The following is a 144,179-nucleotide window of genomic DNA, read 5'->3' as shown; positions in this document are numbered from 1 at the left end:
AAGTTAGGAGACTTCTTGAGACTTCCCAAACAAATATAGGCTATTACTGTTACATTTTCTTGCTTCCTAGAGGGTGAAAATATGATACTATTGCTGAAGAAACCATACACATTGGGCAAAGGACTTGGAAGATTTGTGCTTAATGCCTCTTTCTGAAAACTAGCTTTCATAGTAGTAAAACAAGCAATATAAAATTCCAAGAGAAAAAAGCAATCAATAGTCCTATTTAGCTGTAAAGCCCAGGAACCACACCAATGACCAAAATTGCTTGTGTGGTGGTCTGAATAAGTATGTCCCCATAGACTCATATGTTTGAATGCTTGACCCATAGTGAGTGGTACTATTAGAACATGTGACCTTGTTGAAGTAAGTATGGCATTGTTAGAGGAAGAGTGTCACTGTGGGGATTGGGTTTAAGGTTTCATATGCTCAAGCTATGCCCAGGTGGGATAGTGTTTACTTCCTCTTGCCTATGAATCAAGATGTAGAAATCTCAACTTTTTCTTCAGCATTATATCTGCCTGCATACTGCCATACTTTTCATCATGACAATGGAGTAAGCCTCTATAGCTGTAAACCTACCCCAATTAAATGTTATCCTTTATAGCAATTGTTGTGGTATGGTGTCACTTCATAGCAATAGAATAAGTAAGACATCTTGAAATTCCTAAATGTGCAATAGAGGAACTCATATTTGGAGATAACCAATTGTTGTTTATTGAGATTAAGGCATCTTCAACAGGAAGATATTCATGCCTGGTTCTGTAAATGTAACCATATATCAAAGGCTATTAAACTCATGGATCCTACAACTGCTACTTTCCTAAAACAGTTTAATTCCTTACTACTTTCTGAAACTTAACTTTGATCCACAGATAACTATAGCTCTCTCCTCTGAGAGAAGTAAAAGGACCTACATTGTGCAGACATTTTTATATACAAAATGAAGAAAATGCATTTTAGTGACTAGTCAACAAATAAGAAACAACAAGAATAGGTTTCTATTAATACTGAATAGACACCTCTACTAATATTTTATATTCTAAATTTTCAAAAAAGAAAACAAACAATCTTTTCTCATTATACATACCAATCCAAGTTCCCACTCCCTCTCCTCATCCCACTCCTTCACACACACTGTCCCACCCCACCCCCATCCAATATTCAGAGACAGTAAGGAACATTGCTCTGTGGAGGGTCCAAGGCCCTCCCCACTATATCCAGGCTGAGCAAGGTATCCATTCAAAGACAATAGTTTCCCAAAATGCCAGTACAAGCAGTAGGGATAAATCTTGGTGCCACAGTTAGTGGCCCTTCAGTCTGCCCCAGCCATGCAACTGTCAACTACATTCAGAGGACTAGTTTGGTCCTATGCTTGTTCCTTCCCAGAATGGCTGGTGTTGGTGAGTTCCCATTAGCTCAGGTAGAATGTTTCTGTGTGTATACCTATCATGGTCTTCACCTCTTTGCTCTTATTCTCATTCCTCCCTCTCTTCAACTGAACTTTAGGAGGTCAGTCTAGTGCTCTGAGGCAGGTCTCTTCCTCGGTTTCCATCAGTTGCTGGATGAAGGTCCTATGGTAATATTTAAGGGATTCATCAGTCTGGTTGCATGGCAAGGCTCGTTTGAGAACTCCTTCCTCTTTTGCTTAAGGTCTTAGCTAGGGTCATCCTTGTAGACTCCTGGGAATTTCTCTAGTGCCAGGTTTCTCTCTAGCCCCATAATGGCTCCCTCAATTAAAATATTTTTTCCTTGCTCTCATCTCTGTCCTTCCTTCATCTCGACTATCCCATTTCCTCAAATTCTCCTTGCCCCTCACCTTATCATCTTCTATGTTTAGTTCTGTACCCCATTTTTAATTGCTTTATTTGGAATTTTGATGTCTAATTTTTTAAGTTCTTTATATATTTTAGGGATCAGTCTTTGTCTGATTTGGTTAAAATTATTTTGCCAGTTAGTAGTCTCCCTTTGTGTCTTATTGACTTTGTCCTTTGCTTTACAGAAGCTTCTCAGTTTTAGGAGGTCCCATTTATTTATTGATGCTCAGTGTCTGTGCTACAAAGGGTTATAATTAGGAAATGTGCCCATGCATTGAAGGCTACTTCCCACATTCTCTTATATCTGGTTTAGAGTAGTTGGATTTATATTGAGGTCTTTCATTAATTTGAACTTGACTTTTGTGCAGGAGGATAGATATGGATCTATTTTCATTCTTCTTCATGTTGACATCCAGTTATGCCAGCACCATTTGTTGAGGATGCTTTCTTTTTTGTTGTTATATAATTTTAGCTTCTTTGTTAAAAATAAGGTGTACATAGGTGTGTGGATTAATATCTGGGTTGATTTGATTCAATTGTTCAATCTCTCTCTTTTTATGCCAATACCAAGCTGTTTTCATTACTGTAGCTCTGTAATAGATCATGATATCAGGGATGGTGATGCCTCTGGAAGTTTCTTTATTGTACAGAATTATTTTGGCTATTCTGGGTTTTTGTTGTTCTATATGAAGTTGATTACTTGAAGTTTATTTCAAGGTCTGTGAAGAATTGTGTTGGGATTTTGATGGAGATTGCATTGAATCTATAGATTGCTTTTGTTAGAATTGCCATTTTTATTATGTTGATTCTAACTATTCATGAAAGATCTTTCCATTTTTTGGTGTTTTCTTCAATTTCTTTGTCAAAGATTTAAGAGTTTGTCCAATAGGTATTTTATTTCTTTAATTAGTGTTACCCCAAGTACTTTATACTATTCGTGGCTATTGTGAATGGTGATATTTCTCTGATTTTTTTCAGATTCTTTATCATTTGAATAGAGGAGAGCTACTGCTTTTTTTCATTTGATTTGATCTTGTATCCTTCCACATTACTGAAGGTATTTATCAGCTGTAGGAGCTCCCTGGTAGAGTTTTGGGGGTCACTTATATGTGTTATTATATCATCTGCAAATAATGAAAATTTGATTTCTTCCTTTCTAATTTGAATTCCCTTGATCTCCACTTGTTGACTTATTGCTATAGCCAGCACTTCAAGAAGTAATTTAAAGAGATATGACAAGAGTAGACAGCTTTGTCTTATTCCTGATTTTATTGGAATCACTTTGAGTTTCTCTCTATGTAGTTTGATATTGGCTGTCCACTTGCTGTATATTTCTTTAAATGTATTTAGATATGTTCCTTGTATCCCTCATCTCTAAGACCTTTATTATAAAAGGGTGTTAAATTTCGTTGAATGCTTTTTCAACATTCAGTTTCAGTTTTTCAGCATTTCAGTTTCCTTATATTATAGATCATATTGATATATTTTCATATGTTGAACCATTGCTGTATCTCTGTGATGAAGCTGACTTGATCATGGTGGATGATTTTTTTTATGTGTTCTTAAATTCAGTTTGCCAGTATTTTACTGTGTATTTTTGCATCAAAATTCAAGTGAGTGTGGTCTGTAATTCTCTTTTTTGGTTGAGTTTTTGTGAGGTTTTGGTATCAGGGTAATTGTAGCCTCATAAAAAGAGTTTGGCAATATTTCTTCTGTTTTTATTATGTGGCACACTTTGAAGAGTATGCATTAGCTATTCTTGGAAGTTCTTCTAGAATTCTGCATGAAAACCATGCGGTCCTGGGGTTTGTTGATTGGGAGGCTTTGGATGACAACTTCTATTTCCTTGCAATTTATATGTATATTTAAATTGTTCACCTGGTCTTATTTTATTTTAGTATATGATATCTATCCAGAAAATTGTTCATTTCTTTTACATTTTTCAATTTTGTGAAGTACAAGTTTTGGTATTATGACTTAATGATTCTCTGGATTTCCTCAGAGTTTCTTGTTATGTCCCCCTTTCAGTTCTGATTTTGTTAATTTGGGTGTTTTCCCTCTGCATTTTAATTAGTTTGAATAAGGGTTTCTCTATCTTGTTGATTTTTTAAAGAACCAGCTCTTTGTCTCATTGATTCTTTGTATTGTTTTCTTTGTTTCTATTTTATTGATTTCAGCCCTCAATTTAATTATTTCCTGTTTGCTACTTCTCCTGGGTGCATTTGCTTCTTTTTGTTCTAGAGCATTTAGATATGCTCTTGATTCACTAGTGTGAGCTTTCTCCATTTTCTTTATGTGGGCAATTAGTGCTATGAACTTTCCTCTTAGCAATGATTTCATAGTGTCCCATAGGTTTGGGTACATTGTGCCCTCATTTTCATTGATTTCTAGGAAGTCTTTATTTTCTATATTTCTTCCTTGACCCCGTGGTGGTTCAATAGTTCACTGTTCAATTCCATGAGATTGTAGTTTTTCTGAGAGTAATGCTATTGTTAAATTCTAACTTTAAACCATGGTGATCCAATAAGATACAGGATGTTAATACATTTGTTTTTGTATTTGTGGAAGTTTGCTTTCTTACAGAGCATGTGGTCAATTTTAGAGTAGGTTTCATGAAGTGCTGAGAAGAAGGCATATTATTTTGTGTTTGGGTAGAATGTTCTATAGATGTCTGTCACGTCTATTTGAGTCATGATCTCTATTTGTTCTTTTATTTCTTTCTTAAGTTTCTGTTTGGTAGAACTGTCTATTGGCGAGTGTGGAGTGTTGAAAAACTGTGTTTTTGTGGGTGTAATTAGTTTCTTTGGTTTGGGGGTTTCCCTCTAGTATTTTCTGTAAGGCTGGGTTTGTTGAAGCATATTGTTTAAATCTGATTTTTGTCATGAAATATCTTGTTTTCTCCATTGATTGTGATTGAAAGCTTTGCTAGTTATAGTAGTCTGGACTTGCATCCACGGTCTCTTACTGTCCACAACACATCTTCCCAGTACCTTCTGGCATTCATGGTTTCCATCGAGAAGTTGGATGTAATTCTGATAGGTCTACCTTTATATGACTTAACTTTATCCTTTTTACCTCTGAATAGTCTTTCATTATTCTGTATGTTTTATATTTTGACTATTAAATGACAAGTGGACTTTTTTTTATCCTGTCTATTTGGTGTTCTGTAAACTTCTTGTAACTTCATAGGTATATCCTTATTTAGGTTGGGAAAGTTTTCTTCTGTGATTTTGTTGAACATATTTTTTTTTTTTTGCCTTTGAGTTGGAGTTCTTCTGGTGCAGGACAATTCTGTCAATTATGTTTTAAATAAATGCTGATTGGCCAGTAGCCAGGCAGGAGTTATAGGCATGACAACAAGACAGGAAGTAGAGGTGGGGCAAAGAGAACAGGAGAATTCTGGGAAGGAGGAAGTGCATTCCTCCCCAGTCCTGTCCAGACACTGCAGAAGCAAGATTTTATCTGCCCCAATGGAAAAAGTACTGAGGCATGTGGCTAACACAGATAAAAATAATGGGTTAATATACATTATAAGAGCTACTAAAAAGCCTGGGATAATGGGTCAATTAGTTTATAACTTGTGGAGAACTCTGTGTGATTTCCTTTGGAATTTTCTGACTGTAGGAACTGGGCAGGACAGAAACCCCAACAAGCAGGGCCTCATGTTACAAAATAGCACCCATGTGGATAACTACATCCACATAAAGCTTGAGACAGCTTGGGAAGTAATTTTAGAACAAAATAACAGGATTATGCATGGTTTCTTGGTAGCAGAAATTTCTTGGGTCTGCTCTGCTTGCTAGAAGCAAGCAAGTACTCTCATTTAAGAGAGGCTTCCTCACTCAGCCTTAGCTGCAAAATCTTACAGCTCTTTTAAGAGATCCTGCCACAAAACACTTACAAAGTGTTGATGAAAAGCTGAACATATGCTTTTTTATTTTCAGTGATAGGAGGAAAAAAGCTGTGCCTTTTTAAAATGCTGGCTTTCTGGGCTGTCCTGTCAGTGCAAACTCTGCCTCTTTGAGGCAGGAGGTCTGGCTACTGAGAGAGCATTTCAATGTGGTTTGTGAGCACACTATTGCAGCTTGCTTGCTGGCAAGAACCCTGAAATGCCATAGAGTTGTGGCAATAAATGTGGTTACAGCTGGTACCTTCATCATGAGTGTGGAATTTTATAAAGCTAAGGAATGAGCTGGATCCAGCCATCAAAGCCACAGCTTTAATCCAACATATATTGCTTAGCAAATTAATGACTAATGTGGTCAGAAAAACACAAAGATATACATTAAAGATAGATTCAAAGATAAAAAACTGTCTAACTGGTTTACTGTATGTTAAAAATATATGCTGGCTAGGGAAAGAAAAGAAAAATGTTAAAGTCCTCAAAATAAAAAGAGAGAGAGTAGATAGGTGTGGTGACACACACCTTTAATCCCAATGCCTTGGAGGCAGGGGCAAACAGATTTCTGTGAGTTCAAGGTGTGGTAGCATACATCTTTAATCCCAGCAATGGGGAGGCAGAGGCAGACAGATCTCTGTGAGTTCAATGTATGGTAGCATACATCTTTAATCCCAGCAATGGGGAGGCAGAGGCAGACAGATCACTGTGAGTTAAAAGACAGCTTGCTCTACAGAGGGAGTTCCAGGACAGCCAAAGATATACAGAAAATCTGTCTCAAAAAGTGAAAGTGAAAATAAAAGAAATAGAGGTTAAAGTCAAAATTGAAGTCAAAAGGTATGTTACTTTGGAGAGGAGATTTTGTTTTTGTTTCCTCAGAAAAGGAGAGGCTATGGATTCATTCTGAGTTAAGAAAACTCAAAGAAGACCACCTGAGAAATCTCTGGTAGGAACAGATGGCCCAGATAATCCAGTCAAAGACTTGATCATAATTCTAAATTTTCTTTAGGTCCCCATAAGATTATCAGTGTCCCCAATACTACACCCATATTCCCACAAAATGGACTATGGATGTTCTTGTTTTCTAAAAAAAAAAAAAAAAAAAAAAGGAGGAGGAAATGGTGCAGGACAATTCTATATTCTGTCAGTTATATTTTAAATAAATGCTGATTGGCCAGTAGCCTGGCAGGAAGTATAGTAGAGGTGGGGCAAAAAAAAAAAACGGAGAATTCTGGGAACGAGGAAGTGCATTCCTCCCTAGTCCTGTCCAGACACTGCAGAAGCAAGATTTTACCTGTCCTGCTGAAAAAGCTACTGAGCCATGTGGCTAACACAAATAAGAATAATGGGTTAATATATGTTATAAGAGCTACTACGAAGCCTCGGCTAATGGGCCAATTAGTTTATAACTTATGGATACCACTGTGTGATTTTCTTTGGGATTTGCTGGTTGTGGGAACTGGCAGGATAGAAAACCCAAAAAGCAGATCCTCATGTTACATTCTTCTCCTTCTATCTTTATTATACTTGGTTTGACCTTTTCATGGTGTCCCAATGTTGCGGGAGGTCCTTCCGCTCCTCCAGCCTATAGCTGCTGAGATACCAGCCCATTGGGTCATGGTCTCTCTCCCTTTAAAAAAGCGGCCACTTCCCTCTCCTCTCCCTCTTCACTTCCTGCTCCGCCAGCGACTAGACTCCCTTCCTGGTTGCACAGAGGGCTGTTGTCTGGGACGGTGATCTGTAAGTTTTTTCCCTTTTAAATAAATACCACCCTATTAATCATAATTCCAAACTGGTGTGGCATTGTTTGTGACTTACACCTTCACCTGGCGCCCAATGTTAGGACCTCTCCTTCCCCCGCTAGGCTGCCGGCCGTGAGTTTGGCTTGGCGTGAGCCCTCCCTTCCTCAGCCGCGGCCTGTGCCTTGTGGTGGCCTTGTGGCCTGTGTCTTGTGCGTGGAGCCAGCAGTTTAATATAAATTATCACGCACTGGCTTTTCTTGCTGCAGTTCTTTATATTTTTCTTTTAGACACCCCAGATTGCCTTTAAGTCCCAAAGTACCCTATCATCTGCCTCCCCACATGGATTTAAACTCCACAGGCCCCTGTAGTCTCTGTCCGTGTGGTTCACTCTTTTCTGAGTCGTTTTAAAATCTCCCTTGCAAGCACACCTCTTAAGTGGTGCGAACCAGAGCACGCGGTTGGCGGTTGCTGAAAGTTGCAACCCCTCGGGGTGACTCTGTCACATGGAGGCATACACGGCTTCCAGGTTACTCTTCCCTCCCCTGGATTCTGGGTTTATGGTTCAGTGTACGGGATTGATTTAATTACATTTACTTTGTTGAATAACTTGCATTTCCCAGTTTTTAACAAATACTAGGCAAACTCTGAAACAGGACCCTGTTTTCATCATGACTTGGCAACAGCGCCACCTGCTGGTAATAGGTAATATGGCAGTTTTCGTTTCCAACACAAATTTCACTGTTCTGGTTACCAATAAAATGGGTTATATCATGCAAAGTTTATATGACTATGGGGATAACTTAATTTACTGGTTACTAGGTTTCAATATTCTTTTGCATATTCGATCATTTAGGAAGAATATGGAACTCCTAAGAACCATACAATCTTTACTAGAAACTCATGCAGGTCAGGAGATTCAGGATTCAAAAGAAACAATAATAAAGACAATAATAAAAAGGCTTGAAATGATTGAATAAATGATTGGAGCTGGTGAACAGAGTAATAAGGCACAAGGACAGGATACATTGCCAACACCAGCTATTAGAACTGGCTTACCCAGGGTTTTAGTGGCATACCCTTTACTTAATTCTGACAAAGCGTCAACTTCTAAAGGCTCAAAGGGAGTCAGACAAGCTAGATGGACGCCAATAGCAATGAATGATCTAAAAGAAATTAAGCAAGCTATTGTTAATTTTGGCTTGCACTCTGCATATGTAAAGGAAAGGGTAAGGACTTGGGCTTCTATTGCTACAGCTAACCCCCATGATTTCCATCAGTTAGTGTCTGAAGTTTTAGATAATGGACCTTCCTTAATGTTCGGAATCTATTTCAGAGAAGAATCCAAACATATGGAACAGCAAGGAAGAGCAAAAGTTGTCGAGGTTTCCCAAGATCAAATTCTTGGTGCAGGAGAATATGCTGATCCACAGGTCCAAGCTCTTTATGATGATGAAGTACTGTGTCTATGTCACCAAGCAGCTTTAAGTGCTTGGAATAGGATACAAGATCCAGCAAAAAGGTTTGAATCATATATCAGAATTGGGCAGGGACAGAGAGAACCCTTTATTGACTTTTTGCAAAGATTATTTAAGGATCTAAACATAGGGGTAACAGACCCAGAAGCTAGATGAATACTTCTTGAATCTTTAGCTTTTGAGTATGCAAACATAGAATGCAAAAAGATAATTGTGTCTTTAAAGTCTAGATCAGCACGTATGGATGAATGGATTCAGTATACGATGAATGTTGAGACGTTTAGCTATAATGATGAATCTTGGGTAGGAGAAGCGATTTCCAAAGCAATGAGGAGACATCAAAGTGCCAGGTGTTTTAATTGTGGTAAATTAGGACACTGGAAAAAGGATTGCAGGCACAGAATTTCTAGGAATAATATCTCCTCTGGGAATGACAAAAATAAGAAACCTAGGCCTTCAGGTATATGTAGGAGATGCGGTAAAGGCTGACATTGGTTCAATGAATGCAGGTCAACAAGAGACAAACAAGGCAACCCGATACCATCGGGAAACTCTTTGAGGGGCTTCTCGCAGGCCCCCAAGCCAACAGTGGCCTAATCATTCCCAGTCACAGCGGAGAACATGCCTAAACAAGAAAATTAAAAGCTCCAACTTCTGCTGAAAAAAAGTAATACTGGTCTAAATGATGAATTACGCGTGGAGGATGAGGCCAAAAACCCAGTAGAACAGAGTAAACGTATATTTTGGCATACTTCTATTAACGATCAAAGACCAAAGCTAAGAGTCTGTATAAATGGCACTTTTATTGAAGGCTTATTAGACACAGGTGCGGATGTAAGTATCATTACCCCCAGAATCTTGGCATCCGAATTGGCCTCTTCAAGAGATACATGTTCAGTTTCTTGGAATTGGAACCCTATTTCGTGTAAAACAAAGCACAAGATGGGTTGAATGCATAGGACTCGAAAGGAAAATAGGAAGACTAAGGCCATATATAGCCAATTTTGCAATAAATTTATGGGGCTGTGACCTGCTACAGCAATGGAATACCCAGATTAACATTCCTGTAGTTCCAGGAACTCATAATTCTGGGAAAGATATGATGAGGTATTTTGGGAAAAGGTCACCAGCCATTCAGGCTGTACAAGAACATACAGCAAATACCAAACCTTTAGAGGTACCAACAGCCCTACCTTTAAAATGGCTAACTGGCAAGCCAATATGGATCAAACAGTGGCCTCTAGATTAAGATAAATTACAGGCATTGGAACAGGTGGTGCAAGAACAACTAGATGCTCACCATACTGAAGAATCGACCACCCCTTGAAATTCTCCTGTGTTTGTTGTAAAAAAGAAATCTGGTAAATGGAGAATGGTGATAGAGCTGTCAACAAAGTAATTCAACCTATGGGCCCACTACAATCTGGAATTCCTTTGCCTTCTCTATTACCAAAAGGATGGCCTCTTATAGTTATTGATTTGAAAGATTGTTTTTTCACTATACCATTACAAGAAAAGGATAGAGAAAAATTTGCCTTCACAGTGCCTACTTATAATAATTCTCAGCCTAATAGGAGATATCAATGGACTATCCTCCCACAGGGTACGCTCAATAGTCCTACATTGTGCCAATATTTTATAAGTAAGTCATTGGAAATAATTCATAAACAATTCCCCAAGTCCATAATTTATCATTACATGGATGTCATCTTGTTATCTGATTCAAATAAAGATACTTTAGAAAGGATGTTTGAAGAAGTAAAGAAAGTCCTGCCTAGGTGGGAATTACAAATTGCCCCTGAAAAGATTCAAAGAGGAAAGTCTATTAATTACATAGGTTACAGAATAGGGTTAGAGAAAATCAAAACGCAAAAGGCACAAATTAGGAGAGACCGGTTAAAGACTCTTAATGACTTCCAAAGATTGTTAGGAGACATTTCCAGTCTATGACAAGCTGTTGGGATAACACCTGATCTAATAGTTCATTTAAACAAAACCTTAGATGGTGATAAAGATTTGAATAGTCCAAGAAAACTGACAGTCGAAGCAGAAAAGGAACTGACAATGATTGAGGAAAAATTACAGGAGGCACATGTGGATAGGGTGAACCCAAATCTTAGCTGCATCCTATTCATATTGCCTTCCAGAATATCTCCTACAGGGATTCTAATGCAGAGGGAAGATATTATTTTAGAGTGGATATTTATACCTAATAAATCAAGTAAAAAATTAAAAACTTATGTGGAATAAGTCTCTGAATTAATTATAAAAGGTAAGCTGAGACTTCGTCAACTAGTAGGTTTAGACCCAGCAGAAATTATAGTGCCTTTTACTACTGAAGAAATAAAAAAGTTACGGGAAGACAATGAACTGTGGCAAAGAGCTTGTGCTATTTTTTTGGGGAGAAATTAATAGCAACTATAACAAAAGTGTTAGACTTAACCTCATAAAAAAAACTTCTTGGATTCTTCCTAGAATTGTATGTGATGCTCCAATAACTGGAGGCCGTACATTATATATCGATGCAAATAAATCAGGGAAAGCAGGTTACAAGTCAGATGAATTGAGTAAGGTGGAACAAAGCCCTTATAATTCTGTCCAGAAGGCAGAATTATATGCTATTCTTATGGTGCTAAGGAATTTTAAAGAACCTCTTAATATAATTACAGATTCACAATATGCAGAAAGAATTATCTTGCATATTGAAACCGCTGAATTTATACCAGATGACACAGAGTTGACTTCATTGTTTATCTAGGTACAAGACATAATCAGGAACAGGCTTTGTCCGATGTACATAACAACATAACACACATCCAGTCCCATACAGGTCTGCCTGGTCCTCTAGCCCAAGGCAACGCTGAGATTGATCAATTATTGATTGGAAGTGTGTTGCAGGCCTCAGAATTTCATAATAAGCATCATGTCAATAGTAAAGGCCTAAAGAAAGAATTTTCCATTACTTGGCAACAAGCTAAGGACATTATAAAGAGATGTCCTACTTGTTCTTTCTATAATCAAAAACCATTGCCTGCAGGGAGTAACCCAAAGGGTACTAAGAGAAATGAAATCTGGCAGATGGATGTGTTCCACTTTATGGAATTTGGTAAATTAAAATATGTACACCACACTATAAACACGTATTCAGGTTTTCAATGGGCTACTGCCCTGAGCTCAGAAAAGGCTGTTTCAGTAATCACACATTGATTGGGAGTTATGGCCATCATGGGTATACCTGCACAAATAAAGACAGATAATGGTCCAGCATATATATCTAAGAAAATGAAACGCTTTTTTGATTATTAGAATATAAAACACATTACAGGTATACCAAACTTAAACATTATTCATATATATATATATATATATATATATATATATATATGTGTGTGTGTGTGTGTGTGTGTGTGTGTGTGTGTGTGTGTGTATGTATGTCTATATATGTCTATATTATTAATGTTTAAGTTTTTCACAATGAACAACGAGTTTTTCCTGAAGTGACATTTGAAGTTTCCAGGAAGAAGATGGGGCCCCACAACAACAACTCTACCTGGTTGATATGACGTCATGATACTGATAGCGCTACTATAAGACCTGTTTTGGGTACCAGCTGCACAATACGATCCCAACTTGGTTAGCTGAAATGGTGCACATCTTGTACAACATTCTGGCCAGACCTCCACAAAATACTCAGAGACTATTTGCAATTTTAAAAGACATTGATCTTGAAATTTAACCATCATTTTACTTTCACAGGATCCCCCAGAAAGAACGTTGCCCCATGACAGCTGGAAGTAATTCTAGAGGATGAAGTCCCCTTTCCCAGTAAAGTTTGCCGTTGGGTTTAGGGACATCATTTAGGGCTTGGGAGGTTGGGGGAGGAATTTTATAAGCTCAGGGATCATTTTGGAAAGAAAAAGAAAAGAGGGATGATGGGATAATAGATTTATAATTGTGAGTTACTGTTTTTAGACAAATATATTGGTATCGATTCTTGTATATTGATACAAAGTTAAATTATATTGACTATTGTATGCATGCATGTTTCTACCTCTGTTTAAAACATTTTTTTATGTATTGACATATATTGTATTGATATATATACATATTGTATATATTTACAATATTGCAGTGTACATTTCTACCTCTGGTTAAGATACTTATATAATGTGTGTATTGATATATTTTTACCATATTGCAATGTATATTTGTACAGTATTTATACTTGGAGGTCATTATCCTCATTTGTTACACAGTTGTTTATTGTCTTAGTGTTTAAGTTAGATAGTTATTGAGAATTACATAGATTAATAGTCATCAAAGTTTGTCATTTATACTTAGATTAATCAGGTTCTTTAGATATATAGAGATTATACTCAGTATAGATAGATAATCTTCAACCTCTTCAAAGAGCTGTTGAAAATGGCCTTTAATCTAACTCAGAGTTTCGTGATAGTGAGACACAATTGCTCCTGGCAACACCACTCTATTCCCGAGAGAATGTTGAGCACCAAAGACACTCCACCTGGAGCCTTCTTTTTGGCAGAACTGGCCTTGGGGCAAAGAAATGCCCATACCTCAACCACTGACAGAGATACAGAGTGTGCATCAATGGATAAAACAGGATTGTCATATCCTGCCAGAGAGGGTAAGATAGTTTTGAAAAGTTGCTTGCCTTTGATAATGGTATGTCAGTTATGTTAGGCCTTAGTCAAAGTTGGTTGCTTCAACATTGCAAACATGACTTTGGGTGATTGCCCAGGTAGCTAGTTGCCTCTGTGATTTGTTGCATGTTTTGGAAGTTGCTTTACTGAACCTCCTAGTTACCCAGGTAACATTAATTTCCTTTCTCAGATCTTCAATGGGGTTGAAGACTATATAAATGTAGTTACTTTTTTCTCATGACTTGGCCAAGTTATTTATTATACAAGACTTAAGCTAGTTAGAATAGGATATTTGTACTTATTGTATATAATTTCGTAGTAGGTTTAGAACTCTCTTACTTAAACAAAAGGGGGAGGTGTTGTGGGAGGCCTTTCTGCTCCTCCAGCCAATAGCCGCTGAGATACCAGTCCATTGTTGCGTGGTCTCTCTCCCTTTAAAAAAGCGGCCACTTCCCTCTCCTCTCTCTCTCTTCACTTCCTGCTCCGCTGGTGACTAGACTCCCTTCCTTGTTGCGCAGAGGGCTATTATCTGGGACGGTGACCCGTAAGTTTTATCCCCTTCAAATAAATACCACCCAATTAATCATAATTCCAAACTGGTGTGGCATTGTTTGTGACTTATGCCTTCATCCCAGATTTCCTGGATGCTTTGTGTTAAGGGTTTTTTGTATATAATGTTTTATTTGACCATTTGATCAATTTCCTCCATAGTATCTTGAAAACCTGATATTCCCTCTTCCATCTCTTGTATTCTGTTGATTATACTTGCCTCTGTAGTTCCTGTTTGTTTACCCAGAATTCCCTTAGTTTGTGTTTATTTTATTGACCCTATTTCAGTCTTTGAGTGTTGAACTGTTTGCCTCACCTGTTTGATTGTTTTTTTTTTCTTTGTTTCCTTAGGTTTTTTGGATGTATTTATTAATTTTTTTCAAATTTTTTGTTTGTCTTTTCCTCCATTTAAAGGGAATTTTTCATTTCCACTTTAAAGGTCTTCATTATCTTCATAGAGTTGTATTTAAAATTGTTTTCTTCTGATACCTCTTTTGAGCTATGATGATCACGTCTTCCTCTTATATCATCATGGAGTTCTGGTGTTACCATGTTGCTTTTTGGGTTGTTGAATGAATTCTTTCATTAGTAGCTACCCATCTCTTCCTTCAATTGATGTCAGCAATGTCTTTTTGTCTTGGTCCAATCCTTGTGGTGGTTTCTGAGTCTTTGGAAATTGTTCTTAATCTGCTCTGTATTGTCAATGTCTGTCTCAGGGAGCCACTGAGGTTTCTCTTAGCCTGATCTCTTGATCTTCTCTCCTTTTCCCCACTCTTTGTCCATTCTGTGCAATAACAGCATGCGATTTAGAGTTCTTTCCCCACAGGAAACTCTACTGCTGGCTGACTAGATAAGCAGACGCTAAAGGGGAAGGGGCCAGGTTTTTGCACCACTATGGCTAGTCACTCACCTCTTGTTCCTCTCTATATTGTAGCAAGTTGTCTTTCAGAATTCCATGGGAGTTGCAGAAGGATAGGTGAGTTTGAGGGCAGGATGGAACTAGTAGCTTGCAGGGTTCAGTAGATGGGAGTAGATATTTGCTAACAGTTATTTATTAATTATTGGCTATGTAATATTAAAATTATGACAAAATATTGAAGGAAAGAGGCTCTTATTAGTCCTGACTGCCCAGCTAGCTTAGACCAAAAATAATCACACTGGTCATATTATTTAAATCACTGCTTGTCCCATTAGCTCTAGCTTCTTATTGGTTAATTCTTACATATTAATTTAACCCATTTCTATAAATCTTTGTGTTACTACAAGGTTGTAGCCTACCAGCAAAGTTTCAGCACGTCTGTCTCTGGTGGCTCCATGGCTTCTCTCTCTCTCTCTGCCTTCCTTCTCCCAGCATTCAATCTAGTTTTCTCAGCCTAACTAAGTTCTGCCCTATCAACAGGCCAAGGCAGTTTCCTTATTCATTAACCAATAAAATCAACACACAAACAGAAAGACCTCCAACAATATTTCCCCTTTCCTGTGTAAACAAAAAGGAAGGTTTAAATTTAACATAGTAAAGTTACATAAACCAAAACAGTTATTAAGCAAGAATTGAAGTTACAATATTTATATCTACTTTATTTTTTATCATAACTAAGGAAAACTATAACTCTAAATTCTCCAGTTCCATCAAAGACAACAGAAGAATATGATTTTACCTAAATAAACAAGAAGTACATTGTAAGCAACTTCCCAATCTCAAAAATTGACAGAGACATCTTGCTGCCTTGACAGTTACCCAGACTTTTTCTGTACCATCTTCAGCTCACAGGCCCATAGTATCCAACAGAATTTTTCATGAAGCAGGAAATTTCAAAGACAGTTCAGTCACTTTCTTCTGTGTCCTGAAGAATGTATCACAGACTCTTTCGTGTAGCATGAAGCGTGAAGGACCATCTAATTTTCTAGGCAAGTTCAACAATCATTTCTCTGTGGGTTCTGAATGTCCAGTTTTTACAGCATACAATGAGGCAGTACAGGTAAGAGCAGTTTCTTGCCCAAATGTCTTATAAACACCATAAGGAGCCTCTTCAATGTCCATCATCCTCTTGAAGTAGCTTGGTGCTTCCACAAGCAAATACTTCTCATTGTCATGAAAAGCCCTAAATTTTTTAAACATTTAAATGCTATATTCTGAAGGTCTCAGAAAGACTTGAAGCATACCTAACTTACTGAAATATATCTCTGTACATCTAGAAAACCTAACTAACATGATTACGAGCTTGATGATCATCAATTAATCTATATTTCTAAATTATGCATAATATTTTTATTTTGTCTTTTTTTTCTGAAGCTGAGGACCAAACCCAGGGCCTTGCACTTGCTAGGCAAGTGCTCTACAACTGAGCTAAATTCCCAACCCCTATGCATAATATTTTTAAGTGAGCTACATAATCATAATACCTTAATCAAGAGAAGAAATATATATATATATATGTGTGTGTGTGTGTGTGTGTGTGTGTGTATACATATAACAAAATTGACATTAAATTTGTATCAATAAACTAAGATATCCATACTAATGCAAATAATTCATATATATATATATATATATGTGTGTGTGTGTGTGTATGTATGTATGTATATATAGATATATATAGTCCGTTAAATATAAACAAACATTTATAGACACTATTTGAGAATATGGCATAGTCCTGTGAGCATATTGCTTCCTGCTGTTTGGGGGCGGTGTTAATATTTCTTTCATGGTGTATTCTGTATGCTAAGTTCATCTCAGTCAGTTGTTGGGTGAAGTAATTTTTTGAAAGTGTTCACAGTGACCTTTCAGTGCATCATGCTCTATCAAACATGGAATGAATCCAAAGATCCTATCCTCTGTGGAAATAAGAGAAGAAGCTCCTTTCCAAAGTACCATATCCTAGGACCCAAATTTGGAAGTCATGACACCTTTATAATATACATGCCGGTTTATCTTGGCAGCCCATACAATGAAATGTCTCTCTGTACACAGAACATTCACAACCTAAAAATTCAAAAATAAGACAATAATATATATAATCCAGACTCTGTGAGTTTTCCATTTTTATGTGGCTTATTATTTGTTATTCCTTTTAATCTATAGCCATCTGTATTCTGTCTCTTTAAAGACTTTTTTAAAACCATTTACTTCTTTTTCAACTCTCTATACTCTTTGTCTTCTCTCTCCCAAGCCTACATACATTTATCCAACTCTGTAATCCATTTAGAGGTTTTTTAAATCTGGATTTGTCTTTATTAAATATCTGTAATTCCTTATTGTCCAGGAGTGCTTTTTAAAAATGCTAAACGCTTCTGAAAACTTATATTACTAGGTCACACACAGTACTACCTGCTTGACCTACCCAATCTAAAACTTAAGCTGCACCATTAATACTGTATGGCATATACAGTACTTCTTGCTTGCTCTGCACTGGCAAGCATGGTGGAGTTGCTTGCACCTCTGAGCTGTCCAAAATACCCCAGTTCCAGAAAAAAAAAAGGAACACATTGTCATTAAACAAGCTGCGCAGGAGTCGGCTCACAAACCCCATCCAAATACCTGGTCTCTCTAAAGAGCGAGAGGTCATGCTGGTAGCATGTCCCAGAAAACCTGCATTTTAAAACAATGTGTCTTTTTTTCCTCCTTCTTCTGCTGAGTCAGGAAAACCTTTCTTAAAGGAGCTGTGGCACACCACCAGCAAAGAGCAAGAAGCTTATGTCAAACTATTTTTTTCTAGAATTTTTCTTTAAGTACTCTCAGATTTTATGTGGATTTAGTTGGCTATAAGGGAGCCAATTGTTGGGGAAAAGAGCCTGTTGTTTTTTCTGGCTGCCCAGCTACCTTAGGCCCAAAATATTTACACAGAAGCCAAATTATTTAAATCACTGCTTGGCCCATATTTTCTAGCTTCTCATTGGCTAACTCTTACATATTAATTTAATCCATTTCTATCAATCTGTGTATCACCACAAGGTTGTGGCCTACCAGCAAAGTTTCAGCATGTCTGTCTCTGGCGGCTCCATGGCTTCTCTCTTTCTGCCTTCCTTCTCCCAGCATTCTGTCCAGTTTTCCCTGCCTACCTAAGTTCTCCCTATCAACAGACCAATGCAGTTTCTTTATTCATTAAACAATAAAATCAACACATAGATAGAAGGACCTCTCACACCAACAAAAAATATATTAATTCAGCTATTTCCTACAGCATTTGTTGGAGAAGTCTGCTTGTTAGTTCCTGGACACTTAGACCTGAAATAATCACACAGAAACCATATTAATTCAAACACTGCTTTTCCCATTAGCTCTAGCTTCTTATTGGCTCACTCTCACATACTTATTTAACCCATTTCTATTAATCTGTATATCTCCATATGACAGTGGCTTACTGGGTAATGTTCCCAGTGGCTATCTCAGGTGGAGGATCCATGGCTTCTTTTTGACTCTGCCCTTCTTTCTCCCAGCATTCAGCTCTTTCTTTCCATGCCTACCTAAGTTCTGCCTTGCTCTAAGTCCAAAGAAGTTTCTTTATTTATTAATGGTAATCACACCATATAAAGGGAAATTCTACATTATCTCCCCTTTTCTGTTTATTTGAAAAGAAAGGCTTTGTCTTCAACATAGTAAAATTACATATAACAAAACAGGTATCAAGTAAAAATTACAATTATGATATTTATATTTATTTTATATTTTATCATAACTAAGGAAAACTATAATTATAAATTCTTCAACACCATCAAAGATGCCAAAAGGATATAATATTACTTAAGTAAACAGGAATTACATGGTAAGCAAATTCTAGAATTGACAGAGACACCTCACTGCCTAGACAGTTATTCAAAGTTTTTCTGAAGTGTTGGGGCATCCAATCTTCAGCCCCATGGCCCATAGTATCCAGGAGCCTATTCCATGAAGTAGAAATTTCAAAGGCAGTTCTGCCTATATAGACAGTTTGTCAGTCACATTTTTCTGTGTCCTGCAGAATGGCTAGCAGAATCTATCATAAAGCAGGAACCCCAAAAGATTGTCTCACCTTTCGGCAAGTTCAGCAATCATTTTGCTGTGGGACCTGCTTGTCCAGGTCATGAAGCAGTCCAGGCAAGAGCAGATTCTTGCCCAAATGGCTAACCAACTCAATAAGGAGCCCCTTTGATGCCTATCTTGCTCTTGAAGCAATTGGTGTTCCCAGGAGCAGATGTGTCTATTTGTCATAAAAAGTCCTAAGTTCTTAAAATATTTTAAATGCCATATTCTGAAGGTCTTTGAAAGATTTGAAGAATACCTATTGAGCTGAAATATATCTCTATATATCTAGAAGACCCAACTAATGTGACTACAAGTGTGACTATTATAGATGATTATATATTAATCTGTATTTATTTTTATTTTTTATTTATTTTTTAAAGATTTTTGCCTCCTCCCCGCCACCACCTCCCATCTCCCTCCCCTGTAGGCGGTATAATAACCAGGCTAGCTTAAAATGAAAAGGCAAATATTAATGAAGGGATATCTTACAACACCAGTGATCCAGCGATGAGCAGGAAATACAAACAAAAATAGCAGCGCGGCTCAAGCTCACCAGATTTATATGTAAACATTAGCCCGAGGCGAACATGCCACCTAATGGGCTGGGCTTATCCCTACATCTCCCCTTTTTTCTAAATAAGACAGAACTAAACAAAATACAACTATATACAATGATAACAAATAGAAATATAACAAACAATATTGAGAACAAAAGTTTTGTTAAACATTCTATCTCAAGGAATCTAAATAATGCAGAGAGTAACTACAATTATATAATCTTCAACTCCGTCAAAGATCTGAGAAGGGAATAAATATTACTTAACAAACGAGAGATATCCAAAATGTGCAACAATTGACAGAGACAACTGACTACCTGGGCAATCACCCAAAGTCTCGTTTGCAATGTTGAGTCAACCAACTTTAGCTAAGGCCTAACATAACTGACATACCATTATTAAAGGCAAGGAACTTTCTTAGAACTATTCTACCCTGTCTTGGCAGGATAAGACAATCCTGTTTCATCCACTGATGGATATTCTGTATCTTTGTCAGAAGTTGAGGTATGGGCTTTTCTTAACCCAAAGGCCAGTTCTGCCAAGAAGACAAGCTCCCAGTGGAGTGTCTTTGGTGCTCAACGTTCTCTCAGGAGTAGAGTGGCGTTGCCAGGAGTAATTGTGTCTCGTTGGTACAGAATTCTAGGTTAGATTAAAGGCCATTTTCTACACCTCTTCGAAGAGGCTGAAGATTGTACTATCTATACTAAATATAATCCCTATGTATCTAAAAGACCTGATTAACCTAAAAATAAATATGACAAACATATAATTCTCAATACCTATCTAACTTCAAGACTAAAAGAATAAACAACTGTGCAATATATGAAGACAATGATCTTCAACTGTAAACAATGTCCTTACATATCAAATGTAAACAATGTTATTATATAAATAGTATCAGAGGTAGAAATGTCCATTGTAATATGGTAGATGTATCAATACAATATAGACAAAGTTATAAGCATACTCTTATACAAAATTAGAGGTAGGAACACTCACATTCAATATTCAATATATCAATATACAAGAAACAGGACCAATACAATTTTCTAAAAACAAAAATTCACAAATACCAATCATCCCATCAAACTAGTTAATCCCACTTTTTTAAAAAAATACCCCTAATTCCATAAAATATCTCCCCATCCCCTTAACCCTAAACCAACCACTAAATGATGTCCTTAACCCTGAGGGCAAACTCTGATAAGAGAGGGGACATCATCCTCTAAGATTGCTTCTAGCTGACATGGGGAAGATGCTCTTCTTAGGGGGTCCTGTGAAAGCAAATGATGGTAAAATTCTCAAATTAACCTTTGACCTAAGAAAATTGTAACAAGTCTCTGAGCATTTTGAGAAGGTCTGACAAGAGTGATGTCAAAAATGTGCACCATTCGAAATTGTCTCGTGCAGTTGGTACCAAAAAACAGGTCTAATATTAGCACTTAAAAAAATATTCATGACATCATAAAAACCAGATTGAGTTGATGTTGTGGAACCCCATCTTCATCCTGGAAACTTGAAAGATTACTGTAGGAAACTTTGTTGCTTGTTATGGGAAATTTGAACATTAACAACAAAGACACAGATATGAAGAAAAGCAAAGAAAGTTTAACCAGTACATAATTATTTATGAATTATTTTGAATCGGATAACAAAATGTCGTCCATGTAAAGATTTACTATCGACTTGGGAAATTTCTTGCATATTAATTGCAATGGTTGATTCACAAAATATTGGCAAAGGGAGGGGCTATTTAACATATCCTGGGGGAGGACCACCCAGTGGTACCTCCTCGAAGGTTGAGAATTGTTATAAGTAGACACTGTGAAGGCAAATTTTTTCTCTAACTTCTTTTTGTAAAGGTATAGTGAAAAAACAATCCTTTAAATCAATAACTATGAGAGGCCATCCATTTGGGAATAAAGAGGGGAAAAGAATTCCAGATTGCAGAGGGCCCATAGGTGGAATAACCTTGTTGATGGCCCTGTCATCTGTCACCATTCTCCATTTACCTGATTTTTTCTTAACCACAAATACAGGAGAATTCCAAAGGCTGGTAGATTCTTCTATATGTCCAGCATATAATTGTTCTTGTACCAGCTGTTCTAAAGCCTGTAACTTTTCCTCAGCTAAAGGCCATTGCTTTGTCCATATTGGTTTCTCAGTCAACCATTTTAGAGGCCAGGCTGTTGGTATCTCTGAAGGGACACCAATTGTTTGTTCCTGTACAGCCCGAATGGCTGGTTTTCTCTGTTTGTAATATCTTTTAATATTATTCTCAGAAATATAGGCTCTAGAAGTAGCAGGAATGTTAATTTCGGTATTCCATTATTGTAATAGTTCACGACCCTATAAATTCATTGCAATATTGGCTACATATGGCCTTAATTTTCCTACTTGTCCCTCTGGCCCTATACATTCAACCCATCTCGTGCTCTGCCTGTCTCGAGATAGGGTTCCAATTCCCAGGAGCTGAACATTTACATTCTAAAGAGGCCAATATGGATGCCAAGATTCTGGGGTAATGATACTTACATCAGCACCTGTGTCCAGCAGGCCAGTAATAACAATGTCATTTACACACACTCTCAGCTTAGGTCTTTGATCATTTATAGAAGTTTGCCAAAACATACGTAACTCATCTTTCTGATCACTATTGCTTGTAACAGTAGGCATGGGGCTTCCTACTTGTCCTGACGAGGCATATTCTCTGCAGAAACTGGAAATGACTGAACCATCTTTGCCATGGGGGCCTGTGAGGCCCCCACTCTCACGTTTTTCATCTGTATCAGGTTGCCTTGTCTATCTCTTGTAGACCTGCATTCATTCGTCCAATGTCTGCCTTTTCTACATCTTCTACATAAACCTGAGGGCTGAGTCCTCCTATTTCTGTTATTTCTAGAAGATGCATTATTATTCTTTCTGAAAAACCATTGTCTACAATACCTTTTCATATGACCCATTATGCACAATTAAAATATTTGGTATTCTGGTGTCTCCTTTTACCATTGGAAATTGCTTCTTCTACCCATGCTTCAGTGCCATAATCAAATGTATCAACATTCAGTGTATGCAAGACCCGTTCTTCCAAGGGCGCTGATCTGAGCTTTAAAGGGCCCAAAATCCTTTTGCATTCCACATTTGTATTTTCATAAGCCAAAGACTCAACCATTATATGTCTTGTTTCTGGGTCAGATATCCCTATTTTTACAGTCTTAGTTAGTCTTTTTAAAAAAAGTCACTAAAGGGTTCTCTCTGACCCTGTTTAACTCTGACAAATGATTCCATTCTCTGTCCTGGGTCTTGTACCCTGTACCAAGCCCTTAAGACTGCTGTAGTACACATGGAGAGTGTGTTTTCATCCAAATTAGCTTTTTCCTGAGGGTCGGAAAAGAGCCCTTCACCTAGAGTTTTATCTAGGGAAATGTCAATTCCCTTCACTTTTTCCTGCTGTTCTAAAAGTCTAGCCTCTTTCCTGAATAATCATTTCCATTTCAATTGCGGTCCACTCTCATGTACCACAGAGCTCAGCTGGAGGCAGTCCGAGGGGGGTGCTCTGCTTGTTGTGGCCCAAGATTTTAGCATCTCTTTAACAAAAGAGGAGTGCAACCCAAAAGTCATGACAGCCCGTTTAATTTCTTTGAGATCATTCATACGGACAGGCTCCCATGTATCTTCCTTGATGACGCTAGGGTTTCTGGAACCAATCACCTTCTCTGTTGTTATTACTGGAAAGGCAGGTAGAGCTGTAGGTAGGGCTTTGTGGAAATTGTCCCTGAGAGATTTACCCACAGATGGAGTTAAAATTTGCCTTTCTACCTTTTGCTCTTCTTCATCAGAATTTAGAAATTCCTCAATCTTTTCAATTCTATTCACCATTGCCTTCTGCAATATCTGAATCTCCTGTCCAGAATTATGTTCCAAAGCCTTCATTGAGGTTTCTAATGTATGAAGTTTGTCCATTAGAGATAACATCTCATCTTTGGACATAATTTTTATGGCATAAACTGTGCCTTCTTTTATTGACAATCTTTCCGCCAATGTGTCATAAGCTTTAGACAAAGTCCAATTGTCACATTCAGCAGTTTTGATTCTCTCAGTTAATGTTTCAGTTTCTACGGAAAGGGTCTGAAGCTTACGATCCAAATCAGCTGTTCCCTCTTCCATAGTATTGAATTTCTCCTTAACATCAGCCTGTACCTTTTCAAAATTTTGCTCAGTTGACCGAGTCATGTTAAACAAAGATCTGTTTTCTTTCTGGAGAACTTCAAACTGATTCTTGTGAAGATTGTTGTCATTCTCAATTGTTTTTAAGCGTTCAACCCCTGCCTTAAGAATCCTGGATTTTTCTCGTAAAGCCTTTATTATATTTCTATTATCAAACCATATATTACCAAGAAAAACTATGAATCCCAGAAAGATCCATTGATGTGGGGTGACAGACACCTCTTATAAAATCTCCCACATGGTACAATCAAAAAGGTTCATAAAGTCTTGAATGGTAACGTTTTCAGACATTTTCTATCAAATCAGTATTTATTTTTATTTATAAAAGAAAATTTTACCTGTAATGACCGATTCCTGCCAGCAGATGGTTGTGCTGGCAGAGTGCATGTGAGTTTACTTGGTAAGAGTCTGAGCCGGTCTGAAAAATCTATTTAAAACCCAAAACTGAAAGATAATTGTAAGCAGTATGGGGGAGGGCCAGGAAACGGGGGAGAGCCAAGGCCGAACTAAGCCACCCGCGGGGAGGGGACACAGAGCAGTCACGTGCACAGAGTGTCATTGTGTACTGATCATGCTGTTACAGAGGCACTTGTACCACTGTCAGGGAGGGCGGGGTGCACAGACTCATGGTGCGGGGCTGATTCAACTATCACCAAACAGCCAGTGCTAAGTTGCCCCTCAGGAATCCCATTTGCCGACTTTCTAGCAAGCACCAGGAAAAATCGAGTCACTGCAGATGTTCAGTGACTCAGAATCTCAGTTGCTTCTGTCTCCTTAGTCAGGCAGAGTGAACCGGCAAGGAGCTGTGCTGAGAGGGTACAATCTGCGCTGAGGGAGAGGCCTGGGGGGGGGGCTGCTGGCTCCCAGCACTCGCCACCCAGGAGGCTCTGATTCAGGGCGGGTATCCACAAAGCCTCACGGGGCGCCAAGTGTAGCGGCTTAAATGAATGCAGACAGATTGTAATAATACATACAGCTTTAATGGGAAAATAGACTTACAGAACCACAGGTTCCTGTGGAGAACAGGAAAGCAGAAGGGGCGGTGGGCTGACGCTCGCCAAATTTATATGTAAACATTAGCCCAAAGCGAACATGCCCCCTAAGGGGGCTGGGCTATCCCTACAACAAAACATGCAACAAACCCACTTATGAGTTTATTAGTAGAGACATATATAGAACTGGCAAAGTAGGTGTGCAGAAAGAGCTGAAGATGGCACACCCAGCTTTTAAAGGCTGCCTAGTGCAGAGTGGGATGACATAGCTCACACATGTGTGCAAGGGCTTATGTAACTCTGTCATATGTAGGTGATGCATCCATGCCACATGTGGGTCATGCAGAGTCTTTTAAGGTCCCCAGGGAGGGGAGGTATTTTTGCCTGAGAACTTGTCTGCACATGCATGGTCCTGGAACCCAGAAGTGCCAGCCATGCTGGTTGACTAAAATCATAACAGAATATATCTGTAATCTCAGTACTTTGGAGGAAAACGAAGGGGAATCAGGAATTCTAGGTTACACTCAACTATGTAATAAGTTTCCTGCCAGCTTGAACTGCATGAGACACTGTCTCAAAAATGATGATTATAATCATAAAATAAAACAAAATACTGAAGAACATTTAAAAACAAAGAAATATAAATTATTGTATATTATGTTTTGAATGCACTTGGCTTTATAAAGAAAACAATTTAATCATAATTACTTTCTACCATCATCTTAGGAAGCGTGTTAATAAATGTTTTTCTCTTTAATAATGTAGTCAAATGATTAGGCATATTTTCCTTACAATACCACTTATATTTGAAAGCATGTTCTTATTAAATATGTTTAGCCATAAAATTTGGTAAGTGTACAATGCAGTATAAAAGCTATTCTCTACATTTTGAGCAGTTGTGGATTTCTGTAGTAGTCTGCATCTGTTGCAAAAGGAAGCTTGCTTGATGAGAGTTGAGAGCAATACTTATGTGGGCATAAGGATAAGCATTTAGAATACATTTAGAAAATACATTAGTTTAAGAAAGTAGAAATAGGTTCTCTTCTAGGAAGATTCAGTTTCCTTGAGGGATGAGTTAATCCATTTATTTATTCAAACTCAGTGTTCACCCATGAACACATGTAAATATTGGCATGGTCTATATGTTGTTTACAGTTGTTCTTAAGATTTGGAGCTTTGATTTTCTCCTTTACTGAAGAAGAGTTTTAATTTTGATATTGGATATTGCCACATTTATCTTTTCCCATTGTTGAATTATTATAAATATCTTAGCACATCAAAATATTTTATTTCCTAATTTTTTGAGGACATATATAGTTTTTACTTGCAACATAGAAAGTTTGTTCAGTGACATTCATTGAAATTTGACTAGCAAATATAAGGAGCTAGTTATTTCTCTCATTGTCTTAATTCATCCTTTTATGGTGTAGGACCTATTTCTAGTTATCTTCAGTTATTTTTGTGACTATACATTTTTCATGATATGAATTTCTAAGACCTATAAGGTAAAATATTCCCTAATGAAGGTTCTTTTATAATTTAATTGACATTTCAATCTACTTTTTCCCATGAATCACAGCACAACTGGTTTTGCAATACTAGAATTCATGCATCTAACAAAAATAGTTGATCTTATGATTGGGGTATGTTGGAATCTGTAGTTTAATTTACAAAGAATTGGGGTTGTTATATCCAGTCTTTTCATCTAAGGGCCAGTGTGTCTTGCCATTTTAATCAAGTCTTTCTTATGTCCTTCAGGAGAGTTTGTTTATTTTTAGTGGTTTGTATTTTTAAAAAGTCTGTTCCTGGGCTATTTTCTTTTTTTTTTTCAGCCTTTTGCTTGAAATATTTTCTTTCTTAATGTTAAATAATCTATTCCACTAAAACATCTCAAAATACTTTTCCCTTGTCTCCAGTGGCTCTCACAAGTCAAGATGGAATGCTTCTGTCATGTCTTTAATTGTCCTCCTTTCCAAGTTGTGAAACTTCTTCCTCAAATAGCTATTCTCTGTTGCCATAAACCTTACTGTATAGTCTTGGATTAAGAAAAACTGTACCATGCTTGAGATCTGCAATGTGGCATTGATTAGTAATTTTACATCATTTTGGCCCAAATTTCACTAAGAGGAAGAAAGTCTTTCAGAGGCAGGTTTGTAGCAGCCTCCAAATGTATTAACTTGGAAAAAGTTTGTTTTACCATAGATATTAACAACTTATCTGACTGAACAATACTGAAAAAAATAATGGTTTTGTCACCAATGGCTTTAGTCAACTAAACAAATCAACTCAATTTTTTAAATGCTTACTCAATTACTAATATTTTAACTTATTTGTTTTGAAACAAAAAATCAACAAAGTTTAATAGAAAGTTCCTTGTCATTCACTCATCAGGCCCCAATGGTAGCATCCTACATTACTACTTGCCAATATAAAAAAAATAGAAAATTAACATTGGGCCAATATGAATGTACATTGATAACAATCACATAAAATTTGCCATGTGCATGTATCTGTGCATCTGTATCTGTCATTCTAAGTAATTCTTTACGCATAAAGATTAGGATAATTCCTATCAAAATCAAAAATAAGTACTGTGATTTCCCAATGGTGATGAAGAACTATGTCCAGGCAGTGAGATATCTCTGTAAATTCTAGAGTTTTAGAACTTGCTTACAATGTACTTTTTGTTTACTTAGGTAATATTATATCCTTCTGGAGTACTTGATGAAGTTGAAAAATTTATAATTATAGTTTTCCTTAGTTATGATCAAAGATAAAGTAGGTATAAATATTATAACTGTAATTCTTGTTTGATACCTGTTTGTTATATGTAATTTTACTATGCCGAAGTTAAAACCTTCCTACTCATTTAAACAGAAAAGGGGAGGTGATGTGGGTTTTCCCTCTGTATGCTGTGATTAGCATTAATTAACAAAGTAAGTGTCTTGAGACTATAGCAAAGCAGGGAAGAAAGATCTAGGTGGGGAAAACTAAACAAAATTCTGGGAGAAAGAAGGGCAAAGTCTGAGAGAAGCCATGGAGCTGCTGCCAGAGACAGACTTGCTGAAGCTTTGCTGTTAGGCCACAACCTCATAGTGATGCACATTGGTGTAGGAATGGGTTAAATTGAGATGTAATAGTTATCCAGAAATATGCTTAAGCTAATGGGCAAGAGGCTGCTTGTTTTGTTCCGGCTGTCCAGAACCAAAATAACCACACAGAAACTGTCTTCTTTAAATAACTGCTTGGCCCATTAGCTCTAGCTTCTTCTTGGCTAACTCTTATATATTAATCCATTTCTATTAATCTGTATATTGCCACATGGCTGTGGCTTACTGGCAAAATTCCAACTGTCATCTGTCTCCAGAGGTTCCATGGCTTCTCTCTGATTCTTCCTTCTTCCTCCCAGCACTCGGTTTAGTTATCCCTGCCAAACTCTGTTATACTTTATCAGGCCAAGCCAGTTTCTTTATTCATTAACCAATAAAAGGAATGCATAGGCAAAAGGACATCCCACCCCAAAGCAGTGTTTTAAATAATATAGTTTCTGTGTGGTTATTTTGGGGCTGAGCAGTCAGGAACAAAACAAACAGCCCCCTCTGATACTCCCCTTCAGCATAGATCCCTGAGCCTTTAGGGGAGAGATTTGATAAGGAGATCCCATTTAGAGCTGACTGCTCCAAAGTCTCACACACTCTGAACATTGCCCATTATGGGTTTCTGCCATTTGCCATCTCCAGCAAGAAAAGGCTTCTGTGATGAGTGCTGAGTGATGAGTACTGACATGTCATTAGGAGTCATTTTCTTTCTATGTTCATTTATAAGAATAGTAGTTCTCTGTCATTTTATTAGTGTTAGATATAGGTTCCATCTTATGAAATGCACATAAAATCAATTGAAAAAGAGGATGACTACTCCCTTAATGTTTACATCACAATTACACCAGTATAGCATGCAAGCAGGTCTCTGTGGTTGGTCAAAGATTTTGTATCTAGGTGAAATTGAAGATTATTTTTCTCTTCTGGTACTATGCAAAGTACCTGCCAGCACCATAACCACAAGTTTAGTAGGGGTGAATCTTCTAGCTGGGGTCTAGCTGGATTTTTCCAAATTTGAAGGCATATGTAAATTTTACCTTCAACTATAGTTCGTTACCATTAGCATATGGAAAGCAACCAATACTTTTGCCATAGCCTGTGGTGTTTGAAAAATTTATGAGAGCCCTTTGGACAACAACTCTACAAGGGATAACCCATTCCTGGTGTTGAAGGTTGTACTTGGTACACAAAATGTCTAGTTGAGGTGTTGTCTCCATTATACATTATAGTAACTCCATTTTAATTTCTTTTATATATCTATATATTTGAGGAAGCTTCTATAGTAGTACATATTTCCATATGGCTTTTGAAAAATCCTTTTTGTTAGTTATTTCAACCCATATTTCATCATTAATATAGCTTACCATTCATACACTTAATACTATTATTCTAGTTTCCACTTTTTCTCTTTATGACATTGTACTCTATTTCCCTTCTTTTGGAAGATCTTCTCCACCCGCACTGACTAAATAGCTATGTAACCTATGTGGTTATACAAATTGGGACACACATATATAAACTTTATTGTCTAACACCCAAATAGAAGAGAAAACATGAAACAATTGTCTTTTGGGGTCTGGGTTGACATATTCAGGATAATTGTTCCTTTGACCTGGATATTTCACGATATCAGCTTTCATGACTTCTGAATACTATTTCATTATATATACAATTAAATTGTATATACATTGTATATTTCATTGATAATGAAAATGTATCCAATCATTAATAGATCAACATCTAGGGTATGTCCAATTTATGTATAATATGAATAAAGTTGCAATTAACATGGATGAACAACATGGATGAATATATGTATAAGAGTTATGTTGCTAGATTGTGTGATGGACACATTTTTATCATGCTTCAGAATGGCCATACTGATTTCTATTGTAGCTGTACAAGTTGAAAGTCCCACCAGCAATGAAGAATTGTTCTTGCATCATCACCAGCATGTGCTGTTATTATTTTATTGATCTTTACTGTTCTAACTAAAGTAAGTTGAAATCTCAAATTAGTTTTATTTTTCATTCCTCTAATGTCTTGATATGTTTAACATTCAGTGTTTCTCAACCATTTGAATTTCAGGTTTGACAACTCTGCCCCATTTTAATTTGATAATTTGTTTTATTGATATTGATTTTTAGTTCATTATGCAGTCTAGATATTAAACCTTTATCAAATGTATAATTGGTATAGAATTTTTTTTTTCATTTTGAAGTCTTCAACTTTTTTCAAGTGATGGTGTCCTCTGCTGTATAGAAACCTTTAACCTTCATGAGGTCTATTTACTAAGTATTGATCTTAATGCCTGAATAATCAGTTTCCTGTTCAGAAAGGCCATTCTTGTACCAATGAGTTCAAACCTTTCCCCTCTCAGATTCAGGGTGTCTGGTTTTATGTTGAGGTTTTTGATTCATTTGGAGTTTAGTGTTTTTATTTTGTGTTTTGTTTGCTCATTGGATTTTTTGGAAGGTGTTAGATATGGGTCTATTTTCAGTCTTCTACAAGCAACAATGTAAATTTATAAGCACCATTTCCTGAAGATGCTGTTTTTTTCTCCAGTGTGTATTTTTTACTTTATTATCAAAATTCAGGTATCTGTGGGAATGAGAAATTATGCCCACACCATCAATTTGATTCACTTAATAAATATGTCTATTTTTATGCCAATACAATTTGTTTTTAAGACTATAGTTTCATAAGACAACTTGAAATCTCAGATAATAATGCCTACATTAGTGAGTTTATTCAGTCTAGTTTTATCTGCCTTTGTTGCTGTTTTTTTAATGTGTGCACATGTGTGTGTGCGCGCGTGTGTGTGTGTGTGTGTGTGTGTGTGTGTGTGCACTTGTATGTGTGTGATTCCATGCAGAGGTAAAAATTATTTTTCCATTTTTCATGAAGGTTTTTGTTGAAATTTTGACTGGGTTTTTATTTCTTTTGGTAGGATGACTATTTCCACTACATTAATCCAACTGATTCATGAGTTTAAGAGATTGTTCTGCCTCTGGTGTTTAAATATTTTTCATAAACCTTTAGAATTTTTATTTCCTCTTGGTAGACTTTTTCCTTAAGGAGTTCATAGTATTATTACTTTTTATTTGTTATCTGTTTTGACATATAATAAAATAGTCATACCTGCTTGTTTCTTGGTTCTATTTACTTGGAATACCTTTTCTCAACTTTTTTACTGTTTGATTATATCTGCCATTCGTGCTGTGTTTCTTGCATGCTGGGCAATGAGAAGGGATCTTCAGACAGGCTTCAGCAAGACTATGGTTAATTCTGGAGAAACTGGAAATGAAGACAAGTAGGAAGATGAAAATTCCCTAGAAATTTCTAGCCTATTGTGTCAGTGAGAGGTAGTAGAGATCAATGAAGTTAAAAAAAAAGCCTGGATGTGGGCTAGTAGAAAAGGCTAAAAGGGGCCACCAAGAAAGAAGAAGGGAACCCTACCAGTCAAAGATTTTAACTCAGATAATATAAAAACATTTCTGCTTATCAAAAATACATTATGTGTTTTCCAAAACATATCAAAATTATATTAAACTGAATTACTTGACATGGGATAATACACCATCCAGGACCTAAAGCAAAAACAGGACTGTCTAACAAAAACTCCCCTTCATGGAACACCTGCCTTCATGTTGTATTTCCATGTGTCCCTAAACCATATAGGGCATTCCCATTTAATCCAATTCTTCTAATAACTTGAAGTAAAGACTCTTTTGCTGAAGACTCCACAAATTTTATAAAAGTGTATCAACAAGGTGTTACAACCTGGGAGCCTCCTCCCTAAGTTAGCTCTCATAAATGTTGAAAAATACCATGTGAGCTGTCAAGGGAGAAAAGCTTACAACAGTTCCATCTGACTATAAGTCATGTGAACTACAGAAATATAAGATTTGGATGATATTTGTAATGGTGCAGTAGTTATACTTATATCTTGTTGACAACCAAAAGCTACTAAATTGAACCTAAAGCCTGGTCTTTAAGAGAAGAATTATGGCCTTTGCTACAAATCTAGCCAAGAACCTACATTCTACAAGAGAACATGCTATTAACATTCTAAAAATTAATATAGCCACCAACTATATAAAATACCACCTTTTAATTAAAAATAGATTAACTTTTCATACAATCTATCCTGATTCCATTTTTCTCTTCCTCTAGTCCTCCCAATTTATTCCTACCTACCCGCCCATCAGGATTCACTCCCTTTCTGTCCCTCATTAGAAAAGAACAGTCTTCTAAGAAGTAACTACCAAACATGACAAAATAAAATATGATAACATGAATCAAAATCATATCAAAGTTTTGCAAAGCAACCCATCAGGAGTAAAAGAGTCCCAAGAACAGGCAAATGTATCAAAGACCCAGTAATTTTCATAGAATTTCCATAAAGATACTAGGCATATATATATATATATATATATATATGCAGAAGACAGTAGAGTGTTGAAGGAGCTGTGGGCTGCGTTCCTGCCACCCGGCTCCCAGCCACCGGCTAGCTTTACCTGAAATAACAACATACAAATGGTATTCAGATAAACACTGCTTGGCCCATTTCTATTAATGTTTGTAGCACCACGAGGTGGTGACTTATCTTGCCTAACCCATATTTAGTAATCTGTGTAGCACCAGTCTTACCAGGAAAGATTCAGCATGTCTGACCTGGCGGCTTGCTTTATCGCATCTGCCCTAGAGAGGGGAGGCATGGTGTCTGCCTCACTTCCTCTTTCTCCCAGCATTCTGTTCTGTTTACTCCACCCACCTATGTTCTAACCTATCAGGCACAGCAGTTTCTTTATTAACTAATGACCTTCCTCCATCAGTATAGAACCATGCAGTCCCCATGCTTGCTTCTTCATTCTCTTTAAGTTCATAAGCACCCTGTTTAATTGATTCCATGAGCCTTATTCTCCATGTTTTCTCCATCCACTCTGTCTCTCAATCTTTCAACCTTATTTGCTCTAGGATTCCCATAGCTCTGAGGGAAGGAATTTTTCTGCAGATCTTCAATTTAGACTCTTTCTCTGTATGTTATGCTGTGTGTCTCTAAATCTGTTTCTATATGTTGCCAGAGAAAGCCTCTCTGATGATAACTGAAAAATACACTTATCTATAAGTAAATATATACTGTCATACACATAGACAAGTACAGTTCTTGCCTGTCATCAATGAAGACTGTTTTTCAACAAAGGGATTCTGCAGAAATCAACAATTGCTTAAAGAGGAAAGAACAAGTGACTTTGGTGTTGGCAGAGGTTGCTTGTTTATTTCCCAGCCTCCCAGACATGAAGTAATCACACAGAAACTATATTAATTGCAGTACTATCTAGCCAATAGCTTCAGCATATTTCTAGCTAGCTATTACATCTTAAATTAACCAATTTATATTATTTTATTTTTTATCATGAGCCTCATGATTTACCGGTACCAGCGTGAGTATCTTTCTCCTCTGGTGGCTACATGGTGTTTCCCTGGCCCAGCCTACTTTCTCCCCGTCTATCTGCTTGGAATTCCACCTTGCCTTATTCTGTGATGCAATAGGCTCATAGCAGCTTTGTTATCAACCAGTGGTATTCAAAGCATATATAAGGCAGTCCTACATCATTTTGGGCTGTCTTTCCTCAATTAAGATGTCAATAGTACACCACTATGCCTAAGGATCAGAGAATATTACAAAAGAAGGAGTAGAAATAGCCTAAGAATTAGAGCATTGGGATCCTTGTTATAAGATAGTATATTCTAGACATATATTCAACTTATTAACTGAAAACAACATGATTGTTCATCATAAGACCTGCATGACACCACATTAGTTAACAGACAAACATGGGTGGAGGGAAATTTAATCATGTAAATTACTAGATAAAGAGCTACAGACAGTTAATGGCTACTGGGGGAATGAGAATTAGTTTTCTCTAGTGATGAGCCCACTGATAAGTTTCTCTTCCTACAGGATCATATTTAAGTACATGTATGCATGAATAACACTAATTGGCCTCAAGAAGCTGTACAGATATCTGTGTGTATCCGTGTGTGTTTGTGCGTGTACACCAATACTAATTGAAGGGGTCATGAGCTTGAGGAGGAATTTTGGAGAAGACAAGGGAGGAGTTGAAGGAAGTGAGGAAGGTGTGAAAATTATGTACATGTAGTATATTTGCATATGATATTCCCAAAATTAAATTAAGAAATAATCTAACTACCACATTTCTTTGCATTTAATATTTTTTATTCGTCTGTCATTCTTTAAAAATTGTCATTTTGTTTTACTGAGTGTAACTTTGTACACAATTATTGTTTGACATTTCTTGAGGACACATAAACAAATATCTACTTACTCCAAAGAATGCATGTATGATAAGCCAAGGAAATGATTTTATTCAGGTTCAGATTGGGGAATCTCAGTATTTACCATAGTTATGTACAGGAACATGAATAAACACCCATGAATGTTTCAAACCTTCCCTACTTTCAGGTAGCTACAAAATAAAATCTACTCAAAGACAACAAATATTTACTAATTATATAGCTCTGAATGTGGACTCCCAAGTCATACAGAACCTTATGAGCCCTCTCCTTCCTAGGCGGAATATTGAAATTTAAAAGAAATTGCTAAAACAGTAATGAAAACGTAGAAGAAGGAGCACTTTGGATTACTTTTTTCATTATATTTTGGGATCTAAATTAATATGCTCACTTAAAATCAGTACTGACACCACTTATAAAATAACATGCTACATGAATGATAAACTTATAAGGGAACTGTTTGCAAATGAAAGGAATGGGAAATTCAGGGAACTTAACCTAATGAAATAATTTATGAAATCTATCAATATAATCCATCTTATAAATAAACCGAAAAAAAGATATGATTATTTTATTGTGTGCTGAAAAAGCATTTGAAAAAATGCAATACCATTTTATGATAAAGGTCTTAGAGAGATTAGGAATACAAGGTTCATATCTAAATATAATAAAAGTAATATACAGCAAGCTGACAACCAACATCAAATTAAATGGTGAGAAACTCAACACGATTACAGTGAAATCAAGAATAAGGCAAGGCTGACCACTTTCTCCATATATTTTCAACATAGTGTTTTCAGTTCTAGCAATAACAATAAGACAACGTAAGGAGATCAAAAGGATTTGAATTGAAAAGGAAAAAGTCAAACTTTGGTTGGTTGCAGATGATAACATAGTATACATACATAGTATACATAAGTGACCCCCAAAACTCTATTAGAGAAATCCTACAGCTGATAAATACCTTCAGTGATGTGGCAGGATACAAAAAGAATCAGTAGCCCTTCTATACCCAAAGGATAAAGAAGCAGATAGGGAAATCAGAGAAACATCACCTTTCATGATAAGCATAAATAGCATAAAGCATAAAAGCATATCTTGGAGTAACACTAACCAAGGAAGTGAAAGATCTATTTGACAAGAACTTTAAGTCTTTGAAGAGCATACCAGAAAATGGAAGGATCTCCCATGCTCTTAGATTGTGAGGATCAACATAGTAAAAATGGCAATTCTACAAAAGGCAATCTATAAATTCAATGCAATCCCCATCAAAATCCCAACAAAATTCTTCACAGACCTTGAGAGAACAATAATCAACTTTATATGGAAAAAAACAAAAAACCCAGGATAGCCAAAACAATCATGTACAATAAAGGAACTTCTGGAGGAATTACCATCCCTGACTTCAAAATTAATTACAGAGACACAGTAATGAAAACAGCTTGGTATTGGAATAAAGACAAAGACATTGACCAATGGAATTTACTTGAAGACCCATTTATTAATCCACAAAGCTATGAACATCTGATTTTTGACAAAGAGGCTAAAATTATAAAATGGAAGAAAGAAAGCATCTTTAACAAATGTTACTGGCATAACTGGATGTCAACCTGTAGAAGAATAAAAATTAGATCCATATCTATCACCATACACAAAACTCAAGTTCAAATGGATCAAAGACCTCAATATAAACCTGACCACACTGAACCTGATAGAAGAGAAAGTGGGAAGTAGCCTGCAATACATGGGCCCAGGAGACCACTTCCTATGTAGAACCCCAGTTGCACAGACAATAAGAACAACAATGAATAAATGGGACTTCCTGAAACTGAGAAGCTTCTGTAAAGCAAAGGACGTTGTCATTAAGACAAAAAGGCAACCTACTGAATGGGAAAAGATCATCAACAACCCCACATATGACAAAGGCCTGATTGTTGAAGGAGCAGCGGGCTACGTTCCTGGCACCCGGCCGCCCGCACGGCTAGCTTTATACCCGAAATAATTACACGGAAACTGTAGTCTTTTAAACACTGCCTGGCCCATTAGTTCCAGCCTCTTATTTGATAGCTCTTTCATATTGATCTGATCCATTTTTAATAATCTGTGTAGCCCACGAGGTGGCTTACCAGGGAAGATCTTAACCTGCGGCTGTGTTGGGTGGGAGAATCATGGCAACTGCCTGACTTGGCTTCTTTCTCCCAGGATTCTGTTCTGTCTCTTCCGCCTACCTAAATTTCTGTCCTATCAAAGGCCAAGCAGTTTCTTTATTATTTAACCAATGAAAGTATCAGATAGATACAAGACCCACCTCCATCACCTGATCTCCAAAATATATAATGAATTCAAGAAACTAGACATTAAAATTCTAAATAACCCAATTAAAAATGGGGTACTGATCTGAATACAGAATTCTCAACAGACAAATTGCAAATGGCCAAAAGATACTTAAGGACATGTTCAACTTCCTTAGCTATCATGGACATGCAAATCAAAGCAACTTTGAGATACCATCTTATACCTGTCAGAATGGCTAAAATCGAAAACACCAATTATAACCTATTCTGGAGAGGATGTGGAGTAAGGGAAACATTCATACATTTGCATGTTGGGAATGCAAATGTGTGCAACCACTTTGGAAATCAGTGTGGTGGTTTCTCAGGAATCTGCGAATCACCCTACCTCAGGATCCAGCAATACCTCTCTTAGGAATATACCCAAGAGATCCCCAATCGTACTACAAAAGCATTTATTTAACGATGTTCATAGAAGTATTATTTGTAATAGCCAGAACCTGGAAACAACCTAGATGCCCCTCAATGGAAGAATGGATAAAGAAAGTGTGGAACATGTACACATTAGAACATGTACACACTCAGCAGTAAAAAACAATGACATCTTGAATTTTGCATGCAAATGGATGGAAGTAGAAAACACTATCCTGAGTGACACAACCCAAACCTAAAAAGATGAATATGGTATACACTCACTCATTAGTGGATTCTAGCCACAAACAAAGGATATTGAGCCTATAGTTCATGGTCCCAGAGAACACAAATAATAAGGTGCCCCCCCAAAAAAATATAGAGATCTTCCTGGAAATTAGAAGCAGACAAGATCACAAGGCAAAAGTTGAGAGAATGGGGGTGGGGTATCATGGGGGAAGAGGAGAGGGAGAAAGAGAAGGGTGAAGGGGAGGGTTTGGGAGAGCTTAAAGGAGTGGGATGGTTGAGATGGAGGAAGGACAGATATGGGAGCAGGGAAGAAGATATCTTAATTAAGGGAGGCATTGTGGGGTTGGCAAGAGGCTTGACTCTAGAGGGGATCCCAGATGTCCACAGGGATATCCCCAGCTAGAACCCTGGTCAGTAGAGAACAGGGTGCCTGAACTGGCCTTGTCCTGTAGTCAGACTGATGACTATCTTGAATATCATCATTGAACCTTCTTCTGGCAACAGATGGAGATAGAGACAGATACCCACATTGGAGTCCTGGACTGAGCTCCCAAGATCCAGTTGGAGAGCAGAAGGATGGAGAATATGCCAAAGGAAGTCAGGACCAAGAGGGGTTGATCCACCCACTGAGACAGTGTGTCTGAACTAAAGGGAGCTCACCAAAGCCAGCTGGAATAGGATTGAACAAGCTTGGGATCAAACTGGACCCTTTGAATGTGGCTGACAATTGGGGCAGACTGAGAAGCCAATGATAATGGCACTAGAATTTGTCTCTATGGCATATTCTGGCTTTTTGGGATCCTAGTCTCTTTGGATGCATATCTTCCTAAGCCTGGTTGGAGTGGGGAGGGCCTTGAACTTCCCACAGGGCAGGGTATCCTGCCCTCTCTTAGGACTGGAGGGGGAGAGGGGAGGGTGAGTGGGGGAGTGGGAGGGAAGTGGGACAAGGAGACAAAGGGATAATTTTGATTCCTAGTACTTATAAAGTAATAATAATAATAATATAAAATAAAGTTTAACTTACGTTTTACCTATGAAAAAATAATTATCATTTTCTTTAGTGCTGCTTATATTCTGAAACATAGGAATCAATTTAAATGTCCAGTATGTCAGGTTTTCTGTTTAAATAAGATGAAAGCATTTAACATAACAATGGTGATATGTGCCCACACTAAAATATATCAGAGATAAATTTTTTAACAAAATGTTAAAAATATGGAAATGTATGTATGTATGTATATATATATGTTACTATATATTATGTAAATGTTTATACTTGTTTTAATACATGTTTGAATAATAATCTTGGTATTCTAAATGTTAAATGAGGATCAGAATTTTCTTTTGTGATTTAAAAAAATGAATAAAGAACAAGGATATGCAGTAATAGCACATGTTTATGGAGTCTAGGAACCTATTGTGTGAGGCTGCAGACTCAGAAAATTGGTATAGAAATATAGATGTACACTGTGGGTACCACTGCAAAGTAATGTATTAGAAGGATACACAACAGTGTTGTTCCTTTCATGGTGGATACCTATATTTATTCTAAAAATACTAATACTAGCAGACTGTTAAAGATTTCCTAGTTTTTCTTCTCACTGATGAGAAATTTTGGGGTAATTTCACATTCAAGAAGTGTAGGTAGATATTGAATTGTTCACCATGCCATATACTTTTCCCATCACATTATTTTTTAACAAAGAACATTTACTGTTTGTTAAGATTTTAAGTGTCTATGCTCTTTAAGGATTAAGTTTTCCCTTAAACATCTTAAAATTTTTCAGTCTTCTTCTTCCAAGTAACCAATTAACCTGATTATGTAAATTAGTCCTGGTCTATTTTTTTTTGTTCAAATTTTTCTGGAGAACAGTAAAGATTACTTCATTATATATTTCAAAAGTGCACATGAATCCCACTTACTTATTCTTTCTTAGGACAAGTGCTTAAGAATATTTTTACTAGTAATTCTATGATGTTTCATGAACACCTCTGTGTTTCTACTACTGAAGTCTGCATGACACTAATAACTAAAATATCACACTAAGAAGCAACTCCTTAAGTCTGAGTTAAGTATAAGTGTACTTACCAAAAGTTTTTTTTTTTTGATAATTTGAGAGTAGTGAAAGTAAATAAAAAGGCAGCAAAAGGAAAATTGGCTGTTAGAGATCTATTGTATCTATCTTCTCACATGTCTCCCTTAATCTTAGCCTATCCAGTGACAATGACACTGCAAGTACCCCACACTCTGAGTTCCTTGATCTCCTTTGCCATTTGTTAAGAGACATCGTTCTTGGGGGTTCAGGAAAAAAAGAAGGATTTCTACATTCTATCTCATAGGGTGAATCCTCAGTGAGAACCTGAAAACATGATACATTTATTTCAGCTGTAAAACCACTCTTGCTTATAAATATTCAAGTCACTACATCCCAGACAAAAAACTTGCAAAACAACATTTCAAAGTTTTTATTATTGTAACATATGTGTTGTGTATGAATTTTCTTCAGTGGGCTGACATTAAGATTTTACATTATATAGAATTTACAGGATTTCCAGAATTCTCTGTATTTCTTGATGTCTCTATTTCACCTGATTTTTTCATGTTCCCTCAGGCTCTACTTTATCAATAAAATTATTTGCCTTACCCTTCTATCTCTTCCTTTTATATATCATTTTGTCTTTCACTTTTCAGACAGATGGTTAAGTCCATTTTGCTTTGGTTACTGCTTTTTTGTGCTATTTCTTTACAAAAATTAGTATGTGGTAATCTATAAAAAAATGGACTGATAATACAAGCCATGGAAATTATATTACTTCTAAAGCGGGTAAGGTAATAAGTCTATTAGTCAAATTAGTACAATTCAGTGAACAGTAGTCAAGTAAGCATTTAACATATATCAATGTCTTCATAAAGATATAAAATAAATTATTGGCAAAAGACTCAGTATGTACCTAATGCCTTGGAAGGTGTAGGATTTAGGAAAAGAATAAAAGTTGATTTTGAAAATAGCTAATACTTTATTTTTACATTATTTTTTTTTCCTAAAACTTCAAAGTTCTCTTTAGCCTTTGGTTACATATGGTTTTAAATTTATTATATATCTGAAATAAGTCTACTGCCTTTGATATTTAAATAATTCTGATATATATATACCATTATGAAATGAAACCAGCATAGCAAAATGTCACCTGTAGTTCCATGCTTATCAAAATACTGGCCAAAATTCCCAAAATATAGAGTGAACTTTAATTCATTCACTTCAATAATGGAATTAAAAAATGTGGTAAATATATACAATGAAATAGTTATTTGGCCATTAAAAAATGAGTTCCACTTTTTACAACAGTTTAAATATAACTAGAAAGCATTGTTTTAAGGTAAATAAACCAGGCAAAAGATTTACATGATTTTACAAGTTTTACATGATTTTACTCATATGTGAGATATAATAAATTTATTTCAAAGACATTCAAAAATACAATTGCTATCAGAGGATGGTAGTAGTTATCAGAAGAAAATATTAGAGACACATTTAGTTCTTATGTTTTTGTCTCTGAGAAATGTGAATTTAATTTTGAATGTGGTAACAATCAAAGATTATTTTTCTTATGGATGAACAAAATGATTTGTTGAAAAGAATATCTTCCTTTGGAGAAAATTAATTATTCCTTTGTAAGCAGATGTGAATTGTAGATAGTTTCTTGGTTAGGAGTTAAAGCTTATTTTCACTTCCCCGTCTCAGTGCTTGGACTCCACCTGGCTTTAATCTGTTCCTATGCCTGCTGCAACAGTCTCTGTGAGTTCATAGTACATTAGTCCTGTTTCTGACTGGAATGAACTGTTTCCTTGGTTAACCTAAGCTCCGAGGTCAGGGGGGAACTTGGATTTTAGATCACAATACATAGAATCATAAATAACTTGGAAATTATGATGCATTGACAACCTGAGGTCTATAAATGCTCATAAATTCAAGATGACTTCCTATTTATTTAAAAGAAATTTCTTCTTAAACCTTTTTGATATTTTGTTTCTATTTATTTAATTCTGCTTGATGTGATTGTAAAATTAATTTATTTTCTTAATTTTAATTCAGACTAAAATTTCATATCTTAAGTAAGTTATGTATATGTTTATTATGAGTCTCTGTATTTTCCCTGTTCTAGTAAAGTTTGAAATTTTTAAATTATTTGTTTTCATGAGAAAACATACATTAAACACCAATCTGCATAATATACACTCTTCTTTGAAAACTGGAATAATACAGATATATGTTTATCTTTCCAATATACTGAAATTTTAGATATAAGGAAAATGGAGATTGTGCAAATTTAGCAGTTGTGGAAACTAAACACATTTTAGATATGGAAATGGAAATTTTGAAGCTTCACTTTTATACTTTCCATCGTTGTATTTCAAAAATCATAATGAATTAGTGAACTTTTACAAATGCTTTTCATCTATCTGATTAATTTTCATTTTCTTGAAATATTTATCTTTTTAAATGTTCCACTTTATATAATCTTTTGTTTTACTGTGCACTTTCTATTATTTTGTGTGTGATACACTTTTCTCACTTAAAAGAAGGTACTAATTACTTACTTGCTTCCTCATGGGGAAGAAATAAGAATGAACCCAAAAATGTAGTTCTATGAGAGTTTACATGCAAAAGATCACTTTTCCTTTAATTCTATCACAGAAATTATGACTGTGACATTTTACATGATTTTTCTTTGTGGATTCTTTAGTTAGTCCTGGATGAAGGAGAGGGAGGTGGGTAAAGCTACTATTTACTTGACATTATGGTTTTTGTGCAGCATAATACTGACCCCTATATGCAATGCTTACGGATTATGTTACCTATGTTATTCTACTATTTACATGACCCAGTTAATTATTGAGAATACTTGAATTATACAATTCTTTAAGGAAAATATTGGATGTCAGACCCTTAAAGTTTTATATAACTAATGGAATTATATTTTAAATTATCTGTTAGTGTGCAGTTTTAAATTATTCACAATAATGTTTCCTCCCATTCGTGAGAGGCTTATTTCAAGAGGTTTAGTTATAGCACATCGCCATTTTAATGGATTATAATTAATGTAATTTTTAATTTAGTAGTTCAGCTTTTGAGGCCATGGTGTGTTCTTATATTTGATCAAACATTATTCTAGGTTTATTTGGTTAGTGTTCTTGAATAAGGCTAACACTTTTGTTGACAAACTAATTATAATGGATTATCCTTACTTATGAAAGTGGGTTTTAACTGAAAGACCCCAGCTTAGCTGCTGTAATGCCATTTTGCAAGACTTTCACACAAACAAGTATAAGTTCAAGGTAAAGTCGGTACTCCTAGGCTGCCAAACAGGATATCTATGGTCAGACATCAGGCCTAGGAGGGGAACGAAAAGTTCTGGGAAAAACTACATGTGCCCTAGATAGAGCCAAGTCAGCTATTATCATATCTTCATGTCCCCGAGGAGCTTGTCCCCAAGTAAACCCATCGCCTCATACATTTGAACTGACCAATGGAATCCCTGTAACCATACATGCTTCTTCCGCCCTTTTCCATATAAAAGACCCCCTGCCCAGCCTGAGGGCTCACAAGTCTTCCAAAGAGACTCTGACGCCCGCAGGTACCTGTGTACTCTCAATAAATGACCTCTTGCAGTTTGCAGCTGGTGGTCTCGGACTGTTCCTTGGGTTTAGGGGTCTCCTCCTGAGGGAAGGACCATTCTGAGGGTGTTTTATAACCAATCAGTAGGAGGTCAGTAAGTAAAATAATTTGGTGACTCTCCCAGAATAAGAAAATTACTTCTGCCTGACTTTTCCAAGGTAGACATAAGCATTTTCATGCCCTCATATTGGAATTTAAATATTGGCTCTTCTTTGGTCTCTAGCTTGCTAGAATTTGGATGTAAATTACATGATTCTTTTGATTTTCCATGTTACTGATTACAAATCATTTCAACTTGTATAATTGTTAAAAACCAATACAGTAAATAAAGTTCTACATTTATTTCTCCATTAAATATATTTTTATTGTGGAATATTACTTTAAATATGCAAATATGTGTTACTTTTTATGCCATATTTGTTTAATGTTATAAAGATGTGTTGCATTTCCTACCTAAGGCACCTGGTTGGTCTAATAAAAAGCTGAATGGTCATCAGCTAGGCAGTGGAGGGATAGGCAGGCAAAGACTGTAAGAGGAGTAATCTAGGCTCAAGTGGAGAGAGAAAAAGAGAAAACAAAGGAGAAATATAGGATCACGAATTATAGGCTCAATGTCCTTTATTTATGGCTAGAAACGAGAAGCTAAATAAGATGGTGAACCCAAAGAAAAATATATAGGCATCCTCCTGAATATTAATCTTCAGCAGGCGATGAAAGGAGACAGAGACAGAGACCCACATTGTAGCACTGAACTGAAATATCAAGGTCCAAATCAGGAGCAGAAGAAGAGAGAACAGGAGCAAGGAACTCAGGACTGCGAGGGGTGCACCCACATATTGAGACAATGGGGATGTTCTATCAGGAAATCACCAAGGCCAGTTGGCCTGGGTCTGAAAAAGCATGGGATAAAACTAGACTTGCTGAACATAGCGGACAATGAGGACTACTGAGAACTCAAGAAAAATGGCAATGGGTTTCTGATCCTACTGCACATATTGGCTTTGTGGGAGGATAGGCAGTTTGGATACTCACCTTCCTAGACCTGGATGGAGGTGGGTGGCCCTTGGACTTCCCACAGGGCAGGGAACCCTGATTGATCTTCAGGCTGATGAGGGAGGAGGACTTGTTTCGGGGAGAGGGAGGGAAATGGGAGGTGGTGGTGGAGAGGAGGCAGAAATCTTAAATAAATGAATAAATAAATAAATAAATAACAAAGGAGAAATATAGGGAGATAGCTGAACCCAGCCAGCCAGACATACAGAATGTATGTAGGACATACAGAATGAAAGAAAAGTAAAAAGCCCCGAGGCAAAGTGTATATAAAGAGAAGCAGGTTAAATTAAGGTTTAAGAGTAAGAAATGAGCTCAAGCTAAGGCCAATTATTCATAAATAATAATAAGTCTCAGTATCATGATTTAGAATCTTTTTGGTAGCTCAAAAGAAAGCTTGCTATAGAGAGAGCCATCAGTGGGGTAAGTTTCTGACCCTCAGCAGCAGCCCAGGGCCCTGGAACTCAGACATTCCTCATCCCCCCATACTTCCTGGCCTTCCTACAGGGCCTATACCCACCCCCGCATACTGCCTCTCTCTTCCTATCCCACCCAGCTTGCATCCAGAACCCTCCCCCCTTCTGCCTCTCTTGCCTCTTTGGGCACATAACTTCTCCCAGCTCAGCCTGTCTGGGCACTGGGACTGAATCCTTTGGGCAACAGGGTGGGTGGGAGGTCCTTTGTTTCAATAGCCTGCCTGCAGCAAGCAAGGTAGGTGCTTTGTTTACGAGCTACCCAACCAGCACGGAGATCTGAACTCGGCACCAGGAGAGCCATCATTGGGAGCTACCCAAGCAGCAAGGAGATCTGATCTTGGCATCAGGAAAGACATCACTGGAGCACCAGGAGAGCCATCACTCGGGACTGCCATCACTGGGAAGATACATCAGTAGGCAAGAATATGTGATCCTGTAAAAGAAGATTCATAGGGGAGCATTCAGAGGAAGAGATGGGCAGGCGACAATGAAGGAATTCACCCAACAATCTCAAAAACAACTTGAAACCACCAGAACCCAGTGACCTTACAACATGTGGACAGGAACACCTTAATCAAGATGAAGTAGAAAAAAATTTACTTTATGAAAGTGATTGACACCCTTAAACAGCTTGCAAATAATGCCCTTAAAGAAATGGATGAGAAGTAGAACAGAAAGTTTGAAGAATTGAATAAATCAGTGAATGATACCCTTGGAAACCAAGGAAAAACAATCAAACAGATAATGGAAACAGTTCAAGACATGAAAACTGAAATGGAGGCAAAAAAGAAAACACAAACGGAGGGCCGGCTGGACATGAAAAATCTAGGTAAACAAATAGAGACTACAGAAACAAGCATAATCAACAGAATACAAGAGGTAGAAGAAAGACTCTCAGATTCTGAAGATACCATAGAGAAAATAAACATACTGATCAAAGAAAACAGCAAGTTCAACAAACAATCATCACAAAACATTCTGGAAATATGGGTCACAATAAAAAGACCAAACCTAAGAATAATTGGAGTAGAAGAAGGAGAAGAATTGCAGCTCAATAATCCAGAAAATGTATTTAATAAAATTTTAGAAGAAAACTTTCCCAACCTAAAGAAAGATATACCTATGAAGATTCAAGAAGCATACAGAACACCGAATAGGATGGATCAAAAAAAAAAAAAACATTCCCTCGCCATATAATAATCAAAACACAAAACATACAGAATAAAGAAAGATTATTAAGAGCTTCAAAGGAAAAAGACCAAGTTACTGATAAAGGTAAACCTATTAGACTTACACCTGACTTCTCTTTGGAAACCATGAAAGCCAGAAAGTCCTGGATAGATGTACTGCAAAAACTAAGAGAACATGGATGCATGCCCAGACTATTATACCCAGCCAAGCTATCATTCAATATAAATGGAGAAAACAAAATTTTCCAGGATAAAAACAAATTTAAACAATTCGCAGCCACAAATCCAGCCTTACAGAAAGTAATTGAAGGAAAATCACTAACCAAGGAGTCCAACAATGACCACAATAACTCAGACATCTAGAGACCCTCCACCAGCGCAACTCAAAAAGGGAAACACACAAACTCTACTACTAAAAAAGTGACTGGAGTTAACAATCACTGGTGATTAATATCACTTAATGTCATTGATCTCAACTCACCTATAAAAAGACACAGGCTAAGAGATTGGATACGAAAACAGGATCCAACATTCTGCTGTCTACAAGAAACACACCTCAACTACAAAGACAGGCACCTACTCAGAGTAAAGGGCTGGGAAAAGGCTTATCAAGCAAATGGACCTAAGAAACAAACAGGTGTGGCCATACTAATTTCTAACAAAGTTGACTTCAAACTTAAATCAACGAGAAGAGATGGAGACGGACATTTTATACTCATAACAGGATCAATTCATCAGGATGAAGTCTCAATCCTGAATATTTATGCCCCTAATATAAAAGCACCCACGTACATATAAGAAATGTTACTAAAACTCAAGGCCGCCATCAAACGGCACACACTAATAGTAGGAGACTTCAACACTCCTCTCTCACCAATGGACAGGTCAATCAGACAGAAACCTATCAGAGAAATAAGAGAATTAATGGAGGTAATGAATCAATTGGACTTAACAGACATCTATAGAACATTCCACCCAAATATGAAAGAATGTACCTTCTTATCTGCAGCTCATGTAACCTTCTCGAAAATTGACCACATACTTGGTAACAAAGCAAACTTCCACAGTTACAAAAAAATTATTAGTAACCAACTGTGTCTTATCATATCACCATGTATTAAAGATAGAATTCAACAACAATGCTACCCCCAGAAAGCCTACAAACTCATGGAAACTGAACAGTCAACTACTGAACCATACATACCTGGATTAAGGAAGAAATTAAGAAAGAAATTAAAGTCTTCTTTGAATTCAATGAAAATAAAGAAACAACATATTCAAACTTATGGGACACTATGAAAGCAGTCCTGAGAGGAGAGTTCATAGCACTAAGTGACCACTTAAAGAAAACAGAGAAAGCTCACATTGGAGACTTAACAGCCCACCTGAAAGCTCTAGAAAAAACCAGAAGCAGACTCACTTAGAAGGACTAGAAGACTGGAAATAATCAAACTGAGGGCTGAAATCAACAAAATAGAAACACAGAAAACAATCCAAAGAATCAATGAAACAAAAAGCTGGTTCCTGGAGAAAATCAACAAGATTGATAAACCCCTATCCAAACTAATCAAACTGCAGAGAGAGAATATGCAAATCAATAGGATCAGAAATGAAAAGGGGGACATAACCAAAGACACAGAGGAAATACAGAGAATCATTAGATCTTACTACAAAAGCCTGTATGCCACAAAACTGGAAAATGTAAAAGAAATGTACACTTTTTTAGGTAAAACCATTTACCAAAGTTAAACCAGGACCAGGTGAACAATCTAAATAGACCTGTTATTCGCGAAGAATTAGAAGCTGTTATCAAAAACGTCCCTACCAAAAAAAGCCCAGGACCAGATGGTTTCAATGCGGAATTCTACCAGATCTTCCAAAAAGACCTAATACCTATACTCCTTAATGTTTTTCACAATATAGAAACAGAAGAGTCATTGCCAAATTCCTTTTATGAAGCTACAGTTACTCTGATACCAAAACCACACAAAGACTCCACCAAGAAAGAGAATTACAGGCCAATTTCACTCATGAACATTGATGCAAAAACCCTCAACAAAATACTGGCAAACCAATTCCAAGAACACATTAGAAAAATTATCCATTATGATCAAGTAGGCTTCATCCCAGAAATGCAAGGCTGGTTCAACATATAAAAATTTATCAATGTTTTCCATCATATAAATAAACTGAAAGAAAAAACCATGTGATCAGTTCATTAGATGCTGAAAAACATTTGACAAAATTCAACATCCCTTTATGATAAAAGTCTTGGAGAGATTAGGAATACAAGGGTCGTTCCTAAATATAATCAAAGCTATTTACAGCAAGCCGACAGCTAACATGAAATTAAAGGAAGAGAAACTCAAAGCCATCCCACTAAAATCAGGAACACGACAAGGCTGACCACACTCTCCATATATCTTCAATATAGTGCTTGAAGTTCTAGCAATAGCAATAAGACAACATAAGGGGATCAAGGGGATCCAAATTGGAAAGGAATAAGTTAAATTTTAGTTATTTGCAGATGATATGTTCATGTACATAAGCGACCCCAAAAACTCCACCAAAGAACTGCTACAGCTGATAAACACCTTTAGTAATATGGCAGGATACAAGATCAACTCCAAAAAATCAGTCGCCCTCTTATACACAAAGGATATGGAAGCATAGAGGGAAATCAGAGAAGCATCACATTTCGCCATAGCCACAAACAGCATAAAATATCTTGGGGCATCTCTAACCAAAGAAGTGAAAGATCTATTTGACAAGAACTTTAAGGCATTGAAGAAAGAAATTGAAGAGAATAACAGAAAATGGAAGGATCTCCCTTGCTCTTGGATTGGGAGGATCAACATAGTAAAAATGGCAATTCTACCAAAGGCAATTAATAGATTCAATGCAATCCCCATCAAGATCCCATCAAAATTCTTCACAGATCTTGACAGGACAATTATCAACTTTATATGGAAAAACAAAAAAACCTGGATAGCCAAAACAATACTATACAATAAAGGAACTTCTGGAGGCATTACCATCCCTGACTTCAAACTCTATTATAGAACTACAGTAATGAAAACAGCATGGTACTGGCATAAAAACAGAGAACTCGAACAATGGAATCGTATGGAAGACACAGATTTTAACCCACAAACCTATGAACACCTCATTTTTGATAAAGGAGATAAAAGTATACAATGGAAGAAAGAGTGCATCTTCAACAAATGGTACTGGCACAACTGGATGTCAACCTGTAGAAGAATGGAAATAGACCCATATCTATCACCATGCACAAAACTCTTGTCCAAATGGATCAAAGACCTCGCTATCAATCTGAATACACTGAACCTGATAGAAGAGAAATTGGGAAGTACCCTACAACATATGGGCACAGGAGATCGCTTCCTATGTATAACCCCAGCGGCACAGACATTAAGGACAACATTGAATAAATGGGACCTCCTGAAACTGAGAAGCTTCTGTAAAGCAAAGGACACTGTCACTAAGACAAGAAGGCAACCCACTAACTGGGAGAAGATCTTCACCAAATAGCAACAGACAAATATCTGATCTCCAAAATATATAGAGAACTCAGGAAACTAGACTTTAAAATGCTAATTAACCCAATTAAAAAATGGGGCACTGTGCTGAACAGAGAATTCTCAACAGAAGAAGCTCAAATGGCCAAAAGACACTTAAGGTCATGCTCAACCTCCTTAGCGATCAGGGAAATGCAAATCAAAACAACTTTGAGATATCATCTTACACCTGTCAGAATGGCTAAAATAAAAAAACACCAATGAATGCCTTTGCTGGAGAGGTTGTGAAGTAAGGGGTACCCTCATCTATTGCTGGTGGGAATGCAAACTTGTGCAACCACTTTGGAAATCAGTGTGGCGATTCCTCAGGAAATTCGGGATCAACCTACCCCTGTACCCAGCAATACCACTCTTGGGAATATACCCAAGAGATGCCCTATCATATGACAAGAGCATTTGCTCAACTATGTTCATAGCGGCATTATTTGTAATAGCCAGAAACTGGAAACAACCTGAATGTCCTTCAATGGAAGAATGGATGAAGAAAGTGTGGAATATATACACATTAGAGTACGACTCAGCGGTAAAAAATAATGATTTCTCGAATTTTGCATGCAAATGGATGGAAATAGAAAACACTATCCTGAGTAAGGTAACCCAGACCCAAAAAGATGAACATGGGATGTACTCACTCATAATTGGTTTCTAGCTATAAATAAAGGTCACTGAGTCTGTAATTTGTGATCCTAAAGAAGCTAAATAAGGAGGTGAACCCAAAGAGAAACATATAGTTATCCTCCTGGCTATGGGAAGTCGACAAGATTGCCGGGCAAAAAACTGGGATCTTGGGGTTGGTGCGGGATAGGGGTAAGGGGAGATGTGGGGGAGAAAAGTGAGAAAAGGAGGTTGGGGGGAACTTGGGGAAACGGGATGATTGGGATATAGGAGGTTTGGATAGGGGAGCAGGGAAGCACATATCTTAGTTAAGGGAGCCACCTTAGGGTTGGCAAGAGTCTCGAACCTAAAGTGGCTCCCAGGTGCCCTGGGCGATGTCCCCAGTTAGTTCCTTGGGCAGTTGAGGATAGGGAACCTGAAATGACCCTATCCTATAGCCATACTGACGAATATCTTGCATCTCACCATAGAACCTTCATCTGGCGATGGATGGAAATAGAGACGGAGACCCACACTGGAGCACAAGACTGAGCTCCCAAGGTCCCAATGACGAGCGGAAGAAGGGAGAACATGAGCAAGGAAGTCAGGACCACGAGGGGTGCACCCACCCACTGAGACAGTGGGGCTGATCAATTGGGAGCTCACCACGGCCAGCTGGTCTGTGACTGAAAAAGCAAGGGATAAAACTGGACTCTCTGAATGGTGGAAAATGAGGGCTGATGAGAAGCCAAGGACAATGGCATGGTGTTTTGATCCTACCACATGATCTGGCTTTGTGGGAGCCTAACCAGTTTGGATGTTCACCTTCCTAGACCTGGATGGAGCAGGGAGAATCTTGGATTTTCCACGGGGCAGGGAACCCTGACTGCTCTTTGGACTGGAGAGGGAGGAGGAGAAAAGTGGGGGGAGGGAGAGAGGGGCGGGAGGAGGGGGAGGGAAATTTGAGGCTGGGAGGAGGCGGAATTTTTTTTTCTTTTCAATAAATAAATAAAAAGAAAGCTTGCTATAATATTTCTTATGCATTCTGATTCTTTAGAAACAACATGATTAATACAACCAATATTATATATTTTATTCATATTACCCCCACCTCTTATCTATACCTACTTTAGTAGTTTAAATATAATCAGTCTCCATAACTGCATAGGAAGTATCACTATTAAAAGTTATGGCTTTGCTGGAGTGAGTATGGCCTTGTTGGGGGAAATGTGTCACTGTGGGGGCAAGATTTGAGGTTTTCTATGCTCAGGAGACTGCTTAACATCTCAGTCAATGCTGAACTCTCAGTTGCTTTTTCACTACCATGTCTTTCTATATGCTGCCTTGCTCCCCACCATGATAATAATGGACTGAACCTCTGAAACTATAAACAAACCACACCAATTAAATTATTTTCCTTTATAAGTCTTGCCATGGCCATCGAGTCTCTTCACAGCATTAAAGACCCTGAGACACGAAGATATCCTTGGGATTTTGGATTAAGGTCTTGCTATTATCTGCAGATATCTATTCTCCCTTTGAAAGCCACCTCTTGATCTGCTATTGGGGCCTAGAAGAAACTGAACAATGGGCTAGCTAGTAAACATGCAACCTGAATTGCTGATTGTGAACTTGGTGTTATCAGACCCACCAAGTCATAAAGTAGATTGTTCACAGCATCAATCTATTTTCAAGTGGAAGTGATATAAGACATTCGGCCTGAGCAGGTCCTGCAGACACAGTGAGCTACACGAAGCGGTTGCCCAAATGCCTATGTTTTCCAGTCCTGCTCCAATGCTGTCTGCTGTCAAGCATTCACCTACAGCATCATGGTGTGTTTGGTTGACTGAGGAAGAGAAGAATATGTTTTGATTCATTAATGGTTCTACATATTATACTGGCATCACCTATAAGTGAACAGTTACAGCACCACAACCCCTTCCTTGAACAACCCGGAAAGATACTGTTGAAGGGAAATCTTCATACTGGGCAGAACCTCAGGCAGTACACATGGTAATAGTTTGTTTGGAAGGTGAAATGGACATATGTGTGATTGCTCAGTGATCCTTGAGCTGTAGCCAATGGGCTGACTAGAAGGAGTACTTGGAAGGAGCATGATTGGAAAATTGATGAGGAAGACACGAGGGAGAAATGTATGTGGTTAGAATTCTCCAAATGGCCAAAAGATGTGAAGATACTTGTGTCCCATATAAGTGCTCACCAAAAGGTGACTTCGGTTAAAGAAACGCTCAATAATCAAGTAAATAGGGTGATCTGTTCTGTGGACAGTCAGCAACTTTCCCCAGTCATTCCTGTTATTGACAGATGGGTTCAGTAACATGGATGTCTACTCACCGAGACTGACCTGACTACAACTGCTGAAGACTGTCAAATTTGGCAATAGCAGAGAACAACACTAAGCCCCAGATATGGCACCATTCCACATGTTTAACCAGTCAGCAAACTGTGACAGATTGACCACACCGAACCATTTCCTCTATGGAAAAGACAATACATTATCCTTATTTGGGCAAATATTTATCCTGGTTATGGATTTGCCTTTCCTGCAAGTAATGCTGCTCCAAGACCACCATCTGTGGACTTACATAATGCCTGATATACTGACAAGACATTCTACATAATTTTACTTCTAAACAGGGAACTCAATTCACTGCCACAGACGTGCAACAGTGGGCCCATAATCATGACATCCATTAGTCTTACCATTTCCCCCCTACACCCTGAAGCAGCTGGCCTGATAGAAAGATGGAATGGCCTTTTGAAAACACAATAACAATGCAAATTGATGATAGCAGCATGGAAGGCTAATATATCCTCTGGATCAGTGTCCAATACGTGGTACATTTTCTCCTGTAGCCAGGATTCAGAGATCCTGGAATCAAGTTGTGTAAAAGAGAATTGTGTAACTCATTATAATTCTTAGTGACTCACTAGGGAAGTTTTTGCTTCCTGTTCCCACATCATAAGTTCTTCTACCTTATGAGTTTTGGTTCCAGAGAGGGGAGTATTTAGTCCAGGAGCCAGAAACAAACTTTCCATTGAACTAGAAACTCAGTAAAACCCCTGGTCATTCTGAACTTCTAAGGCCCTTACACAAACAGGCCAAAAAAGGAATAACCATGTTAGAAGGGGAGATAAATCCAGATTACGATGAGGAATTTGGATTGCCTCTTCAAAACAGAGAAAAGAGAGATTGCATCCAGAATATAGGTGATCTTTTAGGGCATTTCTTGATTGTACTATGCTCCAGGTTTAAAGTTAATGGGGGAACTACAGTACCTTAATCCAGGCAGTGTGACAAAGGTCATGGATCCATGAGGAATGAAGGTCTTACTCCAGGAAAAGAACCAAGACCTGCTAAAGTTCTTCCAGATGGCAGAGTAAATACAGAATGGATAGTAGAGGGAGGTAGTTCTAAATACCATGTAAGGCCATGTGATCAGTTGCTGAACTGAGGACTATAACTAACATAAGTGCTTCTATTGTATTTTGTTAAAAATGTATTTGTATAGATATGTGTGTTTTCTTTCAATTTCCTTATCATATGCTGGAACATAAATTAAGAGAACATCAGTGGTTATTATATGTAAGTTTGAGATATTAAAAGAATGTCCCCCAAAGGGCATTGCCACTATTCTAAATTTATAATGTGTTTGAAATTATATGAGGGATAGTTCTATTATGTTGTAAATATTATCTAGTTAAATATATAATGTATTTTCAACTGTACATGGGATATTTATATTATTTTGAGGTGTAAATTGTGACCGGATTATTGCTTTTCACTTATAAATTAATCATGACATACAGAAGTATGGTTGTGTGTCAAGTTGACAAAGGATGGATTGTTATGGCTATTCTTCACTATATCTGGAATAAGCTATAATTCAGAAATGAAGGCACATTTGTTATCTGAACCTTGAGGCAAGATGACAACATACCTTTAATCCAGATCATGAGGCTGGATGGCACACACCTGAAATAGAGACCTTGAGGTTAGAAGGGACATATTTAATGTGGACCACACCTTCTGGGTGGACAGGGGAAGAAGGAAATGGGAATGTCAGTTTTTCTCCTGCTTGCCCTGCACATCCATTCCTTTTTTGTTTGTTTGTTTGTTTTTTGGGGTTTTTTTGGTTTTTGGTTTGTTTGTTTGTTTTTCGAGACAGGGTTTCTCTGTAGCTTTGGTGCCTGTCCGGGAATTAGCTCTTGTAGACCAGGCTGGCCTCGAACTCCCAGAGATCTGCCTGCCTCTGCCTCCCGAGTGCTGGGATTAAAGGTGTGCGCCACTACCACCCGGCTACATCCATTTCTTCACTGGCATTGAAGTCTATTTCTTTAGGAATACAGAATTTAGAGTAGACCAGCTGAGATACATGGCCTAGTAGGACTGAACAACTGTAGATACTTGGACTTTCCACTTACAGCTAGCTATTGTTGGACTACAGCATATAAATCATTCTAATAAATTACCTCCACACACATACACATACACACACACACATATAAATGCACACACACATATGATGTCTTGAGAGAGGGGAGGTTCATTTCATAAGTTATGTGACATTAGAACCCTGACTAATACACCTACTTTCAGAAAACTCTTATTTTTATTTTTGTTCTTATTTTGTTCATCTTCTTGCTTGAGACAGAGTCTCACTCTGTATTCTTGGCTGGCATAGAACTTTTGGTGTAGGTCCAACTATCCTTGAACTCATAGAGTTCCACCTATATCTGCCTCACTAGTGCTGAGTTCCACCTTTATCTTTCTCCCTAGTACTGGGGGTAAAAGTCTGCATAACCATGTGTAGCCTGTTACTCCTGTCTCATAACTCTCTTTTTAAATTTTTTTTTTTAATTTTATTACATCCAAGCCACAATTTATCTTCCCTCCCATACCCCTCATCTCTCCTGTCTTATAATTCTTATGTAATCTCAAGCTACAATTGCTTTTTGAGAAAGATTATTTTTAGTGACTCTTATACGTACAATATCTGTAGTTCTACATCTGTGTGTGTGTGTGTGTGTGTGTGTGTGTGTGTCTGTGCATGCACTCAGTTGTGCTGAACTTCTAGCTTCTTTCCCACAATTGAACAAAATTGTTCCTTTTTGCTGGTTGTTTTGTATTTTCTTTAAAATACTCACTTATTTAACAGTATTTAATGTATCACTTAGTATTCTAAATGGAAATTCTAATATAATGTTTAGCTGGAATATTTTGTTCACTAGTAAAGGAATAAGTTTCATTACTATCATAATTTCTATGATTATGACTCTGATACACGTATGTTCTGCACAGAGAATGACCTACAGTAATAGTGGTTTTGGTTTTGAATAAGCAAGTTTATTAACTATCCTGCAAATAGGAGTAAAACAATTAAACAAAAAGAACCAGTAATACAGTACAGTATCAGATGAGATCCATATAATATCCAGCAGAAACTAATTAGGGAATCTCTGAAAATCAAATCTGTCATCTAGAGCCTTTGACTAATAAAGAGAATCTCAGAAAGAATGTTTTCTTGGGGGATTCCCAATAATGACATAATGGTATCATTGCCATAATCATCAAATCAGAGGCTTACAAACATTGGAAGAAGCTCACTGAAAAATTCCTATTAAGGTAGTCACATGTTATCCCCCAAACAGAGTCTGGGGCAAGCCAAAGGTTAGGTTTGAAAATAATAGCAGATAGAAGTGACATCATCAACCCTGTGCTCACAATATTCAGTAGGATTCAACTGGAGAAATAGAGATAGTGAGCTGGAGTTCCTAATTGAAATTTTTCTCTATAAATGAACTAACCCTAACTGAACTCAACTTACTATTTCCCACTGTAGGCTTTCTTATGTCATGGGATAAACAATAGTAACCTCCTTTGGAAATAGTTTACCTTGTAGTTATTCTAAATACATATTGTTGTTTCTCATGAACTGTCCTGCTCTTCTGTTCCTGTCTGTAACAGAATTAGGGGAATTAACTCATTCCCACAAAGACAAAAGAAAAACAAAAACAAACAAAGAAACAAACAAAATGTGTCTTGAAGGACACTTAGAACAAGTATTGCTTGGGTCTGATATGCAAAAAAGGGTCCAGCCTCAAATACAGACCCAGCTTCTCAAGGAACCCAAAAAGCACATAGTTATTGACCAATATAATGTAAACTATAATATATCAATGAGAAGACATTCTTAGGGCTCAGACAGTCAAATCCAACATTAAGATAGGAAAGAAAATTCCATTTAATTTCTCCAAGTTAAGAATTATTGTAAGTGAATTATGAATGGTAGTCACACCTGCCTAATGTTTGCTGTAGGATTTCCCTCTGTATGCTGTAATTACCATTAATGAATAAAGAAACTGCTTTGGACCTATAGAAAGGCAAAACTTAGGTAGGCAGGGAAAGACAGAACTGAATGCTGGGAGAAAGAAGGGTGGAGTCAAAGAGAAGCAATGTATTCTCTGCCTGAGACAGACACTGGGAACATTACCTGGTAAGCCTGCCATTTGACAATACACAGATTAATAGAAGTAGGTTAAATTAATATGTAAGAATTAGTCAATAAGAAGCTAGAACTAAAGGGCCAAGCAGTGTTTGAATTCATATAGTTGCTGTGTGATTATTTTGGGTATAAACAGCCAGGATCACACAAGCACCTTCCTCCAACAAATTGGCACCAACGTGGCAAACTAAAATCCATTTAAAAACCTGAGAGAGCTTAATTCGAGACATAAAAAGACATTAACAAAGCTTATTGCTGTTTACTGACAGCATATCATAGCTCCTTTAAGAGAGGTTTTCCTGACTCAGCAATAGCAGAAAAGTCATGCCATTTGTGAAATGCCAGCTTTCTGGGCCATGCTGTCCCTTTTGGGAGATGGAGTATTAGGATGGGTTTTGTGAGCAGCATGCTGTGGCTTGCTTGATGTCAACATGGACAGGCTATGTGCTTGAAAATGGGGTGGTATACATGGCTCTCAGAGGCACAAGCAGCTCCACCATGCTGGACTGGGCAGGCAAGCAGATAGTACTGTATATGCCATAGTAATGGCACAGCTTAAGTTATAAGAAATGCTTTGCATTTTTAAAAGTGCTCTTGGATAGTAAAGAATTAAAGATATGCAATAAAGACAAATCCAGATGAGTCATGTGTTTTATAAATGTATGTAGGCTTGGGAAAAAAAAGATGAAAAAAAGTGTAGAGTTTCATAAAATAAACTTAATGCTTTAAAAAAGGGTAAAGTCTTTAAAGAGATAGAGTACAGAGAGTCATAGACTAAAAGGAGTAAAGAAAAATAAGCCACATGAAAATGAAAAATTCACAGAGAGTCTGAATTATGTATATTATTGTGATATCTTTGAATTTTTTTTTTTTTACTGTGAATGAGCTAAGTACAGAAAGACATTTCATTGTATGGTCTGCTAAGCTAAACCAGCATGTATATTAGAAAGGTATCATGAGTTCCAAATTTGCGTCTAAGGAAAAGAGCTTCTTCTCTTGTTTCCACACAGGATGAGAACTTATGAACTGCTTCCAGACTGGTGTGGTTTGATGGAACAAGACCCCCTGAAGGTTGTCATGAACACCCCCCAAAATTACTATGCCCAACAATCAGCAAGAAGCACTATGGAGAAAACTACACTTATATTCCCAAATACTGTAAGTAAAATTTGTTTACATATAAAGGAGGATATAATATAAATATGCAATACAGATTTGAATTGATATGCATTTTGGTTTATTGATACAAACTTAAGGTTAATTTTGTTATATGTATATTTCTGATCTTGATTAAGGAATTCTGATTGTGTGGTTGATTTTAAAAATGTATTGTATAATTAAGAAATACATGGATGCTCACCTTACTAGATCTAGATGGAGGTGGGAGGTCCTTGAACTTCCCAGAGGGCAGGGAACCCTGATTGCTCTCCGGGCTGATGAGGGAGGGGGACTTGATTGGGGGATGGGTAGTGTAGGGATAAGCCCAGCCCATTAGGGGACGTGTTCACGTCGAGCTAATGTTTACAGATAAATCAGGCGAGCATGAGCCCCATAGCTGCTCTTTTTGTTTGTATTTCCTGCTCATTGCTGGATCGCTGGTGGTGTAAGATATCCCTTCATTAAAATTTGCTGCTTCATATTAAGCTAGCCTGGTTATTAAGCTGCCTACATTTTGGCGCTCCAATGTCGGCTATTTTGCCCCCGCCCCAGCATGGGGGGGGGCGCAAGCTCGATCTTTCCCAGACTTTGCAAGCAAGTTAGCTACCAGGAAGCATGACTGGACTCAAGCACATAGCACGCTAGCTTTCACAGCGCACTCCCGGCTCGCTTCCCATTCACCCACTCCTGTCTCTGCCCAGGTCATGGTACAGTCACAGCTGGGCAGATTGGCAACCACACTCGGCCCCGCCCAACATATTAAACAGAGCTATGGCCTGCATGAGTCTGTGCGGACCCAACCTGCAGACCAGAATTGCTCAGATCTAGCAAGTGGTGCAAGCGCCTTTGTATTCAGCGCCCCCAATACTGCTTTGTATTAGCAGTAAACAGTGTGATCAGTACACAATGCCACTCCACACACTTGACTGCTCTGCGTCCCCTCCCCGCGGGTGGCTAAGTCCTGCCTTGGATCTGCCCCGTTTCCTGGCCTTCCCCCCTGCTTCTTACAGTTAACTTTCAGTTTTGGGTTTTGAGTATACTTTCCAGACCTGCTCTGACTTCGGCCACGTTGAGTCAGGTGCATTTCTTTCGCCACCACTGGCAGGAACTGGTCATTACAGCTTATGACAGATTGGCGAAAAGATTGTCAATATAAGAAGGCACAGTTTATGCCATAAACATTATGTCCAAAGATGAGATGTTATCTCTAATGGACAAACTTCATACTTTAGAATCCTCAATGAAGACTTTGGAACATAATTCTGGACAGGAGATTCAGATATTGCAGAAGGCAATGGTGAATAGAATTGAAAAGATTGAAGAATTTCAAAATTCTGATGAAGAAGAGCAAAGGGTAGAAAGGCAAATTTAAACTCCATCTGTGGGTAAATCTCTCTGGGACAATTCCCACAAAACTCTACCTACAGCTCTATCTGCCTTTCCAGTAATAACAACAGAGATAGTGGTTGGTTCCAGAAACCCTAGGGTCATCAAGGAAGATACATGGGAGCCTGTCTGTATGAATTATCTCAAAGAAATTAAACAGGCTGTCATGACTTTTGGGATGCACGCCTCTTTTGTTAAAGAGATGCTAAGATCTTGGGCCACAACAAGCAGAGTCAGGCCCTCTGACTGGCTTCAGTTAGCTTCTGCGGTACGTGAGAGTGGACCACAATTGAAATGGAAATGCTTATTCAGGCAAGAGCCTAGACTCTTAGAACAGCAGGAAAGAGCAAAGGTAATTGAGATTTCCTGAGATAAAATTCTAGGTGAGGGGCTCTTTTCTGACCCCCAGGAAAAAGCTAATTTGGATGAAAACACACTCTCCATATGTACCACAGCAGCCTTAAGGACTTGGGACAGGGTACAAGACCCAGGACAGAGAATGGAATCATTTGTCAGAGTTAAACAGGGTCAGAGAGAAACCTTTAGTGACTTTTTACAAAGACTAACTAAGGCTGTATAAATAGGGATATCTGACCCAGAAGCAAGACATATAATGGTTGAGTCTTTGGCTTATGAAAATGCAAATGTGGAATGCAAAAGGATCTTGGGGCCTTTAAAGCTCAGATCATCGCCCTTGGAAGAATGGGTCTCGCATACACTGAATGTTGATACATTTGACTATGGCACTGAAGCATGGGTAGAAGAAAGAACTTCCAATGGTAAAAGGAGACACCAGAATACCAAATGTTTTAATTGTGGCAAAATGGGTCATATGAAAAGGTATTGTAGACAACGGATTCTCAGAAATAATATTAATGCATCTTCTAGAAATAACAGAAATAGGAGGACTCAGCCTTCAGGTTTATGTAGAAGATATGGAAAAGGCAGACACTGGACAAATGAATGCAGGTCTACAAGAGCTAGACAAGGCAACTTGATAGAGATAGGAAACGTGAGGGGGGCATCACAGGCCCCCATTCCAAATGTGGTTCAGTCATTTCCAGTTACTGCATAGAACATGCCTCGTCAGGACAATTAGGAAGCCCCATGCCTACTATTATAAGTAATAATGATCAGAAAGATGAGTTCCATGTGTTTTGGCAAACTTTGATAAGTGATAAAAGACCTAAGCTGAGAGTGTGTGTAAATGGCATTTTTATTACTGGCCTGCTGGACACAGGTGCTGATGTAAGTATCATTACCCCAGAATCTTGGCATCCGTATTGGCTTCTTCAGAATATAAATGTTCAGCTCCTAGGAATTGGAACCCTATCTCCAGTAAGGCAGAGCAGAAGATGGGTTGAATGCATAGGGCCAGAGGGACAAATAGGAAAATTAAGGCCATATGTAGCCAATATTGCAGTGAATTTATGGGGTCGTGACCTATTACAACAATGGAATACCGAAATTAACATTCCTGCTAATTCAAGAGCATATATTTCTGAAAATAATACTAAAAGACATTACAAAAGGAGAAAACCGGCCATTTGGGCTATACAAGAACAAGCAATTGATGTCCCTTCAGAGATACCAACAGCCTGGCCTCTAAAATGGTTGACTGAGAAACCAATATGGACAAAGCAATGGCCTTTAGCTGAGGAAAAGTTACAGGCTTTAGAACAGCTGGTACAAGAACATTTAGATGCTGGACATATAGAAGAATCTACCAGCTCTTGGAATTCTCCTGTATTTGTGGTTAAGAAAAAATCAGGTAAATGGAGAATGGTGACAGATCACAGGGCTATCAACAAGGTTATTCAACCTATGGGCCCTCTGCAATCTGGAATTCCTTTGCCCTCTTAATTACCAAAAGGATGGCCTCTCATAGTTATTGATTTAAAGGATTGTTTTTTCACTATACCTTTACAAAAAGAAGATAGAGAAAAATTTGCCTTCACAGTGCCTACTTATAACAATTCTCAACCTTCGAGGAGGTACCGCTGGGTGGTCCTCCCCCAGGATATGTTAAATAGCCCCTCCCTTTGCCAATATTTTGTGAATCAACCATTGCAATTAATATGCAAGAAATTTCCCAAATCGATAGTAAATCTTTACATGGACGACATTTTGTTATCCGATTCAAACATGGATACCTTTAACAGACTGTTTGAAGAAATAAAGATACTTTTATCTAAATGGGAATTGCAAATTGCAAATTACTCCTGAAAAGATTCAGAAGGGAGATTCTGTTAATTATTTAGGTTATAAAATAGGTTTGCAAAAAATTAAGACACAAAAGGCACAAATTAGGAGAGATCGCCTATGGACCCTTAATGACCTTCAAAGACTGTTAGGAGACATTTCCAGTCTACGAACAGCTATTGGGATAACACCTGATTTAATAATTCATTTGAACAAAACCTTGGATGGTGACAAAGATTTAAACAGTCCCAGAGAATTAACAGCTGAAGCTTAAAAGGAACTGACAATGATTGAGGAAAAATTACAAAAGGCACATGTACAGGGTGAATCCAGAGCTTGATTGGATTCTCATCATACTTCCATCAAAAATTTCTCCTACAGGCATTTTAATGCAGAGAGATGATATTATCTTGGAATGGATCTTTTTACCACGTAAACCAAGTAAGAAACTGAAGACTTATGTGGAAAAAGTCTCTGAGTTAATTATAAAAGGCAAGTTGAGACTTCGTCAACTAGCAGGCATAGACCCAGCAGAAATTATAGTGCCTTTCATTGCTGATGAACTAAAGAAATTATGGGAAGATAATGAACCATGGCAAAGAGCTTGTGCTAATTTTTGGGAGACATTAATAACAACTATCCAAAAAGCAAGAGGCTTAAGTTCATAAAGAAAACTTCTTATATCCTTTTTCGAATTGTCCATGATGCTCCAATAACTGGAGCCCGTACATTTTATACTGATGCCAATAAATCAGGGAAGACAGGTTACAAATCAGAAGACTAGGGTAAGGTGGAACAAAGTCCTTATGATTCTGTCCAGAAGGCAGAATTATATTCATTCATATGGTGCTAAGGGATTTTAAAGAACCTATTAATATAGTCACTGATTCACAATATGCAGAAAGACTTATTTTACATATAGAAACTGCTGAATTTATACCTGATGATAAGGAAGTAACCTCATTGTTTATCCAGGTACAAGATATGATCAGGAACCGGCTTTGTCCTATGTGTATAATAGACATCTGATCCCATATGGGTCTTCCAGGTCCTCTAGCACAAGGTAATAGAGAAATTGATCAATTATTGATTGGTAGTGTGCTACAAGCCTCTGAATTTCATAAAAAAAACATCATGTCAATAGCACAGGTTTGAAGAAAGAGTTTTCTATTACATGGCAACAAGCTAAGGGGATTGTAAAGAAATGCCCTACTTGCTCTTTCTATAATCAAACGCCACTCCCTGCAGGGGCTAATCCAAAGGGCACCCAAAGAAATGAAATCTAGCAGATGGATGTGTTCCACTTTGCCGAATTTGGCAAATTAAAATATGTTCATCACATCATTGACACTTATTCAGGCTTTCAGTGGGAAACTGCTTTAAGTTCAGAAAAATCTGATTCAGTAATCACTCATTTATTAGAAGTCATGGCTATCATGGGTATACCTACACAAATAAAGACAGATAATGGTCCTGCTTATGTCTCTAGGAAAATGAAACGGTTTTTTGATTATTACAATATCAAGCATGTTACAGGTATACCATAAAATCCTACAGGTCAAGCAGTCATAGAAAGATCAAATCGAACTATAAAGGATATGTTGAACAAACAGAAAGGGGTGGGAAACACCCCCAGAAATAGATTACATAATGCTTTATTAACCTTGAATTTTCTCAACGCTAATGAGAAGGGAACGACGGCTGCAGAAAGACATTAGATAATGGAAAAGTCTACTGAACTAAATCAACCAGTTTATTTCAAGGATGTGCTGACCTCACAATAGAAGTCAGGAGATGTGCTGTGTTGGGGAAGGAGTTTTGCTCTTGTCTCCACAGGTGAGGAAAATTTGTGGATACCATCAAAATTAATAAAGGTTCAGTTTGAAGAAGAGAAGCCACTTGGAAAAGATAAATAACAATTCATTCACAAGGATGGCGAGCATACTCATGGTAAGAAATACAGATAGGTTGGGGGCAGGTTCTTTTCTCATCTCCACAGGAAAATACCTATCTTTAAGGAATTTAAGGGACCCTGAATATTTAATTACTGATGGATGGACATTTTCTGTAATTATTAAATTTTATATATGTCTTATTAAACATTTCTTTATAAATATATAGAGCTGGTTTTGGAGTTGGACTATGGCTCAGTCCCTCTTCAATTCCAAGCCTGTTGATAAGAGATATCTCAGCGTTTCTTTCTCAGGTCAGGAGCCATGAAATGGGACAGAATAAGAATAATTATGTACTGGATAAACTTTCTTTGATTTTCTTCATATCTGTGTCCTTGTTTTTTTTTTTTTTTTTTTTTTTTTTTTTTTTTTTTTTTTTTGAGACAGGGTTTCTCCGTAGCTTTTGGTTCCTGTCCTGGAACTAGCTCTTGTAGACCAGGCTGGCCTCGAACTCACAGAGATCTGCCTGCCTCTGCCTCCCGAGTGCTGGGATTAAAGGCGTGCGCCACCACCGCCCGGCTGTGTCCTTGTTGTTAATATTTAAATTTCCCATAACAAGCAACAAAGTTTCCTACAGTAATCTTTAAAGTTTCCAGGATGAAGATGGGTCCCCACGACATCAACTCAATCTGGTTTTTATGACGCCATGAATATTTTTTTAAGTGCTAATATTAGACCTGTTTTTTGGTACCAACTGCACGAGACAATTTTGAATGGTACACATTTTTGACAACACTCTGGCTGGACCTTCTCAAAACGCTCAGAGACTAGTTACAATTTTCTTAGGTCAAAGGTTAATTTGAGAATTTTACCATCATTTGCTTTCACAGGACCCCCTAAGAAGAACGTCTCCCCCATGTCAGCTAGAAGCAATCTTAGAGGACGATGTCCCCTCTCCCAACAGAGTTTGCCCTCAGGGTTAGGGAGATCATTTAGTGGTTGGTTTAGGGTTGAAGGGATGGGGAGATATTTTATGGAATTAGGGGTATTTTCAAAAAAAGGGGGGATAAACTGGTTTGATGGGATGATTGGTATTTGTGAATTATTGTTTTTAGAAAATTGTATTGGTACTGTTTCTTGTATATTGATATATTGAATATTGAATGTGACTGTTCCTACCTCTATTTTTGTATAAGAGTATGCTTATAACTTTGTCTATATTATATTGATACATCTACCATATTAGAATTTACATTTCTACCTCTGATACTATTTATATAATAACATTGTTTACATTTGATATGTAATGACATTGTTTACAGTTGAAGATCATTGTCTTCATATACTGCACAGTTGTTTATTCTCTTAGTCTTCAAGTTAGATAGGTATTGAGAATTATATGTTTGTCATATTTATTTTTAGGTTAATCAGGTTTTTTAGATACATAGAGATTATATTTAGTATACATAGTATAATCTTCAGCCTCTTCGCAGATCTGTAGAAAATGGCCTTTAATCTAACCTAGAATCTTCTTAATCTAACCTAGAACTCTGTGCCAACGAGACACAATCAGTCCTGGTGACACCACTCTACTCCCAAGAGAATGTTGAGCACCAAATACACTCCACTGGGAGCTTGTCTTCTTGGCAGGACTGGCCTTTGGGTTAAGAAAAGCCCATACCTCAACTACTGACAAAGATAAAGAATATTCATAATTGGATGAAACAGGATTGTCTTATCCTGCCAAGACAGGGTAGGACAGTTCTAAGAAAGTTCCTTGCCTTTAATAATGGTATGTCAGTTATGTTAGGCCTTAGCAAAAGTTGGTTGACTCATCATTGCAAACGAGACTTTGGGTGATTGCCCAGGTAGTCAGTTGTCTCTGTCAATTGTTGCACATTTTGGATATCTCTCGTTTGTTAAGTAATATTTATTCCCTTCTCAGATCTTTGATGGAGTTGAAGATTATATAATTGTAGTTACTCTCTGCATTATTTAGACTCCTTGAGATAGAATGTTTAGCAAAACTTTTGTTCTCAATATTGTGTTATATTAATTATTTGTTATTATTGTATATAGTTGTGTTTGGTTTAGTTCTGTCTTATTTAGACAAAAGGGGGAGATGTAGGGATAGCCCAGCCCCCTTATGGGGCGTGTTCGCCTCGGGCTAATGTTTACATATAAATCTCATGAGCATCAGCCCATGGCCCCTTCTGCTTTCCTGTTCTCTGCGTGAACCTGTGGTTCTGTAAGTCTATTTCCCCATTAAAGCTGTACATATTATTACAATCTGTCTGCATACATTTACGCCGCTACATTTTGTGCTTCCTTTTCACTTGTGCCAGGTAATTTTATTGGTGCTGTGAGACTCAGTAGGCCCTCCTGCTCCTCTTCTGGTTTTGGAATCCAGAACCAAGTAATTGTTCCACAAAAACCATTTGTTCCATCTGCCTGAGCATGGCATCAACACACATCCCTGGCTTCACTTGGTGAGTTTCCCCATTCTGGTCAGCTTAAACATTTCTCTGAAGCCCAGGAATTGACTGCTAATTTCCCAGAAATCTTTTGGTGTTCCTAGAAACAGAGGGAAGGCTTCCAAACATGGCTTTCCTGGCTACAGTTGAGCCCTTTGCTGACATTCATCTCTGGTTGTTTCCCATATCCAAAAACATGGTCAGACAACCCAGGGTAGTCCACCCACACTAGCACTACACACACTGGGAAGTGCATTTACTTTGGGGCCCAGGGTCCCTCAGATTTTTCTTTTTCCTTTCTTTTATTTTCTTTTGGACCACTTGTAAGAAGTTCATACTGTGATAGACTGCTCAGAGCAGCCTCTAGTCTCTCTGGCTTCTGAGTTGCTCAGACTAGAGCCAATCAGTCTTCAACACTCAGCCTGTAGAAAAGAGACATCTTCCTATAGACTTTGTGGAGTCGCTATTTCACATCCCACCTATAGAAAGTAGATATCCTCCTATAAGCCTTGTGGTTTCACTATTCTTGCGTGTTTTCAATTTTTCAGCTATAGGTAACAAGCCATCGAAGACCATCAACCTAACTTCCTTTCTGGGCTCTGAAACTCCAGGCCTTAGTGTCCTATTTACAGATTGCCAAACTTGTTCATCTTTGTTTGGAAAAATGGCCTCATCACCATTTATATAACAATTTAAAGTGGCTGACTAATGGCACCTTTAATCCCAATATTCTACAGCTTTCTAACTACTGTCAGTGCACAGGCAGATGGAAGTTATTTCCTTATATCCAAGCCTTTTACTATCTAAGCTCTAAATCTAAGCACTCTGTCCTTGCAAGTTGTTCACCTGCTCACATGTTTCTGTCTTTGCCATCTGAGCTGTAAGAACACTCCACTTATTCTCTTGTCTCAGTTACCAAACCCCACCTTTCCAACCTCAGTGGCCAGCTACCTCTTCAGCTCCCACTCTGAACCCCACTAAGGAATCCACACCTTTCTAACCTCAACAGATACTTCCACTTCTTCCCCTCCCTCTGGCTTGCTGCCTTCCTTGCTACCTCTCTGTTTTTGCACTGGCACCATGCAGGCTCTGTTGCCCTTTTTAGCTCTCTCACCCCCCATTAATATTCCATTAGCCCCACTGGATCATTCCTCCTCTTTGGTGCCAGGCTGCAATAGTCACCTGGCTCTAGCACCCACCTTTCTCCCTCCTCTCACGTGCTCACATGCTGCTATAGAAACCAACTCTGACCAAGCCAAGCCAGCTACAGTTCCCCAGTTGTGAGCCAAGCCAAGCTGGCTGCAGTTCTCCTGTTGCAAGAAGTAGCCAGCATAGATAGATTGGTTAGGGTACACGCCCCCTTCTCCCTCTCAGGACTCTCCCATATAAAACAAAAACTTGGGTCTTACATGTATAATTTTACCTCTTTCATAAAGCAATTCCAACACCCAGTCTTATAATCTCACCTTTCATAATATTTATATGATCTCATCAAATAATCTATTTCCTAAAGAGTGCAGGCAATTTTGGGAGCAGGCCAGACTACATGCAGATGAAGTCCACCAAACTCATGCAACATGCCACCTGGGGGCAGAGGAGGTCCATGAGAAGGACCACACTGGGATTATAACACCCCAGGCAGAATATTATCTAGGGACCAGTTTATGACTTGTCTTCTGGCACTTCTCCCTGTAAGGCCGCCCTCAATTCAGTAAACTATATATAATAAGCTCTCAGAGGTTGTTCAGGATATGAAGGAAATGACTTCTTCATTTTTGGAATGCCTCACTAAAGCTCTGTTACAATATACTAACTTAGATCCAGAAGCTATGGAAAGCAGACATTTACTCATGACTCATTTTTTTCCCTCAGTGCTACCATAAAATTAAGGCTATTCTTAGATGTTTCAAGAAAGGCCCCTTGACTCCACAGGTCTTAGAGTTTACTTTTAAAATGTACCATGCAAGGAATTACAAAGCCTGTCATCATCACTGTCACATGCTAGCCATGACCCCCCAACGGGCCGAGGTGACAGACTGCCCAATTCATTCTGTCCCTGCTGCTCCCTTGCCCCTTGGGGCTTAAGAACCACCAGGTCCATGTTTCAAATGTGGAAAAAATGGCCACTAGGCCTGAGAATGCCCTAATCTTCATCTTGGCTCCATGAGACCTTGTCCAAGATGTCATAAGGGAGTACATTGGGCAGTTGATTGTCCTCATGCACATTGGACAGTCAATTGTCCTCATGCATATTGGGCAATCAATTGTCGATGTGCACATGGAGAGACATTAAACCCAGAAAATTCCCAAGTTGAACTTCTAGGTCTGGCCATGGACAAGTCAGGCTGCCTGGGCTCCTTTGACCCAACCACAACCATCATCTGTAACAGGGAGCCACAAGTGAACATCACAGTATCAGGACAGTCGATCTCCTTTCTCTTGGACACTGTAGCCACATATTCAGTACTGAGAGAATTCTGGGAGCCTACCTCTCCTTCTAGTTTCCATGTTGTCAGGGTAGGGGGACAGTCTTATCTACCTCAGCAGACCCCACCACTGAACTATTTTTAGGAGTATTTGTCTCACTCATTTACTTTTAGTCATGCTAACCTACACAGTACCTCTTACAGGAAGAGATTTTTTAGCAAAAGAAGCTTTCATCTCATTTGCTCCTTCCCAGATTCTTACCAGCAGCTCCTGTCCTTCTCCTTCTAGCCTCCAAACTTCCCAGCTCCAATGTGTCTTTTCCTCTACTGGCCTCAGGTGGACCTCCAAGTCTGGGACATCCAAATCCCCTCTGTTGCTAAACACCATTCCCCCATCATTGTTCAAATACAAGATTCTACTAAGTACATTACCCAAGCTCAGTACCCCTCTCTCTCTCCAGAGTCTTGGGAGACTTAAGCCTATTATCTCTGACCTTCTAAGTAAAAAGTTACTTAACACCTTTTAACACCTCTATACTTGTTGTTAAGAAACCTAACAGCACCTATCACCTGGTTCAAGACCACAGTGGTCCTTCTTCATCCTGTAGTGTCTAACCCTTACACACTTCTTTCCACAATTCCTCCAGGAACCTCCAACTTCTCAGTTCTAGATCTCAAGGATGTTTGTTTTTTTCTCTATTCCTCTCAGCTCTCAATCTCAAAACATCTTTGCCTTCACCTAGACTGACACTAAAAGTCATCTCTCCACACAGTTCACCTGGACTGTCCTTCCCCAAAGATTCTGGGATAGCCCACACCTATTTGATCAGGTTTTAGCTTCTGATCTACTCTCACTGTCTCTCCCTAAGTCTAAACTCATATAGTATGTAGATGATATTTTACTTTACAGAATAGCAAAACTTATACTTCCACTCTTTTAAATTTCCTGTCCAAAAAGGGCTATAGAGTCTCACCTTCTAATATTCAACTGTCTTCCTCTCAGGTCATTTACTTGGGATTAACTATTACCCCCAACCCAAAAGGCTACTACCCTAGACAGAAAAAAAAGCTATTTCAGTCCCTTACAGTTTCTTCTACAAAAGCGGCTTTATTGTTCCTAGGAATAGCTGGCTTCCTGCGTTCCAGAATCCCCTTTTTCTCTCCTCACTCCCCGCTTATATGAGGCAGCTCTCAGTTTTCTGCATGAGCCCCTTCCCTATGCCATTACGAAACCCTTCCAGAGACTCCAGCAGGCACTTAAACAGGCTCCATTTCTTTATATCCCAGATTTAACGTGTCCTTTCTCCCTCTATGTAACAAAGAAGGAGGGACATGCCCTTGATGTCCTAGGACATCGGCTAGGATCTTCCTTTGCACCTGTGGCATATCTATTAAGGAAGCTGGACTTCACCACTCAGGGCTGGGTACCTGCAAACATGCTTTAGTGGCTGCTGTTCTTCTTATTCATGAGTTAAATAAACAAAACTTTGGGTCACCTATCACTGTTTTCTCCCACCACAATCTGTCCCTTCTCTTAAGTTACAAAAGCTTACACTCTTTACCCCCTTCCGGAGTTCTTTCCTTCCAGGTGGCACTAGTAGAAGATGCCAAACTCACTTTCCAATGCTGCCCACCCCTTAATATCTCAAATCTCCTACCTCAACCTAACATTAACTATTCCCCATCTCATTCCTGCACAGAAACCTTAAAGGATCTACTGCCCTACCTTTCACATATACAGGAGAGCAAACTGTTGCAGGCCACTTATGCCTGGTACATAGATGGCAGCTCCTTTTTATGGGAGGGGATCCATAAAGCAGACTATGCCATAGTGTCAGATACTGTGGTGGTGGAAGAACAGGCACTCTCTGCCCATACCATTAAACAGGCTGAATTTATAGCTTTTACCCATGCCTTCCAGTTAGCAAAGGGATAATCTTTAAATGTTAACACAGACTCCAAATATGCCTTTCTTATCACCCTGTTCCACACAGTTATCTAGGAGTGTAGGCTCCTTATGATGAGAGGAGGATCCATACTAACTCAGGATACATTATGGACATGTTAAAAGCCTCCCATCTCCCAAAGCTATAGGGATTATTCACTGTCTGTCTCATCAAACCGACAGTTCTATTATTTCCAAAGGAAATAACCAGCCTGACCAAGCAGCTAGAACAGCAGCATTCCAGAGCCCAAACTTACCTCAGTCACCTCAGGGGGTTCATACAGTACAGACCACATTCTCACAGACACCTCCTGACACTTGGCAAATCCAGTCCTACCTACATCAGCTCATTCATCCTAACAGCAAAGCTCTGTTTCATTTTGTCAAGGCTCACCTCCAATCCATTCCTGAGGGCTTAAGAGTTCTTAAAAGCTATCATTGCTTCTTGTAAAATCTGTCAAAAGTCAGATCCCAAGACCAAATATTATAGCTTCCTTTTTCTTCTAGGAACTGACTAGCAGCCTGATTTTACTTATATGTCCATAGTCAAATGAGTTAAATATCTCCTGGTTTTGGTGTAAACCATGCCTGGGTGTATTGAAGTGTTCCCCACCACTAACAATATGGTCCAGACAATTTCCGATGTTCTTCTCTAAGAAATTATTCCCCAGTTTGGAATCCCAACATCTCTTCAGTCAGATACTGGCCCAGAGTTTACCTCCTAGATATCTCAAACTTTATCAAAGCTCTTAACATCCCCTGGCATTTTCATATCCCATATCATCCTCAGTCTTCAGGGAAGGTAGAATGAACTAAGAGTTTCTTAAAAAATGTTCTTGCTAAGATGTCACAGGAGCTTCAGCTTGAGTGGGTAAATACTTTCACTCTGGCCCTTCTTAGGCTTAGAGATCTTCCAAATAGCTCCTTTTCCATCTTGCCCTTAACTCATGTATCGCCAGCCAGTTTTAATCCCCATCCTTTCACCTAAATCCTCTCCCCTAGCAAATCACCTGCTTACTCCACTGTTATCCCATCTTCGCTCACTATTATGGGATTTTACTGACTACTCTTTTCCTCAACCATCTGCAAATCCATGCCCACCACTGAATAAAATAGACCAGGTACTAACCCCCCCCCCCAGACCAACAGCTCTCACCCCTTTCCCCTAAATGGTAGGACCCCTTTAAAGTAATTCTTGTAACTCGCACAGTTGCCAAGCTCAAGGGACTCTCTCATTGGATCTACCTGTCTCATCTTAAACCTTTTACTCTTAAAGCTCAAGAAAGCTCTTTGTATATGGTAACTCAGCAGGGCCCTGCTCCCTTAAGTACCAGAGAATACCACAATCAGCCACTTTTTCTCCAGTTCCAGAAGAGTAAAAGTCTCATTATCATACTCAACTCTCCTGTACCAAAAACTCCATATACTCTCCTTCTTCCTCTTTCTCCTATCTGCTTTACCAACTTCTCTATATCTCCAATGTCATACTTAAATTTCCAGTTAACCACTCAGTTGTTATTACAGGGAACTGGTGTGGGAGAATTGCCTTTATTCTGTCAATCATGTTTTAAATAAACGCTGATTGGCCAGGCAGGAAGTATAAGTGGGTCTACCAGACAGGAAGTAGAGGCAGGGTGATGTGAACAGGAGAATTCTGGGGAGGAAGCCCATTCCTTCCCCAGCTCTGCCCAGATCACTGAAGAAGCAGGATGTGACCTTCCCAGCTGAAAAAGTTACAGAGCCATGTGGCTAACATAGATAAGAATGGGTTAATATAAGCTACAAGAGCTAGGAAGAAGCCTGAGCTAATGGGCCAGTCAGTTTATAATCTTATGGAGACCCCTGTATGATTTTCTCCGGGACTAAAATGGCTGGGGGATTGGAAAGAACAGAACCCCAGCAAGCCAGTCTGTTAAAGAATGGTACCCAACATGGATAACTGCAACCACAGAAAGCCCGAGAAAGCTTGGGAAAAAAATAGAATAAAGCATGTTTTCTTAGTAGCAGCAATTTCTCGGGTCTGCTCTGCTTGCTAGGGGCAAGCAAGCACTCTCATTTAAGAGAGGCTTCCTCACTCAGCTTTAGCTGCAAAACCGTGCGGCTCTTTGAAAAGGTCCTGCCATGAAACACTTAAACGGTGTTGATGAAAAGCTGATCACATGCTTTTCAGTTTTCAGCCATAGAAGGAAAAAAAGCTATGCCATTTTAAAATGCTGGCTTTCTGGGCCATCTTGCCAGGGCAAACTCTGACTCTTTCAGGCAGGCTGTCTGACTATGAAACATTTGAGTGTGGTTTATGAGTACACTGCTACAGCTTGCTTGCTGGCAGGAACCTTGAACTGCCAGAGTTGTGGCAATAAACATGGTTCCAGCGATACCTCTGCCATGAGGCTAGAAAGCTAAGGAATGGGCTGGATCCAGCCATCAAAGCCATGACTTTAATCCTCTCCTTAAAGACTCATGTAGTCAGAAAAAGAGAGATATACAGTAGGGATTCAAAGATGAAGAAAACCTCTAAATGTTTTACAGTGTGTTAAAATATATGTAGGGTTGAAAAAAACGTTAAAGTCCTTAAAATAAAAAAGAAAGAGAATAGTTGGGTGTGGTGGTACACACCTTTAATCCCAACACTTGGCAGACAGAAGTACACTGACCTCTGTGACTTCAAGGTGTGATAGCATACACCCTTAATCCCAATGCCTGGGTGGTAAGAAACAACGAAGAATTTAAGGACATTCACAGCCCCAGACTCTAAAATCTCACAAAACAGGTTTTAACATAACAGGTGTATCACTGACTGCAACAGTGTCTCCTGGATGTTAAAGTTGATACCATGATGCTAAAGAAAACAAGTGCCTTAAGATTTGCTTCAGGTAAAACATTGAGTGGTCTAGGAATTCTCCTTTCTAATAATTCCCCCTTCTATTCTTTCCTCCTCCCCACCATTTTCTACTCTAATACTATACTATCATAATCTTAAGGTTTTTTTTTTTTCTTTTAATTTTCGAGACAGGGTTTCCCCATAGCTTTTTTGGTTCCGGTCCTGGAACTAGCTCTTGTAGACCAGGCTGGCCTCAAACTCACAGAGATCCGCCTGCCACTGCCTCCTGAGTGCTGGGATTAAAAGCGTGCGCCACCACTGCCTGGCAATCATAAGCTTTTATATGTCTAAAATATATTTCTCTTCAAACATTTTTCATAAATGCCAGGGAACCAATTGGACCTATCTACACGGAGCAGACTCAACAAGAATAAGTATTATTTAATTCTTCCCTTATTAATTCTGTTCTTGGGAACCCCTGGGAAACTCCTTCCTCCACCCCACCCCCTGAAAAAAAACTTCCAACTTGGGACTCTCCTCGCTCAATCACCAGGATCTAATTTTTTTCCAGAAATAACTTTCTGCTTTTCCATAATATTGTGAGGTCCAAGGTGCTAGCTAGCCAGTTCCACAGAGCCTGGAAAAAAACATGAAAGTAATCAGCCACCCCAGGACTAGGTTAAGCACCTCAACTCTCCAATTCCCACAAAATCAGCAAAAGGCAGTCTCAAGAGACCTGACAATGCCCACAAAATCAGCAAGAAGCAGTCACAAGAGACCTGATGACACCCCATTCCCACCTATTAAAGATCCCAAACTCCCCAAATTTTTATAATAAACAAAAGGGTGGAATGTTATGATTTTAGCCAACCAGCATGGTTGGTATTTCTGGATTCCAGTGCCATGCATGTGTGGACAAGCCCTCAGGCAAAAATACCTAGCCACCACGAGGACCTTAAAAGGCCATGTGTGACCCACGTGTGGCATGGTTACATCACCTACATATGACTCAGCTACATAAGCCCTTGCATGCATGCATGAGCTCTGTCACCTGCGTATGACGTAGCTGTCTTCCCCCTGTGCACATGCGTTAGACAGCCTTTCAAAGTTGGACATGCCATCTTCAGCTCTTTCTTTCTGCACATCGACATCACCAGGCCTGTACATATCTCTTCTCATAAACTGTTAAGCAGGTTTGTTGCATGTTTAATGCTTCCTTCTCACTCTTGCCAGGTAATTTCAGATTCCATTATGCCAGTCAACATGCTTAACTCCATATTTTACTACTTATTGAAGTAACTTACAAATAAGTGAGTAGATTATATGTACTAATAATGATTAGCTCCTAGTCACCAAGAATGAATCCAAATTGGATTCTATACTTCACACTTTGTGTCTTTCATCCTGTCTGTCTGCATGACTATGAATCTATGCCTCCTTGAAGGCTGTCTTCCGAATCTGTTTGTTCCTGTCTGTCCTTGTGTTAGTCTGTTAGGTGACTCTGTGTCTTTGAGTGAGTGGTGTCTGTTCCTAGCAGAAAATGTCACTCTATCTTCATTGAAAAGCAGAAAGCAACATATAGGTAAGGAATGAGCTACTTCACAGAAATCTTTAAATTCGACAAGGAACTCTAACTGGCTCCAACTGGTCATAATTGATTCAGATAACAAATACATTGCTTAGCAACTGATATCTGGAAAAGATCCTTTCAACATGTATAGTACACTTTAACAAGTTTTGTTCAACTTCTGTATTTGCTGTTTTCAGCAAATGAAATACATGAACTGTCTGGCTCAGGGGCATGTTAGAATATAATTTAGATTGCAGCTATGTATTAGCTTAGGCAGTAAAAGGAAATCCAAGGAAAATAAATCATCACACAGTTCTCTTAAAATTTCAAGAGCAGAAACATGAAACTAATTTTATGTTGAACATCCCATTTAAAATCTTGGTTTTTAGAAAGGTAATCTTCATTTCCTTCAGGTCTCCTGATACTTTTGTAATTCTCAATTAATGAATATTTTGAAGATCAAAGATCACTATAACATTTGCTTAGACCTGCTAAACATTTGTTTTGAAATATATAAGTTCAGATGCAAACAGAGACTGCTTTTTTGTTTCCTGGCCGCCCACACCCAAATAATCACAAAAAACTATATTAATTAAAACACAGCTTGATCTATTAGCTCAGGCTTTTTATTAACTAACTTTTACATCTTAAATTAACCCATTTTTATTGATCTATGTATCACCACAAGGTTGTGGCCTACTGGTTAATTTTCCAGTGTCTGCCTCCTTCATGACTATCTAGGAATACACCTAAGCTATTAGCAGCAAAACACAGTTGTAATCAATATATATTTGGGTCTGGGCAGCCTCAAAATGAATGAGCAGTCTCTGTTTACATTCAGGTGCAACATAAATGTGTAGTTAAACCATTTCTGTACTAATAATGTTTTTAATTTTTGCCACTGGTTTCTCAAATTTACTAATCCTTTCAAAATCTAAATCCCCATCAATTTCAGGATATTTAGTTTTTTAATCTGTCATAACAGCAAACCCCACCCAGTACTTATATTATTTATAATTGTTTAATAGTTAATAAATTATAATTAATATTGCACCATTATATATGGTGGTTTTAAACAGCTCAAATGAGACTGTGTGTATATATATTCATGTATATTTATATAAATACATATATGTATTTCCCAGCTCCTATAATTCTTGAGTAAATTCAACTCCAATTTTATTTTTCCCAATGTATGCCCCACAGCATCTTAAGTGAAAATATACCCATATGGCCAGTGTGAGTCCTGTTGGGCATTACTATGGATTGTGCTAATATTTTTTTTCACTTAGCTCAATTCTTCAATCATTATTTACTAATTATTTTTAATTATTTTAAAGATTTAAAATAAATTCATGAGTATAGTATTTGACTGCATTTATGTATGTGCACATCATGCATTCTTGGTTCCAAAGGCCAGAAGAAAGCACAGAACCCCTTAGAACTAAAAAATGTTTGTAAAGAGGCATATGGTTGATGGGAACAGAACCCACATCCTCTGAAACAGTGGCAAATGTTCTTAACCTCATCTCCAGTCCCCATTTATTTTTGAGACAGGTTTGCAAGTTCCCCAGGCTAGTCTCCATAACTTGTTGTGGCCAAGTATAACGTTGAATTCCTGACCCTTCTGCATACAACTTCTAAGTGCTCTTGTATGACTTCTTTAGCAAACTTTGCTGCTGCTGCTACTGTAGCCAGTCTCTCGTCATCTCATCCTGGCCTGTTAAAGAAGACAGCAAATGTTTAGATTGACCAAGGTGGATTAGATGCTCCGCCATCATAAAGCAGATGACATTAACGGTTGAGAAAGAGTTAAAGGATGAAGTGGCAGAGGCCACTCTCTTGTTCAGTTTGGCAGCATCTAATTGGGCACTTGGTTTCAGCTTTGAATCACAGCAAAAAAGAACAAAGAACATAAGAAAGGCATGGAAGACTTTGCTCATTGTTTCTCACAGTGGCTTCATTCTCGGGAGATTTATTTTTATAACATCCATTGGCTTATGAGTTGCAAAAGATAAATGCAAGCTAATGGATGTTGCAGGCTAATAGGATTTTCTGCTGTTCATAATCTTCCCAAGGAGAGAAAGCATCCTGGAGACAGCTTGTGTTTCAGGAATCTTAATGTTACTGTTACACACCTTTTCATCCCTTCCACAATCTCTATACTTACAAGTTACAGAAGTAGTAGGAAACTCCTGGCAATTTCTCTTATACCTATTCAGTGTAATTCGCCTTTGTGTTTGAGTCAATAACTGGGAGAACAAAACACCATTTACAAGCCAGTCATATTATACTCTAATCTGTTTCTGTGTGTTTACTTTTTCAATGTGAAAAACACAGAGAAAAAGTGCTATACTTTAATAAGTTTTCTAAGAAGGATGTTAATTCCAGGTAAATTTTTAAAGGTTCAGCCATAGGTGTTACCTAGCAGTTACACAATATAGTCACTTTGGCAACCTATGAAGCCACAGAACAAGGCATATTACATTTGTTTATTAGTCTTCATTTTGGTTCTACCATATAAGTAAATGTCCTATAAATTCTTTTTTAAAAATCATTTTTATATTATTTGAAAGTTCTACATATTGATACATGTTTTAACCATAGCCATCTATTACTACCTCTCCAATTCTCCCCAATCTTTTCTCCCCATCCTCCTCCCATCTTCAAGACTGCTTTTCTGACTTTTGATTTTAATAACCCCAAGTTTTATTAGTGCTGTCCATATGCACGTGCTAACTTGGCAAGCTGACAAACTGCATTATAAATATTTTCTATTCCCATAGACTTATGCTGCTTTCAACTTTGGTCAGAATAGCTTCTTTCTGCATTGCATAACAGTTAGTGTAAAGACCCATAACTGACCTAAGTGCTGATTATAAATACCTCTTGGGTGCTCATCTGAGGATAGGTCACCCATGTTCTAAGAACTCTTGACAAGTGCAAAAATCTCGATTAAAAGGGGAATTCTTGGCTGCCTAACAGTACTGTGAAAATAAAAAAAAAATGTTTCTTGATATTTATATCATAACTTAAAGACCTAAGTATATTTGATTAGTAATATATACATGTTATGGTTACACATATTTTTCTTTTTACGTACATGGGATAGAAAATTGTTATTAAGCAAGAATAAAAGAAAGATACTGAGCTATATAATATGCCTTCTAGGGGTATACTGATTGCCAAAGTAGATACATTTTATAGCTGCTAGGCAACCTTTATAACAGAACCTTACAAACTTCTACCTGGAATGGAACATCTTTTTTTAAAACTCTTACTAAAGTTTAGCACTTTTTTCTCTGTATTTTTCATAATGAAAAAGTAAACAAATAGAAACATGGTAGGGTCTAGGATGATTATTACCAAATTTTATGCTCAAAGTTCCAGAAATTCTATAATCCTGTCTTCTTTCTATCAGACATTTCCTATCATCTTGAAGGAAAACATCTGTATGGAGAAACAGAAATGTGAAATAAGGTAATTTATTACATCCTTTGCTTATTACATCTCTATACTCTTTATACCCAGTACAGAGCACTTTGATAAATCTGAATTTAAGGAACCTAGTCCTCTTGCTAGACTCAACCCCAAATTCTAGGATGTGATTACCTTGAGACCAGCTGTGATGTACAGATGAAAAATGATTTCACCTATGAAAAAAAAAAAAACAAAAGTCATGATAGCGGTGACCTCCTCCAGATCAACGACGGAGCAGGTACTGGGCATCTGAAACCATTAACTCATATCTTTCTGGGTGAGATACTCTCCCTCATCTCCTCCCAACTGTTCCCTCCCCTACTTCATTCCCTTCCCCTTCCCTACACACATATCTCTTTCCCCTCTTCCTCCCAATAACTTCTTTCTCACCCTTTTTCTCTCCCTTATCTACTTCCACTTTTCTCTTCTTCCTGCCATGATCTCCTCCTTCTCTTGTCCCATTCCTCTCCAATATCTCCATTGATATCTTCCAGTTGAAGAATTATGATCTAGGAAATATATCACAATGTTAATAATCATATGTTTATTAAACAGTCAAAAGGTCAGTATCCTATACTTTTTTATGATAAACAAATTTTATAATTAAGAGAAATGGCAAGGTTTCATAGCATGGCATTTATTTGACATTTATTTTAGGGTGCAATAAAAGAACACGAAAAATTATCAAATAATGTAATGAAAGGCAAAGTAGAACACATTAAAATAAAAATATGGTTTCATTAGTTTTCAATTACACAGTATATAATGATGCAACTTTTTAAAATACTATATTAAACACCTTAATCATAAATAATACTTTTTCTCATAGAACAATATGTCACATAAAGAAACTAATTTGGTACTGACAGATATTTTTAAATATATTTTTTCAAGCAATTACATTTCACAATAGAATGTTTCCGATAGTATTATTACTACATTTCTATGGCAAAGTAATGAAGGCACAGCTAGTGCAAGCAGATTTAAGTCCTTAATCTTCTGTGCTGAAAAAAAGAAAGAGAAAATACATATACATTGACATTTAAAGTTTTGCTTTTTCAGGCAAGAATTTGTCTAACAAGTTTGATGATTTGCACAGATACAATCTAATAGGAACATGACAAAACGAGTTCACAAAACCAACACTGTAGCACCAAACAAAACATGCTTTGGAAAATTAACAGTAGTTTACCCATTTTGAAGAATATTACAACAGGCAAGGTAGAATAACAGATGCATAAGACACTATTTTAAGACAGTACCAGGAAAAAGGAAAACACCAGACTATAAGAAGCAATAGTGTTCAGATTATAGGGCAAGTTTTGTCTTTTACAAGGTTAGGTAAATCTGTTTCACTTCTGCTTGCTTGACTTTTTAATGTTCTTGAAAAATCTTTCAGGTTGCCTTTTTCACTTGTAGTACTTCCTGTTTCCATAATCCCTGACATCATGGTAATAGGGATCATTGATTTCTCCTGTGAAATAAAAGATTGATTTCAAGATAACATTATCATGCAAAATTTGACCAATTTCAAAGTCCTCATCAAGTATAGCATCTTCTCTTGGTTCCAGCTTCCCAATCAAAGGAATCTCAGGAGGACTAAAGAAATTGAAGAAGGATGCATTACGAACCACTCTTGGCTGGACTTCAGTTTCTCCAGTGGCAGCTGGGCGACTCCGGGTAGTTTTCACTGTCACATCTTTTCCTAGTCTCCAATCTATTTTGCAGCCTTTGCACTCTTCAATTTCCCATCCCCAAGCAAAGAAAGGGTCATAGTGATCTGGTTTCGACCTTATTATGTATGTTTTCACCAGGAACTCATTTCTGAAGTATGGGTTAGGCAAGAAGTGAAATTCAAAAGTGTAACTTACAGGCTGGCCAGGATTTGAGAACTTCAGGCTAACATCAGATAAGAACTTCAAAATGGGCTCATCATATTTCTGAATCATAGGCCCAAGCTTATCAACATTCTTTAAAACAGTCAGCCAGTAGTCAGGAATGCCTTTAGGATCTTCTCTCTTAGGCTTTCTCTTTCGAGCCCTTTTAACATTACCTCCTTCTTCAGGCCTTGTCTCAGGAACTCTTTTTTGAGCCTCTCTTACTGGAGCCCTTGCTTTAGATTCTTCTGTAGGCTGATCCTTATTTTCTGCATTTGCCTGGGGAACTTCTTTGGGGTCTTCTTTTTCTTCAGGAGTTATCTCTATATAATCTGTAGAGTCTGCCTTTTCTTCAAACTTTACCTCAGGAATTTCTTCAGAGGCTTCCTTTTCTTCAAACTTTACCTCAGGAATTTCTTCAGAGGCTTCCTTTTCTTCAAACTTTACCTCAGGAATTTCTTCAGAGGCTTCCTTTTCTTGAATTTCTTCAGGTACTTCTTTTGGAATTTCTTTTTCTTCGGTTTTCACCTCAGGAATTTCTTCAGGAGATTTGTTTTCTTCAACTTTTGCCACAGGAACCTCTTTTGGAACATCCTTTTCTTCTTCCTTTACTTCAGTTTTTTCTTTACAGCTTTCTTCTTCTTCCTCACCCTCTAAGGGTGGCATTTCATTAGGTGTGTCATCCTGCATTTCCTCATCGCCACTGAACTCTTCGTCTGAATTCCACTCACATTCTTCTTCTGTAGGCTCATATTCTGCATTTATGATCTGAAAACGCTTATCATAAAGAGGCTTATTGAGCTCAGCATATTTTCTTTCAAGATCATGAATTGCCCTTAAAAACAAGGTGTCTACCTTGTCACACTCATCCTGAATATTTCGGAGTGCCTGCACCCGATTTCTCACTGCCTGAGGCAGCTTATCCATAAAATATTTCCCAGAGGGATGCCGCTGGGCCCTTCTGGAAGGCTCAGGTACCCTCTTCTTTCGGTATACTTGACTGCCACTGCTGCTGCTGCTGCTACTGCTACTGCTGCCGCTGCTGCTGCTGCTGCTGCTGCTGCTGCTGCTGTTGCTGCTGCTGCTGCTGCTGCAACTAGAGGTACTGCTAGAGCTATTGCTGTCAGATTCTTCCCCAGAATCACTAGCTGAGCTAGCCATCACCTCTTCAGCAACCCCATGGGCGGCAGGTTCTGTGATCATTTTAGGATCCGCTTCTGCCATGCTGCTAGTCCCGCACACCTCTTTAAAGTGGTGACAACAGAGATCGCACACCCAGAGATGGGCAGAAATGACTCACGGACGCTCTGAAGGCGGCTGCGAAGGCCCGGGCGGTGGCGGCGGCGGCGGCGGCGGCGGTGGCGGCGGCGGCGGCGGCGGCGGTGGCGGCGGCGGCGGCGGCGGCGGCTGCGGCGGCTACGGAGACAAGCGACAGGCTACCGGCAGCGACAAGGACTGCAGTGACAGCGCCGGTGGCGCGGCCGGGGCGGGGCCACGGAGGCGGCACGCAGGAAGCCGCGGCAGCGGAAGCCGGTCGGGAACCTTGGCGACAAGGACTGTTCAGCCGCAATAAACCGGGGCCCAGACGTGCTGCAGTCAAATGGCGCAGTAGCGAACGCAGAATGGGCTTCTGGGTTAGGATGGAGAGCCCCTCCCTTTGCTGACACCCCTCCCGTTAATTTCGTTCCCCGGATGTCTGTAGTCGCTCCTCATTTGCTGAACAGATTTGAATGACTAGTGTTACGGCCAACGAATGGCCTAAGGCCACAGCTCTTTCTCCTGGCTCCTCCCACCTTCCCAGATACTCCTTGGTGGCTAAGGAACAATCCCCCCCCACCCCCACCCCCCGACCGGGTCTCTCCTAACAAAATTCTCTCCTTATGTGGTTTTTAATTCAAAGGGAGAGAGAAAAAAAAATTAAAAAAAAGTCGTAGACATGAGGTAAAAATTCCAGCGATAGTTCCTAGCAACGGAAAAAAAACGAACCCCTTTGGCTCAGCAGCCCAGAATTCCTGTTGGACAAGGCCTCCACACCGCGAACCGTTAATGTTAAAAAAAAAAAAAAAAAACCTCTAAGTGGCGTCATTGCATAGTGTGACTGGATGATTGGGGGGAGGGACACGCAAACAAATATTCTATGAGCATGTGTTTAAACACTGGAAAAGGGGGGAGTCGTTTATTGGCAGAGGGGGGAGGGGCCAGACAGCAGGCATATTGCGTTCCACGTAGCAGATTTAATAAGTGCTGTCTGTGATGTTTGGCAAGCCTGGTTTATCTGGTTTATATCCATCTACAAGGTTTGCGAACCCATGTTGCCGTGAGTCAGTCACACCATTTTTTTAAAATCGTATTTCTGTTTTAAAGCTGGCATTTATTACTAAATTGCCACGTAGTCCTTTCCAATGCTTGCCGTAAAAAATTAGATAAAACAAAGGGGGTTAAAATGTAAGGTGGTATTTTTTTTTTTTAAAGCAGAGGATTTGTTTCAGACTTTTGTGCAGCAGGTTTCAATTCCACGAACAGCAGGATGGGAGGTGGGGGTTGTTATAACGTAAGTGCATCATCTGTAAGCGTTTAAGAAGTCATCTGGCACCAATTTCCTTCTAATTTGGAATTGTATCCATATTAAAAGGATGATTTACAAGTCCAGCAATATGTAAAGAAACTTTTGCTAAATGAAGTTTAAAAACAGATATTTGCTATTTTTATTTACAGGATTCAGTTCTGCTACAACCAAAAAGACCAGTGTTCACTTTCCGTTGAAAGGTAAGGACGTATTAGCACCCTTTTTTATGAATGATCAGAATTGCACATCTTAAATAAAATTTCACAGAGCTGGCTTGGCATATGTATAAGAAAATAACCTACTTAACAAAATGTGCTCTCCAAACTTGATGGTAGTCTATAAGTGTTATGTTAAAATAAAAAAATATACTCCATTATTATTTTCAAATGGTGACAAGTTTTTGTGCCGTACTTTTCATTACAGAGTTTGTGTTTTTCATTTAGTCACTTATTTTTAAGTTAAGAAATTGGTTTGAAAATAAACTTTTATTTATCTGTAGCTGTCAAATTATATGTGCATTTTAAAGATTAATATTCAGTATAGAATATTCTGATGATAGTGAACCTTTAATTATAACAACCAAATGATAACCATTTTAATATGTTGATGCATTTCCTTCCAGAAGTTTTCTTATGCTTGTATACACTAGTTTCTTTATGTATATTCTTTTATCTGTGTGACATCATATGATGGTTAGTAATTTGCTGATTTATGGCTATATTTTCATAGGAAATAATCAATTCTTTATTTTTAAATAGATCTATATTTCACTATAATTGTCTTGAACTATTTAATCAGAGTCATTTTGTGGGTACAATATATGTATATATCCTGAGTATCTGTAGTATGAATTAGTATATACTTCAGAACATTAACATAGTATGTATTCCTAGATATTGGAATATGAACTAATTCTTATGGTTATTTAATCATTTTGTACCAGTTGCAAATGTCCATGAAGATTATTAAAATATAAAAGGTATTAGAGTTCCTCCATTTTAGTATTCAAACAATTATGCCTGTGTCTTTCCTGTGACAGGTATATTAGTAATGAATGCTTATCTTTTACTTTTTGCTTTGTAATTTTATTGATAACACACACTATGTAAATAATAATTCAATGCAATGGCCTGCATGATAAATATTGTACTTCCATTTATCTGTAGTTACAGTAATAGACATTTCTAAAATAAAGATACTTATATTTTAATATTTTATAGTAATTTAATAGTGTAATTTACATGTTAACTTCTGTACCATCAGAGATTAATATTTCTGAGTCAGTTTTGAGTTAAGATCTAGATTGGTTTATTTTCCTGAAGTGGGTCTGGAATACGAGAATCACACATGCTAGGGCACTTTATCACTGACTTGTAAATATAACCAAAGATATTTAAATTTTTATATTGGTAGCTACCTATTACTTTTTGAAATACTTATTTAGTAATCTTTTCATCTGTACCTATTGAATGTGTTTATGTACCATGTAAGCTGAGTCAATTGGATCAATTTCTACATTCTGCTCTTTTTTTATTGAACACAATTTTCAGAAAATAATGCAAGAGGGCAAATTTTTGTTGTTGTTTTTATCTCGTCACACTATGAATCCCATGATGGCCTCAAATTTTCTGTGTATCCCAGATTTGTTTCAATACTATGGGACTTTTAAGGTCAATTTGTATTTTTTGAAATTACATGTTGATTGAAATAATTTGGTATATTAAATACAAATAATAAATCAGATGTAACTCGATATTTCCAGAGATTACTACTATTCTCATTCAAGTAATATTTTTGTAATGATTTTTCAAAGCTATAAACATCATTTCTTAGATTAGTAGTAAGATTGAATATCTTTTCATAGTTTATTTTCCATTTAGCAATAATTTATTATCTGCTTCTTCCCAACTGAGTTAAAAAAGAATTAATCCATGTTGAACCTAAAAGGTAAAGTGACTTGGGCATTGAACTAATGAAACCATGAATATTTTAGAAAATATCATTGCTATAAATGCCATATAAATCTCTTTTATAGGGTTAAGTATAAAGTATATATTTAGAAGATTTTTATAATTTTAAATTATGAATTCCTTTTCACATACATATTTTGTAAATTCTTTGATGGGAAAGAAACATATAAAAAGTCATACAAAATAATATTTATGAATTTTATGATTTTATGATTTTTTTCTATAATCTTTGAGTTTTGAAATTAGATGACAGTTTCTAATCATAGTACTCTTTCATGTACTTTCTTCCTTAGGTATTATATAACATTTTGATGTATTATTTATTTGATATAATTAAATTCATACACACATTTCTTCATGTAATTCATGTAAGCAGTTTAAGTACACTATATATTTTCTACTATATATACATGCTTTAGTTCCAAAACATTATGTGCCTAATTTTCATCAGAAGATAATGTATAAACTGCTTACACAATGAGTGCTCTGTCTGTTCTTTTATCTTGTTATTGTTTATCTAATACTAAATTACAGTCTTTAGAGTAGATAATGTTTATCACAGAAATTGTTAGTTACACAGGTTGTACATAACTCTTTGAGAACTGTTTATAACTTTCCTGATAAGAATATATGCATAGACCCTTGTATTGTTATCTCTCTCTCTCTCTCTCTCTCTCTCTCTCTCTCTCTCTCTCTCTCTCTCTCTCTCTCTCTCTGACACACACACACACACACAAACACACACACACAATGGCAAGTGTGTCAGTGTTTGTTCAATTACAAATATCTATAAGACAATGCATAGGCAGATTATTACTTTTAAGCTTTTAAATTAAAATTGTGTAAATTGTATGTGTGTGAATGTGTACACATGTGTGTATTAGTGTGTGTGTGTGTGTGTGTGTGTGTGTGTGTGTGTGTGTACTACCTGAAAGTGCATATGGAAGTTAGAAGACAAATTTGAGGAGTTGGTTCTCTCATTCTTTCATGTGTCCAGGTTAGCATGACAAACATTTTTACACACTGAGCCTTGCTACAGAGACCAGTTCATTTTTTTTTTTATTGTTGTGTCATTTTGGGATGAAAAATCATCCTGACAGTGTTACCTGACTAAACTAGTATCCCATTCCCTATTTCAAAAAACTATTAAAATACAATGTACACAACAAACTTTAATAAATCTATATACAATTGACATCATCTCTGACACTCAGATAGTAGATTTTTTTTTGTTATACTAAAATTTTTCTCACACATGTACATATCTATGATTCCTCCCTCTGTTGTTTTATAACAATTAATATATTTTAGGGTCCTATACACTAATTTTCATTTTTTTGCTATTGTAAATCAACATTATCATTGAAAATTCATCTCTTTTTGCCTTTATTTATTCTCTAGTACAAATATTTCAAAATGTATCCACTTTGTATGTATCAAGAGTGTTTTTTCTATTTTTTACTGAGTAGTGATATATTTTGTGTAAGAACACTAATTTATTCTTATTCATCTGTGTAAGTTTAAGTGTGTGAATAAAGTTGCTATGATTCCTTTGTGAACAAGTATCTATATGAACAAGGATATATATTTTTGTTTCTTTTAGAAAATATTCCTAGGATTGGAATGGCTGGATCAAATGGTAGGTATATTTTTGCCTTCATAAAAAATCTATTTCTCATATAGGTTATTTTCAACTCTACCAACAGTAAAAATATTTTCTATGTTCAGGGTTTTTAAATATAACATCTTGATAGGTATGTGGTATCATAGTCTTGTGGTTCTTATTTGCATTTGCTAATGACTACTGATGTTGGGCATCTTTTCATATGCTGATTTGCCAATTACATATGTTCTGAGAAGTGTGTACTCATATTTTCCCTATTTAAAAATAAGTGTTACTTACATTGCTAGTATTCTTTGAGTGATCTTCTATAATGTCTACGTGAGTCCTTCATCAACTAAAAGGTTAGCAAATACAGTGTGAACTTATTTTATCTTTTCTCAACATTGCCTTTAATAGTTTTCAGAAAGGAGAAGCTCTTTTTACAATTAAAATGAAGTCCAAGTAATATTTCTTCCAAATACCATGTGTCATCCAAAGTCACAGATACTATTCTTTATCATTTTTTCTATAAATTTAATGCTTTTAAGCTTGATACTAAGGCTGATGTTTTGATGTGTGACAAAAATATATGGATTGAAATCATTTTAATATTTTTCATAAAGATATACATAACTGGTTCAATTTCAGGAAACTTTCCTTTCTCCATTTATATGAATGTGCACAATTGTCAAACATTATTTGTCTGAATATATGTGCTTCTATGATGAACCATTGTGTTATGCTTTCTACTGGTTTTAATCCCCCAATTGATAGGCATACATTTATTAGATACATTCAGGAGAGAATAAGAGCCAGTGTGGGATAACAGAATTTCATTACAATGGAGAGAATTAAACTGCAAAATTTCATAATTGGCCTTTCATTTATTCTTCACATGTTTAAGAGACAGAAACAGACAGCAATATCATAAACCTAGAGAACAAATAAACATAAAAGACAAGTTGGTTTATGGAGTTGCCAGTGTATACATATATACAGCATAACTATAGAAATAGTATTTTGCGGTTTTCAGCAGTGTAAATAATATCTTTGCTTTCTTAATCCAGAGGCCTTTGTTTACTACAATTGAAATACAAATAAATTTAAGATAATATAATCTATGATTGAAAACTAATAGTAAAATTATAGTTTGCCATTTCACAAAATAATTTTCATTATAATATTGTACTTCATTCTTATTTCTTTATAAAGTATACAAATGAAGTGAATGTGGTGTATAGACAGGTTTTGATATATCAATATCAAGATCATTGATATAATGATAATTTAAAAGAATTTTAAAGTACAATTATATATATATATGTAGCAGGTAAGATGATACATATGTATGTATATATTTTTACATATGCATTTTACACTAGCTAGATCATAAACTGCTAGATCATCTGTTCACATTTCTGGGCCGGGTTTCTGTGTATGTTTCTATTAACTTCACTAAACATAATGTCCTACATGCTCATCTTTGTTGTCACAAATTACAAGATTTCTATTGTTTTTTTAATGCTAAATAGACTTAACTTTTTATGCATTCCAAATTTTTTTTCCTCCAGTTTATGGTCACTTGGATTAATATTCTACCTTGCCTATTTCAAATAATGATATAGTGAATACAGACACTAGCTGTTTTCCTAACATACCGATTTCATTTCTTGAACATACTCATTTCTGTAATGGCTTATTAATTTACTCACTTTAACAGTGTTAAAGGTTACCCTTTGTTCTCCATCCACTGGCAGTGGCACAAGGATTTATCTCTATTGCTTGTCCTGGATTTTTTGGAAGCTACATTCTTGGCATGGATACCTTGCTCAGCCTAGATATAGTAGGGAGAACCTTGGACCTTCCATTGGACAATGTGTATTATCCTCTTGAGGACTGGGTGGGGGTGGGGTGGCAGTGTATTTGAAGGGAATAGGAGGAGGGGAGGGAGTGAGAACTTCGATCGGTATGTATAATGAAAAAAAATATAGTTTGTTTTCTTGTTAAAAAATAAATGTGATAATAAAAATAATGTAAAATCATAAAAGGGATACATTTACAGTGATATCCAAAGATTTCTTTCTTAGAACACCCATCTAAAATATTTTACTATAATTCCAATAAAGTATATATTTTAAAGTATAAGTTTATTTGTCTTTTACATAATTTATTGAAGGCAGAGGAAAATGTCAAATAACTTAAGCAGTGTACAGTATTAATATGTATTTAACCTCAGTAACATATTCAAAAATTTATACTTTATTTGGATATAAGGAACATAATATATTGATATTATCTGTCAACTTCAAGGCAGAATAAAAGAAACACTTTAGCCGGGCAGTGGTGGTGCACGCCTTTAATCCCAGCACTCGGGAGGCAGAGGCAGGTGGATCTCTGTGAGTTCGAGACCAGCCTGGTCTACAGAGCTAGTTCCAGGACAGGCTCCAAAGCCATAGGGAAACCATGTCTCGAAAAACCAAAAAAAAAAAAAAAAAGAAACACTTAATTTCATTATATGACTATGTTAAGGGAAAAATAGTCTCATGGTTGTGCAGATAGCCTTGCAGATTGAAATAAATTCATATTCATTTACTGTTCAAAATTGTTCATTTTCATATATATACACAGAGAGAGAGAGAGAGAACACAGTCTTATCTTTGAGTTAAAATGGAGAGATTTGTAATAATAATAATAATAATAATAATAATAATAATAATAATAATATTTTCTTTTCTTAAAGTCATTTTTCATAGGTAGACTCTGAAGTCAATTAAATCCCAGACTTTGCTTCTGTTCTCTTTCGTTACTAACTCTTCTAGATACTGGGCAGTTCAGTTCACTTTACTGCATCTGTTCTTAATCTTTAAAAGAGGACTACCTATGGATCATTACATAGAGATTGAATAGTCTTTGCTGCTTTGTATTTTGTTATCATGAATTTGTAGACAGAACCTTTCTTGTTATGATTTCAAGCACCGCTATCAATTTCTTCTGTATATGTTCTAATTGTTGTTTTAGACATAATCCACCTTTCAAACTGTAATTTGCCTGAGGGTCAAAACACAATGTATGTTGGGTAACCTCTTGTTATTTATAACATTATTTGATCCAGATAGTTATAAGGTCATTAAACAGTTAGCCTGTCTAATATTTACCTGTAGAATCTCCTCTTTCATTTCAACACCTACCTCAAATCACATGTTCAATGAAATATCTAATGATGAAGATATGGTTTAGAGTTTAAGTGCACTGACTGTTCTAGAGGAGCCAAGGTTGATTCCCAGCACCACATAAATGCTCTCAACGGTCTGCAACAGCAGTCCTCGGGGCTGTGTTCTCTTCTAATCTCCACAGACACCAAGCACACATATGGTGTACAGACATACATGGAAGCAAAAAACCCCATACACATGCAAATAAAATAATAATAAAATATTCATTTAATTTTGAACATTATAATCTGTCCCCATTCATCATGAAGAATTTCCGGCTCCTAAGCTACACATTTTGTCTTATCTAAGACAAATTTACTTTATCTCATGGCTCTGTATATTTTTATTCCATTATAAATATGTAACATCAAGTTTATTTGCAATTACATATAAATTACAATAGCACTAAAATTGTGAAACAATAGCTTCTGTTCTTGATATTTGTTTATTTAGTTATTTAATTTTCTAAAGGTTTATTTATTTATTTATTATGTGTGCTATGTTCTGCCTGCATGTATCTTTGCAGGTCAGAAAAGGGCACCAGATCTCATTATAGATGGTTGCAAGCAACTATGTGTTTGCTGGGAATTGAACTCAGGACCTCTGGAAGAGCAGGCACAGTTCTTAAGCCCTGAATCATCTCTCTATCACCCTGTTCTTGATATTCATAACCTCTCTTTTAAAATTTGTCTGTATGCTATGTGCTCTGTTTGCCTTTTTCTCTCTCTTTTTTTCTTCCTTCCTTCCTTCCTTCCTTCCTTCCTTCCTTCCTTCCTTCCTTCCTTCCTTCCTTCCTTCCTTCCTTCCTTCCTTCCTTCCTTTCTGTCTCTCTCTCTCCTTTTTTCCGTCCTCCCTCCCTCCCTCTCTCTGTCTCTCTCTCTGTCTCTGTCTCTCTCTCTTTTCAACAAGGTGTCTAAAAGAGTTGCAGGACAGCCAAAGCTGTCTATATAGCTCTGGCTGTCCTGAAACTCTCTACATAGGCCAAGCTGGCCTCAACCTTAAAGAGATTCACCTCCCTTTGGCTCCCAAGTGTTGGGATTAAAGGCATGTGCTACCACATCCAGCAGTGTAAAATTCAATGAAGTGTGTGTGTGTGTTTGTGTGTGTGTGTGTGTGTGAAGTAAGCTTAAATTTTCAGCCAATATATTTGTTTTCATTTATTTTTCTGTTAATAACTTCTCAGTTAATTAGTTCTCAGTTGTTCTCCTTGGAAGTGAAAAGTATTTGAGAGGTAAAGAATTGAATGTTATATTTACTAGATATACTTTTAATGTACATTATAGGTGTTTCTGGGTATTCGTCACTACAAAATTTGAGGGTTACTGTACTTATGTTTGTTATTATGTATACAATAGATAAGTGTTATTAGGATTTTTGTTTAGAAGTAGATCACAGAATAAATACCACTTTCATGTGCTCTAATAGTGAATACTTATCCTCAGCATTATGTAGAAAATGGTCATAGCTGTGAATGAACAATAATATGCAACTTAATCATTTTTACTGTAGTGTTTGATTGAATGTATTTCTTGAACTGTAACATTTTAGTTAACACAATAAGCAGTTCCTTTATATTCTAACTTCTCAAAGTCATACATTTTTATTATTAAAAGAACCTAGATATAAAAACAGACAATCTGACATTATATGTTTTATTAGAGCATTACATTTAATGAACAAAAATGTACTTCTAGAACTACAACTAAAATTTAGGTTAGTCATGGCGACTCTTGTATTTCATTCTTACCTTTTATATTCTTATAGAATCATCAGCTTTAGGAATCCCAGTCCTCAAGTTTCTCTGATTTACACAAAAGTTTTATAGTGAACTAACAAGGAATATAAAAGCTAAGTTACCTTGAGAAAAAGATGGGATTCTTTCATTCTAATTATATCCAAAGTTGATGCCAAAGTACTTTATTCAAAATTAAGTGAAAAATATCCCAGAAACTTTTCAACATAATTATCAGTAGGAACAGAAGGATCCTTTACTTTGAGTAATTGAAATTACCTATAAAATGTGTGAAACCATTTTGAGATTCACACAGTTAAATATAATCTAGTATCTACAATTTGTTGATACTAGTTGCTATATGAAATTAAATTTCTTCTTCCTGTGCACATTTTTTATTTAGAAAGATGAATTATATATGATCCATATCCCTGTGAGTGTCTCATTAGCACAGCTGTACAGACAAAGTAACAGAATTTAATTCTTACCACATTATTGCTTTTATGGCCATGGATAAGTCACATTTCTCGGTAAAGTTATTTTCTTATTCATTATATATATATACACACACACACATGTGTGTATGTATATATATACATATGTGTATATATATACATACATACATACATACATACATTGTACCATGTGGTAACTATATAAAAAAGAAAATAATGATGAAGTCTGGAGAAATGGCTCAGTGGTTGAAAACACTTGTTGCTTTATCAGAGAACCTGGGTTCCATTGTCAGAACAATGGTGCTTCACAACAACTGGAACTCCAGTTCCAGGGTATCTTATATTCTCTTGTGACTTCTGTGGGTGCCAGGCATACATGTGGTACATAGAAATACATGGAATTTAGGGTTAGGGATAAATAAAATACACATAAAATAAATTAATTAAAAATGTTGGTAGTTTATGTAAGTTAAAAACCAGTAAGTGTTGTCTATTATGCCTTTTGCAGGTATATTTAGAGATTCCCATCTCAGTTAAACATGCATGATCCAGCATTAAGGCTAATGGAATTAATTGATCTGTATTTGATATGTTGTACAAGTGTGCCACCTCTTTCAAATTAAGGAATACGTAAAACTTTCCTTCTATCTGAAAATTATACTTTTATTAAATAACAATGGGTATCTTTGGATCACTCATTATGTCCTCTGGTAGGCATTTTTCTCTTAAATTATATTCTTGCATGTAAAGAATAGCAATGCTTCAGTAAAACAGTATTAATGCACTCAATGTGAAGATACTTTATACTTTACTGTTTTCTATCTCAGTAATGAAGGAAGAAGAGTAAGGGCACCATGATTGAATACAAGTACCAAATAAGACAGTTGTCTCAAAAAGCAGTAACTGATTCAGGTCTCATAAAAAAATATTGAGTGTTGAAAAAGAAACATGAAACAGTAATAAAGCTCTCTAAATCTACTTCTTAAATGAATGTCTTAAGATAGTGATAAACAATTTTTAATCATTATATTGAACATGCTTCTTGTATAACTAATATGTGTTTATGAAGTGTTCTTTGATTTCAAGCAGCCAGAAAGTTTAATTATTACTATTTCCTTATCTGACATTATGAGAGTGTCCCTATTTTCTATTTAAATTGGAGTAAAAATTAGCTATGGAGAAAATTACACAACAGTTTAAATGGTTGAGCACTCTGGTTAATGAAGCTAAAACTACATCTCATATATTCTCTAATTCTATGTGTTCTTCTAAACAATATTTGTTTTATGTGTATAAATGTTTACTTTGCATGTATGTGTGTGCACTACATGTGTATAGTGCCTGCAGAGGCAGGAACAGAAAATTGTAACTGGAGTTATAACATGTGAGCATTTGAAATTTAGCCCACATATTCTGTAAGAAAAGCCATTTGCTCTTATCTGTTTAGCAATGCCTGAAGCCCCATCTAATTTTATACTTCACTATGTTTACAATATCTTATGCCAAAGTTTCACATTTTTGATAGCGTAATTTTAATAGTATCCAATTCTCTGTAGTCATATTGAGATGGGATTGATAAAATACATACTAAACTCTTAAAACACTGAGAGCTTTCAATCAGTCCTTTCTAACTTTGTATTATTATAGTAATAATTGCTCAGTATTCCTTTCCTTTGGATATTTTACTCTTAGAGCATATTAAATTTGTATGTGTGTGTGTGTATGTATGTGTGTGTATTGTAAATACTATAACAGAAGCACATAGGTCACTTTTCATATCTACTCACCTATGTTATTTTCTAATGCATTTCAACTACCCCGGAAAAAAACAAGCCGTTGCCTCATGTATTAGTCTTCATTCTCACATACAGTTTATTTTCAAAAGAACGTAAATATTACTAATAAACTATTTTATCACTTAATCACATCACAATTTATATATAAATTGTCCACTTAACTTGCCAAATTTAAAATTGTATTACTGGCACACACACACACAAAAAAAAAACATTAGTGCACTCGATTTGTCAGGTTTCTAGAGTTTTTTAACAGCCAATTTCTAAATATTAATACCTCATTCAGTTTGTTAATTGCTATATAGCCATAACATAATTTCAAAGAAAAATTCTCTAATATGTTTCAATATCTAATATTGTTAAGAAATTCCCTTATGTAAGTATTCAGTTTTGTTAGTTCTTTTAATCTAGCTATTTTAGAGAATAGTTATGTGAAGTTATTTTAAATGGAGTAGATATTTAAGGTATTTCTTCTTATCTAAGACCAAGTAGTCAGCCCTCAGATTATATCATATGCATTAAGATAACATTATGTAGATTATTTATGTTATATTTGCATGTTTATTAATATATATGTATTAGGGATATATGAATATTGAAAATATACATAATGAAAGGCAAATGAAGAAATTGATAACATGAATTTATAGAGACAGAGCAGGGGAGTTCATGACAATAGTCATTGGGAGCTTATAAAAGTGAGAAATTATGTAATTATAGTTTCCAATAATATAGAATTTTATAAAAATTTGAAATAATTTGAAATGAATTTTGAATTTTTGTTATAACCTTTGCAAGTGAGACATCATCTATATTTCAATCTCCATTTTCATGAATTATTGAAAATAGTGCCCACAAATTTCTTCATATTTTAAAAGATACTTTTGGAGGAATTTAATGCATTTTAGTACAAAAGAAATTAAGAATTTTGGTCATGATGAAAATGCAACAAAGACCTAAAGAAATTTTTTGTTAACTTATAAGCAAGGGTGATTCTTAAGAGTGACTAAAGATGTACAAAATAGTGTGTCATATGAAAATGACATGCAATAAAATTTGTAAATATGTTCTCATATATATATATATATAATCTGTATTAGGCATATAAATGATTTGCTTTTGTATTTAAATCCATAAAATTTAGTACAATTAGAAGAATCATGAACCTTTATTGTTGTGAGACTTTTCTTGAATTTTAAACTTTTTTATTATATTTGTATTTAAGAAAAATGTTAAGCCATTACTGAATAATGTTGAACATTTTTTTGTTTTTGTTTAGTCATATTTTATAAAAAGAACTGAACAAGTGTCCAGTTACTACTTTTCTGAAATAGTTTCACACAAAAACTACCTTTTGTTAATGAATCCATGCTTTTTTCTTGAAAAGTTGAAAGCTTTGTAACTTTTTTTGTAACACACTATTTCATTAAATAGTTACAAAGTTATCAAAGGCAATATTCCATTTCTTATTCCTTTAGTTCAAAATCTGCACCAATTTTCTAGAAACTTGGACTGCTTTTTTTTTAAATTTTCCATTTATTTTTTTTTCTGCCTTCTCACCCACACGTGTGTGTAGTTTGGGCGTGTGTGTATGTGTGTGTGTGTGTGTGTGTGTGTGTGTGTGTGTGTGTGTGTGTGTGTGTGTGTGTGTGTGTGTGTGCGTGTGTGTGTGTGTGTGTGTGTGTGTGTGTATTTTTTCCATGATGTATGTGTGAAAGTCAGATGACAACTTGCAGGAGTCAGATCTATCCTTCCACTATGTGGCTTCTGAAGATCAAATTCAGGTTGTCAAACTTGGCAATAGATGTCCTTACTCTCTAAGGCAACTCAATAGTCCTTGGACAGCTATTATTATTATGTAAAATTGTTTCTAGATCATTTGTTGCCTGGAAAATGATGATTATTAATGGTATAACCATTTATCTAAATAGTTTTCCTTTACTCTGGTAGGAAATATGTCAGTTGATATCTACAAATATCTGTCTAAATTTTGTGAAATCTTTTTTTTTCTTATGGTTTCTATGATGTTCTGAAGAAATTTTCTGCAACTGATATACTCCTAATTTAGCTGAAAATTATGTGCACTTGCATATAGGTTTATAATGTGCTTACTAAGAGATATTGTTTAATTCTGTAACATTAGTGCTTACTAGACTAAAATTTGAAATCCCTAGAGCAAAGATATTATAAAATACCATGAAATCCATTAACGGGATGCACATTTTGGAGAGATAGCTATGGCAAATGACCAAACATTTCTGTATCTGTTGCTCATGGGTTCCAACCTCCATTTCGTTATCCAGATATGTCACATCCCATCCTTATTATTAACCTCATCTTTCTAATTGATCCAGTTACATATAGCTACCTTCCTTCACTTCCTAACTATATAATACTGCAATAATCTTTCCAAAATATTATTGTCTTTGTGTTATACGTTTGATCCTGGAAAATCTTTACTGAGTTTTCAGTGAACAAGAACAAAATGAAGATAAAGAACAGGATGAAGATTAGATTTTAAATCTTGTCCATGCCACACAGTCCATAGTAAGTAAAATTTTGGAACTTAAGTTTCCAGAGTAAAATAAGTTTTCAGAAAAAATTCTAGAGTAAAGAATACTCATATGTAACACTTGCTACATGTGTGGTCTTCGAAATCTACTCAGTTAACCTTATGATATCTCCTTATCAATGAAATGTGGAAAATATTCCATAATTATAAGGATTTATTAATTATAAACAACATGACTTTGGTTAAGATTTTGCATGTATATTATATGATACAAAATGAAAACACTACTTATCCATTTGATAGTTACTTTATCTGTGCTAGCTCAAATTATAAGCTGAACAATAGAGAGTCAAATGTATGCTATCATAGTTTATCAGGCTAACTAGTGTGAATTAGCCTTTATAAACCAGTTTCTCCTAGCATACTAATAAGATGGTAGATAGTGTCTCAATTGAAGGAAGTTAATATTATGCCTAAAACAATTGTGTAGAGGACTTCATCAATTTGTAATAAATAGAACAATCATGATGTCAAATCTGAAATAAACTGGAATGTCATTTATTGTCAACTTAATTACTTGGAATTTTGCTACAGTGAAGTAAGCCTCTGGTCATGATCCCACTGGACTCTTGTCATAAGAAAATATATACAATGAGATAGATTAATGTCAAACAATCTATCAAAAAGTATACATCAACCATGAATGAAAATCACAGTTCACATAAGTGCTTAGTAATTGGTTATATTAAGAAGTATAGACTACTTTATTTGACATTCATACTGATTTATTTTTTGGCCTCAGCATTTGTGAGTTTAACTTTCTCTCAAATCTTATGAATAAATCCAAATTCTCACATCATTCCTTGTAATTCAGTATATTTCTTTTATTTAAAATGGCTCAAGATATATTTTAATATTCAAGAGTACATATACATTTTTATTCAAGACTTAAGTCACTGACTAGCTTTTTCTTCATTGATCTATGATTCTAGAATCTATGATTCTTTCTTAATCATAGATTATATTTTTGAATGGCAGTCTTTTTTTAACCTTACTCATGTGTTTTAATTTCCATAGCTAGACTTGTAAGCGTAACAGATATGATCAGCTATTATTTATTCATTTCTTCCTTTATACCACCTACTATAATGTTAAGCTCATAAAAAGGCATGCATTCATGATACTGAATACAATAATGAAAATCATTCATTTAAATAAACACTTAACACTAATATAATGATAACATATATATTTAGCAATTTAGTGGTTGCTTTGAAGGCACAGAAATAAAACAAACATGAAAGTTGCTTTAGGAATAGCTTTGAATATAATTTTAAAAAATATTAAAAAAGAACATGAGAAACAAAAAAGCTATTATAAAAATAGGTTAACACTATCATGTGTAAACTTGATACATCATTGCTATTGACATAAGATATAAAAATCAAGGCTTAAATAGATAAATGTTAGGTACAGCTGACTAGGTATTTGGAGATCTAAGGATAAAATAAAAAGGATGAAAGAAAATAAAAAGAAACATTATGGTAGAACATATGGAATGAAAATAATTTTCAATGATAGAGCTATAAAATTAGGTTTAATGCAAAGGAGAAAGACAACATTTTCAAATTTAAAAATTTTGGTAACATCAATAGTCCAATTAAATAAAATGGTCTATCTACAAATTGAACACTAATCAGTGATCAACAGTGATGAAGGTTTTTAAACCTAAAAAATGATTATAATATACTCTTCAGTGATAGAAACACCATGCACGTAGTATTTAAATAACAGAATGTAGAAGTAAACGTCCTTTTCTTATGACCTATATTGCTGCCCCTGAAAGTTCACTGATATATGAGATTTTTGAGCTTCCTTAAGAAATGACTGTTTTATTAATGATCTTCACGGAACTTGCTCATGAGAAGGAAAAGGAAGTGAAAACAAATACTTAGACTGAAAAGCAGTGTTAATATGATGTTAACAGGATGTAGAAGATGTATGGTTTCAACTTATCATGATTCATAGTATTCATATTTAGTTGATTTTTCTGACTATAATGTGATGACTAAATTATCACAGTGAGCAGACTTGGTGACAGTTCTATAATCCCAACCCTGAAGTGCTGACAGAGGAGGCTCCTCACAAGTTCACAGCTGGCCTACCTGCATAAGAAGATACTGGTTAAAAAAAAGCATTCCAAAAACAAAAACTAGAGAAATGAAAAACAAAAATCAAATGAATCACTGTGGATTATGCTGAATTATTCATGTTAATTCATTGTCTTTGGTACTGTTCAGAATCTTCTCTCTTCTCTCCTCTGCCCTCCTTTCCTCTCTTCTCATTTCCTCTCCTCTCCCCACCTCTTCCCCTCTCTATTTCTTCATGTATACAAATGCAAACATACATATACCTATACATACAGCCAAGGATGAGTTGAAATTCATTACGTAGCTCATGGTAACCTTGAGTATAATGCACATGCTTTGGCCTTCAAAATAGTAGGATTCCATCAGAATTATACTATTTTTTTTCCTTATAAGCTGATACTACCATAGTTTAGCATGCTAGCTATCATGAACTAACCTTCATAATCCTGGTTACTACTGACATATTGATATGATTGTAGCTACGTGTCTCCATGGAAGGAAGCACACAGTGTGTCTACATGAATGATCATGCATGTGGCAACACCTGGCTGTTTGTTAGCAAGAAAATGACTATTTGATGTGAGAGAATATTATTTTCTGTTTTCTTTAAAATTTTAACAAAAATTACACTATGATAATAGTATCCTAGATGGAATTCTTCCAAAATGCTGTGCATGTACAGACCTTCCCTACTTATTGGCAGAAGTGAATAAGAATTGATGGTGCCAAAGATCTGCTAGGGGAAAAGTACTACCTCTTCAACTCTCAAAGTCTACCATCTCTGGGAACTCAATTAATGACTTCTAATACCTCTCTAAGAAAAATCCATCACTGGCAACTCCAACCTTTCCAATTTCACTTTACAAACACCTGACCATGTAACCTTTGGATTCCTGCTTCTTTCATTACTCTCTGACATACAACACCTCTTTAATCACCTACTTCTTGAAACCCTGTGCTCCCCTCCTCACATCCTTAACAATGTACAGCTCCTGCTTCACTATCTCCCCTACCTACCTACTTGAAAATGGTTTCATCCACTTGCATAATACTGTTACCTCCACTTTTGAAGCACTGTACCCCTTAAAACATCCTGCTAGAAATCCTTGATCACACTGCCTCCAGAATACCCTAAACACCCTCCTGTGGAAATTCCTCCTCTCAAAATTCCCACTTCCTCTAACCCCTGGATATCTCCTCATATTATTAATTTTCCATCTCAAGAAATATTTGCTCTCCTAGACATCTGTCCTCCAGAATGTCACACACACACACACCTTATAAACCTGTACTTCTGGGAAGAATCTTCTGCTCAATCCTTCAGGTCATACATTTTGTAGCACACATGATTCTGAAATCCCTGCCCCCACATAGGGAGCATTCCTTCTACTCTTGTAACTCTTCACCTCACCATGGGTATCTCTATTATCCTTGGGTATCTGAGCTCTTTAAACACTTGAATTTCTCCAGTATGTGGAATTTTGGTTCACACTGCTCTACCCCACCTTCTACTCTTTTATGATATCCGATAAAATGATATGATATACCTCTTATGAAATTACCAAGTCTTACTACTGCCACTAAAACTGAAAAGAAACATTCTTTGTTTGTTTGTTACTAACAGGGTCTCCTTGTGTTTCCACCTCACAAGTTAAACATTCCTCCTGGTTCAGCTTCCTTGGTGGCTAAGACTACAGGAAAAGAATAACATAAAAATCAGCTTTTCCCAAGGTCTCTATTACAGTCTCTAAAGCTTATGTGGTATAAATAAATCATGTTGAGCTTCCTTAAATAAATATATCTTTCTATATTGAGTATATATGTGAAAGACAGTCCAGGATTGGGGAAAATAGAAGAGGGAACTATAACTTTCAGGCTTATAAGCATGCAGAGTCTGTTTCATTATGTATACTTTGTTTTGTTTTAGTTTTTTTTTTAAATATGATTTCAACATAGTGTCCTTGCTGTCTGGAACTCTCAGTATAACATAGGTGGGCGGAGAACTAGTTATGGGAATGAAGCTGCCATCAAGTGGGTAATCTTCCTGTTTCCACACTGTGCTCTTGGATTACTGATTTCTGTTATCATGCAGAACTCTAAGATCTATAGTGTCCCACAGGACTCTACAACAGGTGTTCAGTGAACATTATTTGAAAAGTAGATTTATTTTCAAAGCCATTGTTCGGTATTAGGCTTTTTTTCCATTACTGACAAGTTACTGAGACCCCTAAGGGGCATCATTTTATATTGTAAATAGTTTGTCATATATATCATTACAATTGGAATTTGTGGCTTTAAAACTAAAATACATTTTAAATGCTTGAAAATAGTAATCACAATACTTTTATATGCTACCTAGTTATAATTTTCTTTAAATATCATATTTTTCAAATGAAAATAGTGCCAAGAAAATAAGACTTTATGTTTTCAATTTTTTAATGCACAACTTAATACTTTTTATATGCCCTTCTACATTTAGTTTTTTGTAAGGTATATTTTAGGCAGAAAAGAATCTTAAAGATACATATATACTTCAACCACATTTTGAGGTTCATTCTTAGATGTGTTATTATTACTAGAAATCTTTATGTTAATAAATTATATGTACATTAAAACTTAGGAACAATATGGAAAATAGAAAATTAATTTACTCCATAAATTAAAGTTTATATCAACTCCTCAAATACTCAATAGAAAAGAGAGACAGAATAAATATTCTGGAGGTAGTGTTAGTGTGGACCACTGCATTCTACTCATGATATGGCAGGACATTCTCAAATTCTCAGCAGTTGACTATACATGAGAAGAAAAAGTTTGTGCCTTTTGACATTCTATCCAGAAGGGGAGGGGCTCAAGAGGCCCATCCCCTGAGAACTTGTAGGAAGTTAACAGTTGCTAGGAGAAAATGAAAATTTTTCTGTAGTAGTGTATATCATGGTAAGTTATCCATTCTATAAATGACCCTTAAACCACACTCCTTTAAATAACCCTTAATAAACTGTCTGGGTAACAAAACCAAAATGGCTTGAATATAGAAGGGAAGTATTTGAGAAATGGAAGGAAAAGAGAGAGAGTAGAAGGGGGCAAGAGTGTGCAATGGAATATGAATTTTGATTGTATTCATAATCAAAATACATAAAATGATTTCATGAAAATATAATAATGAAAACCCATTATTATCCATAACTATTTTATGTTAATTAAAACTATTATAATAGCTATAATATTTTATTAGTTTCTTAATTTTAAAACACTAAAAATTTAATATACACAATTATGTGATTGATGATGGAGTTTTATGAGGCCAGGGGAAGCTAAACAAGTATGGGTAAAAAACATGAAAGTGGAAAGTAATTTCTATTGCTTTTCTCATAGAACATACACAATTGAATAAATGACTAATACTGAGAAAATACTTATCCACGTTATTCAGCGGTTTTAGCTGAATAAAAGAATGTTTCTTTTTCCCTTCATTAATTTTAGTTGCAATTTTTGTTATTTTAAGTTTTCTTTCTATAACTTAGATCTTATTAACAAATTACCAGAAGGATTTTAACAAACTATCTCATTTCTTTCATGTATGTTAAATGGGAAAGAACCTGAAAAAGAATTTAAAAGGAGTAATCTGGAGAGGTGAAAGAAGTGTGAACAATCCAGATTCCAAGTTAGGTAAGTAAATGAATAAGAGGGAATGATGTGCTTTTATTTGGTGCTGATAATGAAGCAAAGAAGAATAATAGTGATCAAGTCATTGCTAAAATGAACAGCTGAAGTTGCTCCTCATACTGGGTTGCCTTGTGCAGCCTTGAAAATCAGGTAGGTACTTAGTTTTACTCCAAATTGATATGCCATTTTTTGTTGATGCTCATCAGAAACCTTCCGTTTCCTAAACATAAAAAAAAAAATGAGGAGTATATTGAGGGCTGGGAGCAGAGAGGTGATAGGAAAGAGACTTGGAGGAAGACAGGGAGGGGAAACAGAAGTAAGGATGTAAAAAGAGGAATAAATGAATAAACTAACAAGTGAATGAAATTCAACAACAAAAGAAAACATAATCTTGTTAAGGAAAATAAGAATATTTACACTACTTCTCAATGTTAAATGTTGTGAGTATTAAAATAAAATGTATAGCCGGGCGGTGGTTGCGCACACCTTTAATCCCAGCACTCAGGAAGAAGAGGCAGGCAGATCTCTGTGAGTTCGAGGCCAGCCTGGTCTAGAAGAGCTAGTTCCAGAACAGGAACCAAAAAAAGCTACAGAGAAACCCTGTCACGAAAATGAAAAAAAAAAAACCAATAAAATAAAATGTATAAAATTCTATCAAAGTATATCTATGAGGCCTGGCAGTTTTCAGGGTTATAAAAAGACTTCTCTAAAGTCATGATTGTGGAAGGAAACACTATGTGCAAAGGCCCAGGATAGAAAGAATGTGGTATATCTGAAATATTGATGAAAGACTATTTAGTTGAAATTTTTGGCATAGATTGTTTGCTGTGAGCCATAAAGGTCTTTGATTATAGGTATTGTGATCATGAAAAGAGAACCAGCCAAAACTGAAAAGTAATAAGTTATATCTTAGTTGCTGTCAGGCCAAGGACATCTTAGAAACTCTATATGGAGTTAAGCAAAGGGATTGAAATAGAGGATCACAATTGGCCCTTATGCAATAGTATTATATTTTTATCTAATTTAATTTGCTGCTGTAAATTTATAATATCCATATGAAAGTGAGCATCAATTAACTGTCTCGTGCTGCACACTTCAGCTGATTTTTCTATGGCCATGTTTAAGGCATTGGCCATGGTTCCTGTTTGAATAAGAGGTCGTAGCTACTGCAAGCAAGATCACTGCAGTGTTTTCTGTAGTTATTTCAAAGTCTCTCTTTATTCTAGTGGGACTCATAAGCTCTGTCTTATAATAACAGATAACTTTGGCAATAGGCATCCATAAGAATGCAAGGAATACATACCAAGACTGCATGAGAAGCTTCTTTAGGATTCCAATGGGCATCCAGCATGCAGTGGCTTGTGCAGTTTACATTTGATGTACTAGCATTGGTTAGTAAAAGGTAGAAGGGGTTTTTGACATAGATGGGCATCTGTTGAAAGTAAAATTTGTTTTTGGTATTGTTTGGATTGAGTCCTCAAATGATTTATTGCCCTTAATGGTTCCATTATGATAATTGCCTCCTCAAAAAAAAAAAAAAGGAGGTGTTTAAATCTATGCACGCATCATTTCCACAGAGGGACCAATTGCCAAACATGGGATTATTGACCTGAGCAGGATTTCTATAGGGGTGGGTGGGTAAGGGATCCCTCCATCTTACAAGTGGGAGTGGAGTTTCCCTAGGGAGGGAAGCCCAGTGTTTATAAACAGGGTTAAGGCCCTTTTCATCAGAGGCCAAGAAATTTTGCTTTTGAAGACAGCCTCCACCAAGGCTTGGTGAGGATCCTTTTTTTTATTTTTTGAGGAGATTTTGTCCATTTATCCTTTTAAGGAGGTCTTTATTCTTTCCATATAGCCGGACCTTGGGGATTATATGTAATACCTGTTGATTGTTTGATTTTGAAGTTCTGTAAGAAGTCCATAAAGCTTTGAGAGGTATAAACTGAACCATTGTCAGTTTTTATTGCCCAGGGTACCCCCATAACCAACATGGCTTTCTTTGGTGCCTTGATAGCTTGTATAGCCTTCTCCTCTGTTTGGGCCAAAGCATAAAGAAAAGAGGAATGGGTGTCAAAAATTACATGTTATATTTAAGCTTGTCAAATGGGGGCATAATGAGTGACATATATCTGCCAAAGTGCATTGGTGTAGAAGGAGCAGTGGGCTGCGTTCCTGCCACCCGGCTTCCGGCTGCCTGGCTAGCTTAGCCCCCAAAATAACAACACACAAATTGTATTATTTTAAACACTGCCTGGCCCATTAGTTTCAGTTTCTTATTGGCTAATTCTCACATATTGCTTTAACCCATATTTAGTAATCTGTGTAGCACCACGAGCTGATGGCTTACCGGGAAAGATTCAGCATGTCTGACCTGGCGGTTGGCTCCATTGCGTCTGACCTCACTTCCTTCTACCCAGCATACTGTTCTGTTTACTCTGCCTACCAAATTTTCTGTCCTATCAAAGGGCCAAGGCAGTTTCTTTATTAACCAATAAAATAACACATAGAAAGAAAACCCACCTACATCACATTGGGAACCAATCTTCTATGCTTTACGCTTGCCTTATTCAAAAGTTCCAACAGGGTCAATGGGGTACATGTGGTACAAGTTCTAGTTAAATGTTTACAACTGGGCAAGGGTAAATCAGGTAAAAGCTTCCCCTCTGGGGAAGGGGCACCATTCATAATGGGCCACAGGAGTAGCTTGTGAGGAGGGGCAGCAAAGATGAAAGAGGCCAGAAGACACAGGGTGAGTGGCAACAACTGCATCTTGGTCCCTACACTCAGATCCAGATTCAAGCTAGTGGAAGTAGTCATTTGAATGTTCAGATCCCAAAAGGGAAAGGGGATTCAATCACAGTCAAACTGCCAAAGTCCTTCTGTGAATCAAGAGACCAGTCACTGTCCTAATGGTTCTTTAATAGGTGGTCATGTAACTGGATCACTTGAGAATAGAGACTAGGAGAGGAAGTCCAACAGTGTATACTTTGAGGAGTGGTTGGCCATTGGAGGAGGACTGCTTGTTCATCCCAGCCACCCAGAACCAAAATAATCACATAGAAACTATGAAATTAAAATCACTGCTTGGCCCATTAGCTCTAACTTTTTATTGGCTAAATCTATATCTTAATTAACCCATCTCCATTAATCTTTGTGTCACCAGAGTTTGTGGCCTACCAGAAAAGATTCAGTGTATCTGTCTCTGGCAGCAGCTTCATGGCTTCTCTCTGACTTTGCCCTTCTTTTTCCCAGCATTCAGTTTAGTTTTCCCTGCCTACCTAAGTTCTGCCCTATCAACAGGCCATGGCAATTTCTTTATTCATTAACCAATAAAAGCAGCACATATACAGAAGGACCTCCCATACCAGTTGGGACTACCCTTAAGGCAAGAGAGCCTTCAGAAAATCCCAGAGAGAGTACCCAGGCAAAAATAATCAGCTGTTGTCATGCTTTGAGGGAGCCCATATAAGGACTATCACAGAAGGGAAGGGGAGAGTAATGTTCTCAGACTAAGTGTGTTGCTTATAGTGAGGGATTTCTGCAGTTTGTTGGGCCACAGACATATGCTCAGACAGTGTCTGCAGGTGTAAAGGACCTGTTCAGAAGCTACTTTATTGGTTATACCTCCTGGGTGGTCAGCCCTTATGTAGGATTACCATGATGAACAAAGTCACAATTCAGAGTTCCTAATCAGAGAGATAAACGGGAGCAAAAGAAAATGTAGGGACAGAAAAAAATAAAAGCCCCAACTAACCGAGAGCTTAGAAACAAAACTAGGGGTCAGCATTGAGCATTATAATGTAATTACATCAATCCCCTCTTCCCTCTCCTTCCTTGAAACCTTCCCATGCACTCCCCCTTACTCTCTCTCAAATTCACGGTGGTGGCACATGCCTTTAATCTCAGCACTTGGGAGGCAGAGGCAGGCAGATCTCTGGGAGTTCGAGGCCAGCCTGGTCTACAAGAGCTAGTTCCGGGACAGGCACCAGGCACCAGGCACCAGGCACCAAAGCTACAGAGAAACCCTGTCTCGAAAAACCAAAATAAATAAATAAATAAATTAATTAATTAATTAATTAATTAATTCATGGTTTCTTATTTTTTAACTATTATTACCCATACACACACATAACATATTATATATACATTTAGGGTTATATAATATAGCATGACGTAATACTTATATATGTCTGTGTGTGTGTGTATATATATATTCCTAAATGTATAAACACAACATTCTCATTATGAATATTGCCTCTCATATGTATATATTTTCAGGACTTACCCTTTGATATTGAATAATTAGTTGGTGAGCTCTTTACAGGGAAAGACTATTTCTTTACTTCTCAGCATTCCTTAATTGCTTGCAGTCCCTTGTTTTGTTTTGGGGCCTCATGGGATTGCCCCAACTTACTTTAAAATATCTATTATTATTGTCCTTCTTCAACTTTTATTTAGGAAGTCATGTTAGTGAGAATTTATGGGCATAGCTTATGGCATTCCTAGGAGACACAGACTCACAGACTGATTCTTTGGCTCCTATAATTTTTCTGTCGTCTCTTCAACAATGATACTGGAGCCTATGTATAGGAACTGTGTTGTAGATATATAGTTGGCACTGGGATTTACAACTATATATTTTGGTTGGTTGTGGTTTTCTGTACTTTATATGTGAGTAAAATGACACATATTTAGAACATATTTCAGATTATGCTGATTTCACAAAGTGACAGTGTTAGGTTCTTCTCCAAGATCAATGACCAATAGTCCTGGGTAATTGGCTAGGTTTCCAGTACTGAACATAATTTCCCTCTTTTTGAGCACTTTTAAATTCCAATTAGAGAACTGTAGACTACCCAGAAGGTATGTGTGCCATTACTATAACTTTAATGTTATTATGCAATGCCACTTTTGGTATCATAGTTGGGTAGGAAGAACTGTTTATTGCTTCCCTCCTTTATAAACCTTCAGGGAGTGTTCTCTTACTATGAAATCGAGTATTTATATTTTCCTTTTTCTGACAAGTTCTCATGAAATACCAGCATAGACTTGAACTCCCAGTATAATGCAGACTTCTCTAAAACTCTTAAATTGCCATGTCTCCACCTCTCATATACTAGAATTATAGGTGTGTACCATGTCTGTTGCTTTTCTGTATTTTTTTCCAATGTTATGCCCTATCTTACCTACTTTTATAAAGCTAGTTATGTTTCATTTTCTCTAAATTATGTTTTTTCAAAAGTTTTCCACTTGTGATTCTTTTTTTTACATTTACAGTTGTTTTACATGACCTGATATAGCTGTATAAAGTAGATATATAAAGGAAACATTTACTAACCATGAATCATAAGGAAATTATACTTAAAAAGCTTTTATATGTATATATTTTTTATCTATTCAGTTGAAAGGAAATCTATTTATTAATGAGATATGTCTGTTTATTTTTGCAGGAAAAGCAGTATGTTATCTGACTGTTTAATATTAGGACATAGAATGTAATTGACATTTTTCAGTGTTCATTGGTATTTTGATATTATATTTATCAATGCAGAAAATGGATTCCACAGTAGAAATATATTTTGAGTCATTTTTTGAAATATTGGAAAATTTCTCTTAATCACCAGACAAAAATTCACTGCATAATTGTTTTATGTAACCCAAATGAGCAACTCAAGCAACAATTTTTAAAATTAATCATTCTAACCTGGTCTTGGTGACACATTCCTTTAATCCAAGCATTTGGGAGGCAGGGATACACAGACCTCTATGAGTTCAAGCCTGCTTGCTCTACAGAATGAATTTGAGAACAGCCGAGGCTACACACAGAGAAATTCTCTCTTGAACCTCTCCCCCCTCCAAAAAAAGAACCTGATCATTTAAAAGCAATACAATTTAAACTTTGTGATCCAACAATCATTTGTGCTACTCTATAAAGAAGCTTTGTTCTAAACATCCTGTAAATATGCTCAAGTGTCCAGCCCAGAGAGATCTAGTCAATCGTCAGACTCACATGTTTTCTTGGTTACCTATTTTTCCAAGTTAAATAAAACATGAAATATTCAAAGGACCTCAGGTCAAGTATAAAATCAACCAAGCTTTGACAGAAACAAACTTTCAGTTAATAGAGGCAGACTAGAATCATATCAGACCCATAACCAACAAAAGAAGTCCACATTCCCAGGTCCCTTCACATGTTACAAAAAAAAATCAAGAAACTATGTCACCTTCAAAATTACTAGTTCCATAGAAATGTTCACCATTGACAATTAACTAGAAGAACTCCAGGACACAGAATTTAAAAATAAAATCATAAACATGATCAATTAATTCACTGACATTAAAGGGACACAAACATGTAAATGAACTTAACTATATTATTTTTTAATAATAGAATTTCATTAGAGGTTTATCCTTGTATCGTAAAAGAAGAGTTAAATATATACTTTTATATGTAAATTTCCTTGATCATCTCTTGCACTTAATATTCTTGTTTGAGATTCTTTAGAATTATTTGAATATTTAAAGGTAAAGAGTACTTGCTTATCACTGAAGCTAAATATTACACAGTAATGAGAATTGATGTTCTAAGTGAAATTATTTCTTTTTTTATGTGTTACTTACTATAGTGGTTTTAAAAACTGATCCCCAAATGGAGTGACACCATTAGGGAAGGCTGCCTTGTTGGAGTAGGTATGGTTTTGTTGGAGAAAGTGTGTCACTGTGGAGGTGAGCTTTGATGTCCCATGTATGTCCAAGCCATGCCCAATAAGACAGTTCACTCCTTCTTGCTTTTGCACCAAGAAGTAAGGACTCTCAACTCTAGCATCATGTCTGTCTCCATGTTGTCTTGTTTCCCTTCATAATGATAATGGACTAATCTTTCGAACTGTAAGTGAGCCACCCAAATTAATTGTTTTAATTTATAAGAATTACAGTCATTTCAGTGTCTCTTTACAATAATAGAAACCCTGACTAAACCAGAAGCTGGTACTAGGGACTTGGGTATTCCTGTGATAGACCAGACCATGTTTTTGGTTTGAAGGTATATGGACTTTGGGGCTGTGAATTAGAAAAGCAGTTGAATGCTTTAAGTCTATACAGTCCATATTGTGTTGGGTAGGTGTAGATTGTTTAATAGATCAGAAGTGAAGAAAGTGAGTAATGGAAAAACTTATTATGTGTCTGATAATCTTTATCTTCTGCTTTAAAAGGTTTCAGTGTTTTTTTTTTCAATTATAGAACAAAGATTTTTTTTTTTGAGACTGGGTTTCTCTGTATATCTCTGGCTGTCCTAGAACTCACTCTGTAGACCAGGCTAGAACAGAGATCTACCTCCCTGAATGCTGGGATTAAAAGCATGAATCAACACCACTTGAGTTAGAACAAAGATTTTTAAGAGTCAGAAGGACTTCCCAAGCTTCTGACTGCTTGGGAAACCATATCTCTCACTCATATCAACATCTCTTTGCCTATGTCATAGGTAATTTTATGGTAAGCTTTGTAATCCCAGTAATTTTTCACATACAGTTTCCCTTTCTTGACATGTCCTTTATTACTTCATCCAAAATAAATGTTTTTATTCTACAGATTTCTGTACATAAATGACTAACTCTTATTGAGCATGGTGGCACATACCTTTTATTCCAGCACTTTGGAGGCAGTGACAGGCAAATTTCTGTGAATTTTAGGCAAACCTATTTGAGATAGGATTTCCAGGCTACCAAGGACATCATAATGAGATACTGTACCAAAATAAAAAGGACTGTCTCTGGGAACCTCGTTCTGAATGTTCCTTTCACATGGCCAATCCATGTATCAATTCCTGTGTTTATAAATGAGAAAATGTAATTTGATCATATTTATCCCTTCTTACCCTTTAATATCTCCTAGATCAACCATTCCATCCCCACCCACAAACTTAGAGTCTTCTTTTTAAAATAATCCTCTTTGGTTGCTCACCTTACTAGACCTGGATGGATGTGGGTGGTCATTGGACTTCCCACAGGGCAGGGAACCCTGATTGCTCTTCGGGCTGATGAGGGAGGGGGACTTGATTGGGGGAGGGGGAGGGAAATGGGAGGAGGTGGCGGGGAGGAGGCAGAAATCTTTAATAAATAAATAAATAAATAAAAAATAATCCTCTGACTCTTAATTCGTGTTGCTCATGTGCTCATGGGTATGGAGTAATCCACTAAAGCATGGTCAACCTACCAGGAGTCACATTCGCAAAAGATGGCATTCTCGTTCCAGAATCCATCTACTGTTTATTTCTCCTATGTTAGATGTAGAATTGGAGCTTGTCCCAGCTCTATGGAAAAATATTGAATACTTGATCTTTTCCAGGCAACCACAGCTACTATGAGTTCATGAGTGTAGCGGTTTTAGAAAATTTGTAAAGCACTATTTTGCTCTGTTCTTATAAACAGAGACTGTGCTTGTTTTTCCTGGTCACCCAGACCAAAATAATCATACAAAAACTATATTAATTATAATACTGTTTGACCAATGGTTTATACATATTCCTATCTAGCTCTTACATCTTAAATTAACCCTTTTCTATTATTTTATATTTTACCATGAGGCTGTGTTTTGTTACTTCACATCTTGCTTCTTGGAAAACTACATAGTATCTGCATAATTCCTCACTCTTTCTCCCTGCATTTACTTTAGTTTTACCACCTGGCTATATTCTGCCCTGCCACATGCTGAAGCAGCTTCTGTTAATACTAATGGTAACAAAACATATTCACAGAATACAGAGGGGCAACCTGCATCGTGTTCCTGCTCTTCCATATATTTATGCAATTTTCCCTCCTCTTCCATGATGACTATTAAAGTAACAGTTATTCTTATATATCATTATGTCTTAAAGGTGTTCCATAATGGTTTGATCTGCTTCTATAACAGAATGGAGACTCCTCGGTAAAGTAGCAGATGAAGAACTTGAGAAGTGGGCCTAACATTCTTCTCTTTGCCAACTGGTAGTCTTCTCTGAGAACCACCTGGTGCCATGGGGAAACGTGATAATCGAGTGGCATATATGAATCCTATAGCAATGGCCAGATGGAGGGGTACAAGTCAATCTGCAGGCCCAACTATACAAGATTATCTGAATCGACCAAGACCCACCTGGGAAGAAGTAAAGAAACAATTAGAGAATAAAAAGAAAGGCTCCAAGACATTGGCTGAATTTGAAGAAAAAATGAATCAAAATTGGAAGAAAGAACTTGAGAAAAGCAGAGAGAAAGTATTAGGTGGAAATGTCAGTTCATCCAAAAGAAAAGAAAAAAAGAAAAAGAAAAAGAAGAAATCTTGTAGGTATACATCCTCTTCATCAAGCTCCGATTCATCAAGCAGTTCTTCAGATTCTGAGTATGAGCCAAAGAAACAAGGGAAAAAGAGAAAGAGAAAGAAGAACCATTCCCACAAATCATCAGAAAGCTCCACTTCTGAATCAGAATCGCCAAGCAAGGAACTTCCCCTAAAGAAGAAAAAGACAAAGGATGAAACTGAAAAAGAAAAATATACCAAAAGCTACAGCAAAAAAAGAAAGAAGGCTTGTCCTGAAGAAGAGCCATCCTCTTCAGAATCTTCATTCGAATCAGATTATGAAGAGGAGATGCAGGCAAAAAAGAAAAGAAAACACGATGAGCAAGAAAGAAAAATGGAAAAGATGAAGAAAAAAAAGAAGAAACATCACAAGAAACACAGTAAGAAGAGGAAGAAGAAGAAGTTTAGTTCAAGTCACAAATCAGTGTAACATAAAGGAAAACCAAATAGGCTTTCCGTATTTAAAATGAAACAAAATCTAAAGAAACTTCAACTGTGAAAATCTAGGTCATATTTACCAAAATGCATGAGATTTCCTGTGTTAATAGAGTTATTCTGGACTTTAAATTGCCAGAGAAATGCCACTGTGCCAGAAAAGGTATTTGTTGCTTGCAGCTTCTATATAGGGTTTTGTTTGTTTAATGTCTCTCTTTATGTCTAATAGTTACTCCTCTGGGAACCAAAACTCAGTTGTCTTACTAGTATTAAAATGTTTGGAGTTCAATTAATATATTTTCAATAATGAATAATTTTAACCAAAAACATATCTAGTGTTAAACATATGTAATTTTTGCCTATCTTTAAAGTACAGAAACATCCTGACAATTAGACATTTTGAAGATAAGACAGCATTGTTGTTCAAAATTTAATTTTGTAGATATGTTTGGTTGATGTTTATTTTTTTCCCAAGAAGTTTTTGTTTACATTGGGGAAGGGCTCATGTCAGGGAGTGGGAGGGGGTTTGTTTGCTACTCTAGCTAGCTGAAAAGTGTGCCTTTAATCCTTACACATCCTATTTTTGCCAGTGCAGCAGCCATTTATTTCTTACACACTGAATGTTGTTGTGTACTGTATCAAGAGAACAAGAAAGCAGTTTACAGAATAAAGTCCCCAAAGCTATGACATTTACCTCCACTTTAGCATTATTCATTCTTTAGTACTAAATGCTATTTCACATTAGAATACTAAATGATTTGAATTAACTTATTTTTTTGAAGGAGGATAATTGCAAACTGTCTTTGGCTTTGTTTCTTTGTTTTTATTAATAAACATTATGATGTTTTACACACTTCATTCTGCCATTGTAATTATCCAGTGATATTCTTTATGACAAGTGGTGATCTTTTTAAATATAATTCATGGTTATGATATAAAGTTCAAACTTTTCATTTCTTAAATTTTGGATATTACTTTTATCTCATTGGTCTGCTTAAATTGCACATGTGCCAAAATATTTAGTATGTAAAAAGAAGGTTTTTAAGAAATTGTAATGCCTTCATATTGAAGCTGGTTTGCTATAAGCAAGTTGAGTGCCAGATTTCTAGTATGCTGTGTGTTGTGTTACATAAACAACTGCCAAAATATTTGTATGTATGTTCATTAAATGTTTCTTATCCTAAGCATTAGTACTGAAGTGTAATAGAAGTTAAATTTATGTAATGATGATATCATTTATTTTTTTGTGTCTATATATTACTAAGGATCTGGTGCCTTGTGACTGTTGTTGAGTCATATTCACAACTAATGTTAAAAATGTGTTAAAATATATTTACTTTACATTCTATATCACAGTAGTGTAAATTATAAGTTTATGTTTTAACAACACTTATTACAGAAGTTACACTAATAATATCATGGTACAAGTATTTTGGCATGATAAGAGAGGCTCAGTATTTTTTTTTATTTCAAATAGGTGACTGAATCTCAGATTCTTTGAATAAAAAGAAACATTGTAGAAAACATCTAGTAAATAAATGATTTGTCACCTCTACAGAATGTTGCAGTGGTAATATTGGACTCTTTCAATTTCTTCTTGAAGTATTGTGTAGTAATGCCATGTTAAATCATCTTGGAGTTTCATAAATACAACTGTCTCTTAAAATATATCTGTATGTATATTGCTTATAAAATTATTGTATTTAATGTGTATTTTGTATCCATGTATAGTTTTTTCAAGAGTATTCAGTAAATGTTTTTAAAGTTAAATTATTTGTAGAATATGGCAAAAACATTTATAGTTTATCCTATAGCTCTGTGCTCACATTCACTTCCCAGGTCTCTGTAGTTAGGACATCCCATCTGACTGCTTACAATATAGGAATTGAGAACAGAAGTGATGTGTTAATTCCATCCTTGAGCAGAAAGAATTCTAACATAATATTTCAGCTCTTTCTTGAACTTCCACCATAACTGAAAGTAAAGGCCAACTTCCAAGAAGGATACAAGCTGAACCTTTATGTCACACTTTAGAAGGATTTTGTCCTAGAAAACTGATGAACTTGCAATGGACTTTTTGAGAGTAATAAATAAATTATGTGTTCAGTTACTTAGATCTTGAGTCCTTTCTATTTGTATCACCACCTAACCTAACTTGAATACTAACAAAACACTCTACAACATCTGTTCACCATTTATAAAAGTAATTCAATTACCTTCACCAGATATTTCTACAGATGGATAATTAATCCAAAAGAGATCATATATGGCATACTGAAAATACATGTTCATTTTATTTGAATTCATTTTAAATTACTGATTCTGAAATAGGTTGATTTAATTCCTATTTCATTTCTCTAATTATAGCCTAAACAAATTTCCATAAATCACTTTAGAAGGAAAATTATTTTAAGATTCTCATTGCTAATTGATGAAGAAGAATACCATTTTTAGGTATTCTTTTGAACACTGCCTGACCCATTAGTTCCAGCCTCTTATTGGCTAACTCTCATGTCTTGATTAACCCATTTCTAATAATCTGTGTAGCACCACGAGGTGGTAACTTACCAGGAAAGATCTTAACCTGCATCTGTCTTGGAGAGGAGAATCATGGCGACTGCCTGACTCGGCTTCTTTCTCCCAGCATTCTGTTCTGTCTACTCCGCCTACCTAATTTTCTGTCCTATTAAAGGGCCAAGGCAGTTTCTTTATTTAACCAATGAAATCAACACACAAAAAAAAAAAGACTCTCCCACATCAAACATGTGCTATTCTTTAAAAAAAAAATGAAGCAAAATAGTGTATGTAGTGATGAGGCGAGCAGGCTTTGTAGTGATGAGGTGAGCAGGCCTGCCTTTTGTCTCACCCAGCTCCCACATGGTTAGCTTTACAGCCAAAATAACAACACACAAATTGTATTCATTTAAACACTGCCTGGCCCATTAGTTTCAGCCTCTTATTGGCTAATTCTCACATGTTGCATTAACCCACATTTGGTAATCTGTGTAGGACCACGAGTTGGTGGCTTGTCGGGAGAGATTCAGCCTGTCTGACCTGGCAGCTGGCTCCTTGGCATCTGACCAACTGTGCTTTCTTTCTCCCAGAATTCTGTTCTGTCTACTCCACCCACCTAATTTTCTGCCCTATCAAAATGCCAAGGCAGTTTCTTTATTAATCAATGAGAATAACATATAGACAGATGACCCACCTACAACAATTGTATAACACAGGAAGGCTTCAATACTCACCATATAGCCCAGGAATAACCTTAAAATATTCATCATCTTGCCTTTAGAATGGAAAATGACAGGCAAGTTCCACCATAACAAGTTTATAACTGAAGAGGACTAGATAGTTCATTTACTTGACTGTTTTGTTGCACTGTTCTAATTCATGTTCTCTTATTGTGGTGAAAGCCATCAGCAAAATAACTTGTGGGAGAAAGGGGTTGTTTTGCTTATACATAAACATCACTGACCATCTCCCATCTAGCAAAGTCAAGACTGGAGCTCAGTGTAGGAACTGAGTCAAAGACCCTTAAAGAAATGTGCTTTCTGACTTGTTCTCATGTCTTGTCCATCCTGCTTTTTTACACAACCCATGACTACCTGCCAGGCATGGCAACACTAACAATGGTCTGGACCCTCCCAAATCAAATGATGAAAGTAGTATTATAATTGAGGTTCCTCCTTCCCAGATTATACCAGCTAGGGTCAAATATACCAAAACAAACTGCTAGCACAGACATATACATCAATTTGTCTCATATCCTTAAATTATAGATGTTAAATCCTTGCAGATTCCAGATGCTAAGATCTTGGCTCTCAGATAATGAGATTTCAGTCCTCGTTCTCTGTTTTCTTGTTATATGACCTCTAGCAAATTGGTTCATTTGTATGTAACTCAATTTTCTCATTAACAAAATCAGAAAAATAATAGTCGCTATGTCAAAGACTCTTAGAAGAATAACATTTAAAGCATTTAATTTAGTCCCCAGTGTAGTAATATGAGCGGCGGGGCTGCGTCCCCAGCACTCCGGCTGCCTGGCTAGCTTATGCCCGAAATAACGACACACAAACTGTATTCATTTAATCACTGCTTGGCCCATTTCTATCTAGCCTCTTCTAGGCTAATTCTCACATATTAATTTAGCCCATTTCTAATCATCTGTGTAGCGCCCCTAGGTGCGCTTACCGGGAAGATTCTAGCCTATGTCCATCCTGGGTCGGAGCTTCATCACGTGCGTCTGCCTGGGAGCTGGGAGCATGGCATCTCTCTGAGGCGTCTGTTCCCGAGAGGAGAGCTGTGGAGTCTGAGCTCACTTCCTCTTCCTCCCAGCATTCTGTTCTGTTTACTCCACCTACCTATGTTCTAACCAATAAAATAGGCCAAGGCAGTTCCTTTATTATACAATGACCTTCCTCCATCACCCCAGCCCACAGCAAACATTTGCTGTTATTTTCTCCTCCTTTTGTTATTATCATAATCCTCTTTATTATTAAGACAAGGTCTCACTCTGTAGCCCTTGCCAGCCTAGAACACATTATGTTTAACAAACTGTCCTTGAACTCACAGAGATTGTCCTGGCTCTGCCTCCCAAGTACTGGGATTAAATTTATGTCTACCATGCACAGCATATCATTGTTGTATTCTATTTTCTTTATCATTATTATTGCACCATCATTTCACATGGAGTGTATTTTTACCCTCTCAAAGCTACATGATTTTTCTTTTCTTTCTTTTTTCTCTCTCTTATAATGATGGTGGTTATTGTTAGGGATTTCCTCATACTAATAAAAGTAGTTGATCAGGTCATAGAAGAAAGAAGGCTCTAAATAAATGCACATGCAGAAAGAGACAGACAGACAAACATGCAGAAACAGAGAGAGAGAGAGATAGAGATAGAGAGAGAGAGAGAGAGAGAGAGAGAGAGAGAGAGAGAAGAAAAGACTAAATCCATGCAATTAAATTAAATTTCATTCCCCTTACATGACATGTATCTACTCCCAATGTTTCTACATGCCCTTGGAAAACTGATGTGCCTTCTGTCTGTGTGGTTTTCCCTAGTCTAAATATTTCATATAAGTAAAATGATAACATAAGTGGCTTCTTAGTCTAGCTTTGTTTAATTAGCATGTTTCTACTGATTTGAAAGTATTTATTTGTGTTTGAAAATTTCAAGTATGTATACAATCTATTTTCATCATATATATCTTAATGCCTCCATACAACTCCTCATGGACCCCTCCTACAACATGGCCCCTGTTGACTCCATTTCTTCATTTTTAAAAATTGCCCACTAAGTCCAGTAAAAACACATTGGTATGGTTCCATCCTTTGGAGCATGGGCAACTTAATAGTGGCCACACACCCAAAGAAAACTGATTCTCCCTCCTTCAGCAGCTTTAAACTGCCAGCAGCTTCCCAGCTAGGAGTAAGACCTGGTAACCATCTCCTCTATCCTATTAGCATAATATTTTAAAGTTCATTTTTAAAAGGTGCTAGGTAACTTTGAGGAAGAAGTTCTATGAGATACCATAAACATCCAAAATGTGTATTATCAATTTTAATAGGTAATATTTTAGAACAGTTTTATACTCACACTAAATTAAGCAGAACATAAAGATGTCTTGTAAATAACTCTATCTTAAATATGTGCATCTCTGCACACTATAAGTATCCTGTATGGTAACAACACATATTATTGAATTTATGATCCTACATTGACTTATTATTATTTAAATACCATAGATTATATTTGGTTAATTACTGTTATTTTACATTCTGTAGGTTTTGAACACACAAATAATCTTTTGTATCTACTACAATTTCATTATATAGTACATTTTCCTTGCCTTAAATTCCTTGTTCCATCTCTTCATCTCTCCTTAAATACTGAAAAACTCTGATTTCCTTTACTATCTTCATAGACTTTCTTTTTTCAGAACATCTTTTATTTATTATGGCATAATTTACTGCTGCTATAACATCATTGTGCAAAGTTTTGTATGACGAAAAGATGTCAGCTACTAAGAGATTAATATAGTATTAAGATTGTGCTATTATGACCAAGATATCTAATATACGGATTAATATAACATAAGGAAGGCAGATTTATTTTGTTTCCCATTCATTCCAAGAACATTTGGCCTTAAGTACTTAAACAAAACCACAGGCAGAGGAGCTTTTGCACTTCATTTCAGACAAAAATCTGAGAGGAAACTGAAGAAAAGGAAGGTATTCTTAAGAACCCACCTCAAGTTTCTTTTTATGTTAGTGTCAAACCAACTCCTAGAGTTTCAAAAATAACCTTAACAACACCACCTAGAGACCAAAAACACAGGCTTTTGTGGTGGACCAATCATACCAAATACCAAGAAGTGTGACTGCTGGATTATCTGCTTTAATTTTTATAATTCTCAACAGATTTATTTAGGCCAGGTAGGTGCAACTTCTTTTTATAATTAAATGTTTTTGTGCAAATTTAAAACTATTCTATTTGATAATCAGTAATACTGTTGTCTATTACTCATTCATTCACCAGGAACAATTTTTATGTCAAGAGAAAAGTAGAATAAGACCTACATGCCACAGCCAATGAAAATATAGGCTTATCATCCCATTGAGGTTTGCTAGAGGTTGAAAATATCTCTTTATGCCCTACAAACATCTGATCATTTCAGTACCTTTAGTTTATAAAGTACATTTGTACTTTTACTTGGAGCTGGTGCAAAGTTCATCCTTTCATGTCATCAAATTAAATTTGGAAGCTTTACAGGTTAGCAAGAGATGTGCAAGAACAGCCTACCAAATGTATAATATGTAGCCTCACAAATCCTGAGAAATAGACCAAGTACTGTAACTATGTTTCATCTTGGTAGTGAAAACTTCAGTACCTTAGCTCTCATTTTGTAGAGAACATTCCCCCTATATTGAAGGATGATGAATACAGAGATTCATTAATGTTGCAAATTATAAATTTCTATATTATGTCTTTTTCTCAATATAACTCATAGTTGTACTAAAATATCTATGGCAATGCTCCTCACTTTATGATCCATGGGCTTTTGTCAGTTCCTGAAATGTTTAACATTGGTCTAATACAAGGTAATTTTAGAAATTGGCATATGTAAAGACTTATCTAAAAATTTGACTAACTTGAATTTTGTATTTATTTTATAAAAGAAGAATTCATTAATGAATCATAAAATCCAAATATATTAAATTGGAAATCTGTAAAAATGATAAAATGATAGTGTTACTGAAATCTGATAAGAATTTATGTAGAATGATTGAAGCTTTCTACTCCAGTTTACGTGAAGGCATATTCAACCAGTATGCTTAAATAAACAGACCAACTCAAAACAACAGATATAATTTAATAATTGAAAACCGGGAAACTCACGCTCTGGGAGAAAGTCAGAAGTCCAAACCAGCGGGGCAATCATTGCGCACAGAGAACGTGCACCGGGATCTCCAGATTTTTCTACCCTGCCCCAGACAGCCACACCCTAGCCAGATGTGATTGGCTGAGCTTCCCCATCATCTCCCCCTATTGTCTAAGCAAGATAGAACCAAACCCAATACAATTATATACAATAGGAACAGATACCAAATATAAAATTACAAGCAACAAACAATATTAAACAAGAAATATATAACAGCTGTCATGGGGTGGCTCTTGACATGAGACAGAAACTATGTGATGTCTCTTACCAATAGGCTTGAAATCGGAGAGGGACTGAGCCAGAGTCCAATTCCAAACCCAGCTCTATATATTTATAATTAAATGTACATTAATACATATTTAAAAATATGTTTATAATAATTTCACTTACTAAACCTCTTCAGTTTTCTTGCTGATCCATATTGGGTTGTAGATAGTTTCCATCTGTCAGTATTCAATCATCCAGAGTCCTTTGAATTCTTTGAAGATGAGTGTTTTCCTATAGAAAAAAGAGGAGAACACTGCCCCCATCCTATATGTTTTTCTTACCACCTGTATGATTATCATCATTGTGGATGAATTGTCATTTATCCTTTCCAAGAGGTTCCTCCTCTTCAAACCAAACCTTTATTAATTTTGATGGTATCCACAATTTTTCTTCTCCTGTGGAAACCAAAGCAAAACCCCTTCCCCAATGCAGCACATCTCCAGGCTTCCATTGCGAGGTCAGCACATCCTTGAAATAAAATAGTTGGTTAAATTCAGCAGACTTTTCCATTACCAAATGTCTTTCTGTAGCTGTTGCCCCTTTCTCATTAGTGCTGAGAAAATTCAAGGTTAATAAAGCATTATGTAACCTATTTCTGGGGGTATTTTCCACCCCTTTCTGTTTGTTTAACATATCCTTTATAGGTCGATTTGATCTCTCTATGACTGCTTGACCTGTAGGATTGTATGGTATACCTGTAACATGCTTAATCTTGTAATAAGCAAAAAAAAGTTTCATTTTCCTAGAGAAATAAGCTGGACCATTATCCGGATTTATTTGTGCAGGTATACCCATGATGGCCATGACTTCACATAAATGAGTGATTACTGAATCAGCTTTTTCTGAGCTTAAAGCAGTTGCCTATTGAAGGCCTGAATAGGTGTCAATGGTGTGGTGTATATATTTTAATTTGCCAAATTCTGCAAAGTGGAACACATCCATCTGCCAGATTTCATTCCTTTGAGTACCCTTTGGATTAGTCCCTGTAGGCAGTGCTATCTGGTTATAAAAAGAGCAAGTAGGGCATTTCTTTATAATCTCCTTAGCTTGTTGCCATATAATAGAAAACTCTTTATTCAAGCCTTTGTTATTGATGTGATGTGTTTTATGAAATTTAGAGGCCTGCAGCACACTTCCAATAGACAATTGATCAATTTCTGCATAACCGTGTGCTACAGGACCTGGCAGACCCATATGGGATTGGATGTGTATTATGTACATAGGGCAAAGCCTGTTCCTGATCATGTCTTGTACCTGGATAAACAATGACGTCAATTCTTTATCATCTGGTATAAATTTAGTGGTTTCAATATGCATAACTCTTTCTGCATATTGCGAGTCAGTAACTATATTAAGAGGTTCTTTAAAATCCCTTAGCACCATAAGAATGGCATATAATTCTGCCTTTTTTTTTAGATCAAAACATCCTGTCCTATAACCTTATTTTTTAATTTTTTAATTTATCTATTTATTAAAGATATCTGTCTCTTCCCTGCCACCACCTCCCATTTCCCTCCCCCTCCCCCAATTAAGTCCCCCCCCCTCAGCCCGAAAAGCAATCAGGGTTCCCTGTCCTGTGGGGAGTCCAAGGAACCCCCACCTCCATCCAGGTCTAGTAAGTTGAGCATCCAAACTGCCTAGGCTCCCACAAAGTCAGTGTGTGCAGTAGGATCAGAAACCCATTGCCATTGTTCTTGAGTTCTCAGTAGTCCTCATTATCTGCTATGTTCAGAGAGTCCGGTTTTATCCCAGGCTTTTCCAGACCCAGGCCAGCTGGTCTTGGTGAGTTCTCAGTAGAACATCCCCATTGTCTCAGTGTGTGGGTGCACCCCTCACGGTCCTGAGTTCCTTTCTCATGCTCTCTCTCCTTCTGCTCCTAATTTGGACCTTGAGATTTCAGTCCTGTGCTCCAATGTGGGTCTCTGTCTCTGTCTTTTTTCATCGCTTGCTGAAGGTTAATATTCAGGAGGATGCCTATATGGTTTTCTTTGGGTTCTCCTTATTTAGCTTCTCTAGGATCACTAATTATAGGCTCAATGTCCTAGGTTTATGGCTAGAAACCTAATATGAGTGAGTACATCCCATGTTCCTCTTTTTGGGTCTGGCTTACCTCACTCAGGATAGTGTTTTCTATTTCCATCCATTTGTATGCAAAATTCAAGAAGTCCTTGTTTTTTACTGCTGAGTAGTACTCTAATATGTATATATTCCATACTTTCTTCATCCATTCTTCCATTGAAGGGCATCTAGGTTGTTCCCAGGTTCTGGCTATCACAAACAATGCTGCTATGAACATCGTAGTGCATATACTTTTGTTGTATGATAAGGCCTCTCTTGGGTATATTCCCAAGAGTGGTATTGCTGGGTCCAGGGGTAAGTTGATCCCGAATTTCCTGAGAAATCGCCATACTGCTTTCCAAAGTGTTTTCACAAGTTTGCATTCCCACCAGCAATGGATGAGGGTAACCCTTTCTCCACAACCTCTCCAACAAAAGCTATCATTGGTGTTTTTTTTATTTTAGCCATTCTGACAAGTGTAAGATGGTATCTTAAAGTTGTCTTGATTTGCATTTCCCTGATTGCTAAGGAAGTTGAGCATGACCTTAAGTGTCTTTTGGCCATTTGAAGTTCTTCTGTTGAGAAATCTCTGTTCAGCTCAATGCCCCATTTTATAATTGGGTTGATTAGAGTTTTACGGTCTAATTTCTTGAGTTCTTTATATATTTTGGAGATCAGACCTTTGTCAGTTGCAGGGTTGGTGAAGATCTTCTCCCAGTAAGTGGGTTGCATTTGTGTCTTAGTGACAGTGTCCTTTGCTTTAGAGAAGCTTCTCAGTCTCAGGAGGTCCCATTTATTCAATGAGGTCCTTAATGTCTGTGCTGCTGGGGTTGTATGTAAGAAGTGGTCTCCTGTGCCCATGTGTTGTAGAGTACTTCCCACTTTCTCTTCTATCAGGTTCAGTGTGTTAAGACTGATATTGAGGTCTTTAATCGATTTGGACTTGGGTTTTGTGCATGGTGATTACAGGTTGACATCCAGTTTTGCCAGCACAATTTGTTGAAGATGCTCTCTTTTTTCCATTGTATACTTTTAGCTCCTTTATCGAAAATCAGGTGTTTTGTGGGTTAATGACAGGGTCTTCTATTCGATTCCATTGGTCGACTTCTCTGTTTTTATGCCAATACCAAGCTGTTTCAATACTGTAGCTTTGTAGTAGAGTTTGAAGTCAGGGATGGTAATGCCTCCAGATGCTCCTTTGTTGTATAAGATTGTTTTGGCTATCCTGGGTTTTATTGTTTTTCCATATAAAGTTGATTATTGTCTTCTCCAGATCTGTGAAGAATTTTGATGGGATTTTGATGGGGATTGCATTGAATCTATAGATTGCTTTTGGTAGAATTGCCATTTTTACTATGTTGGTCCTCCCAATCCAGGAGCAAGGGAGATACTTCCATTTTCTGGTATCCTCTTCAATTTCTTTCTTCAAAGACTTAAAGTTCTTGTCAAATAGATCTTTCACATCCTTGATCAGAGTTACCCCAAGATATTTTATGCTATTTGTGGCTATCATGAAAGGTGATGCTTCTCTAATTTCCCTCTCTGTTTCCTTATCCTTAGTGTATAGGAAGGCCACTGATTTTTTGGAGTTGATCTTGTATCCTGCCACATTACTAAAGGTGTTTATCAGCTGTAAAAGTTCTTTGTTGGAGTTTTTGGGGTCGCTTATGTATACTATCATATCATCTGCAAAGAACGAGAGCTTAACTTCTTCTTTTCCGATATGAATCCCCTAGATCCCTTTATGTTGTCTTATTGCTATTGCTAGAACTTCAAGCACTATATTGAAGAGGTATGGAGAGAGTGGACATCCTTGTCGTGTTCCTGATTTTAGTGGGATGGCTTTGAGTTTTTCTCCATTTAATTTAATGTTAGCTGACGGCTTGCTGTAAATAGCTTTTATTATATTTAGGTATGACCCTTGTATCCCTAATCTCTTCAAGACTTTTAACATAAATGGATGTTGAATTTTGTCAAATGCTTTTTCAGCATCTAATGAAATGATCATAAGGTTTTTTCCTTTCAGTTTATTTATATGCTGAATTACATTGATAGATTTTCATATATTGATCCAGCCTTGCATCTCTGGAATGAAGCCTACTTGATCATAATGGATAATTTTTCGGATGTGTTCTTGGATTCGGTTTGCCAGTATTTTGTTGAGGATTTTTGCGTCGATATTCATGAGTGAGATAGGTCTGTAATTCTCTTTCTTGGTTGGGTCTTTGTGTGGTTTTGGTATCATAGTAACTGTAGCTTCATAAAAGGAATTTGGTAATGACCCTTCTGATTCTATATTGTGGAATACATTAAGGAGTATAGGTATTAGGTCTTCTTGGAGGTTCTGGTAGAATTCTGCATTGAAGCCATCTGGTCCTGGGCATTTTTTTGGTAGGGAGGTTTTTGATAACAGCTTCTAATTCTTCACGACTGACAGGTCTGTTTAGATTGTTCACCTGGTCCTGGTTTAATTTTGGTAAATGGTATTTATCTAAAAAAGTGTCCATTTCTTTTACATTTTCCAGTTTTGTGGCATACAGGCTTTTGTAGTAATATCTATTGACTCTCTGAATTTCCTCTGTGTCTGTGGTTATGTCCCCGTTTTCATTTCTGATCTTATTTATTTGCGTGTTCTCTCTCTGTCGTTTAATTAGTTTGGATAGGGGTTTGTCGATCTTGTTGATTTTCTCCAAGAACCAACTTTTTGTTTCATTGATTCTTTGGACTGTTTTCGGCGTTTCTATTTTGTTGATTTCAGCCCTCAGTTTGATTATTTCCAGTCTTCTACTCCTCCTGGGTGTGTCTGCTTCTTTTTTTTCTAAAGATTTCAGGTGTGCTGTTAAGTCTCCGATGTATGCTTTCTCTGTTTTCTTTAAGTGGGCACTTAGTGCTATGAACTTTCCTCTTAGCACTGCTTTCATAGTGTCCCATAGGTTTGAGTATGTTGTCCCTTTATTTTCATGATATTCAAGTAAGACTTTAATTTCTTTCTTGATTTCTTCCTTGACCCAGGTGTGGTTCAGTAGTTGACTGTTCAGTTTCCATGAGTTTGTCAGCTTTCTGGAGGTAGGATTGTTGTTGAATTATAACTTTAATCCGTGGTGATCTGATAAGACACAGGTGGACACTGATATTTTTTTGTATCTGTGGAGGTTTCCTTTGTTTCCGAGTATGTGGTCAATTTTCGAGAAGGTTCCATGGGCTGCAGAGAAGAAGGTATATTCTTTTCTATTTGGGTGGAATGTTCTATAGATGTCTGTTAAGTCCATTTGCTTCATTACCTCCAGTAGTTCTCTTATTTCTCTATTAGGCTTCTGTCTGATTGACCTGTCCATTGCTGAGAGAGGTGTATTGAAGTCTCCTACTACTAGTGTGTGTGGTTTGATGACTGCCTTGAGTTTTAGTAATATTTCTTTTACATAAGTGGGTGCTTTTATATTAGGGGCGTAAATATTCAGGATTGAGACGTCATCCTGACAAATTGTTCCTGTTATGAGTATAAAGTGTCCATCTTGATCTCTTCTGATTGATTTTAGTTTGAAGTCAGTTTTGTTAGAAATTAATATGGCCACACCTGCTTTTTTCTAATGACCATTTGCTTGAAAGACCTTTTCCCAACCCTTTACTCTGAGTAGATGCCTGTCTTTGTGGTTGAGATGTGTTTCTTGCAAACAGCAGAATGTTGGATCCTGTTTTCGTATCCAATCTCTTAGCCTGTGTGTTTTTATAGGTGAATTGAGACCATTAATATTAAGTGATATTAATGACCAGTGGTTGTTCATGCCGGATATTCTTGTTGTATTTGGAAGTAGAATTTTTGTGTCTCCCTTCTTTGAGTTGTGCTAGTGAAGGGTCGCTAGATGCCTGAGTTATTGTAGGCAGTGTTGGCAATTAATTCTGCCTTTTGGACAGAATCATAAGGGCTTAGTTCCACCTTAATCAATTCTTCTGATTTGTAACCTGCCTTCCCTGATTTATTGGCACCAGTATAAAATGTATGGGCTCCAGTTATCAAAGCATCATGGATGATTCGACAAAGAATCCAAAAAGTTCTCTTTATAAATTTAAGCTTTGTGATAGTTGCTATTAATCCCCCCCCCCCAAAAAAAATTACCACAAGCTCTTTGCCATGGTTCATTGTCTTCCCATAACTTTTTTATCTCATCTGTAGTGAAAGGCACTATAATTTCTGCTGGGTCTATGCCTGCTAGTTGACGAAGTCTCAATTTACCTTTTATAATTAATTCAGAGACCTTTTTCACACAAGTTTCTAATTTTTTACTTGGTTTATGTGGTAAAAATATCCATTCTAAGATAATATCATCTCTCTGCATTAAGATTCCTGTAGGAGAAACTCTGGAAGGCAATATGACAAGAATACAACTAAGCTTTGGATTCACTCTATCCACATGTGCCTCCTGTAATTTTTTCTTCAACCATTTCAGTTCCTTTTCTGCTTCAGCTGTTAATCCTCTGTGACTGTTCAAGTCTTTATCACAATCCAAGGTTTTGTTTAAATGAATTATTAGATGAGGTATTATCCCAACAGCCAGTCATAGGCTGGAGATGTCTCCTAACAATCTTTGAAAGTCATTAAGAGTCTGTAGCTGATCTCTCCTAATTTGTGCCTTTGTGTCTTATTTTTTTGTAAACCTATTTTATAACCTATATAATTGACAGAATCTCCTCTTTGTATTTTTTCAGGAGTAATCTACAATCCCCATTTAGGTAAAATTATCTTTACTTCTTCAAACAGTCCTTCTAAGGTTTCTGTTTGAATCAGATAGCAAAATATCATTCATGTAATGGTAAATTATACACTTAGGAAATTGCTTGTGTATTACTTCCAATGTTGATTTACAAAATATTGACACAAGGTGGGGCTATTTAGCATACTTTGTGGGAGGATAGTCCACGGGTACCTCCTAGTAGGCTGAGAATTATTATAAGTAGGCACTGTGAAGGCAAACTTTTCTCTATCCTTTTCTTGTAAAGGTATAGTGAGAAACAATCCTTTAAATCAGTAACTACGAAAGGCAACCCCTTTGGTAACAGAGAGGGCGAAGGAATTCCAGATTGCAGAGGGATCATAGGTTGAATAGCCTTGCTGATATCCATAAGAACTGCCACCATTCTCCATTTTCCAGATTTTTCTTAACAATAAATACAGGAGAATTCAAAGGGCTGGTAAATTCTTCTTTTTTAATTTATTTTTATTATTTAATTAATAATTTCCACCTCCTGCACTCCTCCCATTTCACTCCGACTCCCCCCATCCCCTTTCCTCTCCATCTCCAATCCAAAGAGTAGTCAGGGTTCGCTGCCTTGTGTGAAGTCTAAGGTCCTCCCCACTCCATCCAGGACTAGGAAGTTGAGCATCCAAACAGACTAGGCTCCCACAAAGTCATTACATGCAGTAAGATCAAAACCCAGTGACATTGTCCTTGGCTTCTTAGTCAGCTCTCCTTGTCAGCCACGTTCAGGGAATCCAGTTTGATGACAATGCTCTATCATCCAGCTGGCCTTGGTGAGCTCCCACTAGGTCAGCCCCACCGTCTCAGTGGGTGGGCGCACCCGTCAAGGTCCTAAATTCCTTGCTCATGTTCTGCTCCTCATTTGGACTTTAGGAGCTCAGTCCAGAGTTCCAATGTGCGTCTTTGTCTCTAGCTTCATCCATCGCCAGATGAAGTTTCTATGGTGATATGCAAGATATTCATCAGTATGGCTATAGGATAGGGCCATTTCAGGCTCCCTCTCCTCAGCTGCCCCAGGATCTAGCTGGAGACATCTCCATGGACACCTGGGAACACCTCTAGAGTCAAGTCTCTCGCCGACCCTAAAATGGCTCCCTTAATTAAGATATATACTTTCCCTACTCCCATATTCACCCTGCCTCCATCCCAACAGTCCCATTACCCCAAGTTCTTCCCGTATCATTCTTTCATCTTTTTCCTTATAAATGTTTACTTATATTACTGGATATGTGCTGTTTTTTTTGTTGTCATTTGCTCCTAACATTTATGTTAATACTCATTTTTAATTCATGCTAATAACATTTTTTTGAAATAGTGAAATGATGATTGTTTCTATCAAAACCATTTTCAGATATCTTTAAGTTTCATTTTTCTTTCCTTTTTATTGTACTTGGCTCAAAGTTTTAAGTTCAATCCTAATATCATATCTAGTATTACTTAATATGCTCAAAGAGCTCCATTATTTTAATTCTGATCTACTTTTAATGAATCATATCTAGATGCCAATTTCAAATATTTTTTTATACAACTCACTTCTCAAAATAGCATCATGGACCAGGTTTATTGATTTTCAAATTTTAATTGTCTTTTATTCTTGGTTTAAAGTGGTATTGCTTATTTAAGGCAAACAAAAATATTTTGAACTTTCTATCTTTTAAATGATATTGTCACACAATGAAGGCACCTAATACATACTTTGTTTTAAACTGAGTAGTAGAGGGGCTAGGAAATGGCACAGTGGTTAAGAGTGTATAGTTTCCTTTTAGAGAACCAAAGTTTTGTTACCTGTCTTCACCTTCATATCAGGTGACTGTAAATCCAGCTCCGGGGTTATCTTACAGCTATGGCCTTTACAGGCATGTTTACCCATGTCCAGTATGGCCTAGTAGGACTTATATTCCTATATGTCCACCCTTTTTATTTATCACATAGAGTGCTCATCAGGAGCCAGACTACTTTGTTCAAAACTTGTTGACCTCACCTCAGCAGAACTCAGCAACTGAACTATGCCTGTCTTAGGTTCGACTGCTAGACAAACTCTTACCTATCATTGACTATAATCCCTCAGAGAGCATTCATTCTGGTTGACCTCCATGGGTTGGGGTACTAGGCAGTAGTCTTTTGAATTACAAATAACCAGGCAGGCACAACCTCCTATGGAAAACTGTGAGAAGGATGGCTAAGAGCCATTAGCACCCAAAGAGTCACTTTACTTGCTGTCTGCTGATGTCAGATCTCCTGTTGGAGACATTTAAGGAGAATAAGGATTAACAATACCCCCTCCATCAATTAGTGCATATATGAGCATCCAGGAGGGATACAACAACCTTTTTATATTATGCCAAACTTTTTCTAAAACAAAAAAAAATGAATAGTCAAAGACCATAACCTCTGACCTTAATAAATTATTTTGGGGGTCAGGCAATGAGAGCAAGAAAAGGGAGTATATACATGACCCAACCTGGATTATTCCCTCTTTGGTAAAAGCAGGTTGGTCTATAACTGGTTGTATATCTCATACTCAAAACCATATTGACATTTTGGCAGTCTAAGGAAAAACATAAGCTTACCTTCTCCCACAGGCAAGTAGCACCCCAGTTGTGCAGCTCACTCCTTGTCCTCCAACAGCAAAAGCTCACAAAACAGGTGCCTTGAGGACAAGGCTCCAGTAGCACAAGACTAGAAGACCAAGCACTAGGAGCACCCAAGTGAAGATCTGAATAACTGAGTGTGTAACTCAGTGAGTAACTGAGTAACTGAAGGTAACTGAGTGTGTATACTGATAGAAGAAGCATGAAGCTAAAGCTACTGCTACATCCACCCAACAGCTGCCGAGAGTCAAAGGGGACCAGAAGCTCTGAGGAGACACTGGAGCAGCCAGCTTGCTCTACAAGCCAGTCCCAAGATCTTAACACTCAGAACATCCACTGAAATACCAACAGGTCCAGCAGAAGCAGCAGGTATCCCTGATGCCTCCGGTATGCTCATCCCTTTAGGGTGGCCCAGTCCTCAGGCCCTGGGACCTCAGCTTTACCAGTAAGGTGCTGCGATTCCCGGACAGACTGCTGAAGCACGAGTTGGACCCCCAGGTCACCCTTCATGCACTACTGTGAGGTCTACAGTGTCAGCTGTGCAGGGATGCAGACCTATCAGAACCACCTGGAAGAACATGAGAACAGGAAGAAGCAAGAGGCTCAGATGACAGGCACATAGTGCAGTGGAGCTCCCAGAAGGGCACAGAGCCTCCATTGTGTCTTGTGTACTGTGTCCTGCACTTGGGTAGATGCCTATGCTGCTCTTGAGAAGGGAGCCATGCAACAGAAGCTGCATACCAGGCTAGAGAAGCCTATTACCTCTGAACCCATGCTTTGGAGTGTTACCTGCACCAGAGGCTCTGACAGCTCCCTGATACCTCATTCAAGCAGGAAAGTCACACCAGGCATAGCTCACACATCAGAGACCTGACCAGAAGTGGCCTCTGGATTTTTGAGACAGGGTTTCTCTGTGTTGCTTTGGACCCTGTCCTGGAACTCGACTGGCCTCGAACAGAGATTCACCTGCTTCTGTCTTCCAAGAGAACTGGGATGAAACTTGTGTGCCACCATGTCCAGCTTGTTTTGTTTTCTTGAGACAGGCTCTCACTATGTAGCCCTGGTTCACTTGGAATTCACTATGTATATGAGACTGATCAGGAACTCACTTAGATATGCCTCCCTCTACCTCCTGAGTGCTTGGAGTAAATGGATGCACCTGGATAGTTTTTTAAGCTTTAGATTGAGAATTTAACATTGCCTTGTTATGTGATTATTGTCAATTACTGAGTTTTTTAATGTGTAATTATGAGAACAGTCCTAGTGCATAGTAGTCACCAGGCTATACTACAGCCACAATCACAGGCAAGAAACTATGTCTATCTAATGTGCATCTTCAGAATACAGGCTTTTGTTGCACAGACCTGATAGTCTAGAATTATTAGATAGTATAAGACCAACAGGACTCATTTCCACATTAGTAATGTATTTTTGGTGTTTTTGAAGTAAATTGGGTTAGAGTTTTTTTCAAAGTGTCTTAAATGCCATAAGCTATGAAATAAAATCCTAGTTCAAATCACACAACCCCACAATACATATAGGTAGTCTTGGGAGGGAGGGAAGGAGGGAGGGAGGGAGGGGGGGAGGGAGGGAGAGGAGGAGGAAGGGATTGAAAGAGAATTTGCCAAGGTTCTTTTAAAGGCAAATTTCATGAAGAAAGGGGTTTTGTGTTGCTGTTTTTTCTTTGGTATTCTAAAACAGTGTTTGTTTTGGAGTAAAAAAATAACAAATTTTTGTTGAATGGGTGAGTGAAGTAAGACATTCCAAGTACTGTGTCAATTCCATCTTACATATTAGATCATTTGCAAGACATTGGTATTGGGAGACAGTAGGGGGATTGAGTGAGTGAAGATAGTTAGAAAATGATGTTAATTAATGTTAATTTCTGGTAGTTAAGTAGTTTCAAATTCTATTTTATACAGAGTCTATTGCATATATCAAAGATGGAGGCATATTTTAAATAATCCATGACCATATATCTTAATATATAGCCTTTGTTCACATGTGTATGTGAATAGTGCTCTAGCTTATTTAACTGAGAGTTAAAGAAAAAATAAGAGGAAAAGTCCCTGCTCCTGTACTAAGCAAGTCCATCCAGAGGGGTAAGTATGTGCCCAGCTGGCTGGCCCACCTAGGGAACAGAGTACAGGTCCCTTCAAGCTCCTACTGCACGAGCTTCTTTGTTCCACACCACCCTGTTCCCCAAGCCCGCCCTTTTGTCTGTGAGTTCCTTGGCCGAGCAAGAGTTCCTGCTCCTGTACTGAGGAGTTCCATCCAGAGGGGTAAGAATATGCCCACAAGAATAGGCGGTCCCAGGAACGGAGTACAGGGTCACGCCATTTCCCTAAACATTTTTGGCCATTCAGCAGGGTGTGTCCCCGGTTATTGGCTTCCTGTACTTCCCCATCCCCATCTTGCCCCCAAGCACTCCTTTCCATTTGCGTGATCCTTAATACATCCAGTACATCCTGCTTCAGGGCGGAGGGGATCTGAGAGCCAGCTCCAGTACTGAGGGGTCCTAAGAGAGGGCAGACCAAGAAAATCCCCCAAGTACACAATCAGTCACAGCAAAGAATAGACCAAGTTGCCAAGATTCTCCTGGCCACATTTGAAGGAAGAGATGGGCAGACGCCAATGCAAGAATTCCTCCAACAACCTGAAAATCAACATGACTACACCAGAATCCAGTGAACATGCAAGAGGAACACTTGAACACCCTATTCCAGAAAAAGTAGAAGAAATCAACTTTAAACATAGCATTATGAAAATGATAGAGGCCCTTAAACAAGATGTGAAAAATGCCCTTAAAGAAATGGAAGAGAAGACAAAAGAAATGAATAAATCCATCAAATATACCCCCCAAAAAAACAAGAAAAAGCAATCAAACAGTTCAAGACTTGAAGGTCAAAATGGAGGCAATACAGAAAACACAAAATGAGGGATGGCTGGATAACAGCAACTCCAACAAATCCTTAACATTAAACATCCAGGAAATCTAGGACATAGTGAAAAGACCAAACCTAAAAAAATATATAGGGGTAGAAGAAGGAGAATTCCAGCTCAAAGGCCCAGAAAATATATTCTACAAAATTATAGAAGAAAACTTTTCCAACCTAAAGAAGGATAGTCCTATGAAGCAAGAAGAAGCTTACAGAACACCAAATAGACTGAATCAAAAAAAAAATCCCTTCACCATATAAAAATCAAAACACAAAACATTAGAAATAAAAATGTATATTAAGAGCTGCAAAAGAAAAAGGTCAAGCAATATATAAAAGCAAACCTAGCAGAATTACACCTGACTTCTCAATGGAAACCATGAACTCCAGAAGGTCTTGGATAGATGTGCTGCAGAAACTAAGAGATCATGGATGCAAGCCCAGACTACTATAACCAGCAAATCTTTCTTTTTCCATTGATGGAGGATATTCCACGACAAAAGCAGATTTAAACAATAGGTATCCACAAACCCAGCCTTAGAGAAAGTACTAGAAGAAAAACTTCAACCCAAGGAAACCAACAACCCCCACAATATTACAGACATCTGACAACCCCCCACCAACACATCTCAAAGAAGGAAAACACACAAATACTACCACCAAAAAAATAAATAAATAAATAACCAGAATTAATAGACCACTAGTCAATAATATAGCTTAATACCAATGGACTCAATTCACCTATAAAAAGGCAGGTTAAGAGAATAGATACAAAACATGATCCAACATTCTGCTGTTTACAAGAAAAGCATCTAAACCTCAAAGACAGACACTACCTCAGAGTAAATGGTTGAAAACAGGTTTTTCAATCAAAATGACATAAGAAACAAGTAGAGGTGGCTATACAAATATCTAACAAAATTGATTTCAAATGAAAATCAATCAGAAGAGATGGAGAAGGACACTTCATACTCATAACACGAACAATTAATCAGGATGAAATCTCAATCCTGAATATCAATGCCGCTAATACAAAAACACCAACATATGTAAAAGAAACATTACTAGAACTCAAAGTAGACACCAAACCCCACACACTAATAGGACAGGTCAACCAGACAGAAACTTAACAGAGAAATAAGAGAACTAACAGATGTAATAAATTTAATGGACTTAACAGACATCTACAGAACATTCCACCCAAATAGAAAAGAATATACCTTCCTCTCAGAATCTCATGAGACCTTCTCAAAAATTGATCACATACTCGGTTTGCTTTGATACAGATATAAAAAAAATTGCAGTACCCACCTGTGTCTTATCAGATCACCATGGAATACAGTTAGAATTCAACAACAATTCTACTCCCAAAAAGCCTACAAACTCATGGAAACTGAAAAGTCAACTACTGAACCAACCTTGGGTCAAGGAAGAAATAAAGAAAGAAATTAATGTCTTCCTTAAATTCAGTGAAAATAAAGACATCCAAAGCTATGGGACACTATGAAAGCAGTGTTAAAAAGTTTATAACACTAAATGCCCACATGAAGAAAACAGAGAAAGCAAACATTAGAGACTTAACAGCACAGCTGAAAGCTCTAGAAAAAAAAAAGCAGACTCACCCAGGGGGAGCAGAAGACTGGAAATAATTAAAATGTCAGCTAAAATCAACAAAATAGAAACAAAAAAATCAATTAAACAAAGAGCTGGTTCTTTGAGAAAATCAACAAGATGGACAAACCCCTATCCAAGCTAATCAAAAGTCAGAGAGAGAGAACATGCAAATTAACAAGATCAGAAATAAAAATGGGGAAATAACATAACAACAGACACTGCGGAAATTCAGAGAGTCAATAGGTCTTACCACAAAAAAAATTATGTTACAAAATTGGAAAATTTAAAAGAAATGGACATTCTTTTTAGATAAATATCATATACCAAATTTAAATCAAGACCAGGTAAACAATTTAAATAGACCTATAAGTCACGAGGAAATAGAAGCTGGCATCAAAGACCTCCCAACCAAAAAAAAGCCCAGGACCAGATGGTTTTAATGCAGAATTCTACCAGAACTTCCAAGAAGAGCTAATTTCTAAACTTTTTAATGTGTTTCACATAGCAGAAACAGAAGAGTCATTGCCAAATTCTTTTTATAAAGCTACAGTTACCCTGATACCAAAATCACACAAAGACTCAACCAAGAAAGAGAATTACAGATCTATTTCACTCATGAACATCAACGCAAAAGTTCTCAATAAAATACTGGCACTCTGAATCCAAGAACACATAAAAAAATTATCCATTATAATCAAGTAGGCTTCATACCAGAGATGCAGGGCTGGTTCATCATATGCAAATCTATCAATATAATCCATAATATAAATAAACTGAAAGAAAAAATCCATATGATCATTTCATTGGATACTGAATAAGCATTTGACAACATTCAACGACCCTTTATGATAAAGGTCTTGAAGAGTTTAGGGATAAAAAGATCATACCTAAATATAATAAATTCAATATACAGCAAGCCGACAACTAACATCAAATTAAATGGAGAGATATTTAAAACCATTTTACTAAAATTAGGAACAAGATAATGCTGTCCACTCTCTCCATACCTTTTCGGTATAGTGCTTGAAGTTCTAACAATAGCAAAAGACAACATAAGGAAATCAAGGGGATTTGAATTGGAAAGGAAGAAGTCAAACTTTCGTTATTTTCAGATGATATGATAGTGTACATAAGTGACCCCAAGAACTCTACCAAAGAACTCCTACAGCTGATAAATACCTTTAGTAATGTGGCAGAATACAAGATAAACACCAAAAAATGAGTATCCCTCCAATACACAAAGAATAAAGAAGTGGAGAGGGAAGTCAGAGGAACATCACCTTTCACAATAGCCATAAATAGCATAAAATATCTTGGGGTAACTCTAACCAAGGAAGTGAATGATCTATTTGACAATAACTTTAAGTCTTTGAAGAAAGTGAACGAAGAGGATACCAGAAAATGGAAGGATCTCCATTGCTCTTGGTTTGGTAGGATCAAAACAGTAAAAATGGAAATTCTACCAAAAGCATTCTATAGATTCAATGCAATCCTCATCAAAATCCCAACAAAATTCTTCACAGACCTTGAGAGACCAATAATCAACTTTCTATGGAAAAACAAAACAGAATTGCCAAAACAATCCTATACAATAAAGGATCTTCTGGAGGCATTACCATCCCTGACTTCAAACTCTATTACAGAGCTACAGTAATGACAACAGCTTTGTATTGGCATAAACACAGAGATGTTGACAAATGGAATAGAATTGAAGACCTGGATATTAATCCACAAGCCTATGAACACCTGACTTTCCACAAAGGAGATAAAATTATACAATGGAAGAAAGAAAGCATCTTTAACAAATGGTTCTGGCATAACTGGATGTTAACCTGTAGAAGAATGAAAACAGATCCATATCTATCACCGTGCACAAACTCAAGTCCAAATGGATTAAAGACCTCAAGATAAATTTGACCACACTGAACTTGATAGAAAAGAAAGTGGGAGGTAGTCTGCAACACATGGACACAGAAGTCCGATTCCTATGTATAACCATAGTAGCACAGACAAAAAGGGCAACAATGAATAAATGGGACCTCCTGATACTGAAAAGCTTCTGTAAAGGAAAGGACACTGTCATTAAGACAAAAAAGACCCTACTAAGTGGGAGAAGATGTTCACCAACCCCGCATCAGACAAAGGACTGATCTACAAAATATATAAAGAACTCAAGTAAATAGACATTAAAATTCTAAATAACCCAATTAAAAATGAGGCACTGAACTGAACAGAGAATTCTCAACAGAAGAAGTTCAAATGGCCAAAAGATACTTAAGGTCATGTTCAACTTTCTTGGCAATAAGGATAATGCAAATAAAAACAACGTTGATATATCATCTTATACCTGTCAGAATGCAGAATGGCGAAAATAAAAAAAAAACAGTGATAATCTATGTTGGAGTGGATGTGGAGTAAGGGGAACACTCATCCATTCCTGGTAGGAATGCAAACTTTTGCAACCACTGTGGAAATCAGTGTGGTGGTTTTTCAGGAAACTGGGAGTCAACCTACCTCAGGATCTAGCAATACCACTCTTGGGAATATACCCAAGAGATGCCCAAATATACTATAAATCATTTGTTCAAGTATGTTCACTGCATTATTATTTGTAATAGCAGAACCTGAAAACAACCTAGATGCCCCTCAATGGAAGAATGGATAAAGAAAGTGTGGCACATATAGAGTACTTCTCAGCGATAAAAAATACAATGACATCTTAAATTTTCATGCAAAGGGTGGAAATACAAAACACTACCCTGAGTGAGATAACTCAGACTCAAAAAGACCAATATGGTATGTCCTCACTCATTAGTGGATTCTAGCCATAAACAAAGGACATTGATTCTATAGTTCGTGATCCTAGAGAAGCTAAATAATAAGTTGAATGGAAAGAAAACCATAGATATGTCCTCCTGGAAATTGGAAGCAGAGACGATTGCCAGGCAAAAGCTGAGAGCATGGGGGTAGGGGGGAAGGGGAGAGAGAGAAGGGAGAAGGGGAGGATTGGAGAGAGCTTGGGGGAGTGTATGGTTGAGATGGAGGAAGGGCAGATATGGGAGCAAGGAACAAAATATTTTAATTAAGGGACCCATTTTAGGGTTGGCAAAAGACTTGGCTCTAGAGGGGTTTCTAGGTGTCCACGGGGATGTCCCCAGCTAGGTCCTTGGGCAGTAGAGTAGAGCGTACCTAAACTGGCCTTGTCCCATAGCCACACTGATGAATATCTTCAACATCACCATAGTACCTTTGTGGGGCGATGGATGGAGATAGAAACAGAGACCCACATAGGAGTCCTGGACTAAGCTTCCAAGTTCCAGTTGAAGGAGGGAGAAGATAAGCAGGAAGTCAGGAGGGCAAGTGGTTGGTCCGCCCACTGGGACAGTGTGACTGATGGGAGCTCACCAAGGCCAGCTGAACTGGGACTGAATGAGCATGTGATCACACCTGACTCTCTGAAAGTGGCTGACAATGGGGTCTGACTGAGAAGCCAATGATAACGGCACTGGGATTTGATTCTACTGCATGAACTGGCTTTTTGGAACCCTAGTCTGTATGGATGCACACCTTCCTCGGCCTGGATAGAGGTGGGAGGGCCTTGGACTTCACACAGGGCCGGGTTCACCGCCCTCTTAGGACTGGAGGGGGAGGGAAAATGAAAGAGGGAGGGAAGGAATGGTAGGGAAATGGGAGGAGGGGAAGAGGTGGAAATTTTGAGTGGTATTATTTATAAAGCAAGAAAAAAGAAAAAAGAAGAGTCATTATGCAGATGTCTTCACATTCAAAATAATCAGATCTTCAATTTAAGTCCTTTATTTTTCTTTTTTTTTCAATTTAAGCTGCAATAAAAATTTTTCACAATGTGTGTTATGATGGGCTATCATTCTTCAGATACTCTTAGATGGAGAATAATAATTTATATTTTCTTGTGTTTCGGGACAATGGTGGCCAGGGGATGCTGCTGTAACATAGATAGCACTTCGTATATTGATGACAATTGCATTGGATATTTTATTTTCAATTGGGCAGTATCCAGAGTTATCTGGAAAGTTGGAACTTCAATTGAGAAAATTCCCTCATCATTTTGGCTAGTAGATCAGTTTGGCTCATCAGTTGGCTAGTAGCAGGACATTTTCTTAATTGGTTATTGATATTTCTTCCTCTCATCCTGCATGAGAGTCTTCCTTGAATCTAGTGGGCAGTAAACTTTAAACTGTCTATTAAATAAATCTATTAGCCACAAGTTTCCTCTAGTCAATATTTTCTCAGCACCTGGAAGCAAACTAGATAATGTAACAAGCATGTCGCATTCAGTGTTATGCCAAGTATTAGTTTTGCTGGGTGTTGGAAGTGCACTGGTAAAAATGATATTTTTAATCACATGGATATTACAGAATATTGTGAAGAATAGACAAACAAAAATATTATCAAGTTTGAAAAGTTCTATGAAGGAAGAATATATAGAATGAGTTTATGCAGTGGTGTGCCTTTACAGACTGTTTTTATGGATCTCTGTGTTGAATGATATCCAAGTAGATAACTCAATGAATAGAACCCAATGATATTCCTTAGATTACTTAAAGCATTCTAAAAGTAATAAGTTCTCCTTGTGAATTTAAATATATTTTATAAATTGATTGCGATTTAAAGGCTAGAGTTGTAGGGCATCATATTTTTTAAAGATTTTATTTATTTATTATGTATACAACAGTCTGCCTCCATGTATACCTGCAGGCCAGACGAGGGTGCCAGATCTCATTACAGATGGTTGTGAGCCACCATGTGGTTGCTGGGAATTGAACTCAGGTCCTCTGGAAGAACAGTCAGTGCTCTTAACCGCTGAGCCATCTCTCCAGCCCTAGGGCATCATTTTAATCTCTATTGAAATAATTAACAGTTGTATAAAATACTTAAAATTTCAGAACACAAAAAATATATTTTCAATCTGTAAAGAATTAATTAAACCAATTAATTGTTCTCTGCTCCCTATTAGGTGATGGTAACAGTCCTCATTGTATGAAAAGGAATTGATTCTAATGGTGCCAGATAAAACCTTAATTATAACAGAAAACTTCATTTAGGCAGCTTTGTAATATTTTTAAATTATTTAAATAACAGTCATGCCCAAAGTTTTTTTTCCTAGCATACTGGAAATTATGTTAGATTACCTTATGTTGAAAGAATGATGAACTATCCGTAGGGGAAAGTGATATTCGTACAGCACACTTTCTGGAAACAAAGATTTCCTTTAGCCTCACTATGGACCTCTATACCTCAGTTTCTTCTCAGAGTCAGCCTTTATTTATGATTTTGCTCTCTGTGCTGATTCCTGGATTGGTCACAAGAAAGAAGGACAGAAACTCATCCATTGACTTTGGCCTACAATTTTTAGAATTTTTTCATTGTCCAGAAAGAATTTTGTATGTGAGGCAATTTGAAATTGAAAGTTTTATTAGAGTAGTGAGAGTATATTCTCAAAGAATTAGTGACAGTTCTCTTGGAGTTATTTATGCCCACCATGTTCTTGTCAGGTTACTTTTAAGCAAGATTATTCTTGAACTAAGAAGGAAAACAAACAGGTAATTCTAAAAGAGGTTGATTGTGTGATGTTTACTAATATGGAGATATCATTATTATGAAACAAAAGCCACCAGTAGTCTTAATTACCACATTGATTCTGGCAAGATAGAAAAAGCCTTAGTACTCTTCGCTAAGTGTTTCTATTGCTAGGATAAAGCAGCATTATCAAAGCATATTGGGAAGGAAAATGCTTATTTCATTTTACAGCTTTCAGGTTTCACTCTATCACTGAAAGAATTCAGGGCTGGAATTCAGTGAAGGAACTTGGAGGCAGGAACTGATGTAGAGGCCACAGAAAGCTGCTGTTTGCTACCTTGCCCCTTGTGGCTTGCTCAGCCTGCTTTCATAAAAAAAAATTTGGAACACCTGCCCAGGGTGTCCTCATCCATAGTATACGTGGCATTCCCAAATTAATCCTTAATCAAGAAAATCCCCTCACAGACATGCCAACAGAACAATCTTATAGAAATGCTTTCTCAATTGAGAGCTCCTTCTCTCAAGCAACTCTAATTTGTGTCAAGTTGAGAAAAAACTGACCAAAACATGTTCTTTGAGATATGACATAATGATTTACTTTAATGTTGTTTTGCTGGTACATCAGCCTTCAGCATCTGTGTAGCTGCCTTTTCTCCTGTGCTATCCAGCCTGTCTCAGTTTTCCCACTGTGTATAATTTAGTATTATAGTTTTTAAATAATCATATCCAAATAAACACAATTTATTACTCATGCCATTGAGAAACATATATGCATTTCCCAAGCAGAAATGATCTAAGTTAAAACAAATATAATTTTGAGTCAGAACTGATGGTGTGGCATTCAAATTATTCAAATCTCCATTATAAAATCCTATAAACCCTTTTTTTATTATTTGCTTGTGAATACTCTGTGTGTTTATGTCTGTGAGTGTACATTTATGAAAGATCATAGGCATGTATGTTCCTCAATGCAAATTTCAACACACACACACACATACATCTCCAGTATGTCAGTATCTCATCTGGATTTCCAATGAATGGCAAGCCACAGGAGGGCAGAAAAACTGAAGTGGATTTTCAGAGTAGGTAAAATATTGTAATATATAGATGAACAGAGACACAAGGACTTTTCTGTTAGAGCTTAGTTTTTCATCTTAATACTTATAATGTTGCTTACTCTACTCTGTTTTTCTTTTTTTTTCATTCTTTTTTTTAATATATTTATTTATTAAAGATTTCTGTCTCTTCCCCGCGACCGACTCCCATCCCCCCCCCCCAATTAAGTCCCCCCCCCTCAGCCCGAAAAGCAATCAGGGTTCCCTGTCCTGTGGGAAGTCCAAGGAACCCCCACCTCCATCCAGGTCTAGTAAGTTGAGCATCCAAACTGCCTAGGCTCCCACAAAGCCAGTGCTTGCAGTAGGATCAGAAACCCATTGCCATTGTTCTTGAGTTCTCAGTAGTCCTCATTGTCCACTATGTTCAGAGAGTCTGGATTTATCCCAGGCTTTTCCAGACCCAGGCCAGCTGGCCTTGGTGAGTTCCCAATAGAACATCCCCATTGTCTCAGTGTGTGGGTGCACCCCTCACGGTCCTGAGTTCCTTGCTCGTGCTCTCTCTCCTTCTGCTCCTAATTTGGACCTTGAGATTTATGTCCAGTGCTCCATTGTGGGTCTCTGTCTCTGTCTCCTTTCATCGCTTGCTGAAGGTAAATATTCAGGAGGATGCCTATATGTATTTCTTTGGGTTCTCCTTATTTAGCTTCTCTAGGATCACTAATTATAGGCTCAATGTCCTTGGTTTATGGCTAAAAACCTAATATGAGTGAGTACATCCCATGTTCCTCTTTTTGGGTCTGGCTTACCTCACTCAGGATAGTGTTTACTATTTCCATCCATTTGCATGCAAAATTCAAGAAGCCCTTGTTTTTTTACTGCTGAGTAGTACTCTAATATGTATATATTCCATACTTTCTTCATCCATTCTTCCATTGAAGGGCATCTAGGTTGTTTCCAGGTTCTGGCAATCACAAACAATGCTGCTACGAACATCATAGAGCATATACTTTTGCTGTATGATAAGGCCTCTCTTGGGTATATTCCCAAGAGTGGTATTGCTGGGTCCAGGGATAAGTTGATCCCGAATTTCCCGAGAAACGGCCACACTGCTTTCCAAAGTGTTTTCACAAGTTTGCATTCCCACCAGCAATAGATGAGTGTACCCCTTTCTCCACAACCTCTCCAACAAAAGCTATCATTGGTGTTTTTTATTTTAGCCATTCTGACAGGTATAAGGGTATCTTAAAGTTGTCTTGATTTGCATTACCCTGATCGCTAAGGAAGTTGAGCATGACCTTAAGTGTCTTTTGGCCATTTGAAGTTCTTCTGTTGAGAAATCTCTGTTCAGCTCAATGCCCCATTTTATAATTGGGTTGATTAGAGTTTTACGGTCTAGTTTCTTCAGATCTTTATATATTTTGGAGATCAGACCTTTGTCAGTTGCGGGGTTGGTGAAGATCTTCTCCCAGTCAGTGGGTTGCCTTTTCTGTCTTAGCGACACTGTCCTTTGCTTTACAGAAGCTTCTCAGTTTAAGTAGGTCCCATTTATTCAATGTTGCCCTTAATGTCTGTGCTGCTGGGGTTATACATAGGAAGCGATCTCCTGTGCCCATCTGTTGTAGGGTATTTCCCACTTTCTCTTCTATCAGGTTCAGTGTGTTCAGACTGATATTGAGGTCTTTAATCCATTTGGACTGGAGTTTTGTGCATGCTGATAGATATGGATCTATTTTCATTCTTCTACAGGTTGACATATAGTTTTGCCAGCACAATTTGTTGAAGATGCTCTCTTTTTTCCATTGTATACTTTTAGCTCCTTTATCGAAAATCAGGTGTTCATAGGTTTGTGGGTTAATGTCAGGGTATTCTATTCGATTCCATTGGTCGACTTCTCTGTTTTTATGCCAATACCAAGCTATTTTCAATACTGTAGCTCTGTAGTAGAGTTTGAAGTCAGAGATGGTAATGCCTCCAGACGATCCTTTGTTGTATAAGATTGTTTTCGCTATCCTGGGTTTTTTATTTTTCCATATAAAGTTGATTATTGTCTTCTCCAGATCTGTGAAGAATTTTGATGGGATTTTGATGGGGATTGCATTGAATCTATAGATTGCTTTTGGTAGAATTGCCATTTTTACTATGTTGATCCTCCCAATCCAAGAGCAAGGGAAGTCCTTCCATTCTCTGGTATCTCCTTCAGTTTCTTTCGTCAAAGACTTAAAGGGGCTGGAGAGATGGCTCAGTGCTTAAGAGCACTGCCTGCTTTCCAAAGTTCCTGAGTTCGATTCCCAGCAACCACATGGTTGCTCACAACCCTCTGTAATGAGGTCTGGTGTCCTCTTCTGGCCTGCAGACATACACACAGACAGAATATTGTATACATAATAAATAAATAAATAAATAAATAAATAAATAAATAAATAAATAAACATTTATTTAAAAAAAGACCTAAAGTTTTTGTCAAATCAAACCTTCACTTCCTTGGTCAGAGTTACCTCAAGATATTTTATGCTATTTGTGGCTATCGTGAAAGGTGATGCTTCTCTGATTTCCCTCTCTGTTTCCTTATCCTTAGTGTATAGGAAGGCCACTGATTTTTTGGAGTTGATCTTGTATCCTGCCACATTACTAAAGGTGTTTATCAGCTGTAGGAGTTCTTTGGTGGAGTTTTTGGGGTCGCTTACGTATACTATCATATCATCTGCAAAGAACGAGAGCTTAACTTCTTCTTTTCCGATACGAATCCCCTTGATCCCCTTATGTTGTCTTATTGCTATTGCTAGAACTTCAAGCACTATATTGAAGAGGTACGGAGAGAGTGGACATCCTTGTCGTGTTCCTGATTTTAGTGGGATGGCTTTGAGTTTTTCTCCATATAATTTAATGTTAGCTGTCGGCTTGCTGTAAATAGTATTTATTATATTTAGATGTGAACGTTGTATCCCTAATCTCTCCAAGACTTTTATCATAAAGGGGTGTTGAATTTTGTCAAATGCTTTTTCAGCATCTAATGAAATGATCATATGTTTTTTTTTTCTTTCAGTTTATTTATATGGTGGATTCCATTGATAGATTTCCGTATGTTGAACCAGCCCTGCATCTCTGGGATGAAGCCTACTTGATCATGATGGATAATTTTTCTAATGTGTTCTTGGATTCGGTTTGCCAGTATTTTATTGAGAATTTTGGCGTCGATATTCATGAGTGAGATAGGCCTGTAATTCTCTTTCTTGGTTGGGTCTTTGTGTGGTTTTGGTATCAGGGTAACTGTAGCTTCATAAAAGAATTTGGCAATGACTCTTCTGTTTCTATATTGTGAAATACATTAAGGAGTATAGGTATTCACTCTTCTTGGAGGTTCTGGTAGAATTCTGAATTGAAACCATCTGGTCCTGGGCTTTTTTTGGAAGGGAGATTTTTGATAACGGTTTCTAGTTCTTCATGACCAACAGGTCTATTTAGATCGTTCACCTGGTCTTGGTTTAGCTTTGGTATGTGGTACTTATTTAAAAAAAATGTCCATTTCTTTTGCATTTTCTAGTTTTGTGGCATACAGGCTTTTGTAGTAAGATCTAATGATTCTCTGAATTTCCTCTGTGTCTGTGGTTATGTCCCCCTTTTCATTTCTGATCTTATTTATTTGCGTGTTCTCTCTCTGCAGTTTGATTAGTTTGGATAGAGGTTTATCAATCTTGTTGATTTTCTCCAAGAACCAACTTTTTGTTTCATTAATTCTTTGGACTGTTTTCTGTGTTTCTATTTTGTTGATTTCAGCCCTCATTTTGATTATTTCCAATCTTCTACTCCGCCTGGGCGCGTCTGCTTCTTTTTTTCTAAAGCTTTCAGTTGTGCTGTTAAGTCTCTGATGTATGTTTTCTCTGTTTTCTTTAAGTGGGCACTTAGTGCTATGAACTTTCCTCTTAGCACTGCTTTCATAGTGTCCCATAGGTTTGAGTATGTTGTCCCTTTATTTTCATTAAATTCAAGGAATACTTAAATTTCTTTCTTGATTTCTTCCTTGACCCTGGTGTGGTTCAGTAGTTGACTGTTCAGTTTTCATGAGTTTGTCGGCTTTCTGGAGGTAGGACTGTTGTTGAATTCTAACTTTAATCCGTGGTGATCTGATAAGACACAGGTGGACACTGATATTTTTTTGTATCTGTGGAGGTTTCCTTTGTTTCTGAGTATGTGGTCAATTTTCGAGAAGGTTCCATGGGCTGCAGAGAAGAAGGTATATTCTTTTCTATTTGGGTGGAATGTTCTATAGATGTCTGTTAAGTCCATTTGCTTCATTACCTCCAGTATTTCTCTTACTTCTCTATTAGGTTTCTGTCTGATTGATTTGTCCATTGCTGAGAGAGGTGTATTGAAGTCTCCTACTACTAGTGTGTGTGGTTTGATGTCTGCCTTGAGTTTTAGTAATATTTCTTTTACATAAGTGGGTGCTTTTTTATTAGGGGCGTAAATATTCAGGATTGAGATGTCATCCTGACAAATTGTTCCTGTTATGAGTATAAAGTGTCCATCTCGATCTCTTCTGATTGATTTTAGTTTGAAGTCCATTTTGTTAGAAATTAATATGGCCACACCTGCTTTTTTCTTATGACCATTTGCTTGAAATACCTTTTTCCAATCCTTTACTCTGAGTTGATGCCTGTTTTTGTGGTTGAGATGTGTTTCTTGCAAACAGCAGAATGTTGGATCCTGTTTTCATATCCAATCTCTTAGCCTGTGCCTTTTTATAGGTGAATTGAGTCCATTAATATTAAGTGATATTAATGACCAGTGGTTGTTTACGCCGGATATTCTTATTGTTTTTGGAAGTAGAATTT

At 37.0% G+C, this 144,179-nt stretch overlaps 3 protein-coding genes across 6 annotated transcripts; 1 reads left to right on the top strand and 2 right to left on the bottom strand.

Moving 5' to 3' along the window:
• Positions 1 to 75,698: 75,698 nt before the first annotated feature.
• On the bottom strand, positions 75,699 to 102,436 carry LOC121440327 (trithorax group protein osa-like). The gene is made up of 5 exons (XM_041641144.1): positions 102,395 to 102,436; positions 80,939 to 81,307; positions 78,152 to 78,270; positions 77,894 to 77,934; positions 75,699 to 76,001 (listed from the first exon to the last, which is right to left on the bottom strand). The coding sequence occupies exons 1-3, from the start codon at positions 102,434 to 102,436 to the stop codon at positions 78,166 to 78,168; spliced, it is 516 nt and encodes a 171-aa protein (XP_041497078.1). The 3' UTR covers positions 75,699 to 76,001; positions 77,894 to 77,934; positions 78,152 to 78,165.
• Positions 78,388 to 81,039, bottom strand: Nap1l3 (nucleosome assembly protein 1 like 3). The gene has a single exon (XM_041641142.1). The coding sequence runs from the start codon at positions 80,860 to 80,862 to the stop codon at positions 79,171 to 79,173; it is 1,692 nt and encodes a 563-aa protein (XP_041497076.1). The 5' UTR covers positions 80,863 to 81,039; the 3' UTR covers positions 78,388 to 79,170.
• LOC121440323 (protein FAM133A-like) lies at positions 81,540 to 113,141 on the top strand. Of its 4 annotated transcripts, none has more exons than XM_041641136.1 (5): positions 81,540 to 81,955; positions 82,354 to 82,404; positions 85,778 to 85,813; positions 101,231 to 101,303; positions 110,208 to 113,141. In XM_041641136.1, exon 5 carries the CDS (start codon positions 110,311 to 110,313, stop codon positions 111,058 to 111,060), a length of 750 nt encoding a protein of 249 aa, XP_041497070.1. In that variant the 5' UTR covers positions 81,540 to 81,955; positions 82,354 to 82,404; positions 85,778 to 85,813; positions 101,231 to 101,303; positions 110,208 to 110,310; the 3' UTR covers positions 111,061 to 113,141. The 4 variants fall into 4 exon arrangements, with proteins under 4 accessions (XP_041497070.1, XP_041497069.1, XP_041497073.1 ...); XM_041641135.1 differs by having other exon boundaries at positions 81,540 to 82,189; XM_041641139.1 differs by having other exon boundaries at positions 81,540 to 82,189; positions 110,173 to 113,141.
• Positions 113,142 to 144,179: the final 31,038 nt, after the last annotated feature.

Source organism: Microtus oregoni, unplaced genomic scaffold (genome assembly GCF_018167655.1).
Source record: "Microtus oregoni isolate MIOR12 unplaced genomic scaffold, Mior012 000067F_002, whole genome shotgun sequence".
Taxonomy (NCBI): Eukaryota; Metazoa; Chordata; class Mammalia; order Rodentia; family Cricetidae; genus Microtus; species Microtus oregoni.
Note: the sequence above shows the minus strand (reverse complement) of the source record. Positions and strands in the feature narration are given on the sequence as shown.

Bases quoted from the DNA above. Each gene is read 5' to 3' on its own strand.
- Nap1l3 (XM_041641142.1), bottom strand. From the start codon at position 80,862: ATGGCAGAAGCGGATCCTAAAATGATCACAGAACCTGCCGCCCATGGG.
- LOC121440327 (XM_041641144.1), bottom strand. From the start codon at position 102,436: ATGGCCAATGCCTTAAACATGGCCATAGAAAAATCAGCTGAA. The intron at 81,308-102,394 runs GTGTGCAGCACG...AATTAACGGGAG, and splicing joins CCATAGAAAAATCAGCTGAA to GGGTGTCAGCAAAGGGAGGG. The intron at 78,271-80,938 runs GTGAGTCATTTC...TATATTTCCTAG, and splicing joins CAGCCGCCTTCAGAGCGTCC to ATCATAATTCTTCAACTGGA.
- LOC121440323 (XM_041641136.1), top strand. From the start codon at position 110,311: ATGGGGAAACGTGATAATCGAGTGGCATATATGAATCCTATAGCAATG.